A 110335-nucleotide genomic window follows, 5' to 3' on the forward strand; every position below is an offset into this window, starting at 1 on the left:
ATGAATACAATATAATATATATTGTACGTAGTATTAAGTTTTTTATAAATACACTGGGGGAGATCAACAAAATGTTGATTTTGGACATTACTAAGACGACATATCAACTATTCCCAAATCAAATCATGCCAGTGAGGTATTTTCTGGGTCATGTGTTTTTATTGTTATTGAATTATATGCAGTTTTAACAATTAGCTGTATGAAGAAAAGGAAACTTGTAGCCTTCATCTTATGACTAGAAACCTAATTTTCACTCTTGTGACATGCAGACGGGTCACAAATTAAAGCGAAAGTCTGAATATATGTGTCAAAAACATTATTAATGTAGACGCTCATATATATAAATATATATAAGTGCTCACTGAGTGATACGTGTAAGCTTCAGCTACACTTTGTGTTTAGTGCTAATTAGCAAACGTTACCTAGCTAGTTGTAGTTGCTAGTAGAGTCTTGTTTTTCTTTAATCTATCTGTGTTTTCTTTTTTTCTTCACCACCAGGACAGCACCAAAACTGGAGGGAAAAACAGTATTTATAGATGTCAAATTAAGGCCTTTACAGTTTTCTAAAAGGGCACAGTTGCCTGTGAGAACATACAAAATGTTCACTGCAATAACAAGGAGGAGGAAAATGATGAGGCTATATTTCATATAATTACAACTGTATCGACACAGACCACAGTGTGTGCCTGTGTGTGTATTTCAGTGCCATATGTGTGTAGCAACATAGTGTAATAAAAAGAATGTCCTCAAGAGGGATTATTGAAGTTTCTTTTGTTCTTCCATTATGTGTTCATACAGTTCATTCACCCTCCACTTAAGAGTGACCACTGGAGTTGTAGTTGTTGTCAAAATATGTTAATAAACACTTGTAACTTCATTATAATATATTAGTTAATCGAAAAGTTGCAGTGCAAAACAAGATGTAGCATTTCTGTGTTTTACAGAATACCAAATCTTATAAACTAGTGTGACAAAGAGCCTGCAAGAGGTCGTCTCAATCTGAAAGGTACACACATACAAATGCACACACCATTTCTCCCTCCCCATTCGTTTTATCTAATGTGTTGCAGCATGGCATTCTGCAAATAGCTCATCTAATTTCTGCCTTCACGAGGTCGACTCAAGTTTTCACAATGATGACTACCTGTCCTGATCTTACAGTGTCAGCACATGACATGCTGCTCAAAGGCCCACAAAAAGGTTATTTGGTTTCTTTTCTCTCCTCTGATGATTATTTGCATCGCATCCTATCAGTTGTGTAACTCTGAGAAAAATGTGTTTTTACTGCCGCTCAGACCTGATGTGACAGGTTGCCACATTAGCCTCAGAGCAATGGTTACTTCTGAGAGACTGCACGTTAGATATAAACTAGGCTAAAAAGGTCAGTGTTCTGAAACCTGTGGCAGATAATCCAAGGCAGATTGTTTCTCTTTGAGTCTATTAGATTTCCCCAGGATTCATCAGTGGTTCAGGCAATCATGATAATCGCTGGTATGTTTACATTTAAGCTGGTTTGCCAAATGAGGTGCATGCAGTTGAAAATCTTGAGAAATTGTTGCAGATGTTCCAGGTGAGCGACCACAGTCTTAATCCTACAGTGCCATGAGGTTTTTGTCAATGTATTAGTGCAAAAATCTCCAACACAAATTCCGCAGAAAATTGTATTTAAATGTTTTGTTTTTAAATTGTATCATTTTAGATGTTTTTAATGCATTGTTTCATATTGACTCCAGTAAATCAACTGCAAAAGATTGTTTGAACTTGTTATTTCTTTTATCACAGAGCCCCTTCTTCATAGATGTCATCTGACACTTTTTTTTAGAAGAAAAACCAAATACAAGATAACTATCCACATTATTCCCCTGTTTAAATGGGGTGCACTATTTACAAATTGTCAATACAAGTTCTGAAGTCCCTATTTGATCAAATGAGCAAATCAAGGACTATCTGATCTGGTGTTTTTCAGTTCTGTTTAACAGCAGGCCATAGTGCCGCCTCTGCTGCTTCTGTAGTAAACAATGATATTGTAACAGCTCTTTTATTACAGCTATTATTTTAAGAAAAGACTTGACATCATTTGTTTTGAAACCATTGCTTTCAGGTGGGTTCAGAATTGCCTATCCAATAGATCTCAGTGTGTGGTGCAGGGCAACTACAGAATTTAGCTACTTACTGTATCCAAAGGAGTTTCCCAGGGCTCCAGTCTTGGTCCTCCTCAGTTCACTCTCTACACTAATAACGTAAGTTACCTGCAGAGCATATCTCTATGCTGATGACATAGTTTTATATTGTTATTCTGAAATCTGTAAGCTGGGCACTCATGAAATTTGTTTTAATTTAAGATTTATTCACATGTTCTGGATGACATGTTTCTTCATGTCTTCCCAGCTCTGTCTTCCTCCCTAACCAGCATTGCTTCATCTGATCATTGCTGGAAGCCGAATCAAAGCCTTAGCACACAACCAAACAGGTCATGTGGGTCATCTGTTACATAACTGACCACACAAATGACCATATGTGTCCCTACACACCCACATTACTAGTGTGTCATCAGTCATTTTGACCCGCTATGGTTTATCTGGCTGCATTTTCTAGATATTACTGTGATTTTCTTCAAAGATTTATTTCCCACCTTAACCTCAACTGTGTGTGGTATCAGGTCAGTGTGTAGCGTTTGAAGAGAATGAGATCACATGATTCTGTTTTCACATGTAGCCACAATGTTCCATGCAAACCTTTACAGCTGCATATATCCATGTGGAATGTGTCACACATATTGTATATTTATTGTAATTTAAAGTGCAAAGTGTATTTAGAGCCATGTACCATAAGTAAAAAACTACGATTTAGGGGTTACCAGTTAGCAGGGATCTGAACTAGTGACTTGAAAATTACATTTTCAGATGCTGAGATTTTGGTATTTTGGACATTAAAGAAAGGAAAAACACATACAGGTACATTTACACCCATGCTGATGTGTATGATGGTGCAAATGAATATGAAATATCCATGTAAGAATGTTGGTATTTACAGTACTCGTGATTAACCTCAAGATTAAGCATCACCTGACACTCCATGCCAATGCTGCTGTTAATGTAAAAACCCAACCTTTGACTTTTATCCCAGTGATATCTTTATTGAGATAACCTGTCTGCAGGTTATGTAAAACACATTTCCATCGCTTTTAGAGATATCCATATTTAAAAGGGAAAGGGCAATTAAAATCCTGTTTTATTTGTATCACCCAAGAGCAAAGGTCTGCCAGAGATATGTTTCTATAGTGCAAGTTTGTTTAGGTGTGTTTGTGCTTTTTTCCCTGTAATTTCTTATAATTCTAAATTAGTTAAGTGAGTATTGACTAGCAGAATCAGATCACTTGTAAGGAAGATTTTTTGTTTTAACTTTATTTAAAAAGGAAAAATGTTAAGTCCATTGTAAATCTTGAATTGACTTTCAGATTGCATTTTATTTTACATGCATAAAAAATTCAATTATTATGATGATTTGAAATATATGTGTGGCTTAGAAAGATGGATAGCACCACAAAACACAAGCTTTGAACTATGAGATGGCACTTGAAACCCTTTTTGAGGATATCTTTTGCAGAGTGTGCAGTAGAAAGTGCCCCCATCATAAACTCTTGGAAAGCTGTCATAAGGGACAGTTATTTGCACCTTTTGCATATTGCTGCTCATGTAACAATGGGAGTGTTAGAGGAATGTGTTCTCATAACAAGGACTGTCACACACTAACGGCATTTTGCACTTGCCATAAATGTCATGACCTAGTGTAGATTCACAGTCACTGACTCACTTTTATGTAACTTTATTGCAGGAGTGACACCAGGAGACACTGACTGAGAAACTAATGCTCCGTTTCCCTCGAATTATACTTTTATTTAAAGTCATATTTCAGTTTTATTGCTCTAGGAGATAAAGTATCAAGGCTGCAAAGCAAAATCTGATATTCGTGTCTCTGAGCCATTTATTTATGTAGGAATTGTATGTATCTGTCTATATATAGAGACGTAAAAAATATTTACATGTATATTATTCAACCATATCTTTATAATATTTCCAATTGTTTAAAAAAGGCAGCAATGCAAAGAATTGCCGTGAAAAACATTTCATTTGCTCTAATAAAGATACAGTCTTTTCTATTATTACTTTGAAATTCCCATATTTTACATTTATGATTTTTTATAAATTCAAAATTACATATATTTATGCAATTCATTTGAAGTTGTGTTTTTGGACAGTTTTTGAATAGTAATAAATGTTGAGCATTTACTCATGTCGCTCTGTTTTGGTCTCCACCAACTCCAAAATGTCTGGTTCTTTACCTGCTAAATGTTCTGCTATGTTCACCAGCTATTTGCTAACCTTGCCTTTCTGCTGTTGGTTTCAAAAGTCTTTTAAAAATCTCGTTCAAACTTGAATGTCTATCTGGTTTGTCCTTAAGTGACACCACAGGTCAACAGGATGGACATTAAGGTAGGACTGTTTTATCAGTCTCCAGAGATAAAAACATTCCAATAATCAGCTAAGAGTCTCGTAGGGCTTCGCTTCTACAAAAACGCATCAGTCATGTTTGTCATGAAAAGTTTAACTATCTGGTTAATTTTACAAACATTTCTAGACTTTGCATGTGCTTTGTTAAAATCACAAGGTTGTCTGAATAGATTATCATTATAGGGCTCTGTCTATTCACTATATCTTCACTATACTGTATCAATTTCTGTGGTATTTGAAAGATATGTCCTTATGGGGCACGTTGAGTTTTACCGTTTAAATTTACTTTGTTTTCATTTGGACCATTAGTGACACTGAGTGTGTAATGAGTACCCTCACGTGCAGTGTGACTCCCATTTAAATTCTGCAGTTTCCAGTTCTGCAGGGAGGTGCTTGAGTGATAAAAAGTCAATTTCTTTCAGCATTTAAATGAGAACTCTTACTCTGGTTGTGGTCTGCAGGAAACGATGAGTCGGTTTGATGTACAATTGTGTGGGAATCTCCTTTTTTTGCGTCACTACAAATGCACTATATGCACTGCAAACAGGATATCCCTCTTTCCCACAAAAAAACTGGTTCGTGATTTTGAAAATGGGGCATTGTGCACACTGGGTCTACCTGTTACACTCCATCTGTCCCATAAAATCAATATTTGGTGTGAGTTAAGCAGATTTGTTATTGGGACTGGGCGTGTTTGCTTGTAGGACACTGGGAGCAGAACAGTCAATTCTTTACAGTTCTGGAAAAGAGTCAAGGCCAGAGAAAAGGCTAATTTAGGTCTTTTCTGCGGCGATAACAAAACCTACAGAGTGAAATAAAAGAGAGCATGGTCTGTGTTGACATGTGTAAACTACTTATGTCACCACGCACCCATAAGATTAAGCTGCTCTTCTGAGGGTCAGGCAGCCAAAGCACTTAAGTCATCATTGTTTCTAATATTCTCTTATCACTCAGTGTCTTTTTATTGTTCATAGGATGTTTCCGACAACAGGCCAGAATGAGGCATATAAAATACAGTCAGTACAATAATATAAAAGGAAAAGCAATATTTGCTGTAGACATACTACAAATAAGTGATCTGCATCATCTTGAACAATCAAAAGACCAAACCTGGCCAAACTTAAAGACTGCTGATAACAGCAGGGAGTTAAAAGTTTGTGATATAAACCCGTGTAAAGCTTTTTAAATCCTCATTTAAAGAAGAATATCTGAAAAGAATTTGTCTTTTGAGGCTACCAAGGAAGCTGCAAGAAGTCTGATGACCTAACTTGCCTCCAGTGATGTCACTTACGTCAGCGTCATTTGAAGCTGAATACGACATGTTTGAAAATTTGGAGTAAAAAAGGAGTGAGCTCACCAGACCTCTGTAGTCCCCTCCTCATCTCTGCCTGAGGCTCGATAAGATAAGATAAAATAAACCTTTATTCGTCCCACATTGGGGAAATTTGCAAATTTGCTGCAGCAAAGAACAACAGTGCAAAGACAAGTTAAACAACAGGTGCCTATATAAGTAGAATATAATATAAATAGAGTAAAAAAGCTATGCAGTATATACAAATATAACAAAGAGATTGCATGTAGTAGAATGGATGAAGTGATGAATTATTGCTCCAGTCAGCAAAACAGTATTGCACAGACTAGAATGAGGATAAGATATTGTACATGAGTCCAGCTGAATTAACTGTTCTGACTGTACAGTGTGACAGCAGCAGGAAGGAAGGATTTGACATGGCTGCAGAAATCTGCGCAGTTTGAAACTGATTTCAGGTCAGGTTTTCACCGTGTGAGAAATCCTAGCTTGCATTAGTTCTGGCAGATTTGCAAATGAAAATTGGCGTGGAATGCACATCAGGATACACATGACATTATAAACCGGCATGTCTCTTCTGCAGGGTCTGCTGACATCGTATCCCATGTCTGACCAATGTCTAGCATGAAAAGACATTTAAAAAGCTGACTGTGGGGGTGTATCTGTGTTTATCTTGGTTGAACCTTGCTTTAAAGGGATAGTTCAGATTTTCTAAAGTGGGGTTATGTGAGGTACTCATCCATTGTTAGTGTATTATGGACAGTTCCTTTGAGGTCAACATGTCCCCAGTTTGGAGAAGGAGAGTCCTGCCATAGACACTGTATGTAAAACATGTGATTCTGTCAGTAACGTGATTCACAACCAGTGATTAGAAAGTTACACTTTACACAATAATGACGAGGAGGTTATTTGATTTTTCTTTGAAGGATCCAGCACCCTTTGAAATGGAGAGAGTTTTAGAAAGTAGATCAAATTGAGTAAGGAGTCATGTGGCTCTTAAAACCTTCTAGGGCAGAGGTTGTAGCTGGTATCTGTGTGCTAGAAAGACAGAAAGTGTATATCAGTGGGTTCTCTGAAAGACAGAGCCTTTTTCAGGAGGTGTTGCCTCCAATTTTAGTCAGAAAAGATCAACATTTTCCTCAAATATTGTCCCCAGCTGGTGAAATCTGACAGCCAACTGTGTGACTGCTCCCGTCCTGCTATCATCAGCGTCTACGTTAGGATGATCCTCAGGAACATTTTTATTGACATTATATTCAGCTGTAAAAGTGAGGACCAGGTAAACAGGTTAGTGTTGGGCAGAGTGCTGCAGTTAGACGGCCCCCACTCATTGGCTGAGCCAAAGGCGTGTTAGTCATGACAAAGGGGAGGGAGGAAGAGTTCAACGGGTCAACAACTCCCGCCAGGGGTGCCAGACAAAGATAATATTTGTCCTTAAAAGAAAAAAGAGATATGAAGAAGCCATAGCCTAAACAAAGAGGAAATCATAATACACACCAAGGCTGACGAGGGTCCTCCTTCTGTGTCGATGCCAAACAACAACTCAAGGTCCAACAACATCAGGCTGGATGTTGTGCTGTAGGCTATCCATGTTTTGGTTGGCGTTAACCTTTGACAAGCCTATGATGGTCTTGGGTCTGTATTTACCTGTATACTCCTGGATAAGTAAACCAGGGCAAAGGTCAATAACTGGCTTACGTTAACTCACGTAATGATTACAGGTTGACCGTCACCGAATGCGTTTTACTGTCCTTTTGGGAACAAACCATTTTACAAAAATATAGATTGGATAAATGTTGTTCTCACTTAAAAAGTGGTAGGGGTGTTATGTAATATTTGTCAGTGGTCAGTACAATTTGCATTCATATTATTAAGTCATATTAACAGAAATTGCACAAGTCTCTGGCCCTAAAACTACCACAAGAGGTTTCCCAGAGAGACAACCACGAAGCACTGCTATCATTGTGAACCTACAGAGAGTACATTTATTCAAGCACAATGTTGAGGCACTTGTAACTCCATTTTCTGTTTTTCTACTTGTACCCCACTAGATTTTGGAGATACATATTGTCCTTTTTTACTCCACTGCATTAATATGATGGCTAGATTTTGCTGATTAACATTTTGCATTGTGCAAACTTGCAAAAGTCCTAAAAGTCTTATTTTCTTTTTAAAAAAGTGACAAAATCTACCATTGCAGTAAGATAATTTCACACTTTTTTAAGTCAACTCATTTTATGAATTTTCCAGAATAAGGTGAACATTTTCCCATATCAAGAAAGACACATTTTATAGAATAAAGATAACATTAAGTTTAAGAATTAGTAGAAGAATCTACTAATGTATGTTTTCTGCTGTTTCAGACTTGGCTCGCTTCCTTGCATGTGTGTCCGTTGCTGCTTGATGTACCATTCCACTTCATATTTATTGTATTATGGCGGATCAATTACAGGACGTTCAGTCCAGGTGACATTCCTCGTGATAGCGTGGAGTAGTATAGTCTGTGTGTGTGTGTGTGTGTGTGTGTGTGTGTGTGTGTGTGTGTGTACAAACGCAACATATCACATGAGTAGCATACAATGTGGTGCCATAAATGAGTCAATCAAAGGAATGCCGCGTTCATTAACAACTTACTGGGCTTTTAATCAGCCTCATTTACAACACACAAACACCTCGAACAGGACGTGTCATGTCTTACTGGCAACAACAGCAAAAGCACACATCAGAATCCATGTTAAAGCAATGTACAGATGGGGAGGAGGGACATGGGGGGGGCAAAATGTCATAAACACATGTCTGGAAGTTGCTGATAATGAGCAATGCAAACTAAACTCATCAACTCGTGTTTTTTTATCCAAAGTGCTGAACAATTCATTACCAATGCACACTCACAGGCACGGTTACCTGATTTTCAACAAGGCACTTAAGGTGAAGGTACCTAAAATAAGGTAAATAAACTTATTTATAAAGTTATTAATATACGTATTTTTGTTTTCAACACACGACAGCAGCAGTTAAAGAAATATTCAACATAAAAAGTAGTATTTGATTATTATACTGTTACATTATTCTGTTATATTGTACTGTTGATTATACTGTCCATAATGTTTCTCAAGAAATGGACAAATTGGAAACAGCATAACCACTATAGTAACTCTGGACTGCAGCATAGGTATAGTAAATTTGTTATACAGTGCAGCAAAGGTTTTGGATGAAACATTTTACTCTGCAAAGTAACTTTAATTGTCCGACAGATGTCGTGGATGAGAAACGAAAAGGAGCAGAGGTCTACAGTTAAACATAAAATGGAGATAGATTGTGCTCAAGCATAGTACTCTGGTACTTAGTTACTGGCATTAAGCCTGTGTTGACATATGTGATAACATATCAATACATGAAGATGAAAACAGGAGCGACAATCAGATAACATCGGACACGTGATGTTCAAAACTAAATGTGAAGTCATGCTGAAAATGCAGATCGTTCTGCATTGGGGAGAATAACAATAATGTTGATCAGTGAGAAGCTGATTGATTATTACTGAATGGGTGTCGCAATAGCTGTCATTTTCCTTATTCCTGCTGACGATGATGTGGACGTCAGGATTTAACGTGGCTGGTGTGACCACTGCTGCTGCTGAGAAGAGGGAGGGGGGTGTAATATATTTCCTCTTCTAAGTTGCATACTATTTTGAAGGTGTGGCCGTCCAGCCAATGAGGCTGCAGCAGCCACATGCGTCATCCTGAGCAGAGAGGGGCTGGGTGGAGGGGGTCAGGGTGCTCTGGGCTCTATAATAAAAGCCGGCAACTGCGCCTTTACTCCAGACACAAGTGAGAAGAACCGAAGACTTTACCAGGACTCCAAACCAGAAGAAAACTACTTTTTGAAAACAAAAAATTTCCCCTGCTTGTCTATAATATTTTGCATTTTCAACAACCGGGCTCTGATTCAACGTTTTGCCACTTTGGAACTTGAATTTCTGCACTAAAAAAGTGCCACAAACTTTTCTTACCTCAGCAGACACTTATTTCATCATCCACAATGTTTCCAGAGGCAAACAAAGGGTGAGTACATTGAAGAACAAATTGTCCTCTCTCTTTCTCTCTTCTCGTGCTGCTGAGCACATGGCCCCTTCATGGGCAGAATATATCAGGAATTTTTGGTGGGAGGCCAAATAAAATATGCACTTGGGCTGTGGGGAGCAGAGGCTGAATGAAAAACCACTCATTTAGTCCTGAGGGAGTCCTCCACCGAGTTAAACAGCCTTTCACAGTTCTGTTCAGTGACTTTATAGCACATTTTTGCTGATTATTGGTGATATCAATACTCCTTATTAAGACAGGACTTGCGTGCTTTGTCTTTAACCCTTTCATGCACAGAGGTCAAAAGCTTTCCTTGTAAAAAAGTTTTCTTGTATATGCATGAGTTTTGATGGCATAGTTGCACCTCAGCCACTACAGTGGATGTTATTGCATCATCTTGTCCACTGCCACCCAGTACCAAGCCATTGCAAGTGGAAAAAAAAGAGTGATGCCGAAGATGGTCGACAGGCATCCCAGAAACACCAAGTTGCTCAATTTTTTCAAGGATTCATGCAATTGCTAAATTTTTCAAGTATTGATTTTATATTGGGAGGAAATGATGATTAATCACATGTCCACTGAAGTGTACATCATGCATCACTGGCTATATTTCAACTACTGGACATGTAAATATATCTATAAAATATGGGTTGAAAAAAATAAAGTTCAAACCTTGTTTTTCATGCCTAAAGATGAATAAAAAATCCTGACTGAGGTTATCATAATTCATGCATGAAAGGGTTAAGAACACTTGAGTGGAGGAGAAACTAGCGGTGTGTCAAATGAATGGAATTTCAGCAGACGAGCGAGTGCAATATTTCAACTCAGCAGTACAAAAAAAGTGTGTGTATGTCACCACTGAAGCGCACGAGAGGCGTGATACTGCTGTGACCCTGCAGGAATGTGTGTGTGTGTGTGTGTGTGAGTCATCAAAAGTCATGTCCTTATTAGTAGCGGCTCTCAGATTAGGCATGCTGTCCAGAAAAAATCTCTTATTCTGTAATCTGATAGTAATGATCACATCACATGTTATCTAATGAACAAAACAGGCAAAGAGAGGTGAATGAAAACCCTGGAAAAGCTGACATTATTGCAGAAGACATGCCTTGAGTCAAAAATACTATGTATACTATATGTGAAAGTCACTATTAGATACATTATTGCTGATCTTCACATGGACAGTTTGAGTATTAATTTGCTTTTCATGTCATGCAGCTACAACTATGAGGACTGCAAGGCCACCGCTGATTGGCTGATGGCCCAGACAGACATCCGACCCGCGGTGGGCATCGTGTGCGGCTCGGGGCTTGGAGGACTGGCTGACATGTTAAAAGACCAGGTGGCCTTCAACTATAAGGACATTCCCAACTTTCCACAGAGCACTGGTGAGTTTAACTACAACAAATCTCCCACTTTCCAACTCGTTAACAGGTACTGTTGATATTTACTGGTTGTGTTTTCTTCCCCTGCAGTGCACGGACATGCAGGTCGGCTGGTGTTCGGCACCTTAAAGGGAAGACCATGTGTTTGCATGCAGGGGCGCTTCCACTTGTATGAGGGCTACCCAATTCAGAAGGTGCGCAACAAGAATGCATTCAGTCACTAGGGTTTGACATCATTCAGGAGCAATTTACCATGAAATCAGTGGCTTCAGAAATGTTCCAGTCACGCTGGTGAAAGGCCCTTTACATCAAAGTGCCCTCTGAATGGTTATGTAATGTCTATATTTACACACTGAATGTGTGTGTTTCCAGATTACACTGCCCATACGCATCTTCAAGCTGCTCGGTGTGGAGACAGTGATGTTGACCAACGCAGCAGGAGGCCTCAATCAGGACTTTAAAGTGGGAGACATCATGATCCTCAAAGACCACCTCAACATGCCGGGCTTCGCTGGCAACAATCCGCTGTCTGGACCCAACGATGAGAGGTAGGACAGTGAGTGTGACAATGAGCATGAACAAAGCAAATGTGTAACATTACTTACTTAATTAGGCATAATTAGGCCTGTTAAGCCTGCTTGCAGACATTCATCAATATTAGCCTCAGGTCTCCTCTGGCTTTTGCCCTCACTCAACCTTCCACCTGTACTTCTATTCCTTTCTCTCGCAGGTTCGGTGTGCGTTTCCCCTGCATGTCCGACGCCTACGACAGAGAGCTGCAGCAGCTGGCCTTGGACGTGGGACAGGAGCTCGGCTATGGAGACTTCCTGAAGGAGGGTGTCTACTGCGTGCTGGGCGGACCCTCGTTCGAGACCATTGCTGAGTGCCGTATGCTGCACAAACTGGGCGCTGATGCCGTTGGTGAGCAGCTTTTATGTACTTCATAGTGGTGATTAGATACCAATACAGAATATCTTATACAGTTCAAAGGGCGACCATGATAAATGAAAATGTACCTTTAAAGCTGCATTAACTTTAATGCAAAAATACCTCCATTATTTGGTCATATTTATTTTGCTTGTCAGGTACTGAGACTTCTTCTGTGGGGCATCAAATCAGTAGTGAAAGTGAGCACTTTATATCAATATAAACTACATATATAAACACTTTGAATGTTTTTTTTCCCCGCTAGGCATGAGCACAGTCCACGAGGTGATCATTGCGCGCCACTGCGGCATGCGTGTCTTCGCCCTCTCGTTGATCACCAACCAGGCGGTGATGGACTACGACAGCCAAGAGAAGGCCAATCACGAGGAGGTCCTTCAGACGGGCAAGCAGCGAGCGGAGCAGCTGGAGCAGCTGGTTTCCACCATGGTGACCAGGATTGAGCACAACAACAACAACAACAACTACGCCTAAGAGACGCCATGCTCGGCCAGGGGCACTCGAGCTTGTCAGAAGCTAGATTTTAACCTTGCAGTGTGACTGACGGAGACTTTGAGTGGTTATGGATCACATGTAATGCTATTGAGGATTCAGGAATCCCACTTAGTTTATTTATGTGAGCAGTTAGTCTGTTTTTAGTCTTAGGTCAAAAGGTAATAGCATTGTAGTCCTCTCAAGAATCTCACTGCACACAACCTTTATTTTCATGTCATTGTGCCTTAATATCTGACATTTTACATTCCTCTCCAGATGAAAAAGTTGCTTCCCAGTTTTTTTTTTTCTTTTCTTGTTTGTTTCTTGTATCCTTTTAAACAAGGTGTACTTGGTCTAACTTAAAATACATGATCAGTTTGTATAAATGTCTGCAAGTTAACTTAACAATGAGCGAAAATCTGCTGTAAATCTTAATATTATGATGTTGTTGAAATGTGTACATTAAGGTATTGGACTGAACTTGTTTTTTTAATATTAATGTTGTTACTAAAGGTACTATTTATTACTATATTAAGTTTGTTTGTGTTGTTCTTTGGGGCGTGGAGGGGGAGCAGTTTTTTACTCATTTTATTTGATCATAAAAATAATCACTTATCTTAGACTTGATTTTTAGATTCAACACAAATACTAAAGCTGCAAGCAGCGTTGGAGGGCCCTCGCACCTTCGTGCACGTCGGGGTGTGTGGCGGCTTTTTTGGACAGTGCATGAAGGAGTTACATGTCACTTCCTGTGTTACCGATGTGGCGCTAGAGTACAGCCACTAATCACGTCCTATATTCCAGTATATGAAGTGTTGACTACAGTGTGAAAATTTTATGCAAATCAATGATTATTGGCACGGAGGTCTTACTTTAGCTAGAAACCCCATTGAAGCTTTAAAACATTCACCATCTTGTCCTCTTTCAGTCCATCATTCAACCTCCTTCGTGCCATTCACCCTTTCATCACGGTCACCTTTTGAGAATTAAACGTTTTTCCCTCCTTTTTCACATTTTACATGAGTGTGTATGTGGTGGAATGTTCAGAGTGGGTGATGTCATCGCTAGAGTGGAGATCAGCGGAAAAATCGCCGGAAACTTTTGCCTTTAACTTGCTCTTGCGGCCGCACCATTTCAACCACAGTCACAATTTATACATCAAAATGTAGGAAAATTCCTTGCGGACGCAGTTATGTGACTCAAAACACACAAAAACATACGCAGCTCCCGCTACGAGCCTCGGAGCGACGGGAGTGCCGACCGACTGCCTCATTGACTGCCATGTTAACTGAGAGCTCAAAGTGGAGGAGGGAGGCAGAAACTAAGACTTTTCTAACCTGCTCCAGTTTTCTCATTTCACAAGTTAGAGACCTCAAACTACATGTACGTGTTCAGCAGACCCTCTTCTCTGCACTGATCAAATTTGATATGGCAGTGATTAACCTGCTGAGAGAGAGAGACATTGGCATGTACATGTCTTCAGAGCTGGACAGTCATCAAATGGTATAAATTTGGTGAAGATAAGACCTTGTACAGTGGAGTTATAGCACTTTTAATGGTCATGGTGAAGGAAAATTTGTTAGCGAAATTCGCCGCGTCGTCACGGCAACAGCTTTTGATGGAGACTCACAGTTTTCACTACAGACCAACATCAATGTCATGAGTCTTTCCTAACTAAATTTGAAGTGGATCTGATCAACTGGCTGGTCTTGAGCCATCATAGTGTAAAACATAACAACATTCCTGTCGCCACCAGGTGGCGCTGTGACTGTAAACGATTATTGACATGTAGATGTCTTCAGGGCGGGACTTTTATCAAACAAGTCAAGTTTGGTGCTGATTGGATCATGTACAGTCAAATTATTAACAACTTTAAAACCTCTCCATGTTTATTTTCAAAGTGTGTATAGAAGTTTAACAGAGACCTTACACAATAAACCACTGTACTGCATGATGAATGGGTCCAAAGGGACCCCGAATGTGTCTCTTGTAAACATTAGGTAATGTTATATAAGCGTTACGCTGCAAAGTCTGAAGACAAGAGTGCTGGCATTGTAAGAGTATCATAAACTGGCAGGGCTTAGCAGACACTTTTTGATTAAATGATTAAAATTAAATTCCTCCAACAACAAATAGAAAGAAAAACTGAGAAAAAAAACATTGGCAAAACAAACAATTTTGGTATGTGAAACACGAGCAGGTGAACTCTTCGCTTGCTGAGAAAATTATAACATTTTACATGTAGATCCTCCATACTTTTTTTTCCCAAAAGTGTCAAGATATTTTGGAATACTCTTCAAATAATACACTTGGTTTAACAGAAGCAGGCAGACAATATATCACATTTCACACTGCATGCTTACAACATATCCATCCACCTTGCATAATTGTTTACCTCCACCTAAAGTACTGACGTGTTCTTGTTCCCTTTGAAAGGCTGACACGTCCCTTTTTAAACCACTAGGACATCCAGTTCCGACCATCATATAAAACTTTGGGTTCTTTTTCATGTTTTGCACAGTCAGTACAAAGTGACATGCATAATGACAAGCAGGTATGTATTACAGCTACACAGGATTAGTTTTAAAAAAAATGTAAGTCAGCACATTCTGCAGCACGTCACAACTGTCTCTGCACTGTGAGGCCCAGCAAAGCTACATGAGTGGACCCTTGATGCTGAAGTGAAAGCAGTTTGGTTCAAGAAGTAAACAGAAAAGTACTAGGCCGCCTACAAAGTATTATTTTCCCTCTGCATATGAATGTAGCCATGCAGATGCATCCCGTACAATCTAATGCATATTCTGCACACATTTTCTAATAATGAGTAATTATTGATGGCCAAAAAAAGCATTAAAAACTACCCCTCTGATTGACTTTCCCGGATGACCCAGTTGATCCTTAAGTTTTGGCTCATCATAGATTTAATGAAGCAAACATAATCATATTGGTTGAGCTACAGTGTAATGTGGAAGACAAAAAAAAACCATTTTCAAGCATTAGCTCGCTACTTGGCAACATGAGTTTAGCAAACATGGAGCTCTGGTCAAGACATTAACAAGAAAAATTCAATTTTCATCCCATTCATGAGCTTAACTTGGCTCACATTTCTTAAAAAACATAAAGTCAGGCTGAGGAGGTAACTTATGGAGGGAAAATATATGGCTTGATTGCTTTTTTTTTTCAACCAAGCAAACAACATACAAAACAAACAAACTGTGGGACTTTTTTGTCTTTAAATTTAACCAATATGTTTATTTCTGCCCCCTAAAGAAGCCCCAAGAAATGTTTGTAGAGCCAAAAACGGTCTGCCGAGCTCACAGTCCGTGCTAGCGCAGAGTTGACTGCCACGCTACAAGAAGTAAGCTTCCTTCTGTTGGCCACACACGTGACATATAAAAGATTGGCACATGTTTCTAATAGAGGCACTGTAAAGATGTATTTACAGTCTTTTTAGCATCAGAGGGCCACAGCAGCGAGCTGCGTGGAGGAGAGGAAGTCCTGGACCTAGAAAAAGGCACTTCTGAAGCAACACATACTGGGCCTGAAGCTGCAGCAGGACGCAGTCCAGCAGTTTCTGAGGAGTTCACTCATCTCTAGGCAAACATGGTCAGGGTTATCCACTGCAGAACACAGAGAGCATGTGAATTAGGGGAATGCTAATTATGAATAAATCGGTGAGGAAATGAGAAAACACCAGCAGTTTCAGTACAAGAATTGCAGAAATCTGTATGAAAAGCAAAGACCTTGTTTGGGTACGTTTGCATTTCTGTTCACGTAAATGTCGACCTTACCTGAAAGAAGTTGAGGGATATCACTTGGTCGTTATCTGTGTCCATGGTCTTAAAGCTTTCTGCAGAGACAGAAAGTGTAACACAGTATTTCAACTTCAATTCTGCTTTAATATTCTGTGTCTTATCATGCAGGAATCTTAACACATGACAGCAACCCACAGACATGCACCACATGTAATTTATTGTCAGTTACGAATGGTACTGTTTAATCTGAGCCTCTAAAGCGGGGTGGTAGCACGTCGGCCATTTTGTCTTTTTTAACAGAACACTCTGATTGTACCAAAATCAGTGATGCGAGCAGTGATGCACATGAAGTGTTCCCTTAAAGACATTGGAGGTAATGGGAGTAATGGGACTCACTGTACATGGTCTCCAGTCTGACCAGGCAGGTGACGAAGTTGTCAAAGTCGACAGACATGTCGGCCTCGGTGTAGCGCAGGATGATCAGCTGGAACAGTTTGTTGGTCAGCTTGAAACCTGAAGGAGAGGAGACATGCAGGGAAATCAGACCACAGGAGGAAGATGTTTAACCCATAAAACTAGCACGGAACGCTCTCTAAATGTGCAAAGAAGCGTGCCTCGAAGTTTATTTTCTCATATTGAAATGAAAAGGAGCAGTACCTGCAGAGTCAAGAGCCATCCTCATCTCATAGGAGCTCATGGTGCCCGATTTGTCCAAGTCAAACTGCCTGAATATAGTCTGGGATGGTGACACAGAGATCGCAAAGAAAAAGTAACAGACAGAAAATGAAGAATGGAAAGAAACCAAGAAGCATTTGGATGGCAAACAAGAAAATGAAGAAACAGTCTACTGGCCGGGCGACAAAATAAACACCAGGCTGACGCAAGTAGTGTGAAGCAGAATCAATATCCTGATTTCACCCCTTTGACTCTTCTGTGTTCAGTCTCACCAGGTATCGTTTAATCTTTTCCCAAAGTACATGGAACTCCGTCAGGCCCAGCTTTCCACTGCCGTCCGTCTGAACCGAGACGTTAAAGAACAGCAGCTTTCATCTGATCGAGTATAACAACACCATGACTTTAAACTTTAAAGGGGAATTTCACTAATTTCACACATCAGCATTTGCACCTCACGACTATGTTAGCTACAACTAGCATACAACACCACAAACCTTGACCAAACTATCAGTTGTTGAGTTGCATTGTGGTTAATATAGCCGCAAGTGAGAAGATTGTGTGGGATAAAAAAAAAAAAGAAGATATCTGGTTCAGTTGCATCAGTTTAGTTTCTTTTAACTGTCCAGCCAGTGTTATGGGAGTGCAGTACTCCTTCAAGGAATGCAACGTGCTTGTTCACTGATAATGTTTCTGTTTTGTTAGATAACAGAAAAGCTGACTTCATATTTCAATGCCATTTCAAGGATACGTCCATGAGGTTTATCATGCTGCGGCAAGCCTCTTTCGTGAAGCCGTCTGTCTTCAGGTCTTTATCTGTTAGCATGAGGAGAAAAGAGAAAAAGAGAGCAGAATCAGAGATTTCCATTCAGAAAAACAAACCTGAGATGATTTTTAACAAAAAATGGATGCAACTTTGAAATCCATTTCACTATTTTACTAACGCTTGCTGATGATCCGGTTCAATATGGTTTGCAACTCTGTGACACTGATCTCCATGTCCTGTTGGCGCAAACAGAGAAGGTCAAATAATTTAAGTATGACTGTGTAATTTCTCTGAGCTTCTGCCCCACCCACCCACCCACCTCCTGCAATGTGTGCTTACCGGCCCTGCCAGCTGTCTGAAGAGGTTCTTGAAACCTTGGTCGATCTGGCTCTCATCTAACCGAGTCTGAAACACAAACAGTTGCGCTTTCAGTCACGCATCAGGTTTCATTAGTAGTTAGCTGTTGTAGTTATATTGTTGTGTTCCGTCCTCTCACCTCTGTTGGAAGCTCCGCTATAATGTCATCATCGAGCTCCCTGACCAGAACAAACACTTCAAGTTACTGAGTTGCTTATAGAATATAAAGGGAAAACAGAGTATGCTGGATTCTGGTTAACAAGAGTTGCATAAAAAAAATCCAGTAACATCTTCTAGTGCCCAAAGCTTCTTCTCTACCTCCTCTCTCAGATCGCTCACGCTCTGTTCTAGCCACTCACTCAGAGTTTGCAGGCTTCTCAGAGAAAACCCTGAGGACAAAGTCGGCCTCTTTGTGCGGCTCAAAGGTGGAGGGGACAATGATGTATTCTCCGGCCGGCAGCCGCAACCTCGAACTGACTTCCCTCAGGTTGATGAAGAGCTCAGAGCGGGCGCTGGAGGCGTTTGTGAGGAAAAACTCTCTCTTCAGGTGGACCCCTGACCTGCCCACAAACTGAGAGTGGAGACAGTTTGTTCTTATCTTTTCAAGATTCTTCTACTTTAACTTCTAAGCAAAATGTTTGAATCAGTTTGAATCCAACTATGTTTGCATTTCACAATATCCAGATATCATTTGACAAATATCAGGTTGGTCTGGAATCATGAGAGGAAAGTGGAAAAAAGGAAAGCGCCTACCTCCCCTGGAACCTGTAAAGCACAGAGAGAAAGAGATGAGATTAGTACCACGACGGACGTCATCAGCAACATATAAAAAGAAATAAAAGAAGAATTTGTGAATCCTGAAATGTTGTATTATAAAGAATAATAAGAATAATCCTTTCCACTGCAGGTGTAACTGAGCATAAAGTCCACTTTTCTCCACAGACAAGATGCTAGAAGCTCACCTCATAGACGGCGAATCCGATGGTCTCCATGTCTTTGCCTTCCCGCCGTTTCTTCCTGCGGTCCTTCTGCATGAGGCCAACCAGGAAGCTGCATTCTGATTGGCCAGGAGAGTCGGGGTGCTGCAGCGCTATCTTGAACTGAGGGTTCAGCCAAAAGGTTGCTGGGAGGACAAAGAGTTGGAGTTGTAGAGATTGTCAATAATGTTTTAGCAGTTCAAGCACAAGTCCACTGTTACAGGGTAGTTTTTATTAGTGTTTGAGAAAAAAAAAAGAATTCTGTTATCTTGTTGACTCCAATTCCATGATTGTCTTCAGTCATGATGGGGTATTCCCAAAATGTATAATCAAACAGGCCATTGTTGTCTTACTTATTGTTTAAATGGGAGTCACTGGTTCACATTCCTTCAGTAAATTCATCCAACCCCTCCCTGCCTCCTTCTACACCTCCCTGTTTTTTTTAGCATTTTTTTTTTCCCCAAAAAAAATCAGTGTCTCGGGAGCAGAATTTAACACCATCATGTGATCCTAAACCTGGTTTGGTCGGTGGTAGGAGAAACTCTGGGGTGGATTTAAAATGTTTAACAGAATAATTCCTTTCCAAAATGTTCAAAGAAAATGAAATAAGAGTGTGTTCTCTGTAACATATCCTGCCTCCATGTCTCCCCTTTCATTTATACCTCCACCCATCCGTCTGTGACCTTGCAGTCTTCCCATCTTTCCTTCCTTTCAACACTCCATACCTGGGAAGTTCCTGCAGCCTCCAGCCGTGCTGCCCTTCCTCCACTCTCCCTGATAGAGCGAGGAGCTCCACTTCTTCAGCTGGCTGTTCTGCAGGGCGTCAGCCGTCAGGTTGCAGAGCTCCAGACGGGAAAACTCACGCAGGAAGTCACTGAACGACATCCTGAGAGATGGAAATAGATCCACTGTCAGGATAACGTGGAGACGTGCTGATTCTAAGTTAATTTTTCCAACACTGAGCCCAAGAGTTGAACCTTGTTTTGGTACAGATGAAAACTGAGTCTGAGTGGATATCTGTGTCAAATTTAAAGAAATTCCTTTAAGCAGTTCTTGAGATATGGCTTTCATGAGAATGAGATGGCGCGAGGGCATGAAATGTGAATCTAAATCATAAACGCAGGAAAGTCTTTATGGGTCAAGTTGCATTCCTGGCCTGGTCAGCGATGTCACATCAGGTGACTTCATATCAGCAGCCAGAAAGTAAAAATATCTGCTTTCACACAAGTCATGATGAGAGTCCACGAGAGAGAGAGAGAGGCGCAAAAAGACTCACCAGAATTCACCGTCCTCACTGCGATTTTGTAGCCGACTTCTGATGGAGCGATCCACGCTGTCCCACTCTCTGGAGCTGAAGGTTTCACAAACAAGAGAGACGGTTGTAACCGCTGGACAAGACAAGCGTTGAGGTCAAGGACACAAGAGCTGAAGAAAGTTTTGCAAATGTGAATTTTGTCTGGTTTGTCTTTGTTAACTGTTGTGTAACTTAAAAGCACAATGTCAATCCTCATGGTGGCACTAGAGCAACAGTCAGGTGATCACCAAAGTCAATAGGGGTCATCATCCGGGGACCATGAATGTCCCTTCAAAATTCAATGGCAATCCATTCAATATTCATTTGGCTATCCATCCCCCAAAGTCAGCTGGGATTGGCTCCAGCTGGTTTTGAGTTAAAGGTTTCTTGAAAACCTGGAGATCACTTCTAGACATGGAAACCACAGAATGCAGAAGTGAGAAGGGAACTTTTGGTTGGAATTTTTCCTTGTTTAGACTCACATACGATGGTTCCCATTTAGTGAAAACCCCAATGTTACGTCACACAGATTTACAGAAATCAGTGGGGAAAATGTCTGAAATGTTTAGTCACATAGCTAAAGCGATATAACACATTTCAACCCATTTCTCTTCTCTGGCTGAGTCTTGTGCCCAATGCTGAGGACGGCTGAGAAGATCAGCTAATCCCCTTCCCCCAACGGTTTCACTTTCTCTGTCCTTTCTGGGGCTCCTTGGGATCACGGTGGGTGGGTGGTGATGGCTTTGGGAACCAATTTCACAGGCTATACATCTAAAACCACTGATATGTGTGCAAGTTTCAATATGAAAATATTAGGTTAAAATGACTATTTTGGTCAAAACCTCCAGAAATAGCATCTAAATGATACACAGTATCAATTGTCTTTTTTCCCATCATGGATTGTCATTTCCCGCCACAACAGTTGTGTACAAAGTTAAAAGCGAGATCTTACTTGTCGCTCCAGGCTCCAGTCCATTCCACTTCTCCCCAGGGGTTCCTGATGCGAACCAGCTTGGTCAGATTTCCCCTGTACACCACCTAAGGGCGCAGGAACACCACTCGACATTTACACTTTGTCACGGTTTCACAAAGGCCCTGCACACCGTCACATGTCCCTACCCTACGTCACTGTGAAATTAATTGTTACAGTAAACCACATGAGTGGCACACTTCGAATCCAACGATCATCTGTCATAAAAACAGGAAAATACAGATTACGACAGTGTTGTGATCAGCTGGTCTTCATTACTCATGTGACAGTAAAGTTAGGGATGATCTCTGTTGCTCTAAAATGAAATATTTGAACTTTAGTTTGGATCCAACTGCTGCTAAAACTTAAGTAAACTGAGTCTGGCCATTATTTTTGTTTAGCATCAGTCATATTTTACTGTGCTGTGCTCTAAGTTACTGAAATACAACTCCATTATTGACATGGGCACATACTGGAGCATCAAGAACTGCTTTATCTTGTTCCTACTTTTGGAGCAGCTAATTCACCCACTACACGGAGCTGCAGACGGCCCAAACACATTACATAAATGGCAAACACTGCAGCTTACGTAACGTGTGACACAGGTCGACTCAAAGTCGGTGACATTCTAAGGACCAAAATGGGCAAACTGAATTGTTTTCATACATAGCTTTAGTTTTTTCAGAATATCTTGTACATTTTACACCTCTGTTGGCACCATATTTGCCAAAAGGATCCTTAAAGTGTGTTAATGTGTGTTTGAACAAAGGTAAGGGTTAGGAATCATTTAAGTTCAAGTAAATAGCCATGAAAAGGGATGACCTGAGAATTCACAACTGGTTCTATTCCCTTTTTGACATTTAAATTTCTGCACCAGCTGGATGTGTTCTGGCCATTGTAAGACATTGGCTTCATTTCCGCTCACCTCGTCCACACCGGTCACAGAGTAGGCGTGTCCCTTCACCAGCTTCTTGAACGTGACGGACTCCATGTCTCGCGTATTGGTGATCTGAGGATGACAGAGTGAAGCGCGCTGAGGACACAATGACGTATCTGCATACTGTAGCTTCACATGTGACAGGGTTAGTGACATCGACAGGCAGCGGTCACAGTCGCAGACAGAACGCGGTTCGTCAAATCCATTAGCCAGATGACTGTCACCAGCTCTTTTAGCTAATTCAAACACACTTGTGGCGGCAGTCATGTCACATTGTGTATGTGTGTAGCCCGTGCAGTTAACGTAATGACATTCAAAGACTGCTGAGCCATCTACGAAATGCTCTAAACCACTGTTGCACAACTGAATTTGAACTTTATTTGCATACTACATTTATACCATATTTTTTCTTTAATTTCCACAAAGTTTAGGCCGTTTGCACTTGGCCACATCTAAAACAATGAACTGGAAACTAGAAACCATCAATGTAATTTAATTCATTTAAACTGAATCCCTTCATCTGTTGCTTCTTTTATATGCTCCATATCAGATGAGAGAGATTGGCAGCTATTGCTACCCAAACTGAGCCGCACAGGGAGACATGCTGATAACAGAAAATGTCCTTGAACAAGACACAGTTCAGTCCCCTCTGTCTGCAAACATCCACGTCGCTGAAGTGTCCTTGAGAATTACACTGAACTCCTGCCATCTCCAACCCCTTCCCAGCCACAAGTTTCCCAATCTTCACTGCCCTCTCCTGGAGTTACATTTCCCACATTTTTCTACCATTACAGCCAGCACCCTTTTTTTTTTACAGTCTCTGAAGATTCTGGTTTTCCCACCACCCCACCTCCGTGTGAAAATCCTGCAAACTTTAGGACGTCCAGGGTCAGTGTTTATGGCTCCAGAGCTGCTGATCTACAGCTTATCCTGCCCTTTGACCTCCGCTTGGAGGGGTCAAACAAAAGTCAGTGTCAGCCAGTGGGCCACATTTTACTGCTTAAAAATTGTATGAATATTTTAGGTGTGAGATTTTGAAGTGAGAGAAGAATAGTTAATTACCATGAGGAGCACTGACACTTAAAAAAAAGGGTGACTTAAGCTTCACAGGGTGAAAAATAATAAACCAGCTGGACTAAATAATAACTGAGATGATGACTTGTTTTCATTATTTTTACATTAAACAATTCTAATGTCTTTTCACGCCATGAAAAACATGATCTTATCCTACTTTAACGCTGCTGCTTTCAAAAGTTAAAGGAACAGTTCATCAAGGTGTAAGTGTAGTAAAAGTAGCAATATATGTTAAACGTGTGTTAAACGATGCATGACTGTAGCAGTACTGACGTCTATGGAGCAGCCCAGCAGTGATCCTCTTTCAACGGCCCTGCTGATGATGTTGTAGAGGTCAGGGGGGGCTTTCCTCAGCTCGTACATCTCCGTCACGCCGCCTGTAAAGTCCTCAAAGCCCTCTGACGTGCTGCCGCCTGACAGGGCCTCATAACAACCGTTCAACCTGGGACACAACGGGAGATAAACGAGGATGTAAAACTGTTCATATGATAAATAGAGAATCTTCAGGTGTGTGCGCAGGCCTTAAATGGAGGCCTGACACAGATTAATAAGCTCACTGCATAGGTTGCTATTCATGTTAATGTTTACATATAAACTAAACAGCCAGAAGGGCTGACTGCTGTTAGGGGAAAAATTTCAAAGTAAAGGTACGGCATGTGTTCTGTCAGATGAACACTACCATATATGGACATGTACCTTCAGACACATAGTGGAAGTAAATCTCACTTTCACATCCCACCCTTCCTGTTCCTTCTCTATTCTTCTCCAACTGGGAAGCCCACTCGACTTGGCACACTTGCACCTCTGTAAAGAATGCAGTGCTTCACTTTTACAGCTAAGTAAATTCCCAACCACAGCTGTCCACTGGAGCAGCTGGAGTCTCAAGTTGCTCAACAGCTCTGTGAGGGTTTCAAGTGTTTCAGTTCTGCTCCGTGCACAGATTTTCTATATCCAGAAACCCTCCGGTCAGAGGCAGCTTTGTGCAAAAACCTGCCACCAGCTTCAGTCCTCGGTAAGCCTTTACTTGTGATCACATGACTGAGAGTTGAGACTGGGTCTGGAACTTGAGCGGATCTATTTTTATGTCACGTTTATATGCTGGTGGATATATAAATATAAGCCACTAACTGAAATGAGCAAGAAAGAGGTGATTAAAAATAGGACACGTGTGAGCACAAATCAGTCTGTCTGTCTTACTTAGCGTAGGCCTTCTCCAGCAGCGCGCTCCAGAACTCAGTTCCTTCGGCCGAGTGGACAAACAGCAGCTTCCCGTCCTTAACCGGCAGCCGGTCGTCAATCACCACCTCCACCCACTCGCCAAACTGCCAGAACTGCATGACAGACCGAAGAAAACACCAAATATTCAACTCAACTTGTGGTTTAAGACACAAACTAAACTCAGGCTTCTGTTACAATACATGCTGTAGATTTCAGTTATAGATAAAGGTGGAAGACGTATTTAGATCTTTTAATTAAGTAAAAGTACCAATACAGCGATGTAAACAAAGCTTTGCAAAAAAGCTGATGTGCTGGTTTAATCTTGAACAGTAGATTTTATAAGTGTATCATATATGGTTTCTGTAAAATATTAATCTAATAAGTTACTAATAACTATAGCAGCAAAATAAAACAGACTCAAGTAAAGTAAAAGTACTTAATAATCACTTGACTGGAATCATTTGCCTGCATATATCCATTATCCCTCCTCATTTGTTTTTATTTCAGTGTTTTATTCTCTTATCTTCTTGTCTTCTAACATGTCTGCTACTTCATAGTTTGATTGACCTTTGACCTTCAAGGGGGTTATGATAAATCTGACCTCACAATTGTACTTGAGTACTTAGTTACGTCCCACCACTGAACGACTATCTGCAGCTTATCACGTTTTACCACACAAAGACACAAACACAGGACACTGAGGAGCATTTCTGTGTTTCAACCCTAAAATAAATACAGAGACTGATTAATGGTCAACATTCAACTCTTGCCTCTCTCCAAAGTAGCTGTGATATGCCCCTCCCTTGTTTACCTGCTATTGGTGGAGGTAATCACTTCTCAGTTCCAGAGAACTAGGGTTAGGGAGAACCTACATCCCCTATGTACAGTCATGCTGCATAGCAAATGAGAGAACCTAAGACAAGTTCTAAATTGTTTCAAGTTTCAGTTTCATGAAAGTAGGCTTTGCGGGAGAACTGAGGTGAATGAGGGCAGGGTGAGTTACTCCAAAATCTTTTCTGTGGAGGTTAAAAGATAGAAGCACTGTGCAATGTTTTACCACATTAGGTTTTCCCACAGCTAGGCGTGCACCTTTTGGCCAGCAGGGAGCAGAAGAGACCAAAGCAACACATGCAAAGATGTCAGAGCAGAAATGGTTCAAAAAGGGTCAGGACGGGCTGAAGTGTCTGTTGTCGACTCCTGCTGTTACCAACCCAAAAAATATTTGCCGTCAGAGTTTTAAAGACTCAAGTTAGCATTGTAACATACCAGGAAGTTGCTCACTCAAGCTTTAACCACATAACAATTGAGCTAATGCTTGTTTTTCAGCTGAGAGAGGGAGGAGAAATATCACAAGTCAACTTAAGCATTTAATGGTTTTTGAACAGTGAGGTATAGCTGCATACGAGTTAGGCTCACACTCATCTTCCAGGGTGTAAATTACGCTGTGGAAACGTGGCATGACGTGAAGCTTGTGAGTCCAGCCGTTCAGCTTTTAACACAGCTTTTCTGTCAGCAGACATGTTGAGAGAGTTCATGCAAATGCAGCAAACACAAACAGCAAACCAGTTGTGTTTCCTTTGGAAACCCTGAGGCAGCAATGTAATTAATTAACCTCATGGAGACGCAAAGCTCACGGTGCCGTAATACAGTCTGGTGAGGGTGATATTTCTTTGTCAGATTAGTTTGATTTGTACAACAGAGAACGAGGTTAGCGATGTTGCGGGAACGTCATTTGGCAAACAGGAGGCCACAGCTGGAGCGTGTGTGCATGTACGTGTGAATTCACAGACGGCGCTTCATGTCAGCATGTGCGTTTGCTGCAACTTGTGTACAGCAGGAAATTAGATGGATGGATAATTTGTGTACGGCAGGAAATTAGATGGCCTCTGCATGCCCATGGCTGAATGACCAAACACACACAACACCTTTTACTCTGTTGTTTATCTGACAGCAGCGTGGGAGCAACACCAAGCCTCGCTGAGGGAAATTGTTCTTACCACATCTGTTTCATGACTTTTGGCTGCCCAGCCATGAAGCTTGAGCAATCCTCCATACAATTGAACAAACTGCTGAGAGTTTCTGAGTGAAAAATGAGCTATAGCAGGAATATAATAAAGGATTCTGCCCCAGTTAACGGTTTCATATGTTGCTGACTGAGATGGCTGAGATTGCCTAGTTTATAATTTATTCTTTCTCCTTTTGTTTGCCTGCTTCTCTGGCTCGCACACGCTCCCTCCCTTTTCTTTCCCTACTTCAATTAAGATTCCCACTGCCGGCTCTCATAATTACATTTTGGGGTGACTCATCCAGGTCTGGGTAATCTATCCAGAGGCTTAAAGGATCCAAAGTGATACAAAGAGGAATCCCTGGAAGACTCAACAGCACACAAAAGCAGAGCGCACAGTGGAAACATGCTCAGGCAGAAGAGACAAATGAGAAACTGCAAGTAATGGAAACACGCAATCATAAAAACATTCCTTGGCTGCAATACAAGCACCACGAAGTGAGGCTAAAACAAAAACCCATACAGGAAAAAGAGCATGATGAAACTGGGGCACCTCTTCAGCTTATGCATACGCATTAAACACGTGCATGCATTTACATGCCTTTAGAGCAAATGAAAGTATGACTTCCACTCACTCTAGCAGAGCAAGTGTGCATATATACACACACATATACACATATGTATATACATATATATATACATACATATATATAAGTATAAATATATTGGATAAATATAATATGATCACAGCATCTCTGGAAGTAATCAGTGAAAAGCAGGCCAAATATTCTTCTTCCCCTTGGCTGACTTAGTCACCAGCCCCAGCAGTCATGTGAAAATGGGTGCTCCGTGTTGATCTGTGTGTGTGTGTGTGTGTGTGTGTTTGTGTGTGTGTTAGTACAGTTATTAGAATACATTTTGGTTTTACACCATTGCTGTGAGGACATTTTGCCTGGTCCTCACAACCTCAAAGGGCCATTTGAATGTTAAGACCCAGGTTTTAAGGTTAATGTTAGAATTGTGTTTTGTGGGTGTGTTTTGTTACTGACAAAACTAAAAAGCATCAAAATATTTGGTAGGTGATGGTTAAGATTACAGTAAGGGGAAGTTCCACAACGATAGGGACACACTATGAGTGGGTGTGTGTGCGTGTGTGTGTGTGTGTGTGTGTGTGTGTAGTGGTATTCACTGATCACTCGATATCAGATGAGTCAGAATGGCAGTCCCGTCTTTTTCAAGCACGCTCTCAGAATTACAGACACAGATGCTCGACTCTTGCTCCGTAGTCCTGATGGATTTCCTTACTGTGCTACAACCGAACCTGCATCTGTGTGTGTGTGTGTGTGTGTATGTACTGTATGTGTGTGTACAGTATGTGCAATTGTTGGCGGCGGCCAGTTTGATTTGTCATTCTGCCCGTTTCTGGTGCAACAGCTTCCATGACTGAGCAGTCAGGCCAGCACGAGTGATTCAGGGTCGTCGGTCTTTGTGTGTGTGTGCATGTTCCACACTGTAGGTCTTTGATGTGTGAGAGCTTTCCCTCTGCTCCCTCTTTCACTTCCCTGTTCCTCTCTCTCCTCCCTTTAATGTCTCTCTCTCTTCCATGTCAACACTTGGCAGGCTGACAGTCTGGATGGCACAGCGCTCACTGCATCAAAGAGGGCAGCCGACTCAACTCAAAGCGCTCTTTGAGACAGCAGCATGAAATAGTGAAGAGTAATTGATAACGCTACGTTTTTCTGATTTTATTTCTTACTTATAAAGGTAATATAAAATAGTAAAATATCAATTTCCAGCAGTTTTAGCAGATTTCAACCTAACACAGGTGGAGATTTTGCCTGAGCAAAATGCATTCCTCACGCAGACCGACACTGAAAATTGCATTCATTTTGGTTGTAAAATATCCCACATTCAAATTGAGCTTCTCATAATTACAAACCACTGCTGCGAGATTTCCCTATTTCATATTGAACTGAATGCATGTGTTGTTCACCTGCACACTGGCTGCAGCATTAAAGAGTTTACGATCAGGCCACCGCCTTTGTCCCTGCTCCACTGCACAGCCGTTCTAAAATTTGCCTGTGCTTTGTGCGTGTGAATATTTAGCATGTGTACAAAGCAAAGTTCAGTGGATAAGGGCCAGCAGGCTGTTAGAGGCTCACACTAAAGAGAATTAAAAGAACACATATGTTGTATTTAAAGCACTAAGCAGCAGTGCTGGTCCATCAGGTAGGATGGACGTGGCTCACAGATTATATCTCCCTTGGCTTAAATCCTGTACGTCTGATAAATAAATGGGCATTAGCCACTTAGGAGAGAGTGCTTAAGTGAGTTTGACGGTGACTCAGATCCTCCCTGGTAAAGTTTATTGACAGACAGACTGGGCGTGGATCGGAGAGGTCATTAGTTATCTTGGATCACTCAGTGCAGGTTGACAAGTGACAAGAGGAGATTATGACAGGAAAATTACTGTTTTAAATCCTCATTCTTCCAGGGGAATTCTGGGGAAGTTAACCTTCCTCTTTGACTCACTGCTTCAACATATTAAGTACCACTGAGCAAGAAACTTCACATTAGGTCTAATGACTATTTTGGAGCTGCTTAATGTCTATAATCAGTAACCTGCTGGGTGTTTCATGCCTAAAAACAAATGAGGATATGAATAAGGGGAAAGAACGTTCATTTCTGATAGTATTAGAAATCTTCCTGCGGCTCAGTTTCAAAACAGAAATGACATCATACATCTACCCACTGCAAGAGATCAACAAAGTCTTACACAGAAGTGCCATTTCTGGTTAAGAGAAAACTCACTTGGCAGCTGAACACGACGTGTTTGCTTGTAATGGACAAGTGCGAAGTTAAAGACACATGGAAATGCAACAAAATAAGCTTCCACTTTGAAGTGTAACTCTGCACAACCTGCGGTACTCCTAACAGGAAATGACACAACAAGAAGAGTCGGGACGGAAACACCAGATGAAGTGAGGTGACTCTACCCTTGGTTTTCACATGCATGTGAGCGTAGGAGGTGGAGCTGTTGTCACCTGGAAGTGAAAGATGCCTGCATATCCCTGCCCGAAGTCCTGTCCATGAGGAACCACTCTGTGGAGAAGGTTGTCATTTAAGGTCAGCGAGGCAATAGCTGCCAGCAGCCAGCAGTCCCCTGTGGACACACACACAGACACAGCCTGTCAGTGGTATCATATGAAGCAGGTTGTTTCTGTAAAACAGATGTTGGACGCTGATGTTAGATACTCATCACTCTACATCTGTTCCCATATTAGTAGAGAGCCATTTTTCTCTCCTTCATCTATGCATTACGATGATATTCCATAAGGGTCTGATTCGTTCATGCCACATGTATAAACTTTGAATACACTTGGAGGCTCAGTGGGAAGACACTCTCAAAACCGGAATACAACCATTAACAGCTTAAAGGCACTAGTCAGGAACTGTTTGAACAAGCTTTGCCTTCTGGGAAAATGGGAGCGGCACTGGTTCCTCTGGTGTTAGGAGAGGGCGTGAAACAACCACCACTGCACAATAAGTCCCTGATATTGGTAGTAAACACACTGTGAGTTTGTACCACAATAGTTTCTGTTATGATTAACTGTATTGCAAATGTTTGTCGGCTGGAGGACAGAAACGCCTGGCTGTGGTGTGCCGTGAGCAGAATCATCAAAAACAAAAACAGTGGTCTTTGCTGTGTTATCTCACCTGATGAGGCATTGTTCCAAAAGTGAAGCAATGGTTCTTGGGAGTAGTTTAACATTTGGATTGGGCTCTTATCTTACCTGTATCTCGGTAACTTTTGTTATGTTAATTCCAAAGGGCACAACACTTCTTTCTCTTTCATTATTACAGGTGTTACATCTTATTATGCTGGTTAATGATACACCCTACCAAAGCGATTCTATATTCCTATCTATCATATAATCTAATAACAGCCCCTGATGGCAGCTGGCGGGCCACAGCACAGCACGTGAAGACTACTCAGTCACTGGCTGTACAACAAAGTGAAGCATTATGTTTTCTGGCTTTTTTCGGGGGTTACTGTTTTGCAATTCAGCTGCTCCTCTGAGAGTCAGGGGGATCTAGGTAAAGCGCTTCGATTCGAGACGAGGGAGGACGCTTCCTGCACTGCCAGAGCTGCTCAAACAGAGGGAGGTCGGCCTTGTTTACAGATGTGAGGCGGAGGAACAAAGCATGAATTATAAATGCAGCTCTGTGTCAAGCAGGAAACATCTCCAGCAATAAAAACTGTTACTCGCACTGCTGAACTGATTGTTGAAACCCTTCCTCTGTTTCTCTCTCCTTCAGGCTGCCCGTCTCCATCTGTTGTTCACATCCTGATTCATTTTGCTCTGCTGACTTTGAGCGCTCATTGACTGAAGAGCTCAGTCACATTTACAGCTAAAGACTGATACGTGGAAAGGAGGATTTTCAACATATATGCAATGGGAGTTGGTTAATGGTAGGAAAGATCTTGTAATCTTGGCTAAAATTATGATGCTATTAAATATTTAAAGGGAAAATTCCATCAATTTTACACATAAAGGTCACTTCAGGAGCACTACACAGTCTGTAAAAACAGCTGTATGATCTTTCTAAACATTTCAAATTAAAAAATAATTATTCCTTTAAGTAGTTGTATCAGGTTTTGGTCTTGTTTCACAGCAGACATTCTGACTTATCATAGCAAGAAAAGCACAAATGTGACTAAAAACATTAATGATGGCTGCATTCCCTAGAAGTATCCACAGTACCATGGCCGTAAAACTGCTGACAGCTAAATGGAATTCAGCCTTCACTGATATTATTACTTACACCAGAGCTTTTTCATTTGTAACTCATACAAAATCCAAGCCTAAGTAAACGATTGAGAATCTTACTCAAGGGCATTTTATCCGGGGTGATGAAGTGGGAGGACGTCTCCCAGGTTACACTTGGGATTGCAACCTGGCAAGCTTCCAGCCAATCATCTAATTCTTTTGGCTTCTGCCGGCGTTTCTCACTCTGATTTTCTACCAGACTAAATCTAAGCTATTTCGCTCCTCTCCTCTCCTCTAATCGCTGAATCATGCAGCAGTGACTGTTGGACTCACCCAGGGCACCCTGACAGATGTCTGTGCGAGTGGCCCCATCCACGATGAACTCAGGGCGCCTGCAGATCTCCTGTTGACAGCACACACACACACACACACACACACACACACACATACACAACAAACAAATGAGTGCTCTGCCTGCTTTAGAGTCTACAAAGAATTTGCATTTAAACATTTTTTGTGTTACATTTCCTCACTCTGACTGTGTTGAGCAGAGCAAAGGGCCTAGTGCATACAAGTGACATAACACATGGTTCATACAGGTTTCAACAAGTCTGAATGCTTTGGAAAACCTGTAAATCTGTAAATTGCAGTCGGTCACTCGCCAATCGACTTAAAAAGAGAATCAAGCATTTGCAAAAAATCAACATCAGCTTCATCTGCGTCCAGCATAGCGATTGGCGCGTTTCGTTCAAAGACATGAAGCATGGGTGAAGCTGGGTGAAACTTGTAGTTCAAAAAGTGAAAACACAACATTTTTGGTTGTAGAAGCACACACACACACACACAGTGTTGTCACAGTTGCACCAAGTTGTTTTCTAGTAAACATCAAACTTCGGACACGCTAAACTTGTTGGTAAAGAAAAATCTCCTAAAGCCAAAGTGCATCATTTTCAATATTCACTGGTTTCCAAAATGTGAGCATTTGATGGTTTTCTGTCATACTGTGATAGTCAGTTGAATACATTTCTGCAAATGTGAAGCCGCTTGTTTAAAAATGCATAGCTAAAATGAATGATTTGAAGAATATCTGAGGACCAGTAGGGATCACGTAATAAACATTTCAGGAAAACAATGCTGCATCCATTTTGTGTTTCTTGTTCACGTTTCATTTCCCAGTATGCCCTGCCTCATGAACCACCTCTCAGCATGTTGAGCGTGAGAAACCCAACATGAATCTATAAAAAGAAATATTCCATTTATCCTCGTGCCCCACAAACACACGGGCAGGCACGTGGTTGAATTCACTGAAACACTAACCATCACACACACAGGCTTAAATTCTCCTTCTCCAGGCTCACACAGAGCGCTGATTTTTTTGGAGAAACGTGAACACCATGAACCCTCTGATGCTGCGTAAATATTACAGATCCTGAGATGCGGGAAAGACTCATGTATTATAAAACATCAGACTTTTCGGAGAGGCGATACCACGGGAAGCATCGGTGCCCAAAGACACACATAGGCCATGCACGAGTTAACGCACATGCACACACGGCGGCCTACACACACTCAAATAAAAGCTGCAAGAGCAGCTGAGAGGCAGCAGTCACGCTGATGATCACGACCCCGAGAGCTTTTAAGATCACGACTCGTCTCGCTGCTCTGGGAGGACTGACAACAGCGACCTGTCACGGTATGTGCAAATCGAACAGTAATGAGAGTGTGCTGTCTTGAGGGCTGCCGTGATAAAACCTAATGAAGACAGTCCCACTTCGCTCTCTGGTGTCATATTCGCATACGGGGAGGGTATTTATAATGTAGCGAGCAGCGATGAGAGACTGGGAGAGGAAGAGACAGGCGAGCAGGAAAGGACTGGATGTGAGGGGGAGATACATGGAGGATAAGCAGCAGGAAGAAGGGAAAGATGTTTTACACTCTCTGCGTCTCGGAGACACTTGCAGACACCTAATGGGTGTTAAAATATCTACCAATCACTCCTGACACAAAGTTTAGTTGCCAAGCAACAGATAAAATTTAAGTCTGTGAGGGAAAAGGTGCTTGGGAGGTAGAATACATTATACCAGGTATTAACGGTTCACCACAGGATGGATATCAAGTTAACTGCTCAGTCCTGAAGTCATCAGTCGGTGTCTGATGGATTTAACAGGCTCATCAAACACGTAGAAAGTTAGTGTCTTTCAGTGAATCTTTCAAGTTAAAGGACCATACCTGCTTTTTTGCACGTTCTTGTCCTTTTCCTTAAAATCCCATTTACTGTACACTTCATTATTACTTTACTTCATGTAAGTATATATGGTTTTCAGTTCTACACAAAATGTATCTCAATGCAAATGTTATGTTATCCGTGCATAGTAGTGGGGTTGAAACTGTGGATTGTTTTCAGCTATTGTCCGCATTGGATGCTGACATTGTGTGGCAGTTGGATGGTGGAAAAGCAGACCAAGAACAAAAAGGAAGCAAAGCCACTGTGAAATAAATCATATGCATTTCTTTTAGGGATGTTAATAATTAACTGTTCACCTACTATAAGGATAAGGACCAATTAATATCATCAGTTTAACAGTTACAAAAACATTACTGCTGCTTGCTAGTGGTTGTACAAAGTAGACAAATAACGTAGAGCAGCAAAAGTACAGGGTTTTGAGCTCGTAAAATTACATCTAAAATTCCATTAACACAAGCAAAATGATACAGGCAAATAGGCCGAAATAGAAAATGGCAGCAAACAAATTCATACGAAGGCTGAATCCCACACTTATTCAAACATTGTGGGACGATTCAGGATAGTGGAGGTGGATCTGTTCACAGAAAATGGACAGTGTGGGGGAGGCCTTCTCTTACAGACTGTGGCCCAGAGGTCTCTACTACGCCTTCCCCCTGGTTCCTCTGATTTTCAGCAGTTACTCTGATGGCTGCATCGTGTGTGGTTTCCCATAATGATACAGCAATGATTCAGCACTGCTAAGCTGAAAGAGGCACTGGTCCCACATCGTGTCCTCTAACTTACGTGCAAATTTAACTGTGTTAAAATGTTAATCAACACTGTGCTCTTACTGCTTTATATTGCTTGTAAAAGTACTCTATAAAATAGTGACTTGCATTAAAAGTTTGATCTCTCAACTGTCAGATGTAGGAGCTTTCCAACGGCACTTGAACAGTAAGATGTAACTTTGACAAAAACATTTGATGACTAAATGATTGTTTTGATGGAAGTTTTTCAAGTGTCTGCAAGTTCTTTCTCACCGTGGGCCTCTTCCAGCAGACTCCATGGGTTTTGGAAGATCTCGGGCCGAGCTCGTTGAATCCCAGAGACGATGCAGTGCAGGGGAACAAGCTGTCCTCAAACGGCCTCCTACTCTGGCTGCACTGGGCTCTCAGAGACTCATAGTCCTGACCCAGAAACTTGACAGCGTTGTGGTTCTGTCCCAGACCTTCATCGCGATCCCACTGGCTCCTCAGGCTGGCGGCCACGCCTGTTGCGTACATGGGCTCGCACATCCTGAGCTTGTGGAGTTCAGACTGTAGGGTCTCTGCGGGGTGTTTGTATGTGTGGAACTACAACAAGATGTAAAGATGTGTTGACAATTAATGAGGCAACTGTGACTTATCACGGCTACAGTTTTAATGTAAAGCACTGAAGCGGTGTTGATCTAAACCTGATGCAAGGTGGTGGTAGCTGCAAGGCTCAATCATAAATCATAATGAAACATCCGTAGCCATTAAGGAGCTATTAAACATTGATGAGATCAGACTGCTGCTTGGCTTGTGGTACTTGTGGTTCTGCAGTAGTCAGATAATTTGAATGCAACGACTATCACAAGTAGGGGCTCAAAATGCAGAGGCTTTTAAAGGCAGATGAGGTGATTTCCTCCTCACAGAAAAGACAGATCTTGTTCCAGTGAGCGCCAATCACTGTTTGTTACTGTTTTTTTGTCCTGATGCCAACAGGAGTGCAGGATGTCGATGCTCCCTCGTCCAACCCTGAAAGAAAATGGTTCAAAATGAGAGAGAGAAGAGCAGAGAAAGTATGCAGAGCAGTGCGTCCGTACATAGTTCTACACCTGTGTGTGCAACACAGACAAAAGCAGCTGCCGTATACACCCTATATACACGCATTCAGGGTTTAAAAGACTAACGAGCCCTCCCTAGTTCTTTTCAGTCAGCCATGCACATACTTGCTCACTATGCATAGCAAAGGGATTAGTCACAATGGGCATATCAGTGTTACTTTTGGCGTGCTGAATGTGTGCACAGTGTCAGTCAGAAACGTTTTAATGTCAATGTTTAATCAGACAGGTATATTAACAAAGGAGGGAATGGTGGCTCTGTGTGCATGTGTATATTTACTGTGCACAGGGCTGACATAGAGTGCAGTTCTGTGTGAATCTTGATGCACAATGAAGGCAGCACTCGACTGAAAACAAGCAAAAACTCTCTCCAACTCTTTAATTAAGCAGAGCCAGGAGGGAGGAAGTGTAAAGTGTCATTAGTGCCACCGACGCTCTTGACAGAACTGGAGCTTTGTGAGAAGTTCATCTCAGCTCGCCTGTCTTTGTAGCTCTTTAATCCTTTCCAACACCGAGAAACAGATGCACACAAAAGACAGGTTTATTTTTAACAACTCTCCTTTCTTTTTGATCTTTTACAGTTCCATCTCTGTTTTACAGCCTCTACCCCCCCCACTGTCCAAACTGAGCACTCTTCCTGTTTCACATCTCAGCCGTCGGCCACAACGGCAGCTGAAAAATTCGTCTCTCATTGGCTGGGAGAGCCTTGCTGTAGTTTCCACAGCTCAATGCGAGCCACACCCATCAAAAACGGCCCAGTTCACCCACTGACAAAATGTTCCTGCCCACAGAGCCAGAGAACACAACATGTAGCTGCAACAACAGGTTTCCAAGTTTGCTGCAGAATTTTACAGACTTTGAGTATGATTCAGTGCTTTTAACACTGTTTTCCTTACAATTTCTATAACTAGAAAGAACAGCTCAGTCCATATAGCTGTTACTACAGCTACAGCTATGACTCCTTCTGCCCACCACTACATTCAATCTAAAACCATTTCTACTATTCGGCTATTTTCACTTGTGTTGTTACTGAAACCCTGGCAACAGACACATGTGCTACCACTGACTTTATGAAACTTAATACCTTTATGTTTCATCAAAAAAGTATTGCTTTGCCAGTGATAGCAAAACTAAGGTTATGTCATATTGTACAAAAGCCCACATATTAGTCCACATAAGCTTATAAAACACCAAATATACAGCAAGCAGCACTTGTCAGAAAAGACCACAACTCTTTTAAATGAAACGCAACATTGCAGACAGTTACACGAATACATTTTTGCCACAAGAACTTTTGTCCAACAAGAGGAGATCACCAAAGGTCAGTGACAGTTAAGCCTTTAAATCATCATACAAAGAGCAATAGAACATAAAATGGACTCAGTTTCACCTACATCGCATGAAAACAACTCCAGTAAGACAGTAAAACTTATGGGGTTAGATGTAGACACCTATGACTTTTGGTTAAATTTCTACCACATACCAACAAACCACAGTTTCAGTTTGAAAATAACTGAATCTGTGTAGTACTAAGAGTATGACTTCTGCAATTTCTACACTACTTCTACAGTTGCTAATAAATCCATGGTCATTACTGTACTGCAATAATTACTGCAGATCCAATACCTATAGTATAACACACATACTGTATTACAGTGAAATTCTGCCATCCCAGCAGACTGCAAACAGTTACTGTAAATGGTGTTTTTTCAGTTTTTAAAACTACTTCAATAACAGATATTAATAGAAAACGCATAACAGAAGTATAGCATGTTCCACTAACATCCAAACCATTTGGTGTTTTTTATCTCTGCTGCGTGTTATCGGGGCGCACTCTCCCCCCACGTGAGTTCAGTCTGGCTGTAATGAATATTTAATTTCCCCTCACGTGAAATACACTTACATACCCCACTTACACACACACACACACACACACACACACACACAGATCCTCCACCTCAGTGCAGGTAATGACATCTATGAGAAATGACAAGCAGCAGACCGCATGTCCAGACACACAGAGGGAAAAGCCTCCAGGCTTTTTCACCAGCAGCTACAGTCTGACAACACGGAGCTCCAGAGACGCTGCTGGGGCCCATTCAGATAGGTGAATGAAACAAGTGTATGGAAACGTATGCTTGCATCCAAACCATAACATAGTGTGTTTGTGTGTTATGTCACAGGCATGTACTGACATAACTTCAAAGGCGCCAGCATGATATTTCCTCCATAACAGAGCTCATAATGAGCTGCAGCCATATGAAACAAACAGGATCGGAGTCATCTGGTGCCGTTACTGAAGCAGGAATCAGCTTACATATATATTATGTCAATATCAACTGTTATTATGTCATTTAAGAAATGATATGGGTCGTGCAGCCATTAGAGGAAGATTATACGGAAGATAAAGGCAGAGTTAAGGAGTCACGTGAGTTTAGCTGCAGTCACACAAGGATTTTGACACCAATACAAACATCAAATACAGTATGTGTCAGTACTGATTCTCTGCTGTGTCTGTGTCTACTCAGACTGCTTAAACACACACACACACACACACACACACACACACACACACTTAATACATGCTCATTATAAACTAAATAACCCCTGTGGGAGTGTGAGGTCCAGCATTAGTGCTCTGACCGCCTGTGCTGTATTTCTGCATGCAGGGTTCATATTCCAGACACTGTGAAATGAAATATCCAAAGTGTTTGCTTTGAAAAAAAAATAAATAGACCTTCAGAGAAACTAGACACGCACAGTGTCCAGTGTGGAGAACAAATGCTGACTCTCAGACTGAGCTTCATCAAAGTGGGATGTGGAGCTAGGCTTAAAAACTACAGAGTATATTCATCTATTTCTATATCTATTTATTTCTTTTTCAGTGTTGAAGAGGTGAAATGGCTCACACAGATAAACATGTGGTCCTGGTGGAAGGTGTGGTCCCTGACAGGAGATACAATATCCAGCTGGCAAACTGCAACTTTCCCAAGTTGACCAACACGAACAGCTGAGCGACCCGTTTCTTTCCTCCTCACCCCCCATCAAAGACAGATCCGTGACGTTGCGCTTCTTGCCGACCAAAACGCGTGTGATAACTCCAGATTTTACGCAAATAACCGCGCCACATGTGCACAGTTCACGGATTCATGGAGTCCTGGGAGTTGTTGAGAGGCTCGTTTTATGCGCAGAGGTTGATTTAGATGAGGGGTTACAGTATTCTCAATGCTCACAAACAAACAAAAAAGTTCACGCAAGCATTTTCAAATGTGTAATCAAATATGTGTTGTTGGAAGAATTGTAATCTTTACCTTGTCGGGTGTTTCCTTTAAAAGGCAGATATTTGGACATTCAATATGCAACTTGGCTTTCGCTATTCCCTTCCATGTTTAGAGCAGATCCGTCCCCTCCCCTCCTCTCTGCCAGCAGACCTTATTATTTAGAAACGCCCTGCTCTGATATATTGAAACTCCTGCGCCCCCCTCACGGTGCGTCTGCGCAGTGGCCACTGACCATAAAGCTCACTTCACTGACGGGCTGCTGCTGCTGCTTACAAACATTTTAGATCCAAACACCATGTTTGCAGTGTCAGTATCATCACCTGCTGACATGTGATATATTCTTAAACTACCCAGCGGTACATTTCGACGAGATGCAGCACTAAAAGGCTGCTTACACTAATAATAAGCCAATAATAATTATGAATAGTAATAAAATACTGGCTTGCTGAAAAGTTAGTATTTAATTTTAAACTGTACATATATTTTACTTTCAATGGAGCTCAATTGTGGTATTAACACTTTTACTTAAGTAATGAATAAGAATGCTTCTTCTAACTCGAGCTATGTGTTATTTCTGTTGCTAATGTATTATGATTACGTTCATAAGTGATTTTTTCAGTTAAAAAGTGATCAATAATCAATAATAGAATGTTTTATTTTACCAATGTTATATACCAATGCTATATTCAATGAAGAGCACTGACATCTAGAGGCTATAATCAGTAAATACGATGTTCCTTCTTTCGGACTTCATTTCCCAGTAGGTGGTGCGGCAGAATACCCAGAGTTCCCATCATGCTTTGCACTCGTCTTACGTCGCGTGTCTTCCGCTGCCGCCGTTGATCCATTCAGAAAAACCCAACATGGCATCCGACGGACCACCGGGCACCGATTCCCTTCCGTCCGATTTAGGCAGTGCTATCGCGGCATTGAACGCATGGAGCCACCCGGAGCTTCAGGCCAAGCTGGCGGAGCTGGGAGCGCCCACGATGGGTAAGAAAAGACCGGGAAAGGCGGAGAGCGCCCTGGAAGAAGACCCGTGTTTAGCTAGCAGGATGCTAGACGGCTGCTAACGCTAGCTAGCAAAACGCAACACTTATGTTGCAGTGAGCTGCAGCAAGGCCTGTGTTGTGTTTACACTCTTTAAAACACATATCCAGTTTCTAATTACGCTAAAAATTAACCAATACAATATGTTGAATGTAGCACTAAAAACATTTGTGCCGGCCTGTGGGCAAGTAGCTCGTTGATTTAGCTTGTAGGCTAACTTCAGTGAAGGCTAATGTAACGTTTAGCACTTAACAGAGTTAGCGTTAGCCAACTTCTCTTTTAGCTAGTGAGGTAAACACAGCGTACATTCATAGAAAGGTCACTGTTGACAGAAGAGTCTAAGAGTCTTTATTAAGGCTTTCTTCATTCTTTAGGTCCCAGAGAGGAGCTGATTGAAAGACTGAAGGGCTACATGATTCAGGTAAATATAACCACAAAGTCGGTGCTGTTTAGTTTCAACCATGTACCATCAATCCCCATGTGTTCATGTGAGGGATCCTCTGCTTCCTGTATGTTTGTTGACCACCTTGCAACTACACATGTCTAGATAGAGGTTAGGTTTTGTCTCGGCCATGAACACTACAAACGCAGTTGTGAAGAGAGGCAAGTGTTGACTCCTCTGATCTCTACCTAATCTAATTAAAGGAGCAATGCAGAACCAACGCCTCTGATACTGTCGCTCAAAAAGGCTTTGAAGGAGAAAGCATCCACTCATTTGTGTGTGTGTGTGTTTCTCTCTGCAGACTGGGATCCTCCTCAGCAAACCTAATGATGACAAAGCAATGGGCTCTCAGGTAAATGTGACGTATCAAATGGAGAGCGTAGCTGAAACACGTGAAACGCTTTATATGTATATTACAGTTTCTTATGCGCTGTTTTCTCACAGTGCTCTTGTATTTTATACGTTGAAATTCATTATGTGAATGAATAAATGAGTGCGATCGCACATACTGCTGTTGGATGTCTCCAGATCTCGCGGACATGATGTGTGTGATGTAGTGATTTTATTCTGAAACGAATGTTGTTTATTAAAATTGCATGACACATTTGCTTCCATCTCCCTATTTTGAAAGTGTCACGCTGGTTCTACAGCGTATGATGGTGCACCATTGCTCCATTTTTAAAGGAAAACCCTTCTGTTAGTTTGTACATTTAAGGCAAATACTGATACTGTGAGCAGTTTTGGTGCCAGAAATGCTGCAATTCAACATCTGGCGTCATCATTGTGGCTATATGTAGTCACATTCAAAGGCTCTTTTTTTGACAAAATTGGAATTAAAGATGTTGATTGGTAGTATCTGGTTAAAGCGATAATATACACAATGTTATTCACTAACACAGAAGAGGGGCTCAATTTCTCACACTAAATTATGAAACTATAACACTATAATATAATACAACTTGAAAACTGAACCATTAGTCTCATTAAAATTCATGTCATAGAAATGAATGAACAACAAGAACAAAGCCTCCCTCACAGCTTCAATGCCAGTTCACTTCGCACCCTCCCACCTCAGGTCTTCCTCTCAGTCTGCCTCCTCCTCCTCTCCAGATGTCAGGTATGCCGCCCATGCCCCCAATGCCCATGCCGCCCATGCCCCCAGGTATGGGCATGCTCCAGGCTATGAGCATGATGCCCGGTGGACCCCCTCCTCCGCCCGGCATCCACATGGGGATGGAGCCCCCGGGTCTGCCCCCTCCCGGCCTGTCGCAGGACGATCAGCTGAAGATGGTTCAGCAGAGAGCAGCCATGGTGTTGCAGCAGGAGGAGAGAGCCAAGCAGCAGGTGAGGCAGACATGGCTACAGGGTCATTCACTAAGTAATCCACTAGCCGCATGTAGCTTTGCAAATTCTATAAAACATATTTGCATAGGATAGAAGAATCTAATATAAATTGACCGCTGCCAAAGCTTCAGTCACTACAGAGCAATGCGACAAGGACTTTCTGCTTTTTGAAACAAAGTGCAGGGCCAGATAGTACTAACTAGAAGTTAGTTTTTGACTTTTCCTCAGTCATTAGTAGTTTCTGTGTATCACAGGGTGATCCCCGTGTCATGGATGAACAGGATCTTCTGGAGCAGCAGAAAAGGGTGAGACAATGTGGATAGTTCCCCTCTTAAATAAAGTCGCATAGATTTATTGGATTAGCAGATTGAGCTTTATTTCACATTTAAATATTTGAAAATACAAATTGTTTGAGGAAATGATCCAATTGTGTGTATAATTCACTTTTGAGTCACAAATATCTTTAAACACCATTTTTGTGCAACTCATTCTTAATCACAATGTAGTTATCTCTTCACAGCAGTTTGGGCATCCTTTGTTTTTACACCCTAACTCTTCTCCTTTTCCTAAACCATGTATTGAGTCCACATCCTCTCCCCTCTCATATATTAGGCTGCAGTGCTGCTTGAACAGGAGCGTCAGCAGGAGATGGCCCAGATGCAGCAGAGTCCGGGGCCCAGGTCCATGCCCTCTGTCAGCACAATAAGAGGTATGTCGATGATGTAGTGACTTTATTCAGATTTCTTACTCCAGCTGAACATTACCTTACCCATAATAAGTTATTTTTATATCACAGTTTCATTCTGCTGAAGCCACAACGTAAAAAATGAGAGAATGACAGTGTTTTTTTTTACTCTATAAGAGGTCTTGAGGTCTCAGTGAGGTTTTAGGGCTTCATTTTTAATACCACAATCAACTAAATGACGAACCTTTATGCGCTGCATACGGTCTGTTCTTGTAGGTTTGGATCCTCGTGGGCCGCTGCCTCCTGGTGTCAGTATGATGCCGACCCAGAAACAGAGAGTGCCACCTCCTCCAGGAGAAGATAACAGAGAGGTAAGCAAACACACTGCTGGTGATTAGCTTTAGACACAACTCATGAAACATGTTTTAAATTCAGACACGGTTTCGTAGGATCTGAAGGAGACTACCATGAGCTACATTCTTGTGTGCCATGCGGTTGTGCTAGATTCGTTAACACAGGTTTTTGTTTTTTTTGTGCTTGTATTCCAGGTCTGGCAAAGCGAGGAGGTAAGCATCAGTGGACCCAAGATCCCTCAAGCTCTGGAGAAGATCCTCCAGCTGAAGGAGATCCGACAGGAGCAGCTCACCGACCCCACAGGTCAGTGCAGCCGCATCTTTTCTGATTGACAAAGGAAAAATGGACTTTGACACCTGGTCTGCAAGCTGAAGAGGATAAATATTACTCGGTGTTTTACTGGAATATTTGTCCACTGGAAAGTTCGAGACTCCGTGTGTTAGTATTAACTTTTCTAATCTGATAAGTCTGTTTCTGTTTGTCTTCTCTTCCTCTCAGGAGAAGAGGACGATGATGAGGCAGCAGAGATGGACAACTCTGCACCCGTCATGTCTGAGACAGAAGACGATGACGGCCAGATATCTAAGAAAGATGTAAGTCTCTCCTCACAACATCTTTGTCTTAATGCGAAGCAGCTTTAAGGCACAGCTTTGGATATTTCAGCTATTTGTTGTTGTTGCTAAAGAACTCTACTGATGCATTATTCAGCTTCAGAAGATCATCTTGGATATTTGAGTCACATCTCATTCATAGGGCTAATGTGTTGTTGATGTGAAAACAGAACCTAAACTGAGTCAGTCCTCTTTGTGCATTCATATTTGCACCCAAAATAAGCCCTGTGATTGTACTCCCTGTGTTGTAGAGAAAAACAAGTGCATGATACGAAGTGATTCATAAAGGGACAACTTTTTCACATTTTAATAAATATTTTGAAGTTATTAGAATTCAGATTTTTTTTTTTTTTTTTTTTTTCAACCTTCCCTCCAGAAAAACCGCAGGCGCCGAAACCGCAAGAAGAAGAGCAAGCAGAAGCGAGCCCTGGAGAAGAAGGAGCAGGCGGAGCTGCAGCAGAAGAAGGATGACGGCAGCGATAAGGACAAGGAGAAGGACAAAGACAAAGAGAAGGAGTCCGAGGTGGAGATCGAGTACGTCACAGAGGAGCCGGAGATCTACGACCCCAACTACATCTTCTTCAAGAGAATCTTTGAGGCGTTCAAGGTGACTACGGGGCACTATTTAATTACTGTACTGCATAGAAATATTTTTTCATTTCCCTTCCGCAAAAGGCTGGAATGACGTGTGAGTATTGTTTTGTCTGGGCATAATGGCATTTGCTTTTGTTTTGCTGTAATGCCGCTTTTCCTCTCCTCTTCTAGCTGACCGATGATGTGAAGAAAGAGAAGGAAAAGGAGCCAGAGAAGGCAGAGAAGCAGGAGACGGCCGTGCTGCGGAAAAAGGGATTTGAGGATGAGAAAAAAGACAGCGACGACAGCGATGAGGTCTGAGTCCTTCCACCTGTTCACAAGACAGAACAAAGATCCTGTTGGTTTTTATGTGTCAAACATTTCAAATGTTTTTCATGTACAGGACATCAGACCAGATGTTCCTAAACTCTCAAAGAAAAAGCTGAGGAGGATGAACAGGCTGACAGTGGCTGAACTCAAACAGGTAAACAGAATTAATATTCATGATCACAATATTAGAACAATTGTGAGTCTAAAAAGAGTTTTAGTGCAATCCGTAACCTTTCATTTCTGTTCCTGCCTCTTTGCTCCAGCTGGTGGCTCGTCCAGATGTAGTGGAGATGCACGATGTGACGGCCCAGGAGCCCAAGCTGCTGGTCCACCTAAAGGCCACCAGGAACACGGTGCCGGTGCCGCGCCACTGGTGCTTCAAAAGAAAGTATCTGCAGGGAAAAAGGGGTATAGAGAAGCCTCCCTTTGAGCTGCCTGAGTTCATCAAGAAAACAGGTATCCAGGAGATGAGGGAGGCCCTGCAGGAGAAGGTGGGTTAGCAGTGACTTTTGGTCATTATGCGGCCGCTACTTTCAGCTTTTCTGTTTTCAAAAAGAGCGTGCGGACATGGCTTCATTTTTTTTTTTTTTTTCATTTTGTGTTTACAGGAGGACGCCAAAACCATGAAAACCAAAATGAGGGAGAAGGTTCGTCCCAAGATGGGAAAGATCGACATCGACTACCAGAAGCTCCACGATGCTTTCTTCAAGTGGCAGATCAAACCCAAACTCACCATCCACGGAGACCTTTATTACGAGGTACGGGATCCTTGAGACGTTGAACACATTCTCGCGCTTGTCTTACCTTTTGACTAAAATCTTCCTCGTTATGTGGGAAGACGGTGTTAAATTCTAACGAGGGATGCTAATCTTTTTCTGACAGATTGCTGACCCTAATTACCAATCACTGTACTTACTCTGTACTTTTTTGTCTTATATTGCCTGTCTACATTATAAAAATACAGTGTAAGCAATATTAATGTTCTTTAACTTTTTGGCAATATAATATTTATATATATATATATATATATATATATATATATATATATATATATATATATTTTTATTGTCAGCTAAAAGGTTAATTATTAACGCCTCTAATTTTAATACTGTTAGAATAAATTTTTTCTTATTATTGCTCCATGGCAGTCAGTGCTGCAGCCTGTTTTAAAATGCCTACCAAGTGACCTATGTGTGTGTGTTATTTTTACACAGGGTAAAGAGTTTGAAACCCGCCTGAAAGAGAAGAAGCCAGGTGATCTGTCCGATGAGCTGCGCATCGCTCTGGGCATGCCCGTTGGACCAGTAAGACCCACACTCACACTGTCTTCTGACTTTACAGAGCAAATATTCAGGCAGCAAAGCCGTAAAATGAATTGAAGTGAATTTTCTCTTGCGAAACACACGAATATGACCATAGACGGTATATCTCAAGTTGTATGAGATTCCAGGTGTGTCAAAAATATCTTAATTGCTCCTGGGAGTATATGCGTACGTACTTATTGTGGTGTTATCCTTGTTATTATGTCACTCTCCCTGATATCCTGTTGTGTCGCTCTGCCTGTTACTGCTGTATGTAACAACAGTTGTAACAACAGTTGACATAGATAAATGAATGTTGAACATAGTTTTAGCTCAAGTAAACCCTCAGAGAATTAACCCAGTATTCCAGAAAGCATCCAAATAGACTAGTTTTGGCTTTGCTGCTATTTCAGGGATCCTCTGTTACTTTAAGCCATCAAGCAAGAAAGTTATCTGGAGCTTACATTGCCAGTGTCTCTTTTCCCCAGAACGCCCACAAGGTGCCTCCTCCCTGGCTGATAGCCATGCAGAGGTACGGCCCCCCGCCCTCCTACCCCAACCTCAAGATCCCTGGACTCAACTCCCCCATCCCAGACGTAAGAGGGCAAATACTCCATGATTCCATTTGTTTTTCTGTTTGCTTCAACTGTGCAAACTGTTTTCTAGATTTGACACCCACAAACAACAAAGGTGATCTGTTTGTGTGTCAGTGTGTTAAATTTTTGTTCTTCTTGTGTTAACCTTCATCCTCCTCCTCCTCCTCCTCTTCCTCTGCCTATTAGAACTGTACATTTGGTTACCACGCCGGAGGCTGGGGGAAGCCGCCAGTAGATGAAATGGGCAAACCTCTTTACGGTGACGTGTTTGGGACCAATGCTGCAGACTTCCAGGTCAGGAACACACACACACTATAAATCTCGTGTAACATGAAAGATGTGCATAAAAGTAAACAAAACAAATGCAGTCATTTCTTAAATGTAATCCAATGAAGCAACCAAAAATTACTTTAAAAATGACTTGTCAAGTATTTGCGTGTCCAGTTTCACTTGTCATGTGTCTTACATTCAGACAGTTAACTTTGGGGCTTTTGGATGAATAAATCTTTATTTCTGATCAGGCCAAAGCGGAGGAGGAGGAGGTGGACCACGCACCGTGGGGAGAACTGGAACCTTCAGACGAGGAGTCATCAGAGGAAGAGGAGGAGGAGGAGAGCGACGAGGAGAAACCAGACGAAACTGGATTCTTCACACCGGCAGACAGGTACTCCACGTGCAAATTGTGGTCAACACTTAAATCAAGAAGTCATGAAAAATGAATCTTGAAGAGATCTCTTTCCAAAATAAGTTTTCTATTTTGGTAGCAGTGTTTCATCACAGTATCAAAGCAGAGGCACACAGACTAATGACATTACCATAACTTATCATGTAATTATAAGAACAACTCGCCTGTTAACTGTCTCTGTATGTGTGGACGACCGAGGCGGCTTCTGCCTACATGTACACAAAAATGCATTCATGGAGACGGACACGCATGGATGAACTCATCACGTCTCATTTTGTGTGTTTCAGTGGGCTGATCACCCCTGGAGGCTTCTCATCAGTGCCCGCCGGCATGGAGACCCCAGAGCTGATTGAGCTGAGGAAGAAGAAAATCGAGGAGGCCATGGATGGGTGAGTGTCACTCCGCGCTGTCGCAGCAATGCTGCTGTTTTAATTTCCCATTTACTGCCACCAGCGGTGCTCCTGCTGCTGTAGTGCACCACACGCTAGAAGCAGAGAGCGCATTTACACCTCGGGGGTTTACTCAAAGGGCTTAGAATATGACGAATCAAATAATTAATGCAGCATTCTTTATTTATATCCATCTGTTTGAAGTAGTCAGCTGTATATAAGATATTATTATTATGCAAAATAAATATGATTGTCTTTGATATTTCATACGATCCTCTAAGGGTCAGTGTAGGTTAACAGCTAATGTCAAAGCTGGAAGTGACCGCCAACCACATTAGTGTGTAATCAACAATAATTTAATGGCATTTTCCTTTTTTTGAAACTTTCTCATTTTGGATAGAAAATTAGTAACAACTCAGTATCAGCTAAAACGCTCCTGTTGTCTCGGTTTGATCATGCTGTTGTGCTCATAGAAATGAGACGCCACAGCTGTACACGGTGCTCCCAGAGAGACGAACTGGCCCCGTAGGAGCAGCCATGATGGCCTCAACGCACATCTACGACGTGTCGGGGGTAAGACGGCTCTATTGGAGCCTGAGATATGCCTGTGTGTGTGGGCGGGTGTATGTGTCCGAATACAATGAAATGCTGCAATGCCGTGCCTTAAATCTCTCCTCCTCTCTGCTGTCCTCAGGCCACGGCAGGCCGTAAGGCGGGCGGAGGGCAGGAGTCTCAGGGCGTAGAGGTGGCCCTGGCCCCAGAAGAGCTGGAGCTGGACCCCATGGCCATGACGCAGAAGTACGAGGAGCACGTCAGAGAGCAGCAGGCCCAGGTGGAGAAAGAGGACTTTAGCGACATGGTGGCCGAGCACGCTGCCAAACAGAAGGTACAGGCTATTATTACATTTCAAGTCCTCCTTCATATGATTATATGTACTCTTTCTTGATTGCTGATTGATAAAACACCTAGTATTTCAACATATACACATGTTACCAGCTGCAGGAGGAGCTAAATACAGTTTCAAGAGAAGTTACAGCACATTCAATAGAAATCCGAAGATTAAAGCATCTAAAGTTGGGCTCACGCTGTCGGACCTCAAGTGTGATTGTTTTAAACACTGGTTCAAATTCAGTTGCATTCAAAAGCTATTGTAAGCTAATGTACCTTGTGCTTTTATTACTTAATGCATTTTCAGTTAATATTAACTTAACATTTGCAGTGTTCAGTTGTACTGAAAGGCAAGAAAACACATTTTCCTTAAACTCAATAACACACGGTCATATTAAAGCCCAGCATGACAAACTGATCACTGCTTATGTAACTTTATTTGTACACTAGAGGAAGCTGAGGGGCCGTTAATACGGTCTGCTTCATGGTCATTTCAGTGTTCCCTTGATGGTGATATTTGAATATTAATGGCCCCATATTTCCCCCCCCCCACCCACTCGTCACCCGACAGCAAAAAAAGAGGAAGGCCCAGCCACAGGACACACGAGGCGGCGCCAAGAAGTACAAAGAGTTCAAGTTCTAGAGCAGAAACACCGAGACGAAGCGCTGCAAGAGAAAGAGCCACAACAGGAAGTGAGAGAGGAAGAGCCGTACTCAGATTTTAACTTCGGACTGCAACACCAGTCATCTGTTAGACCAGTAGCAGCAAACACATGTTTTTGTTCCTTTTTTAAAACTATGAATAGACGATGCTTTTGTGACGCATCTCATGTAATCGTTGGTGTACTTCCTCCGTTTGACTCTACATTTTGTCTTGGTAATTTTTCACTGCAACCATGTTTTGTTTTTTTTTCTCTGTTTTTTTTGTAAATAAAGTGACGAAGGTCATAACTGTACTGCCCCAGGTCTTCATTTCATTTGATTCCTTTGCATTTAAGTGCTCATCTACATTAGATGACCTGAGTCAGCTTCTTGAGTCACAAGCAGAGGGATTACAGGCTGAAAAGGAGCTCTGTGCTGGTACGATAAGGTCCTAGCTACCATTTAGGATGCTGAAGTGAAATGTGTCTGTGGACTCCTTTGTGGGTATATGTGAGGTTTAATTACATTTCATTGTATGACTACACACATTACACATTTAGTGCGTTTTTAAGGCTTATTCTGATCAGGGCTGCAGTCGAGACTGATCCAAGTCCAAACAAGCTTGACACCCCAAAGAAACTCAAAGACAGAAACTATAGAGTCCTAGTTGTGTCATGTTCTGGGCTAATCTCTTAATATTTAATTAAATAAAAACACAAATTGGAGTTTATCCAGGCTTTTTCACTTCCTTGGCAGGAGTTGGAAGATTTATATTAGTCATAACCATCCACTGCTCCACAGGGGGGTTACTATTTCTTGGCTGGAAGCAGTAACTTCCCGGAGACTCACCTGTTGCCTGGTAACTGCTCGGAGTAATTGACATAATTGATGTCAATTAAGAAAATATTGTGTATTACTGGAAATGTGCTGCATTCAAAACCTCTATGGTGTAATTGGAGAACAGTTGGAAACCCAAGATCGTACCCAAGATGTCCACCAGCTTGGTTGCTGTGGTAACGCCGATGCGATTATCACTCAGACCAAAATATCAGGGGAGCACCACATGCAGGAGGGCCTACAGTTTCATGCATCAGACTTTTAAGGAATGTTTCATTAATTCTCACAAACACGAGGACTCCTTTCTTTTGTACTGCAGCATTACAAGCTGCAGCCCACGTTTCTGTACCTAGGGGGCAGTAGCGGACCTCCAACGGGTTCCCTGTCTTGGAAGCACAGTGACCTAAATTGCTGCAGCAGCCTCATGTTGTCTTGGTCAGCAGCACACATGCTCACACACACACACAGCAACAGTCTGTTCAAATTCAAAGGCTTTTATTGTGTTAAAAATACAGTGTGCATATCCTGCCAATAATAAAGAGCTACCTAAGCTGGTTAGGAACTGATGATGATTGTGGCAGGTATTACAGTTATTATTATTATAATGATTATTGATGAGGAAAATGCTTCACAGTGACACCTTTGTGGCGGGGACATGTGCCCATTCTGGATTAAATGACATCATCTCCTGGCATGTAAGCATCTTCATCTCTGCATGCCAGCGCTCTCATCGGTGCAGTATGGGACTGTAATGACGCTGCCCACCGTCCAACTAGGTTATTGCTACTGTATATTTCTGCAATCAACATTTAAACATTCCTCGTCTTTCACGCCTAAATTACACCTAAAAATTATAAGATTACACTGAATTTTGATTTCAACACAAATCACAATGTGCAGGTGAAATATGCAGAATAAAAGATGATTAGTTGGACTGTTCATCAGTGAAGTTATAATGGGCATTTTTCACTATTATCTGATTTTCTCGTATACGATTAACAAGAAATGAATCAATAATTAGAGTAATCATCAGTGGAAGCCGTACTATATATGAACAGGTGTATTTTGCCAAATATAGCAAACACAGAGAGAAGTAGAAATCATCTTACCAACTCCTATCTGAATTATACTGTCTGTTGCAGACACTGCATGATACTTTGTTAATGTATGAAAATAGCCACAGTAGATCTTTATTGCATAACAAGATGGTAAAAAACTCGATTGATTTTGACATTGGCTTTGGAGCACGTCCAGTGTCGCAGACCTGGCAGATTTAAGGCGCTGTGTAAAAAGTAACCCAGGATTATCCCGTGACCCTGTTTTAATCTGCTTGATTCTAATCTCTTTATCAATGGCAGGAAAAAAGCGTGTTAAAAAGAGCAGGGGTTTGCTCTGTGTCAAAGTCATCCGGCTGATTATCCAGAGCGGCCGGGGACAGCCAGCCAAGAAGAGAGTTTGCACTGTTTTAAACTGATTTCACTGATTAGCACTCCTTTAATCTGAGAGGGAGCCACTGATGTGAGCTTTTGTTTCCCTTAGCTGGAGTTTCTTCTCTGGCGTACATGATGGGCTTTGCCAAAAGGTTTGAACCTGCATTCATCAGAGCATGAAACAGTCTCAACACATCTAATACACTGGCTGCTCACTATTAAAAACACAGAACTGCTGGCAAATGCAAACAGCATGCCATACTAGGATTAAATAGGCCCAACAAATCAGCTACCTGCACTGATTTATTAAAGGTATTATTCATTACTTAAGTAAAATTAAGTAACTGTAGCAACGTCCATATGCCACCAATAAAACTAACATGTTAACATTTTAAATTCCCTGTCTTTAATTTGTCCAAAAACCACACTGTTAAAATGACTGTTCACCATTTTAAAGGGGCTATGTGCACAATTATTTGATGGACAAGAAAAAAAGATAGAAAAGGAAAAAAAATCAGTGGAGCAGGACCAGAAATAATCTCTTTTTTTCACTCCACACGTTCCTTGTCCTTGTCAAAACCTGGCGCCTACATTACCCACAATACAACCGACCGCCGACAGGTCAGGTGGAGATTTTTATGCTAGTACCAACTACTGTAACCGCATGCTGCTGGCCTCAAGCAGTGGTGAGGAGCAGGCTTCTTTCTAACTCCACACCTCCATGTTGTTTTCGCTTTCAAACTTGAGCCCCAGCTTGCACTGCCTCGAGTGACATCACTTGAGGTGATTTATCCGTTTTATCGCACATGCACCCAGTACATCCCAGAACATTTCACCAGTATGCAAATGACGATGTAATGCTTCCTTTTACCATCAGTTATATGTAGATGTGGCTTCAATGTTGTCCAATATCTGCCTCCTAAAATGTTAAAGACTTAAAGTCTAGAGGACCTTTATTATTCATTGTATGGTGCACATGTCTAGATTAATTTACGTTTAATCATAGTACCACACAACAAACCTGGATTTAGACAGTAACCCAGATGCAGTTCCAGATAATATAGTAAGTTACACAAGACTGCACAAAGAGACAGAGGAATGGCGACTTAAAGGACCCATCAGCTCAATTTTGCCCCCAACAGGTCCCAACAGGGCTGCCTTCATATTGCTTCCAAGGGTGTGTGTGTGTGTTAAACACTTAAACTAATTATTCAAGTAGTTTTGATTGGAACAGAAAAGGAGCAAAACATTTTTTGTAGTCGCAGATGTTTTCGCTCCAGCAATCAGTGCCATTTTATTCTGCAGAGCCAGAACGAAGCATCGACGTGAGCGATGACTTGATATGATTTGATATGAACAAACGACAGAAGTTAAAGAGGGAACGTTCTGTACAAACATACAACGCCGTTAGCTGTTCGCTGCTTTCGTGTTACATCATTACAACCAGTGGTTACTGCAGCGGCAGCGCACATGTCTGGAAACTGTCCACGAACATTTCAAGCACATAATGTTGTTGTAAGCCCCGCTGACAGCTGTGATAATCTGCCCATGGAAACGTCAGTCTGATGGCAGCCAGCCATGCTGTGACGTTGGCAGAGCGATTAGGTCACCTTCTGATCCATATTCAGATTCAGAGATTACAATCACAGGCCTGCCGTTGTCACCTGAGGGTGCGGACACGGCACCTGTTTCAGAGGGTGAAGTGTTGCTTCCAGTTGGTGATTAGAAGATAAACACAAGAAGAAACATACGTGGCACACAAGCAATTATGTGTGTTTTGATGATAGATCCAAATGACACCGTGACACAACATGCATACTTCATTTTTACCTCATAATCAGACCGGTATGAAATAAGCACAATGTTTCCTCATCATTAAAAGATGGGTTTTCCCTCCACATGTCGAGTTGTCACATATGACAGAGAAAGAGTCAACAAGTATAAAATGAAAGGGAGCTGAATTCACAGAGCGTAACCGGTTCTACACCTTTGTCTGTTTGCTTGCTGGCTGAAAGAAGGTGTGAATGTGAGTGTGTCTGTGCATGTGTGTGTGTGTGTGTGTGTGTGAGTGTGTGAGTTTGCATGTGTGTATGACTAATGGGAATCATTTCGGCAGCACCTGAGACTCCACTCAGTCCACCACATGAGCCTAAAATAGAGCAATTCACAAATATACCCCTACTGATCCACAGTAAAGCATCAGACTACGTATTGTGTTCCTGTGTGAGAGAGTTTGCTTTGATATTGTATTAAACAAATTGACTAAAATGTCAATGTGAGATGTCTTTTTTTCACAAGGGATCATCTTACTAATTCATGGAGTCAAAGTTCACAAGGCAACTCTGGTTTTCTTTTATTTTCAAATTCAAATTTGTTTATGTGCATAACCATAGATACATTAGTACGGAGGATATACTGTACTGTACAGTACACTATACACTATATGTTACATTAAGAAATAGAAAATATACAATTGAAACGATAAGCATATATAATATAAATAATGTATACTATTATGTATAATGCCAATATATATTTATGCTTATCTGTATTGGTAATAATAAGAATGATAAATACACAAAATATTATAAGCATAACCACAAATGAAAAAATAATGAAAAATCAAAAATAAATGACAATAATAAGCTGTGTAAATAAATAACATCAAATAAATTCAAATTTTCAAAAAACTAAAATTTGTCTTACAGTTCAGCTGAATAAACTCCAACGGCTCAGAGGTCAAATAGTTCAGAAATCAGAATCAGAAAGATAAAAAAAATACACTCAAGAGATGCATTTCCAGCATAAACACATTAAAAACACAAGACATGACATTCTATGTATTGAAAAATAAATAATAAATATAAAAATAAATGATATAAAAGTGCAGCAGAAGTGTGTAAAACATTAGTTGATTGATTTTTGTTTATGACTGTGGGAAAGAAGCACACATGTAATATAAGTACAGCCTGTACAAATAAATACAAATTATTATAATAATAAAATAAACATACATACCAACACACTGTACAGCACTAGGACATACATGTGGTACATTTCAGAATAGATTCAAACATGGGAAGTGAGCATTTAAAAAAAACACAGTAGCATAAACACAGCTCACTATTGGCCAGCCTCCCTCTCTCCCTCCCTCCCTCTCTCTCTCTCTCCCCCTCTCTCTCTCTCCTGCCTTCCCTCCTCTGGCTGAAGAGGCGTAGCTCGTCTCTCTCTGCTCATTGTGCGACTTCGGCGAGAGAAATTTCCGCTTCCTGCACCGACAAACACGACCAACCAGCGCGCAGCGAGCAGAGCAGAGCAGAGCCGAGCCGAGCCGAGCCGAGGCGCACGGACGGACGGACGGACGGACGGAGAGAGGACGCCGAGACGGAGAGACGGACGCGGGGATCCGCCGCCTGCCTTCGGGTCCAAACCCCGACGACCGCAATGCTTCCACAACCAGGCGGCCAGCAGCTCCAAACTGACCAACTTTCCGCCTGAGCTGCGCACAGGAGCGTTTTACGCATCTGCACCGCCAGTAGCCTGAGAAAATAAGGCAAAGGAAGGAGGAGGAGCACCACACACAAAAAAAGAAAAAAGAAAAGAAAAGACAACACACACACACACGGAGAAGCCAGACTACTACGGGTATTCCTCCCAGTCTGAAAGCCCCCTTCCAGCCTCCAGCATGTCGGAGCGAGGAGGGCTCCCGCGGACTGGGGGCGTCCCCTCGCCGCACATGCAGCCCTCCAAGCCGGTCAGCATCACCTCCAACCGGCCGGTCCACATGAACCTGTACGCTACCTGGGAGGTGGACCGCTCCTCACCCAGCTGTGTGCCGAGGTACGTGAGGAGGGTGGATTGGTAGGGGTGGGGTGAGGTTGGGTGGGGGGGGTGAGCGTGACTTGTCATTTTTGTGGGTGGTTGTGAATGGGAAATGACCCAGTCAGTGTGTTTACACTGGGGAATTTAAAAGACAAACACCCATGGGTGCCTGTTTGAAAAGATTATCACCTCATGTGATAGGATTATTGCTGTTAACATGCTAGAAGGTCACATTTAGACCATTAGATACCCCTTTACTTCCTCTAATTTGTATGTTTACCCGTTTTTAGCCCATCCAGGACCCTAGGAGGTCCTCGTACCCCAGCCTGACCACCACTAGTTCACCTAAATAATCATTACCCGGTAGCTTTTACAACCCCAGTGTAACTGATAACACACACAGGCATCTCCCCTGGTTATCTTTTCTACTAATAAAGGCTGTGTTGGGGCAGCTGCAGACTTTCCCCAGTGGATAGCCTCAGTTGTTGCCCACCTGATCAATGCAGAAACAGAGACTGATGAGGCATTGGGTTGCAGACTGTCACTGCAACTACAGAGGGGCATTTTGTTTCCATACGTGATACAGCTGCAACACCAGGCGCTGTGATATATTGGTTTGAAGAAGAAGAGGAATGCAGGAGAGATGAAATGAATCATTTTCAGTCAAATGTTTGGCCTGTTTTCTTGACATGTTGATGATTTAAGGTTGATTTAAGCGCTGGAAGTTGTCATGTGTGGTCATGTGGACAATGCAGCAAGGTCAGAGCAGGCGAAGGCACCTCGTCCACCTTAGCGGAGTCCCAAACAAAGACATTCAAGTGGGTGTCTTTGTTCGACTGAAAGGCTCAACAGCCAGGCTTGTAGAGGGATTCAGCAGGGCCGGCGTGTACCATATGCGGCGCTGCTGACGGAGGCAGATGCACTTGCTTGTGTGACCTGTGATAGTTTCATCCGCGTGAAAAGACACATATTGGATGCGATGCCCATGTATGTGCTCCAGCTGACGTGTGTCCTGTTGCATTTATGATGCCGTGGTAATAACCGTGGTCATGAGTTAGATCCAAGGTCAAAGGTTAACCGCTGTGACTGAAGTGCCGCTCATGTGATTCACAGCCTCGGCGAAGCGTGCAGTGTGAGAGCTAACGATGGATGCACCGCATTACCAGACATTTGTTGTTTGCAGAAAGTGATTTATTTTTTTTATCTTTTTTAACAAAAGGAAAAAGCTTGTAAATCTGCAACTTTTCCTCCTGGATTATTTTTTAGTTTTGCCCATAAATTGTGTTGTTTTTCTCGTCAGAATGCTGAACTGCGGCCCTCCAGCTGAGCTCAGATGTTTGGGTTATTGAAAGCAATTAGTGGGAATAAAGCATGCTGGTGAAAGCATCATGCAAAGCTCACATGCTGACATCTTAATGCTGCTTTCTAGAATGCTTTGGGGCTTTACTGGGTTAGGAGCAAAGCCTCAAGGGTATGGTTTGCTTCTTAACATTTTGGCGGTGTGTGTGAGTGAGTGTGCGTGCGTGCACCACACACTTGTCAATAAAAGATACAGTCCTGGATCTATATTTTTGAACAGCCCACATGAATAAAACATCCATTGTTAGCCTACATTTAAAATACTTTTCCCTCCTGACCTTTCTTTGGAGATGCGGATTATCATCCTCTTTGTGTTCACGCGCTAACATCCACAGCCGATTTAGAATATTTTGGCGTCGTGCTCGGAAATGTAATTGTGGATGTTTTTTGGGCTTTTTCTCCAGCAGCCGTCACGGTCCGTCAAATGTCTTCGATTTCACTGCAGTTGCAGCAACACAGAGAGAGAGAGACACTCACAGCGCCAGAAAAAAGGGGGATGAGACTGGGAGATGGGAGAAGAAGCAGCGGCTCTGTCATCTACATTTAAATAGGATTTCTCACAGGCACAGGCAGTCGGAAAGTCTTCAGAGGCAGTGCCGACAACTAATCTTCCAGAGCTGGAAGAACCTGCATCTGCTATAGACTGAAATACAGTCCTGATGATGCTTTGCAGTCAGCTGAATGTAGCCTGTTCGCTTCTTGTTGCTTAATCTTTGCTGCTGCAAGCAGGACTGCGAACTTCCCCCCTCTAGCTGAGGTGTTGTCGCTCTAACCTCTTCCTGTCTACCCAAAATGCCACTTGGTATGCTGTTTACGCAGCACTGTGGATTGAATTTGCCCTGGCAGGCACAAACATGCACATAGCTGCCTGCTCCAAATCCCAATTTGTAGCAAAACATTGAAAAGTACCAAACATGTCAACCGAGGAGTGTTTGTTTTGTGGCAGCTTGGTCACATTTACTCGGTAGTAAAAGTAAACATGCAAGAGTGAGAGATGTTATCAGCGGTTTGAGCAGTCATGAGTAAAATTTCACCGTATCCATCTTCAAATACGAGCAACCAGGAATGTTTGTTTGGAAGGGCACAGAAAAGCAGCCATCTGAAATCAGCTCCACCCTTCCTCATATCCATCGACATTGTGTGAGCGCCTCTGAGGTCATTTCTGTGTTCAGCCCTCCTGACCTTCTATTCTACTCCTCACTGGAGTGGAATAAATCATTTCTCTGGCTCCAAACTGGCTCTTTCAGGGTGGCGTAGTGGGTGATTCCTCTCTCCGCTGTCTCTTTGGGGCTCTGCAGTGTCATCGACACACATCCCCTCTGCTCGGTTCACCGGTTGCTCTGCCTCACCGCGGGGGATGAAACCGTCATTTTCTGCAGCCAGATAATCCCACTGATGAGTACAGTAGCTCCTCTGCCAGACTGGAAGCTTCACCACGTTCATTCGGAGTGTATCGTGACTAAAGATTAGCAGTTCTCAGGATTATTTAGTGTTGCTGTCAGGTGGAATGTCAATGCTGCCTGCCATTGTTCACACCACAAATGGTTTGGATTCCAGCATCCAGCAGAGGTTAGTTTAGGCCTCCTTGTGCAGCTACTCTGCTTCAGGTATTCCAGGAATGGGCCCTGTCGCAGAGCTCATCGCCTTGCATTATTAAAGGTCTCTTTAAAGAGCTAAGTGGAAAGTCCCATGACTCAGGTCCATAGAGGGATGCTGGCGCTGTGCTTGAAAGTGACTTCCACACCAGAAGACAGTAGGAAATCTTTTTTTTTTCCAGAGCAGCAACCACAGATATATAGGAAGGAGTGTGGAACCATAAAGCTTTTTTTTTTAGCATGTGAGCCCTTCAAATGAAGCATCGGCTGCCTGTGACTCGTGTTGAGCAAGTTATTACACGTTAGTTTCTGAAAAAGTCATTTCATTTCTTTACTAATTACTCAGCTGCAAAAGTAACATTGCTTGTCACTTTAGTTTTGCTGCACAGCCACAATCAATCGAAAGGATTTTCTGTCTTCCTGTCGTGTTAAATTCCTCAGATTTCCCGACCCCAAAGTTGGGTAGCAACCGCTGTCATGTCACATCTGTGGGTTAAGTATGAAGCTAGAGGCTGGAAGCGATTAGCGTAGCTTAGCATAAAGAATGAAAGCAGGGGGGAAAAGCTAGCCTAGCTTCTAGCCAGCTCCTAAATTCAAACAGTAGCAGATTACTCCCTCTGGAAGCCCACATTGTTGATTTTTACAAATCTGTTTGTGTTTGAAATACATAAATAAGATATGACGTTAGAATTAATGTGCAGGTGTTGGTAGACTCACAGAGAGAGTTCAACAGTGGAGTATGTTTAATCTCCAGACGCTCCCGGAGGGTTGGGAGATGATTTTAAGGGCCTCACAACATGATTAGGATAACATGTATACATGCTCTTGAATTTTTTCTAATTTTGGCACTTGTGAAACACTGGTCATCAGCTACTGGTTTTCCTCTTGTGGTCAAAGAAACAACCCTAAAAGGAGAACTCGGCTCTCCTCGTTTAGGTTGAATGGCTCCATTTAATCTTAGGGGAAATTGCAAGTTGTGGTTGCTTTGCTTTTGACAATCACGAGCCAAAAGATTGTGAACTGTAATCCAAAGGTTTTTAGTAGCTAAGACGAGCGGTATCTAAATATCAGTGACAGTCTCTTCTATCCGGCAAAGAAAAAGCTGACACATATTGTGAGGAATCCTTAAAATGTGTATAAGCCAAGCTCTTCTGGATGTTCTTCAAAAGAGCAACAGCCAAAAAAGCCTTGAAGTTTTGATCTAAAATAAACACATAAATAAGTGAAAACAGCAGCGGCATGAAAAATAAATGGTTATCTACTGGCCTGGTAATGAATACTGTTGGCATAAAGAAATGCAGGAAGACTTGAATTATACATTGTGTATTTGTTAGAGTCGTTTGCTGTTAATTGCCCTGCAACACAATAGTGGGAGGACGCCCGTTCCTCGAGTGTCAGCGTCACCTTATCCAGCCTGTCCCCTAAACCCCAACTGCTGAATACATACTAATGGAAAGAAATGGAGAGTGCCAGTGGGCTATCGTATACGTGCACACACACACACACACACACACACACACACACACACACACACACACACACAGATGGGGTAGTAGTGTTTATTAAGAAGCTTTGGCTTTGCCACCTGCCTTGGCGCTGCTCGTTCTTCCGCACAGCTGAGTGTCCGAGAGGTCTGAAGTTTCCTCTGTGGCTCAGCTCACCGGGAGGAGATGAAGGAGATGGAGTGTTAAGTACAAAGCTCCCCCTCCTCTTCCTCCTCCTCCTCCTCCTCCTCCTCACCCTGACTTTCCATGAGTATTTACTATTTCTGATAATGGACATCCAACCTCAAGCCTCAGGGGGAGATGGGAGATGATGACATACACGCGCATTATTGCCTTTAATGATCTGTTTATCCAATGGCACTGGAGTGTATTTTTATTGCTGTGATTCATAGGAATTATGTTTCAGTTAAAATGGCTAACCAGTAAATATCGTCGCAGTGGAGGGAGTGTATTCCTTTTTTTTTTTTTTCTCAGCAGCTTGAAGGCTGGCAGGCTGTAAAAACCTGCAGTGAAACCTCTCACCCAGCTTTAAAAAGCTGCTAACCCACTCAAAAGAATTTCACTGGTATTCCTTTCAGTGCTGTAATGACCAATAATGGAATAAATGCTCCTTTACAGACTTTCCTAAGGGTAGAATTTGCAGGGTGATAGTAGCAGGTTGGAGGCTTGATGGTGAGTCAAAACACCAGGATTGGTATCAGACTTGTTGGCTGAGGGCTGATTAAAATATTCCCAGTCTGGTTGCTCTGGATGCTGGTTTGGCCTGAATGTAAGACGATGATGCTTTTTCCACAAGGTGTTGGTGCAAGATACCGTTAGTCCAAGGAAAAGATCATCCTCATCCTTGAGGCCTTTTCTCTCTTAAATCAAGACAATTGCTGTCTGACAGATGATTTGGTCTTCTTTTGGTCAGGTTCTTTTATAAAGACGCTTTCGCCATCCCCCTCTCAGGAGTTTATTTCGTCTTTGGCAGCAGAAGACTTTACACGAGTTAACAGAAACTAAGCACTTGAAGAAACTGCTAGCCTAAGAGCGTTAAGATTACAAACAGCCTATATGTCTGCTGTAATTACACAATTTTCTAGTCCTCTCCAATATTATACAAACTCCTTTTTCATAATAATGTCATAATTTCCAGTAATAAGTACCGTCTGATATTCAGGGCAGCACTGTTAACTACTGTCTGTATTTTAGATGATGAGTGGCAAAAAGAACATTTCTCTCTCACAGTGTTCAAGACAGAAGGAGGAGAGGAGAACAGAGGTGGGGAAGCTGAGTTATTCTGCTGCTGCTGCTGTTGCTGCTGCTGCAGTGTGGATGTGGTTGATTAGGGCTATAACACTGCTGTGGTCTGAAAAGGCCTTTGTTGCGGTGTTGTAAGGTTTGTGTGTGTGCGTGTGTGTTTTTGAGAGCTACACACTCCTTATGTCTCCTGGCAGTGATCCCCCTGCTGTGGAATCATAGACTCCCATCTGGCAGCTAGTACACACACACACACACACACACACACACACACAATCTCTCTCTCCATCTCCCTCCCTCACACACGTTTCCATCTCCAAGGTGGAGTGACACCTATTCACGGACAACGTCATTGACATATGCTTCGTTTTCATCTAATGTGTTAGAAACAAGGACATTGTGGCATCCAGTTACATAAAAGGACTTGCTGTGAGGGAAACACAAATCATGCTGACAACAGGTACATAATCACACACACACACACACACACACACACACTGGATCGTGTTATGACAAAGCGTTTTCTACATAATCTCATTTTCAGCCTGTTGAAAACACGAGCTGGATGCTGAGCTCAAAAAACGAGGTGGAAAAGCTAAAGTTTGTCACGCAGTTCATCGGCGATGTCGTGTTGCACATCTCCAGGGGAGAAGCTGTCCGGACGTTGCAGAACAATCGCACCATTAAATATGACAATTACCGCAGTTAATTAGAATGCGAACATGCTATGAATTCATAAAGTGGATTGGGACATAAACCGCTCAGTTGTGTGTCTGTGCTGCTGCTGTATATCCGCATGTCCATGCAAATAATGTGTGCACATGTCTGTAATCCTCCAGCTCAGGTTACACACTGTTTCCCCTGTGTGACAACGCAAGCTTGTAATGCACTTAACACAGATTGACCTTGACACAGTGCCTGTGTTTAAGGATTACTGGCAATAATTTATTGACATTTCTTCATTTCGGTAGCAGTTTGCTAAAACAACTCCTTTAGATCACAATTATTGTTACTATTATATTCTAATTGTTGAGAAATAGTTTGGGTTTGTTACTTGGATGTTGTGCTCTATTTCTATGATTCTGATTTATGGTGACTGTTGGTGCTTTTTTTTCAGCATATTAATTAAGAAAAAAAATGCCCTCGATACCTAATTACTTAAACGGCATTGTGTGTTTCTTTTCTCAAGCTGTTTCATCGACCATTTTATCTCATTTTTTGGTCCTCAGGTTGGATAATTTACCCAGCATGCACAGTAAATGTGGTAGATGGTTAGTTTAGCATGAGCATGCTGGAAGCAGGGGGAAACACCCGACCTGACTCTGTCCTCAGGTAGCAAAATCTAATTAAAATGTCACGTCTCCTTTGTTTGATCCATACAAAAGAGCAAAAATGACTATAAAGAGCTGGAAGGTGGATTGTTGTACCTGTGGACACAGCCGGGGCAGCTGTTTCCCCCTGTTTCTGCTCCTTGTGCAAGGCTAAGATGAAGGTCTCCTGGCTTCAGCGTTATATTTAGTGTACAGAGTCTCGGCAGCAAAACAAATCAGCAAGTTGGAACTTGGAATCCCTGCTTTTAGAAACTAAAGCTAATAACTGAATTCAGGTAATGGATGTGCACCAGTTCGGAAACAAAGTTACTTCTATATAAAGGGACACATTATGGTAAAATAAACACATCCTCAGTCGTCATTCTGGCTCACTTGCTCCTCGACTCGCGCTGTCGTTCTGGTACTCTCAGCCCATTATGATGGCTGTACCGAGGAAGGAGCAGCTCTGATTGGTTGATAACCAGGAAGCTAATACGATTGCCCATTCAGATAGAGGTTTCCTGTTCCACGGTTGTGCGGGGCGGCGGGCTGCAAGCTCCGGTGGCATTGTCTCCCCACCTCGAGCTAAACTGGATTAGGCGGGTGCTCTGCTCATTAATCTGTAATCGCTTTAACGAAGGGTCAATTATATTATGTGTGCTCTTGCGTGCGTGTGTGTGACAACAAAAACAGGATTCCTGCTGTATGCTCCTGTTCTGAGATCTAATCGGAGGGACCTTTATTTTCATTGCAAACTCACACATACATATTTAATGAAAGGCTCACACACACACACAGAATAGGCCTCTAAGCAATCATTTTCCACTTTCTCTTAACACAAGCATTATCTTATCTCTTCTCACACACACACTCGCACAGAGTGCAGGTCACATGCTCAGTCTCACAGGCCCAGATGGGGGGGGGGAGGCCAGACAACAGCCCTGTGCTCTGGATAACAAAGTGCAAACCAGCAAAAAACATGATTAGCAAACTTGCCAGCGATGATAACTTGTGCTCAGGGTGGTTTTCTTTAATGCGGCCGGCGAACGCTGCAACATGTGCTAACCTAAATTTGTCACACACATGCTTTTTTTTTTTGCTGTTGTAAACATGTGTAATAGACTTTGACAGAGTTCAGTTTGCTGCATGTGTGTCTTTGAGTGTAAATGTGTGTGCAAAGGTTGATTCTGCCCTCCTTAGGAAGTAACAGGCCTCAGTGTGTCCTTGCCTGTGGCTGTGGGAAGTAGAGCAAGACGGGAAGAGATGGAGAGAGAGAAGGGGGGGGGGGGAGTGGTTGGCTCAGAATGAAGGAGAGGGATAGAGGGAGAAACACGATGGAAAGCATGCAAAAAAATGGGAGTAAAAGAACAAGGGGTCACTTTTTTATTTTTATTTTTTAAGCACACAAGCCACCTCAGCTTGTACCCACTTGTGTGTGTGTGTGGGTGTGTTTGTGTGAATTTGTATCTCTTGCATTGTGGGGACTAAAAAGAGTTTGCATAGTCACATTTTGAGGGCTCTCCTCCCTATTCAGGACAAAAAGCTGGTACACACAAGTTAAACTAACATTTGCTTTGTGGTTAGAGTCATGCTACATCCTTCCCCTCTGAAGATGCACATGATCTGGTGTTCTGGTGGAGTATCCTGATGCTCTCTCATCCCAAATCTGAGCACTATGCAGATCCAAGTGTCAAGTAAGCTCACTGGTTGATTTAACTAATTACCAGAGGTTTAAAAGAATAAAATAAACGGCGAAGCAAAGCGCTCTGAAACACCTCCTTGGCTCATTAGATTACTTGCAGCCCAGAGAAGCACGTTACACCTTATGGGCACGTCGTGGTTGTGGCTTAAGTCCGGATAAGGCTACAACATGAGTGTGAAAAAACAAAGCTCACTCATTCATTTCAAGGACACCTCTACACTGATGCAGTGGGGTCCTGCTGCAGAAGCAAAAAAAGAAATGCAAGGTCTGTCTGCAAAAAAAAAAAAAAAAAACCCAAAAAAACTAGCTTTACGTTTTCAGAAATTCAGAAAAGTACTTTGTCTGCCAATCCAAAAAGTGCAACCAAGCATTCCTGTGCTACATGAACAGGAACTACTGCGAAGCATAAAGTGACTGTTGCTTTGATAGCTTTCCAGACTGAAGAAATCCTTCGTCATAACATTAGAAACTGCTGTTTTGACTTCCTGATGATACTTTTAAACTCTTGGATCTGTTGCAGAAAATGGCTTTCCTTCATTGCGCTTCATCATCTCGCTGTGTCTGGTTAGGGAGTGGATTTAAGTCAATTCAGTGCAAATGCAATGTCCTCCTAAGTGACAAAATCAAGTTTGTGTGCATGTTTTTCACAACCATATAAAACTTCTCCTTTTCTGCCTCTGTGTTAACATTCCCTTGAGGTACGTAACATTTTAGTAACAGGCAGAGGCAGGGCTAAGTGGAAAAAAACTAAAAAAGGGGAAAATACACCAGCATGTCTTCCATTAATTCCTATTCATTGTGTCTTATACTGTGTATCCAGCCACCTCTTGAAGTAAAGAATTGCATGTGCAGCTCTCACAGCAAGACGGTGGTCCTTCTCATCACCTATCGCCGCTCTTGAATCCGCTTCTCGTCTCACCTTGAACCTCTCATCAAGTGGAGGGGGTGTGTTAATGCGTGCTTACACTGTCTGGCCCCAACTCAGATCTTCTGTCGCCTGCTTGTGTTTTATGTGTTTCGGTGTGTTCACTCTGCGCGCTGCCTCCCTCGGTGTGATTTTCATTGCAGCTGCTCCTTGCCTCACCTTGTCTCTGCACCATATATGGTATGTGTGTGGTTTCACACCAGCTTCACATTGATAGCTGCTTTTATGCATCATCTTCACTGCATCCTTCACTGCACTTGAATGGGGCCCGTCTCACCTGCTCGTTACATCAAATCGTGGCCGTGTGTGTGTGTGTGTGTGTGTCGAGTTGTGTGCGTGGTATTGCTTGTTTATGCTGTGTTTTCACATTGAAAGCCGCCTTTAACGGTGTCGTTTTCATTGTATGTCTGGCAGCATTCGAATAAGTGTCCTGGTTGACCTTGCACTTAAATGGTGCTTGTGTGTGTGTGTGTGTGTGTGTGTGTGTGTGTGTGTGTAATGTCACTGTATGCTTCACAAAGTGCAGATCGTATTGCCTCACCTTGCCACTTACATCAAATAATGTTTTACTGTGTGTACATACTGTATATATCTGTGTGTGTGTGTGTGTGTGTGTGCTCGCTCTGTGGCAGGGTGCTCTTGCTTCAGGCTAAGTGACAGCTCATGACGGCAGGGTGACTGTTGCCTCCAAAGAGGCGCAGACCACAGGAGGGGAAGAAAGAGGAGAGAGGGCTCAGGTGTCTTCTGGGCACCGTAGCAGAGAAAACGAGACTTCAGCCTGGATCCACACCTCTAAACCTACAACTGCTGCCCACAGCTCACATTTGGTTTGTTTGCCGGGACTTTGCATGACTAATCTGTCAGATGGTGCCAGACACATCATGACTGTGTAAACATATGACTACGGTTTAATCTAGAGCCGCAGCTAATGATTATTTTATGATCTTTTATTTGTTGATGGTGATAATTGTGAAATTGTGATAAAATGCTCATTATGATTTCTCTGAGCCCAAGCTGCCATCTATGAAATACTTGTTTTTTCGTTCATCAACAGCCCAAAAGCCAAAATATGTCATTCATTCATAGAATAAATACAAAGTAAGCACATTAGTGATCTTAGTTCATCGTGCAGTAAGCAGACACAGGTGAAGACGTTTGCTCGCCACATTAGCCAAGATATGAACCACCGTTACAATCCAGCGACGGTCCCAAACCCTCTATTTCTCCTCTCGTTATCACAACAAATCCTTGGTTAGATGATGTTTCTTGCAAGAAAATGTTTTAAACATGAGGAAACTTAGGGTGGGCGGCCTAACGGTTTATTAAACCTTCTTTTGGTTTATTTAGTGATTAAACAATTACTGCCATTGTCAGTAATACTGCTCAACCGTACGCTGGCTAATGTAGCTGAAAATCACATGAAAATCAGTCAGTAGTGATGTTAGGACGACGTCAAAGGCGACGTCACAGTGAGTAAAGCGTGATAACAAAATGGCCATTCAGTCTGAATGACAAGCTACGGTAAAGGAGGCAAAAAGCGCGCATAACGTGCATGAATCATGTAACAAGATGAAGGGTGACGAGAAGTCAAGGGGAAGGGAGAGCGCCAAGCCGAGGGTGAGATGAGAGCAGGGAAGGAGAGGAAATGGGATGGAGGTGAGAAGAAAGAGGAGGGGGGCTGGTGAGAGGAAGAGAGGGGTATGCTTAATCAGAAAAGGATGACAATCATCAAAGCCAAGGTGATTTGGTGAATGGGAGGGGGAGCAGCTGGGGCACGAGGAGGAGATACGGCAGAGAGGTGTGGGCTGATGGGGGAATTAGACTCGGCCACATGCTTCCTTCTTCCTTCTCTGCCTCGCTTTATTTTTCTCTCTTCTTTCCTCCTCACCTCTGTCTTCTCCTTCCTGTTCCCTCGTGTTTTCACCTCCCCGTCTGTCTCTCCTCACCACTGACACCGGTGTGCAGCTAAATCCGAGCTCTTTTGTCTTGGGCCCTCCCTGCCCTGTCCCCTGCTGGCCTTCTTCCCCCCCATGTGCCACCATTACAGCTCACATCCTCCCCTCACAAGCAGCTGTGATGGATCTGCCACCAAGTGCAGTTTCGCCTCTGCCGCCATTGTTTCTGGAGCAGTCAACACCCAAGGTGCCGTCACCACGGCTCTCTGGTGCAGATTCACCCGCTGTCAGTGATCTGGTACCAACGTGATTGTCATGGACTCTATTTCGGTCCTGCTGCGTCATATTGAAACTGCTTCAAGCTTAGTAAACGCATAATGTAAATGCAAATGCCTTGCGTCTTTGCTAAGCAGCATTTTGGCTGTCATCTCTGCAAATTAATCTGTGTCTTTTACTGTGCCAAGGCATGAATAGGCATGTAATGAAAGAGCGAAGCAGAGGTGAAAAAAGAAAACAGGCAGCGCGCTCGCCAAGGCTGGTGTGATACGGTTATTGAAATATAAGGCATCTGTTAGCCTTATATTATATTTAGCAGCCAGTTGAAGACCGCAGCGGTGCTTAAATCTCTAATGTTTTGTTTTAGTTTTGAGGTGTGATGATGATGCAGCTGGAAATAAACCGCGAAAGGTGTGCACGATTTCTGCTTTCACAAGGGGCAATGTGACGAATGTTGGTGACGGAGAGAAAATAACTCACAGAATGGTTGTCGAGCAGAATACTTTGATTCAAAAACAGGAGTAGCTCGCCAAGGATGTCTTTTTTACTTGGCTTTTAAATGTGGTGCCCTCCCACGCCTGTAACAGTGTCTTCTCACACTCACAGCCCTTCAAGAAGTGTGCAAGCATATAGGTAGCTATTATTCATGCTAAAAATAACATCATTGAAAAGATACACGCTGACATGTTTTCTAATTCATCATGTTATTGTGGGTTGTTAAGGACATCACTGTTTAAAATGTTTCGTTTCCAACAGGCTCATCGTCACGTACAGACTCAGTTGAAATACACATTTTTAAAGCAGCTTTTAACTGTGCTGGGAGTCCTTGGGGAACAGTATTTTTCTTATATTTTACAGCCAATAAAAAAAAAACTCACACCACACATATTGTCAGAATATGAGTGAGCTCAAGGTCTGTTCAAAAATCTTTGATTGATTGATTTGATTTTCTACCATCGGCACAAAACATTACATACGTTTGAGATTTTACCAACCTGGTGCTCTCTAAACTATCCAATTTCCAGGTGTAATGGCCAAATCTATTATCTATATCACTGAATTCTTAAGATCCATATTTCTGAAGCACTTAAAACCGTAAAGCCCGGTACTTTCTGGCCCCTGAAAATCCCCCCAAATCAAAATTGAAAGTGTTGAAGTGTCAGTGATTGCTGCCTTTAAGTTGCCTGATTGTTCTCCCTCAGGTGTTTTGAAGTGGAAAGCACTGTGTATTGTCTGGATGCTGTCTGGGGGTTCCTGCTTTTGTTGGCCCTGATCTTTCGCTTCAGTTTTGTGCTTTACAGTGAAGAGGAAAAAGAAACGTTAGAAGTGGAAGTATATGTCTTTTTTCTTGCTTTGTGTCAGTCTTGACACTTTTCTGACAACTGTACCCTAAAACACAACATGTCAAAATTTGAAATATTGAACATTATTAGGTTTGTCTTGAACACAGAAAAACACAGCGTCTCGGGAAGGCACCACAAGATCTGTGTCTTCCTGGTTTACGCTGCTGTCTTCACAGAATGAATTCAGGCCATAGGCTGCTATTTGTCACCATTGCTGACAAAAACACTTTCCACTTATGTATTTCTGCAAGCCATTTGTTCAAAGGGTTACATAACACACTGATAAGTGTATTACTCTGCGGTCGTTGCTGTTGTGTGCGTACGTATGTTTGGAACAGAGATTGGATGTGATCAGTGAGCCTTGTTTTTTTTTTACATTTATTTATTTATTTATTATTTTCAGTCCAGATGTAGAGCAGAGCTACATGTTACCGTGCAGATGGCAACACTAGCCCTCTGGGAAACACACACACACACACACACATACTTGCCTTTTCCTTACCTCCTCACCAAAAACGCCACTGTTATGTTCATACGCCGTGATTCAACATGTTCATCCTCACTTTCTTCACTTTCTCACACTAGCTCGCCCTGTGTTGCTTTTTTTTTTTTATCTCTCCATCGTTCTCTTTCATTTCATAGAGCTCTCTGTCTCTGTCACCTCGTGTTAAGCACAGAAACGCTGAACTACTGAACTGTCCAAAACCGTTTCAGTCGATGCAGTTTACTTCCCTACCTTTCCCCTCTGCAACCCCCCCCCCCACACACACGGCATCTTTCTCAATTTTTCAGTTTCTCCAGGGATCCGGTTAATAGCTAACATCTCTCTCACTCACTCACATTCGCACAGTTAACTCTCATGCCTTCCAAAATGAGGCAGCTGCCACCCACGTACCAATACGCATACTAGATAGCTCAGTATAACAACATCAAAAAATGAAGTGCCCACCCACTTACATGCAGTCACACACTCAAATAGCTCCCCTGCTGTGGGCAAAAGCACACAGCAAAGAGCCATGCCAGGACTTGGTCTTGATGAGCACTGTGGTGAGCAATAGGTCCACACACACACACACACACACAAACACACACGCACACACACAAACACACACACATATATACAGTTGCTGTTATGGAGGAATCACTTCTGCTCTGCCTTCAGATTAAGTATGAGTCACAGCGCAGGAAAACACACACTGATAGACACATCAGCTAACTGCCTCATAGCTCTATGGGAAAGCCACATACTGCACATTCAGTGATGCATATAGTACATATTGTTCACATACATAAACACACACACACACCACCATGTTACGTATTACCTGTAACCTACTTACGCCATCGTACTCTCACCCACTCTGTTGCTCCCACACACTCAGACTGACACATACACTTACACACAAACACGCGTGCTGCCGGACTGATGTGCAAACACACATGCATGCGTGGGAGAGCATCACATCGTAAGTAGACGCCGTATAGGCAGGCTAGAGAGGGAGACCACAAGGTGTGTGTGTGTGTGTGTGTGTGTGTGTGTGTGTGGCCGGTGGGTGTGGCTGTGGCTTTGTGTGTGTGTGTGTGTGTGTGTGTGTGTGTAATTGCCAACCAAACGCATGCTTGGCTGCGCAGAGGTCATAAGCCTTGGTGATTTTGTAAGCTGATTGTGCTGCTATTTGGCAGCCTCCGGCATCTTCACACATCTGATGTTAGAGGCTCACAAATTGCTCGGCCTTTCAAAATAAAGGTCAAGAAACTTAAAAAGCTTCTTATTATAGGTTTAGATACTATTATTTAGTTTTTAGATCTTGATGTGGTACTTTTTTTTTTCTTATTGCTCCAGAGATAATGATTTAAAGGAAGTGGCATGGTCTTGCTCAATCATTGTCATCATCTGAGTTGAATCAGAAAGATCCCGACCCATCTTGTCTCGTGATCAATTTAGTTACTAAATAATGGTCTGAGCAGTTTCCTCACTCAATGAATATATGCTTTTCCACCTGAAGTCTGTTTCATGTCATAAAAATTATGGCCCAACCAATAATGGATTTTTGAGGCTGATATGAATAATCAACAGCTTAAAAGATCTGATAATATTAATATTTTAGCATAAACATGTAACCTAAACATGTAATTTTTGCACAGGTATACCGAGCAGCAGTGTAAACACAGAGGTTGCCTGGCCTATTTGTCGGACTTTTGTTTTTTTCAATAATTGACTGTCAGGACCGATGGGAAACGTGGGACAGAGCCAGAACCATGGTGCTGCTACTGTGAACAAAGAAAAGCTTCTATTTTGGCCAGTAAAACGCAACCTTTTTCATTCAGCTGGCTACAGGTAAAAACCACTGCTATATTAGTTAGTGATAAAGCATGGTACACATTATATAATATATGTAATATTAATGTCATTATTATGTGAATTTCACTGAAAAAGACATTAAAAGACAGGCAGCGACCAAAAGACTGTTAGCAGAGGGACCAGACAAGCATCATAAAGTGGAGATGGATGTTGCCGATAAAGACAGAACACATAGAGGGCAGACTGGACTGGAATAACACAAAATCAATCCAAATCCTATGTTGGTGAACGACACAGGAAAGCAGAGATGGAGATCGAAATGAAAAATGTTTTAAAAAGTCAGGACCAGCATACCAATTAGACAAATTCCGCCGGGCGGGGTGGGTTGGTGGGGAAACAAGAGCGGAAAGAAGGTGATAGGATGGAGGCAAACGGAGGCGCTATCAGATGAGACAGATGGAGAGGATGGAGAATTGCGGATTGCCAGAGGAGAAATGGAGAAGGCCTCGAATGAAGAGAAGGGAGTGGGCAGGAGATGAGAGGCAGAAGGAAAGAGTCTTGCCTTTATTTGGCCGACAGTGGTGGACAGCTTGCGTTACTGGGAGAGATAAGAAATGGGGGGGGGAAATTGAAGAGTGAGGAGACAATGAGCCTGCAGCATATGCACACAGGCCTACATATTTACAAGAGGTCTTAATGTATTTGTGTCAGTGTTACTGTGACCCTGTTGTAAGAGCCTGACGTCCCCTGATACAGGTGACGCACCTTTAAAACTGATATTAGATCCACTTAGACGTTTACCCAAACACACTTGCACACAATGTCAGGATCAGGCAATTATTAATAGATGCACTTTGCAAATGCGGGCTGTTTCTCTGTCTCTCTCACACACACACACACACACACATAGACACACTCCCTGGAAAAGGGAAATGTCACGGGGGGAGGAGCAGAGACTGGAAGGACTGACGGCCAGCTCCATTTCACGTCTAATCCTCTTGAACAGAATATTCCGGTAAAAACCAAACGTCTCTTTTATCATCCAGCGTAGCCTCAGTAGCCGCATTACACTCACGTCTCACCGCTCATTTAATTATAGCCCCGAACTTACAAAGCACTTCTCCCAGATTGCCACGAAGGCGCCCGTGTACGGAAAACTGAAACAACAAAAGCATACGTGGACGGAAAGATCAGGAAGACAGGAGGCCAACGTCTCCCAGAGCCATTAGCTGATGATAGGTGGTTGAATGTTGGGTCGGTCTTTGCTGCTGTTGTTTATTGAAACTCACCTTGTGTGCCAAGGTGAGTGTGGATCTGTAATTGTCACGCCTTTTTGTTGTTCTCTGTTCAGATCCGACAAGAACAGGACAAGAGATCAGAGCGACAGGAGGCCAAAACCAAATTTTTAGAAAGATAAATCACATTTATTTTAAGCAGAAGCTAATTATTTCTTTGACTTTTGCTGCTTTTGAGGCGTTGCTCCCTCACATAATAAGACGTGCATAACAAAAACTGACAGATTGAGCTTTTGTCCATATTCACAGGGGAATGAAAGAGACACAGACAGTGAATGCGTCTGCAGGGCACAAGACTTTCGGATATTTCTGCAACTTAAGCTGCTAAAAATAATTTTCTTGCCGTTTTCAGTTTGCTGTTTATTTAATAGACCGAGACAACATTGATATCATATGAGTTAAAAATGGAAACAACCCAGCTGATGAGGTTTAGTAGCTCCTCACAGCATAGATGCACCAGTGGACCCATTTAGAGGGAAGGGAAAGTCTAGGACACATGAATGCCTGTAAATGAACAGTTAACCCCAATTACTATCAGTTAACCCTATTAAACATCCTCATGTGTTAGCTGGGATATGACAATATGAACACCGGAGCATTGTGCTGTAAGCTTAGGGCCTTTATATGGTTCACATATACTCACATGTGTTTTAACTTAACTATTAAATCAAAGGCTTTAAAATTCAGAGATTTGCTAGATTCTATACAGATGATGTTGTCTTTGTAGATGAGAACAAGACGGACCATCGGCTTTACTGGTGCAACCTGGAGTCATAATGTTGTCCCAGTGGATGTAAAATAGCTGGGAGTTATTTGGCCAAATTGACTATGAAGGTAAGTTATGGGATATCAGTGGAAATTTCAGTATTGTGTATCTGTGATATCGACACGACCCAACTAGCAGACAGACTCTGGCTCCCTAAACTGGCCGGAGGGCTGCAGCATCGATCAATACGCACTATATTAAAAGCTACTGGATTAGTGTCCCGGTGGCCTCCTCTCCTGCTGCTCTTCCTCCCTTTTCTCATCATCATCATCATCATCACCTCTCTCTCCCTCTCTCTCTCTCTGGAAGCGAATACTAAAGCATTCATGCATATTGATCAGCTGAACCGCAATTAGCTTGCTCTGTGTACATATTTGTTTGCTTCCCTCCCAGTGTTCAGTCATGAGCAGCGGCGCTGACAGGTTTGTAATGCGAGTCAGTGGGGTGGGAGGCTGAGCGCCGTTTGGACAAACATCGATAAGATCTGAATCAGGACAAGTCTGTACCAACTATAACCAGGGACAGATTATATGCCTGTAGGCTGCTGTGTGTGTGTGTGTGTGTGTGTGTGTGTGTGTGTGTGTGTGTGTGTGTTGACTCAAAGCTCACAGCACATCATCCAGAGGTTTCCCCTCGGCTCTGATTAGACGCTGCTACCGAGCGAGCCGTGTCAGAATACTAATATCACCACAGTGGGGCTTCAGTATTTTCTGGAGCTACATTTCAAGTTCGTATCTTGCTGAGCTTGATGTGCTGGAATCGTTTTCACCCTGATGTGATTCCTCCAAATGCACAACCAAGCATTGGTGTTTCTGACTCCTAAATCACTTTCCTTAGGTTTGGTTAGTGCTTTCATACGAAGAAGTTTGACTTTCCACACAAATTCTTTTAGACAGAAACAAAAATTTCACATATAGAGGAATTAAACAAATAAAAAAAAAAGATAGGTTCACATTCACAACAGGGTTTTCTGGAGCTCATTCGTCTGAGCAAACTCTATCTGGTGATGAGCCGTGAATGTGATTTGCAGCTCAGGAAAAAGTGGATCTTGTGTCACTTAATACCTCATAAAATGTATTAAATCTCTTTATCTCTGACCCAGACTGTAGGCCTAATAGAAATGAAACACAGACCTCACAACATTTTACATTTCCTTGCAAACACTTGCCTATTCAGCAAAGCCAAGCTATAAAAATGGGGATTTGGGTTAAAATCATGTTGCTCTGTGGTCAAATTTAGGAGCTTTGGTTTACTGTTAGGTTGGTTTAGAGTGTTTGATACTCAAACAGTTGGGTTTGTTTTGGCATGTCTCTTAAATGAGTCAGTAAAAATAAGCAGCGGCTCCTCTGGCGAACAAAATGTTCATCAAATGAAACCACAGCATCTCTTACATCATGAGTCAGACCATGGTAAATGTGGTTCCTCCCACTTGCAGCTGATGGAACCTTTTTTTTTTAAGAGACATGCCAACCAAAATCTTTTGAGAGTCAAGCACTCGACCTCGGAAAGGCGTCAAAGATTGTCAACGAGCCTTCACCTAAACTGAAGTTCTTAACCTGAGCAGGGATCAAACTGTCTACCTTGATCAACCAGATTGTAACTCTAAACTGTTAAATGCTTGTGATGAGTCAAGTGATGAGAAATCTATCATAACATTTGGTGTGTGATTGGATTATATGATGACTGATGGCAGGTTTTATGTCGTGCTGTCACTTGATGTACTGATCATTTTAAGTGAGTGAGCGGGGCTTGGCGAGTTTTAGCATGTTTTTAATGTATTTTATTACGGCTTATGACTCTTGTGCCAAAGTTTGTGTGTGTTCTGTGTTTCATCTCACAGCAAGACACATTTCCTCTTTGGGATAATAAAGTCAGCATCAATAGCTAAACCCTAACTTGAGAATGGCATCCATAAGGAGTGCTTGAGTGATTTAGCATTACTGTCTGAAAACAATGTCCAACTCACGAATGCATTCATCCTCCATGTCAAAACCTGGCGCAACGTGACCCCCGCTGCAATGCAACCGCTGACAGTGTGTGACAGGGTGTGTTTTGCTAGTTGTGGCTACCGTAACCTTTGAGAACACTAACCTCAACCAGAGCTGATGAGCAGACTACAGAGGTTTAGTGAGCTCTCTTTGCTTTCAAACTTATGGCCACAAATATCGTAGCACTTCCTAAGACTTTTGTTCCCCTTTTAAAAGTGGCATTAGGTGGCAGAAGGTGCTGCTCATCTGTCTGTCTTCGTGAGGAGATCCGTTCCTCCCACGTAGATAAAATAGAAACACAGAAGCATTTCAACGCACGCATTCTCTCCCACTCACACATACACCATACACTCCGTCATGCATAAACACAACCTCAACATCCTGTTTTTTTTCCACGTTAATAGTGTTTGCCAGTCTGCTCTGCCATATTGCCAATTCATTCTCACGTTACTGGAGCATTAGTCTGCTGCACCTCTGTGGGCGACGGAGGAGGAAGCCTTAGCCTCACTGGAGTCTGACTGCTGATGTGACCAGCATGTTAATCATCTGGAAGACCAGGCTAAGGGGGGGGGGGGTATAGCCTGTATATACACACTCACCTATAGTTCACATACATACTGTTTCAGCTCTCCAGACTTAACGCAATTTCATTCCTCGGTGATTGATGCCTTGGCCATCCAATGCCACGCACGCCTCTTCCTTCTCCTCTCCACTCTGTAAGCCCCGCCCTGTCCAGCAGCTCATTGGCTGTCACAGAGCTGTCATGGGGTCACGGATGAGAAGCAGAGCAGGCTGCGGAGCTTTATGACTCATTCTGCTCTGCAGGCAGGTTATGCTCCTACATACAATGTTTCAGTTCAAATAACCTCAAGATTTCGGCTCTCTGGTGATCTCATATCGCCAGATCTCTGGAAAGTCTGGGGAATTTTTTTTTTGGGGGGGGGTGTTTCGACATAATGTTGCCTTGAAAATGGTGCTCAGCCAATGAATTCAACCTCCATGATGGTGGGAAGTGTTATTGGCTGGTATCTAGTATCTTCTTAGCCCCTGCAGTACAATGCTAATGCAGTGACGTACCATGTTGGCAGAATGGAAACAAAAAAATGACCAAGTCTTTTAAAACTTAAGCTCTCGTTCATTATTCCAAGTTGATTTCCAGCCAATGTCCTTTCAGTCACAGCAATGCTACCAGTCTCTTTCATCGCCACTCTCACAGTTATAATATTGTGTAAATTTAAAAGTGTGATAGTGGTGTTTGCTAATAATTTGCTGCTTTTTACTGTAAATTGAATATCTTTGAGCACTGGTTTAGAAAGAACAAACAATTTGAAGATGCCAGAAGAGATAGCTCAGCAGTGGAAATAATCATTAGTTACAAAATAATCATTAGTTGCGGTTCCTATTCTGTTTTTAAGGAAAAAAGCATTTCTGCGTCAATGCCGGCCGTTTGTGCATCTGTTTGACCTCAACAGAAGATAATTGGATAGTTATTCCTGCTACCAACCATTCTGTGGCTTTTAATGACTGCAGACTTTACTATCTGTGGACGTTAATGAATCTCAGGCATTTAAGGACTACCAAGTAAAATCATGTAATCAGTAAAACAAAACCTGCTCTCCCTTCATGACACAGATTGGGCTCATATTTTATGTAGCTGTGGACTCGCAGTCAGCCGATGTTTCCTCCTTTTGCTGCCTGGCAGAATCATTTAAAGCTGAAAGAAGCTTTCCTTGCTTCGCTGTTTTCCGACAGGCCCGCAGTTATTTTCCTACATGGTCAACAAATTGAAAATATAAGAATCTATCAACCACACACTGTATAGTTCCTCCGACCAAGCCACATCGTTTGTGTTACACCTCAGCAATTCTGTACTCGTGCCCTGCACCGTCACTCATCCTCTCTTGTAATAATGAATGCTGAGAGCTTGTGATATGTTTTCAGATGAATTATTCTGTTTGCATCTTAATATAAAAGCAAGAGGAGAAAAAAAAAAAAAGTGATTCAGCGCTGCTCTGCCAAACTGTTGACATCTTTACAGGCTGTCTCCACTCAGCCGAGAGCTATTTTAAGACTGTTGTTAGTGAGGAAACCAAATGCTTGTTATTTTTGCTGCCTGTGAGGATCCACGCAACTAGATATTGTTGACTCTCTCTGCCTTTGCTCCATTCTTTCTCTATCTCGTCCCGTCTCCGTTTTCACGCAGCGCTTGTTTAATGTGTGCGCTGGATTTCATGCACAAGTTAATTTGTATGAGCATATTTGTCTTTTCGTTAGGGGTTAGTGTGTGGAAATTGTTGATAAGCTTATTGAGGACCTCGGGATCAAAAAAATCCCATGTGAGGTTAAGCTACATCAGCTCCTACCTCCACACACACACACACACACACACATACTCATGCACAAACACTAAAAGATCAAAGTCTAAAGTTTGTGGGTCACCAGTATTGGATCACCTGGTTTTTGGGGTTTAATCATTGTGAAAACATTCCCCTGTATGTTTGTGGGGTTTTAAATGTGTGTATGTGCGCGTAAGTGTGTGTGTCTGTGTGTGAAGGCCACTAAGCTCGTCCATTTGGAGAGTTTGGCTGCCTTTAGGCCAAGTGCTTAAACTAAAACTGATCACATTCTGTGTGTGTGTGTGTGTGTGAGATTAACCCTTGGCTAGGCCTGTAGCAACAGTGTTAATGTGAATGTTTCTGTTTGTGTGCATTGCTTTTAGGCCTCCATTAAAGCAGTTTTTACAATATTTGCTATATTTAATTTATGACAGGCTAAATGCCAGAGCTTCCTGAAAGCATAATGGTTAATGCACATGCCATATAAGTGCAACATCGCCAGTTCTATTCTGGCCAGCGTCCTTTGTTGCATCTCCAATATTTGTGTCTTTTGCTGTGTCCTGTCAATGAAGAATGAAATTTGATGGCCTCCAATCATCTGTCTGAGAGCTCTCAGTCACATTGTCAGTCCTCCAGTTTAACTGTCACATAAGCTTTTTGGTTCCCTCTGTGTCGCTGCCTTCAGAGCAACACATGATGGAGGCTTAGCCTGACAACACAGCACGGGTGGAAGCTCTGCTGTGTGCAGAGGGAGCCGTTGTTTTTCTAGCTTTAGTCTACAGTGTTTATTGTGTCTGATCTCAACTTGAAACCTGGCTTGATATACTGCAGGTATTCCATCATACATTTAACAGCAGGTCCTCCTTTGTTTTCACATAGTGACTTAATTGTTTTTTTTGGTCAAGTCTTTCTTGCAGGTGGATTTAGGTGGGAGGAAGAATGGACTGTGGCGTCTTTTTAATGTGGGAAAACATCTACTTTGATTCATCAGTCTGTCACATTGTTGTATTACATTACTGGATTATGGAATTAAAATTCAGGTTGGGTGAGCAATAAATGTGGGCGTTTAGCTCAACTGATGCTTAAATATAATTGCACAATGTCTCACTATGTTGTTTGAGATGATTTAACATCATCAGTGACATATTTGTTTGCTTCCCACGGCAAATGGATTCTTGATCATGATGATACGATCGCACTGCGATTAACAAAATTCATTTGTCAGAATGTGTGTGAAACAGCCAGAAGAAGTTACTAAGCTTACAAAAAGTATTGGTTTGGGGAATAAACATTTTTTTAAAAATAAGACACACAAAATTACCTGACTTTTTTCCATCTGGAATACAACTTTCTTGACTTTTTGAGCATCGCTGTGATGAATTTACATGCATATAATGCAGTTTTTATATATTGTTATCACGATATTGATTTCAGGTAGTCCTATCACTTGTACCAAACAGTACCAAACAGGTGAATCCCTTAGCTTCTTATTATAGTGCTTAACTCACTTACTCACTTTAACTCACTTTGATTTCCTTTTTATATATCCGAGCGTTTAAAATTCATTGGACTGGAATCTACCTGACACTGTGATGAGATCGGTATTGATTAAGAAAATAGTCTCAGTCATCTAGAGGATATTGGACCTCACTGTGTAACCGCCTGTGCTGCTCTGTGTTTGGCGCGGCTGTGTGTCGGGGACAGACTAATCCATGTTATGGAATGATAATGAGTTTGGAGGACAGGAGCAGGGAAAGTTAGTAAGAGAGGAGGGTGAGGCTGTTACTCTCCCTGTCAGCGATAGCACCGACACTGCCATTCATCACAATTACCGGAGGGAGGAGGGGACGCCGCGTTATTTAACAGAGGAGATGGGGCGGAGCGAGCGCTATGGGGAAGGAGAGGAGTTGAGTTACCGTTGCACAAGGGAGGGAGGACGGCAGGAGTTGTTCTTATGTAAAGGAGGAGACGAAGCACTGTTGACAAGAGGAGAGGGGAGGAGAGGGGAGGAGAGGGGAGGCAGGTGGAAAGGCCATAAGAAAAGGACCATAAGTGGAAGAAGTGTTGGGCTAAAATGGGAGGGAGGGAGAACAGGAGGAACATTGGGATTAAAGAGGGTGAAAAGCTGAAGGGAGAAAATAAATGTGAGGACATGGCGTGAAGGTCGGTGGAAGGACTATTTTCCCTCCGTGCTGCGTACTTAGCATGTTGTTTCGTTTGTATGTCACGGCAAGGTCACACCTCCCATGACGGACTGTTGTCAAGGGAACCATAGGCACCTTTCTCTTAAAGCCACAGGCGTTCACACACACATACGGTCACACACTTGGACACACACTCACAGCCTCACACACTTGGACACACACTCACAGCCTCACACACTTGGACACACACTCACAGCCTCACACACTTCTAAAATCCTCTTGAAGTACATCTTGACATTTTTATGCTGAGATTTCTCATCCATATTCATTTCCCTCATGGGGAAATCATAGCGGTCTTTGTTTTGTTGGCAAGCCACTTTCTCTATTTCAGACTGCTGCTGTGGTTTAAACTAATCTGGTTCTGAAATTGATTAGTGAAGTTGTCTCCACTAGTGTCGTCCTCCTATGGTGCTAGAGTCAGAAGATCACCAAAATCAGTAGTCAGTTTCATCCTCTGGGGAATTTATTGATAATCCATCCAATAGTTATTGAGATCAGTTTGGACTAAAGTGGTAGACAGACAGACAGGCAGACAGACAGACAGGTCATCCCTAGCAGCTTCCTTCTAGTAGTGATATTTGATACTTTATGACTTCGTTTGTGTGTGTTTGTCGTCTTCGACAGACTTGTTTCTCCAGAGACTGGCCTTTTGAGAATGTCAGAGGTCAATCTTCCCACAGACATTATTGAACCATTCTCTACCTCCGTCCGCTCCCTCCTTTCATCCACCCATGCCTCCATTCCTTCAACAAATAAACACACAGATATCAGAGACCGCTGGGAAAGCATGAGGTGTTACCAGCCGGAGGGGCATTAAACATTTCTGTAGTGGCGGTGAGCGAGACAGGGAGGTCTTCTCCAGTTTGTCCTACAGAATGATGCAGATTTTCTACAATGAACCGTTGTACTGAGTAATTTCATCAATAAAGGTCCAACCAAAAGATGCATAGATTGATTAGAGCTCTACCAAACTTTCTCCACTCAAGGTCTACTTACTTGCTTGTTTAGGAGCTGTTGACACAAGGACATCATCAGCATTTTTAAAAAAAAAATCCAAATCTAGCCAAGGGGTTGGGTTAAGCAACCTGTCAATCAAGTCAATCAAACACACCCAACCAAGTACTTTACACTTTTAATCTCCTCTTCATCAGATCTACAGTTTGATACAAGATACACATCAGGAGAAGTGAAATTAGTGTGCTGCGGAGAAAAAAGTAGACACATTTTTCAAGAGAAGTTGTGTGCTTTCCTAGTAGGAGTTTTTTATGGTTTGAAGCCGTCAGCTATTAGAGGAACTGCAACTCGACGCACTTCCACATAGGCTTTAACGTTCACTTGTGGTCTCTGCAGCTTGGTCCAGACACGGTCAATAGCACAGTTAAAATAGCGAGGAAAATCCGTGTGCGTGTCTGTGTTTTATTGATCATGTGATGTCAAGCACACTGGAACTGGAAAGCGACCCCTCTGATCTCACGTCCTCGAGACGGTGTGTTGTTGTTCTGCAAAGCACTTCTGCGGAAGCACCCAACGAGGACAACGGCTCAGACAGCATCTGCTCCTTCTGTTTACAGCTTCTTTTTTTTTTAGTCCTCAGCGGGTGTCAGAAGGGTGGGGCTGGCTGCATTGACTGTCAGGAAGTTTGAACAACCACAGAAAAGCTTTTGCTACACTGTTGAGTAATTACTACTTTACACCTTAACTGAACATGAGCCCTGAAGTAAATGTCCCACCCGGCTAGAGCTCCCTGCCTGTTGAGACAAACAACTACTTATTTACTTACTTAAGGTCACAGGTTTGGTTCACAGGTGAAAACAGAAGCATGAGACAGGTGCGGCTTTTCCTCTCAGAATTAACATATTCACATCCACATATCAGACTTATTGGCATTAAGTGGATAAATCCGTAAAGTCTCTTTCTACAGTATCACTTTGTGAAGCCAGAACTCAAGTATCAGTGTAAGAAACAGATTTGGATCCAGGAGATTTGGATCATATTGGGAATTAATCAAAATCCGGGTTTAGCTTGACTCCCTAAAAGACAAATTGGTTTTCTGTTTTTCCCATTATGCATTGCAGCCTATAATTATATCCCAGCTGTTGTGGTGTAGGAGCAGGTTTGTAATTATTTGTGCAGGAAAGATGATGCTCTGCTCCCATTTTTCCATTCTTTGCTGAACAATCAAAGGCATTGTCTCCTAATCGCTCCACTGCTCCTTGGCATCACACGCTGGTGTATTATTTTTCTACGAGTCCTCCTCCTCTCCTGTCTGTTCTTTTGTTCAGATTGATAATAATGTGTAGTGACTGTCGAGGTGTAGTGACAGGCTGCCGAAGAGACGGGGCAGAAAAGTGAGAACTGGACCGGAGAGGAAGCGTTTGTGGCAGGCGGACTGTTGTGACCTTTACCATGTGATTTTTCTCGTCAGCTATGGTGACAAGTACCGTAACTGTGTGGCTGTCGAGACCCGAGCTGTTTTTCAAGCATTTGGAGGATTGTCTCGTCCAGTGGGATTATATAGTAAAGTAAAGAGTTTTATTTTGATATTTCGGTTCCCTGATGTGCAGAAGTAGTAACGCAGGAATCCCTCTGGTAACTGCTTCCATTTACTGAGCAACAATGACGTCTACCTTGGCTATTTACTGTACGTTTATCCCAGGGGAAATTTTGTATTTGTCCAGCTATTATATCATGCGCGTAATGATGCTCTGAGCAGTTGATTAAGAGAGGCGTGTTGTGCTACAGTACACCTCATTACTGCAGTGGGTTGACAGGTTTCGCTTAGATTATTAATGTTACTCTGGATTCTCTGTAGATTCGAGGCTTTAGTATGACGTCTTGTTTGAGTTTTGATTCATCGTACTCTTGGTTTCGAGGCGCTTTAGGACTTACGACCTACTGCTCTGATGTCCGATGATGGTGTCCAAACGGTGTCGTAAACATTTACCGTGTTGTCAGCTCTGTGATTGATCTCACTGGAGGAGGGAGACGCTGCGGAGCAGGTACAGACCAGTGATGTACTTCTGATGTCATCACACAAAAACCAGAGTGGTTTTTAGAAAGATGAATTACAGTAAAGGAGTCTCTATAATCTGGATGGACATGCTCCAGTTTAGAGCTGAAACAATTAGTCAGTTCATCAATTTGTTAATAGAAATACATCAACAACAACTTTTTTTTAGTGATTGATTTATAGTTTTACGCACTTTTCTTTTCTCTAATGTAAAGATTTGCTGCTTTTCTTCCTCTTACATAATAGTATACTGAATTTATTGCAGATTAATCAATAATGAAATAATAAGATAACAGTTAGCTGCAGCTTTAATTCTAATATACAACATGCAGCCTTATATAGACTATTAGACTGTTTTATTTAAGAAAAGTTCTTTACTTTTGTCGTTCAGTACTTGAACACCTTTTTTGTTAAATGAGAAAAAAGTTTTTTTTATGGAACCCTTGAAGTTCAGAGAATTTTTACACAGATATCTCTGGCTCCATCGGCACTACGTTCTTCTCTGTCACTGTGTGTTTGTTTGCCCGATGGTCCCTTCCTCTCTCACCCCCCACCCGTTTCCTCCCCTTGCCTCCCATATGGCTTACCTCAGGTGCTTCAGTCCCATCCCAAATCGACCCCTGGCACCCGGCTCCTCTCCACCTTGATTCCCTCCACTTAAATCCAGCAGGTGTAAGCAGAAGCTGCACTTAGCTGCCCTTTCTATCAGAGGAAAAAATTGATTTGTTTTTATTCATAGGCTCAGCCTCTCCTGGCCACTTTGATCTAGTGCAGAGAACCTCAGCACCGAGCAGAGAGGCTCTCGGTGTTTGTCGCAGGGTTGTACAGTGGTTGCGTCAGCGGCTGGGGCCACTTGTCCGTCTGTCTGTGTGTGTGTTGGGATGTGAGCACTGACAGGAAGATGAAAGGCACTTAAGTGGGGCGATTTGGAGGAAGGCCCAGGTGAGATGAGAGGGAACGGAGGGCGTAGAGGTGTGTTTGGATCAGGGATGCAATTTTTCCATCCACTCCGTCTGCCTTTAATCTTTAGAGTTGTCATTAAAGGTTTTGCGTCAGAGTGTGTGTGTCTGTGTGCCAGCACTTCTTCATCAAGACGCCATGTTATACATAACCCCCTGCCCCGACTGGGCTCCTGATCTGTATGGGGCTTTGGTGATTATTATCAATACTGATTGTCTTAATTGATTTTTTTCTATTCTTTCACTCCCCCGATCACTTTTTTTCCCCCCTGAAATTATTTGAACTGTTGCTGCTGATTTATTGGATCTTCTTTTGCTGTTGTTGTAAACTGCGTAAATGGGCCTCAACGGTCTTATTATACGTTCTAACACATTATGATAAACATAATAAAACAGTTAGTCAAATAAGCTTCTCTTCTCCTGGAAAAAAAAAAAAAAAGAACCCCACTTCTTTTCTTTTATATATTTTCAAAGTCAGACCGTCTCTGTCTCAGCACATTGTGTCATCCCCAGATCTCTATTCTCTCTGTTGATGTGTCACTCAATTTTCACGTCTCCCTCTCTCTCTCCCTCCTCTCCCTCCATTGTCTGGCTGCTTCCTCGTTTCCTCCTCTCTATATTCATCACCGTTTCCACATCTCTTATTTGTTATTTGCCATTTCCCTCTTCATCTCCCCCCCATGTCTTTTTCTTATCTTTTCTCTCTCTCTCTCTCTCTGGTCCTTTGTTAGCCTGCCTGTCTTTGCCTTTTTCCCTGCATATCATCCTTTGACATCATATTCTGTCTGTATTTTTCCTTTGTTTTCTCTCTATCTCTCTGATTCCCTAGCAGGCAGCCCCCAGGTCTATTTTAATGGTTTACTTTCTGTCTCTGAAGCCCTGGAGATGAATTATTGAACAGACTGACCCCTGGCTGCACAGCTGCTGTTCGGGTGTGACGTGTGTGTCTTTTCTCTGTTTCCATTTCAGTTCTTTGAGTGCTTCTGGTCTTGTTATGTGTTTGTTTTTCTGAACGATTTAAGCGTTTCTGTCTGTGTGTGTGTGTGTGTGCGTTTTTGTGCTGCTTTATTATGTTTGGCGGCAAAATGCTGGCTGAGGTGCAAGTCGTGCATGCTCTCCTTTCTTCAGTGTTTCTCACGTAGAAGACAGACATCCTGTATAACTTTTTATGTGTATTTGTGCGCTGGCGTAAGTGTTGTTGCTTCAGCTGGACACTTTTACTAAAATAGCAAGCCATTTCCAGTGCCATCCATGGCCAAACTGGATCTTTTTTTAACAACTTGTCATCAGATTAAACACGAAGCTGCACTAAAGGCCTCTTCAAGTGTCATTTCCCCCTTTTTTTTGGCCTCATTTGATGGTCCGCAGAAAGGAGTTGACACATTAGCGTAGTTACAAGCTTATTTTGGGCCTATGCCATTTTGCATACAATTTGTTCAGCTTATGCAGCCGATACACTCAGCTGCCACTTTATTAGGTACACTTAGCTAGAACTAATGCAGACCTGCAATAAGTTCTTCCTTCGTGGTTGCAATGTTTGTCGAAACCGTTTTAAAGAGGTGTTGATTCAAGTGCATGATGATTTTCGAGGCCGTTGTTTGTGCTGCGTTTGGAAACTAAAAATGACCTTAAGGTGGAATCAACACCTCTTTCAAAGCGATTCAACAAAAACAGACCCACCGGATCAGGACGTGCTGATTCTGATCCTGGTGAGTGGATCAGGTATTAGCCAGTTCTGATCAATCCACATTAAATACTTTTTCCCCCTTCAAAGTCATCAAGATTAAGCCTTTCCTCTCTTAGTTACATTGATTGAATTACGGCGGGCACTTTTTAACTCCAGCTGCTGCTCTTATCCAGCACTTCCATCTCATAACTAATGAAGTAGCAGCGGCTCATTTATTTACATTAGAGCAGTGTGATAGCACTATCGAGCATTTTCTTGGAGGCTAATCTGAAATATTTTGTTTACAGGATATGATATGGAGCAAAAGATATGGAGGGAGTTTTGATATCGCTGCTTTTCATTTGCCTTTCTTGCTTTTTTAACACTGATTGCAGTTACAATAATATGTAGTGACTACCCAGCAAAGCTCTGGTTATGCACCATCAAAAAGAAAAACTCCAAAAAAACATCATCAAAGCAGCGTTTAATAGATGTTTGCTTCTGTTTTCTTTGAACTTCAAGTTATAGATGTTTCACAAGAGGTTTTCATTACCGTTTGTTAGCTTCATGTAGGGCTGCAACTAAAGATTACTTTTTTAATTAATTGATTACTTGTTTGGTCTATAAAATGTCAGAAAATGGTGTAAAATGTCAATCAGTGTTTCCTGAATCCCCAGATGACGATGAATGTTTTGTTTTATCCACAACTGAAAAAGATATTCACTGTATATATATATATAACTGTCATAGACGACCAATGAAACCAGGAAATATTCACATTTAAGAAGCGAGAATCAGAGAATTTTTCCTTTTTCTCTTTAAAAAATTACAATTACAATATCACTGATTTATCGAATATCAAAATAGTTGCCGATTAATATACTGGCTGACTACTAATCGATTAATCATTGCACCTCTGTTCTCCAAATTCTAATCCAAATCTCTTTGTGTTTGGCTACAGGCTGTTCAACCTGACTCTGAAGAAGCTGATCATGCTGAAGGAGCTGGATAAAGACCTCACCTCTGTGGTCATCGCCGTCAAACTACAGGTACGAGAAATCAGAGTACAGTCAGACAACAAAATGGACAAATACAGCAAACAGCAGCAGCAGCAGTGGAGGAAAGGGTTTAAGGATGGAGACCACAAAACCATACTTCTGTTGCGGCAGCACATGGAAATATAAAGAAATATGATATAAAATGATGCTGTGATGCTATAAAGCAGAAATATAATTCGGTTTAAAACAAAAGAAGCTTTAAAAAGTACACATCCAAATACCAGTGAACCAAGAAATGGTTGTAATAAAAGTAAAAATCAGTATTATTATCTCAGCAGCAATGTTCAGATATTAAAAGCCTGAAATTAAAGTCAAAGTTAATTTAGATTTTTTTCTGCATCAACGCCTCCTTATAGGAAAGAAGTTTCTTCATTTTGACTGAATTAATGTTTCCCTGAAATAAATAAAACTCCAACTGGTGATTTAGCCGACAGTTTTTCAAGCTCAGCTTTAAATCAGCCGTTATTTCTTTAGCTTCAATCAGCAAAAATGTATTTTAGGACTTTAAGACTTGAAATTCCCTTCCATAAAATGTGCCGAACCAGTAGAGCAGTAGATGTTGAAATGCTGCTGACTAAACCACAAACGGAGCATTTCTTCAATTCTCTGTTTCTGTAGAATCGTTCACTGTTTTCCTGAGTCAGGTCACTGGACACACTCCCTTCCTCTTTGTTTACAGCCAAGTGTTCTTTCTGCAGCGTTAATGTGTGCTAAAGTCTCGCATTTAGTTTCTCACCATTTCCCACCTTTCTGACCGCTAAACATGGATACCTTCAGAAAAAATCATGTATATTGTCAGATGTGGTCGGCAGAATGCAGCCAGGATGGGAATTTAAGAGTTTATCAGTGTTCACTCGGTCTGTATTCCTTTATTTCTTCTCCTCTCCTGCTCTGTTGTACTGTCTGTGTGCTCTGTGTCACCTCCATCTTGTCCATAATTGAAGAAGACCAACAAATTCTTTGTTGACAGATAGTAGAATTTAAGATGTTTGAATTCCCCTGTAATGCTGTGGCTCTGCTCCTAGTTTCCAGTATTTGGCTTGTTTTCGCCCTTCAGCTTCTCCATCTTGTTTTCTGTCTAAGTAAACCAATAGATTCTCTGCTGTTTCTGCCACATAACACACTTTAAGCTGTTTTAATTCCTCTTCCATGCTGCCGCTCCTCTATCTCCCCTCTCTGCTCCCTCCTATCTGTCAATTCCCTCCTCTTCACCTCCGTCTTTCTCGACCTCCTTTGCTCCCACGCTTCATTGTTCATTGTTTTGACTCTGCTGGAGTTAGTCAGGGCATGCTAACAGTAATCTTTCCATCTTCACCTGCTTTCTTTCCCTGCTCTCACCACGTTCTCTCTTTTGTCTCTTCTCTGTGTGCCTCTCCTCCTCCCTGTCGCCTCCTCAGGGCTCCAAGCGGATCCTGCGCTCCAATGAGATCCTGCTGTCCTCAGCAGGTCTGACAGAGACCGACCTACAGCTCACCTTCTCCCTGCAGGTAAAGACTCCGGTTCACTGAGGTCAGGCGCCTGTCAGTCAAAGGCAAACAACTATTTCTTCTTGTATTTTTTTTTTATCCTGGAATTGACAAAAACAACAAAAGTTTTATCCTTATGAACACCTGTACCCGTAATGCATTCTCACATCGTCTTAACTCTGAAAGTGGAAGTTTTACAGCAGATAAATGATGCAAAGGTAATAATAATAATAATTTTGATGTCGGGCTGAATGGTTTTTTCACAAAAAACCTTCCTTGTCATTACAGTAGGGCGGGGTTCCTTTTTTTTTTTAGTACTTGTCTTCTCAGGTATTGCTCGGCAGCTCCTCAAATGAACATTTTTTACCAAATCGGAGCCATTTTTAACCAAAACACTGCAATGAACCACTTGTTTTTTGAGACTTGTCGACAAACCTTATAGACTTTAATCTGGAAAAAACAAGAGGAGCCTACAGGCACGCTAGCACAGTGTGTTCTGAGCTAATTGCTAATTCTCACAATCAGCATGTTATCATTGATAACATGCTGATTATCCTAACATGTTATGATGGCTGAGGCTGAGGAGATTGTCAGTAGTTTTGCAGATATTTGGTCAGATATTGAAACTTTAACGTCATGATGACACTAAATGAAAAGTGAGGGAATCACCAAAGATATTACAATTAATTCTCATAACACTCAATACAATAGCTGTTCAAAAATGTCACTCAAAACCACAAATATCAACCACACGTTGGTGCTTGAGGAAAAGATAATCAAAATCATTGGGGATCATCCTCAGGGGACACTGTGGTATGTCCATTTGTTGGACTCCTGCATCCTCTGCACTATTTTGGGCAAACTCAGACAGAGTTCCTTAAACAGTCGCAACCTTTTACACTTGACTTGTAATTTACAGCAAAAAAACAAAGAAAATTCAATGTCACAAGCCACTCAAACACCAATTAATTATGAGCCGTAACAATCAAACAAAAAAAGGCATGAGACCCTAGAGGGACTATTTTCCAATTAGGTAAAAAGGAAATCACTTGAGCTTTACAGAAATATTGATTATGTTTTCAGCTTCATATAATTTTTGACAAGACCCTCCAGCGATGTATATATTTCTTAATGTAAAGCATCCCTACCTGTCGTAAACATTGTTGATCCAAATCTTTTAATTTGCATTTGTTTACAAGAACATGAAAAATATCTTCAGCGCACAGGTGCAGAGGTGCTGCACGTAATAAACATCAGACCCCTGCATGCATCAACACTCATGCAGCGTTCTCCATCGGCTGCCTCTGTGCATTCAGGCAGTTGCACGGTTAATGTAATTCCCAGGAGGGCGTCTTCTGCTCTAAATTATCCTTTCCAATTTCCATGTTTCTAAATGCTGCTAAAAGGTCAGGGAGTTTCTCTCTCTGGATCTCACCGAGTGCAGTGAGCCAGACATTATACATTATACATTCAACTTTCTACAGCAGCGGCACTGCAGAGAGGAAGCCTATTAAAACCGAGCAGCAGAATGACTTCATGCCTTTGAACATCGTTACAGGAGTCGGTTTTGTTCCATTTATAGTGCAGCCGGTGAAATCCTTAATGACGGGTTATGTCATGCAGCGGTTCGGATGTGACTAAGTGGTTCGACACTTCAGGACGCCGGAGACAGGTCAGCGGGTGTGAGCGCCTTACGCAACAGGCCGGTTCGGCCTAATTATCATGACCGGGGAAACAAATGTCATCGCTTTATCAGCCTGCATCTGAACCCGTCTAGCAAGTCAATCACTCCCCCGTGAGCTGGTTTGGTTCATGTTTATCCGTGCTTGTGTTTGCTTATGTGTGTGTTTGTACCCACAGTACCCACACTTCCTGAAGAGGGACGCCAACAAGCTTCAGATCATGCTGCAGCGACGGAAGCGATACAAGAACCGGACCATCCTGGGCTACAAGACGCTGGCCCTGGGGCTCATCAACATGGCCGAGGTATCACAACTTGATTCTAGATTCTACTTGATTGATAGAGCAAACTCTATTTTATTAGTTTGTCTTCTGAATTGATTATTTCATGTATAACATGTAGCAAAAGGTGAAAATCACAATTTCCTAAAACCCAAGATCTTTTAATATTTCCTGTTTTTTCTGACAAACATAAGCCAAAGAAAAGCAGCAAATATTCACAAGTGAGTGGGTGAAACTACAGAACGTTTGGCATTTAATTTTATCACTCTGTTGATTTGCTAAGTGATTACTGTTTCAGCTCTAAACTTGGCCACAAAACTGTCCACATTTCAAGAGGAGCTAATTTACCACAAAGTACAACAAACAGTTTCTTCTCGCAGCTGCAAACAAATGCTGTGTCCCTCTGAATCTTTTTGGATTAGTGAAGACACAAAATCCTTTTAAAATGGACTTAAGTAACAACAGAAACTGAGCCAGACCAAGCTCGTTGGCACCCAGCACACACAGAGAGTAACAAGTGTGGAGCAATTGTACTGATTTGTGGATGCAGGTTGGAAACAGGCTGCCTACATACATGCGCACAGATTCTTCACTCGGGAGCTCGCCGTGCGTTTTCGTCGCAGAGCTCCTCCAACAGCAGCAGATGGAGGTTGAGCTGCATGTTTGAGGGCACGTCTGTTGTGAGTTGTTGAGTCAGCGGAGTCTCACCCTCTTCAGCCAGACGAATGTCCCCGCTGATCTGAGCTGTTGACCGAACAAACCACCGGTCACAGGCTCATTTCCCTAAACATGCAGCCTCTGTCCTCCGCTTCAGTCTAACTTCATTTCCCTAAGTGTCGCCACAAAGTGATTCCTAACCTAATATCACCCCGAATAAAGTGGATGATCTTCTCTCATGCAGATCTATTCTTCCATATTCCTTGTTTATTATTCTGAACGTTTTAGTTTAATACTTAGTGCTAACCTTCATTTAACCTTCATCTAAACTCGATTTCGGGGCAAGTGCACTTTTAAAGTCAGACTCTTATTTTGATCCCCGCCCCAGCGTTCTCTTCTCAGCCACCATAAATGTCACAGTAAATCATACTTCCAATTAAATTTTAGCCTCTTCTGCCAAAAGCAACTGGCTTTCTCCATCTCTCACAATATGAGGCCTTTTATAACAGGGTTGTGATTTATAGTGTGTGTGTGTGTGTGTGTGTGTGTGTGCCTTATATTTTGCGAACGCCTGGTGGCTCTCTGGCGGGATTTGTCTTCAGAATTAATTCAGAAATCAGAATTATTTACAATGTAAATTAACTTGCTCCCCACAAAACACCTCCTGGTGAGAAAAACACATAAATTCTGGCTTAATCAAGATATTATATTAATTTAATAATCATATATTATATCATAATAATACAATATCATCAATATTAACAGTTAAATCTCTCATCCGGAGCAAATTAAACAAAATACAACAGCAGAATAAACTAATAGAATAAGAATAATAAGCCAAACTGTCACTCCGGATAAAAAGACTTTTTAATCTAAAGGAGTGTGTCGCCACAGTCTTGTGTGATGGTGGCTGTGGAAGGTTTCCCCTGCATGTAAAATAAAGTCAAATTTTATTCATGAAGCTCTTTCAGCCGACAGGTTGTCTGTGAAGTACTTTACAGAGGGCAGAGGACATGAATGCAGACTCGTACGCCTGATGGGTTCAAACTCATTTCCTTCACAGGCGCAGTAAAAGCCTGGGCACAACGCACTCTGCAGGCCAGGGCCCTGTGAGCGTGTCAGAGAAATAACACGTAAATAGGGGACGCACTCAGGGTTTCAGCTCATGCTTTCCCATCCGAAATGCCATTTTGATGACATCGTGCTCCTTTATGATGGGTAGTTTCCACCGACCCGGCAGGAATTTTGAGGATGAACTGCTGAACTGGTTTGAAAAACCAAAAAAACCCCTTACCTGTGGAGCTGAGCTCAAAATGAAAACATCGTAAAGTACAGCCGCAAGTATCAATTACAGAATAAATTCACATTGAAATCCCCCTCATTTCCTCAAATTCTGTTGAGTCGGTTGCTTTAAAGACATCCTTGTTTCTTTTCATTAACAGTTCAGCTCCAGATTATTCTCCCCATCAATCACATAAGTCTATGAACATTATAAAGTACTGAAAAATGGCAGCTTCCCCCCCCCAACTTGCTCATTTTATCTTTCCAAAACCAAAAATTACTTAAATGTACCAAGAAATCGGCTAATAAGTGGTCGTATCAGACCAAATCTCACAGTGTATTGAATTGAACAGGGCTTCTTTTTATTGTGTGTGAATTCAGCTTTTATTAATGAAAAAGAACGTTCGTGTCATTAAACAATCAGTTATCTGTCACTCTAAAACTTATCAGCACTTTCAGGTTTTATATGATGTTACTGGTGAATGGAGGTTGTTAAAAAAGCTTATTTTATTACTGGTTATGTAATAACCCCACCCCACCCTCCTGTGCAGAGAAATGGCCAACTAGATCAAGAAATCATCTTTAATTTCACCAGACGTCTGGAACTTTTTTCTGACTGTTTGTCTCCATTTCCTCAAAAGAATCTGAGGACAAAATTTCCCAGCGTGGCCCGGAGCACATTAAGCTGTGCAGTAATGGACAGCGAAAGTAGTCACTTAAAGGCTGCAATTATCTGCGTGATTAGAGCATGTTTTAAAAAGAACTGGCTGCATGTTGCCCAACAATAATGCATTGCATTACTCGTGGCAGTAGTTTAACTCTGCGCACTCCTTTTTTAATGGATTTTAAAAAGCAGTAGCAGAGTTTCGGAAGATGAATCTGCAGTAAATACATCGGTGGATTTAGACTCCTCATGGAGAAAATTGGTGAAAAAAAAGTCCTATCACACCAGTGTTTCTCATTAAATATGTATATTACATGTTTGCCTTGTCAGATTTGCATAATTGTCTTTCTGACTGGAAAGTTAAAATGACCTGCTGCAGGAAGGTTCAGGAAGCTGCCAAAGGCTTTTGAAGCATCCGAAGCAGGTTAGCTGAACCCCAGCCAGGCGAATGGTACTGTAGCAGTAATGTCTTTCTTTAACGTGTGGCTAAGGCTGTCTCCATAATAAGCCGCTCAGACTTCATTAGCTCTCCGAGTGTGACCAGACTGCTGAGAGAGGCTGGATGTCACTCAGATAGACGCGCAAACACACACACACACACACACACACACACACACACACACAGAGGAGACGTGATGCGGCTGTTTGCTGCAGGGAGACGCTGATTCCTGCTGCTTCACATGTTCATATTCTCTCTGTCGTCGTCGGTGACGGCCTCTGCTTTCGTTAATCCCTGACTGCTATTTTTGTTTATCTGCTTCGGCCTCCTTTTTTTCCCCTCCTTGTTCCATTATCATCCGCTTCTCAACGTCTGCTTCACGCCGTGTCTTCTCTCTGTGCTGTCTAACCTGTCTCTCTGTATTTCTCTCTGCCTACAGAGCTTTTATTTCAGTATCTCTCGCCTGTCTCTCTTCCTCTTTCTCCTCTTTCTCCTCTCATGCCATTTCAATCGCGTCCAGTGTTCATCCCCGCTGTGTGTAAAGCGGGAACACGACTGAAAAGAGTCTGAATATGCCTGTTAGACGTTTAAGCTTCGGACTCTTTTTTTCCCGCTGTGATTATCTTCTCTCCATTTGTATGCTACTGTTTAAGCATAAAGGTGCATCTCATTTAAGAAAACAATTGCTTTTGGAGCATGTCAGGATTCAATTCACACCATGTATATGAATATGTATAGAATCCCTAAGAAAATTGGAAATCCAATTGCTTTTTCTATTTTCAATAAGTAAAATAACGTATTTAGATATTTTAAATATTATAAATATAAAAAACATTACATAAATAAATAAAAATGTTATGAATATTTTTTATTATCATGCTGAACTTTTCTGTTTTTGACTCCATTTAATAAAATAAAATAAAACAAAGCCTTAAAAAGATGGTAATATTTGTATTTGACAGTTTTAAAACAGATTTAATGCAACTCACTCTAACGTGGTTTAAACGTCATCTGTTTCTTCTGCGTCCAGGTGATGCAGCACCCCAGTGAGGGCGCCCAGGTCCTGGGGCTGCACAGCCAGCTGAAGGACGCCTCGGTGCCCGTCGCCGAGATCCGAGTCTACTCGCTGTCCAGCCAGCCCATCGACCACGAGGGACCCAAAGCAAAGATGTCCGGTAAGCACGTCGCCTCCCCTCGTCCCTCTCCCTCTGTCCATATTTGCACTCCTCCCTTTCAGTACGTCCCCACGTTCATCAAATGTCCTCCGTCCCTGCAGACCGTTCTCCAGACATCGACAACTACTCTGAGGAGGAGGAGGAGAGCTACTCGTCAGAACAGGAGGGCAGCGACGACCCCATTCATGGACAGGTGTGTGTGGATAAATCACGGTTACTCTTTAAGTCAGTCTTAAGTCAGTTTGTTAACTTATAGAAGGAAGAAGTAGAAAAGGAGTGTTTGTCCCTAGTACGTCCTTAAGGAAGCTCCATGCTAATGTTTGTTGAATGCTATGCAGCTTTCTGCTTAAATATTAAGTCATGAATGAATATCGCCTTTAGTTATATATTTTTTGCCTCTGAAGTTATTTTGTTATTGTTCCATTTTTAATACCCAAGTTGTCCATATTTATTAATATCGTAATATTCCAGCATGTGATAAAGACATCAAGTATGTCCACTTTCGTCAGGGCAGAACAGGGTTAGTAGTGAAATATAACACATCCTATCTGCTTTACCACATGCTGCTGGTCTGGGCAAATATCTTCACCGTATAATAAGCTGTTAAAGTACAGAAAAATCACGCTTAGAAAATGTAAATGGGTTTTTCTCAGTCACGATGAATAGGGTCTCTGTCTTTTTTCAATCCTGTTACAGAAATTGAATGAAAAGGGAGCAAGTTCACATGCTGGTGAGAGAGCTTGTGATTTTTTTTTTTTTTTTTTATTGTGTCACCATCTCTCTCTCTCTCTCTGCTTATGAGAGAGAGAGCGTGACTGCACTCAGGGGATGTGAGGGAGAATCAGCGCCCATTGGTGCGAGAGATTGGAGGAGAGAGTGAAAGGAGCAAACAGACAGCGGAGAGAGATAAGAAGGGAGCAACAAGGCTTCGGAGGCCGGATTGAAAAGACTGAAAGGAGGGATGGAGGGAAGCTGAGCCGTGGGAGAGGAGGGGGGGGGCGGGGAGTGTGGGGCGAAGGGTACAGGGGTGAGGGGAGCTGCCGCAGGACTGGAGCAGTGAGACGAGACTGAATAAAGGGGGAAAGCTCAAATCAGTCGCGGCTGCTTAAAGGAAACTGTATAATTAGTATCTATGATTTTTTTTTTTTTTTCTAATTCTGGCTGTAATTTCTCTCTCCAATAATGACATGGTTGTCACCAAGTTTGACCACGGCAGCATCGTTTAAAACAAGTTCGACTAGGTTTTTCTTCCTGCCAACAATTCTCATGAAAAGATCTAAACTAACCTCTACTTCCCAAACCCACCTGTGGCGCCTGGTGTCCACTTCAGATGCAACTCTTTAAAAATGACTGACAGACATATAATTAAATGTATGTCACCAACAGTTTGATGTGTTTTTAATACATTTTGGACAACAGCGGCAGCTCACAGGACACATGTATTAACAGGATCAACTTGGTCTTCTGAGGGGATTTGTTAAAAATGAGGAAACCCAAGTCGTAATAACCCAGAATGAACCTTTTATAGCATGTTTTAAAAAACGTTCTCTTTCTCTTCTTTTCTCTCTCTCGTTTCCTTTCCTCGTTCTCACTCTTCTCCCGCTCTCTCAGTATCTATTTGACGAGGAAGAGGAGGTGAGGAAGAAGAAGCCAAGGCGTAAGCTCCCGTCCAATGCCGCCATCACCAGAGTAAGAAAAACGCCTCTCTCATTATTTTCTGCCTCTCGATACATGCCATTTTCTGGGAGGAAAGCACTGAAACAAGTCACCACAAGTACCAGCCATAACACTAACTGCTGCCTGGGATGCATGGACACACACACACACACACACACTCACACTCACTGGCCATTTCATTAGGTATAACGTACTAGTATTGGGTTGGACCCCCTTCTACCCTCACAACTGTCTGAATTCTTCGTGGCATCGACTGAATGAGCCGCTGGCAGGTTTTGGTCCACGTTGGCATGATAGCAGTTGTTTCATGTTTTGAGGCCCTTTGAGCGCAGTTTGTAAGTTGAAAAAAGCAGTTTCAGATGATTACAGCTTTGTGACGAGGTGCGTTATTCTGCTGGAAGTAGTCATTTGAAGATGGACATGGTCAGCAACAATACAGAAATCAAGACTCATCAGACCAGGCGACGCCTTTCAATCAGTCTTTCCACAGTCCAGGTTTGGTTAGCTCGTGCCAGTCGGAGCCTCAGTTTCCTGTTCTTCGCCTGCAGGAGTGTCTTCTGCTGCGGTAGCTCATCTGCTTCAGGGTTAACGAGTGGTCATTTGATTTAGTGATAACTTTCTGTCAGCTCGAACCTGTCTGGCTATTCTCCGTCAACCATCAGCGAGGCATTTCTGCCCAGAGAACAGCTCCTCACTGGACATTTTCTCTTCTGTGTGTGTGTTTAAATTCAAAAGTGCCAGCAGCCCAGAAAAACGACCTACAATTTCACAGAAGGAAAGCAGTGTATTTGTATTGTGCACGTGTGTGTGTGTGTGTGTGTGTGTGTGTGTGTGTGTGTGTGTGTGTGTGTGGCAGCAGGAGGTAGTCTCAGCAGGTTATTAATGGAGCGCTCATGTGGAGGTCTCCGTGAGACTGTCACTGCTGCTCCCCAACACCACCGCCTGTGGACAGCTCTCACACACACACACACACACACACACACACACAAAATAACCATAATTTATGCACCACTGCAGTTGAAGAACACACATGTTGAACATAAACACACACTCAAAAGCCGTTACAACACACCCCCTGCCCTTAACTGCAGTTGGCAAGTACACACACACACACGCACGTATATAGAGAAACATTTACATCCCTAGAGTCAAACATGAAGTACACCCTCTCCACTCTAGTAGCAAATTAGGACACAACCTCCAAAACACTACAGCTCTCTACAGCCACTCAAACATCTACTTATGTTGCAGACGAAAGCTTCGCTCAGAGCTGATTTCCACCAAAAACATTCAGATTATTCAAATAGAGCGTCACCATTTAAACTTTCTTTTTCCTGAAAATGGTTCCCGAGTTTCCTTCTTTGTGTAAGAAGATTCACGGTTAAATTGCTTCAGGTAATAGAAAGTACAGAGAAAAACTGGAGGGAAAGGAGCTGCTACCAGACCCCCTTTCAATCAGCATAAAAATGAACAGTTAAATTACAGTGTTCAAGTAAAAAAAAAAAAAAAGAAAGAGCCTTATGTAAGCTCTACCAGTTTACTTTCTCCATACATCTGCCCACCTACCTCTGTGCATTTTCCTGCACTGACAACAAAAATGGTTTATCAAGTAATTCATGAAATGTTCTGTCACCAACAGTCAGGATCACCGCATTCTTTGTCTCTAGTAGAAAAAAATGAGTAAAGGTCACTTCCACTGGCAACATTTGCAAACATGCCAGTCATCTAATCATAATGCTATGATTGCAGTAATGAGAGCAGAGGTGGAGGCCATTTAAACGCCATAGGAATAGGAAATATGCTATATAACAGCATGGTATTTGTAATCACTATAAAGTTAGATTACTGGAAAATCAGTTGAGATGTTTATGGGGAAAATAACCAGAGGGATAACGAGAAATTCATCTGAATAATGATTTCTGACCATCATGGCTTAATACATCCAGAAGTATTACAGAGGTAGATCCCTCGGTGAAAACAGTCCCAAAACTGCACTTGCAAATTCATTGACAGTAGAAAAAAAAGATGTCTGTCAGGATGTCTGGAGGTGTTTTAGGCAAAGTATTGTTAAGTTGTCCGATCTGCAACTTTATAGTTTCGGCTCACTCTGTCTCTGTCTGTTCTCATAGTGTCATTCTTGGCCACAGCAGCCAGCTGTTTTCAGCGGGGGAAAAAAGCTCTAAAATCCCATCGTACGCCACCCGCTCAGCATCAAACAGCAGACAGACGCAGATAAAGACTGGCTAGTGAACATAGTGGAGCACTCAGCAGCTAAAGGGCCAGGTATTTCCCCCAGGAGATGGCACAGAGCAAAAACAAAGCCAATAGACGGCAAATATGGACTCATATTTGTCAGGTGGACACAAACGCGTCTCCCAATGACTGATAATGTTGCTCCGTAACTGCTGGATGTGCGATTAAGCAGCTGTTTGCTAACAAACTCACCATCTGTATGCAGTCGTGTTCACAACTGACCTCAAGTGGACGAAAGAAAATCAAAGTTATTGCAGGTTTAAAGAAAATTCTGTCATTGCACAAAATCTGAAACGTTGCGAGTCAGAAATAATCTATCCAGCAGAAGATCCACTGAGTTTTATCGAATAAAACAGTGTAGCTACCTCGTCTTATTCTCCAGGCTTTTTCAAATGTCATGTACAGAATATTAATGGAGTTCTGAACCGCCAAGATTCGGCAAAACAGCATATTTTGAAGACAACCCTGAGCTGCTGAGTCACTTTTAATACATTTTAACTTTACTTTCTTTTTTTTAATAACTCAGAATGTTAGAAAATAAACAACCATCTGTGCTCATTCAGGCAAACATCTGTGGGAATGGGAGGCGTCGACTCGATAACCTCAATAACACTCTTACATATTCCACTTTAATAACACAAGGTGCACAGACTAGACCTACAGAAACACATCCTGGTGCTGTATCCATTAACTGCAGTTGTTTTGAGTCACCAAGCGTGAAAAGAGAGTTATCATCACATCCTGCTGCTGTCATCTCCTTCCATGCCACACCCCCCCCCCCCTACATCCATCATCTCCCGAGCATCTAATGTTGTCCTCTTTCCTTTTTCCATTTTCTTTCTCCGCAGCAACCCAACATCAAGCAGAAGTTTGTCGCTTTGCTGAAAAGGTTTAAAGTCACTGATGAGGTACGTGCCGTTTCCTCACTTTTTTTTTGTATCCCCCCTCCCTCCCGTCGATCGCGGCTCCTGCTCTCCTGATATCACTTGTATCGCACATCTGCTCTTCCGCTTCGTGTGCGAGGTTCAGAGCGTGTGTTCGCTTCAGAGGTGTCGCTGAAGTCGACGTGCGTTGAGGTTTTGGCTTTGAGGGAACAGAGGGGTGTGTGGGAGAGATGTGGCAGGACAACTGAGATTCAGCTGGCAGCTCAAAAGAGGAGAAACACTAAACACTGTCGATTAACATAGGACAGAAGTGTGTTTAATGTGTTTATGCACGTCTGGAATGACTCCAACGAAATGTGTGCGTTTGATGTCGCGGCGCTCGCACTTCTGCATCTGAGTCTGTTTGTGTGTGTGTGTGTGTGTGTGTGTGTGTGTGTGTGTGTGTGTGTGTGTGTGTGTGTGTGTGTGTGTGTGTGTGTGTGTGTGTGTGTGTGTGTGTGTAGGTTTCTCTTGTCTGAACATGGTGCTGTTTGCTTTTCTTCATTTTTTTTTGTCTTTCTTAAAGATTTTTGCAGATAAATCTTTGTTTAATGTGTTTTTTTTATTGTCATGTTGTCATGTCATGTATTAGGTCTTAGGTTTTTTATGTGTGTATATGTTTATATGTGCAAATACAAAAACTACAAAAGATCCTCAGTTGCCTTCACTACGACCTCCTGATAAGCAGTTTTGCTCAGATTACAGCCACTGTTATGGTATTTGTTGTTAGTGTTCGCTGTATTAGTTTTAACTTTAAATTATCATATAGGATATTTCCAGTTTATTACAGCTTGGCCACTATGTCCAGTAGTTATAATAACTTTGTGTTTAATAAGTGAATTGCTGGGATTTGAGAGCGTGGTGACATGGCTGAAAACAAAGGGAAAGAAACACAAGGAGATGATCATACAGATTTTAAACAAACACTCCATTTTAATTCCATTTTTTTTTTAGCTAGACTGAGGATGAAGAGTAAAATAATTACTTCATCTGAGCTCAACCTTGAGTCAAGAATGTTTTGTACAAGGTTGAACATTAATCTGATTTGCACAAGTTTGAAGTGAATGTTTGTGTGTGAAGGTGATGTGTAGTTACACCCAAATGTTAGCTTACATACAGAAGAATTGAGAAACTGATTTAAATTAAACAAAGATTTAAAAAAAAAAAAGAGCACTGCTCAGTGCACTTGATCTTGGCCAACCCCCAAGTTTAGGCATCAGGACTAGCAGGAGTAATACATGTATCCCTCTGTGTTTACACATGTGGAAAATCCTGCTTTAGACCCAGTTTTAGGTCAGTGTATATAAGTGCCATAACTGGGCTGCAGTATCCCAGTTAAACATGTACTCTGATTATAAGAATCCTGGCTGAGCTGATGTTAAACGGGTCACTGCGATATGTAAACGTCTCTACTTTTTACTGTCTGTGAAATCTCAGACTTGCTGAGCCTTGTGGGTACATTTTGATGTCAACAGGAAAAAACTGGCAGTAAGCTGTGTGTCGTATTACTGTTGGGATCAACATGTCTCTCCTCTGTAGGGGAAGTTATTACTGCTCAGAGGCGGGGGTGGTGGTGGGGGGGAGCATGATGTTGACATTTATTTTATAGCAGAACTGATCAAAGCTGCATGACCAGCATCTGTTTTTCATCTTTGCATTCGCCTGTTGATCACATGTCCCCTCTGTGGCTCGTCCAGGTTGGTTTTGGCCTGGAGCATGTGTCGAGGGAGCAGATCCAGGAGGTGGAGGAGGACCTGGACGAGCTCTATGACAGTCTGGAGATGTACAACCCCAGTGACAGCGGGCCTGAGATGGAGGAGACCGACAGCATCCTCAGCACGCCCAAGCCTAAGCTCAGGTGACAGCGCAGACTTATTATCACTAATCGCACACCTGCGACGCAACACCTGGTCACAGAGTTCGACATATCTAGACGTATCTACAATACATCCTTGACAGTATCACATGCAGGACGGCCAACACTGACTCACTGTGCTCCAGTGACAACACAGAGCCCCCTCTGTTGGTGGAAACTGCCCATTACAGTCATATGATGAAGTTTATTTGAGGTTTACATGAACCAGAATTGGGTCATTTAACTTTTTCATTAGACTGAATTTTTTTTAGAAAAGAAAATAATTCCCAATCATTTTTTAAAGCATAAAAATCAAAGACAGAGAGTCTGTTTCCTAAAGGGAAATTATAATGAATCAGCCTCAGACTCACAGCGGGTGGTTTCTGTGATTGTAATCTTTTCTTTTTAAAGTCTGAAAGCATCAGAGTAAAAGAATGAGTCAAATGTAGAAATGTTTTAATTATATATTGTACAAGCATCAGATGTACGAGTACGTTTGTTTTTGAAGCCACTAATAAAAGATAGTGAAAGACTTTTCATTAGAGTAGGAAAAGCACACATATAAACAATAAAATCAATAATGGCTATAATAGAGAATTTGTGTAAAGTTTTCTTATGTTTCTGTCTCCGTGTGCTCAGGCCATTCTTTGAGGGAATGTCCCAGTCCAGCTCCCAGACAGAGATCGGCAGTCTGAACAGCAAAGGCAGCTTGGGCCGAGACATTTTCAGCCCGGTGAGTAACTCAAATCCATGACGAGGCAGGAATTTCACTTATGTGAGCTGTTGGGCATTCCTGTGACGCTCGAGAAAACCTGAAGTGTTTCTTCCTCCGTTTCACCTGGACCCGAGCGCAGTAAATCTTCATTGTCCCCAAAGGGCGCCTGGCAACACGACCTCGTTAAAACCGTGCACAAGAGACACTTTACATCTGAGAAACACACCTACGACTACATAACAATAACTCTGCAGCTAGCCTGCAGTGATGACGTTCAGCTGTTAAACCTGAAAATGTTTCTATTAATGACTCATTCCTGAATTGAATTCTATATTCCAGCCGTCATTGCTATGCTTTAAAACCTCCGAGCTGCTTTCTGTCTCTGCATTTGTCATCTCCTGACACCCCAAGGTGTCACAACATGTGGCAAGATAATAAGACACTAAAACTGTACTAAAACAGTGGCACTAAATAGAATATGCCAACATGAAATGGCAACGCGAGCGCTGAAAACAACACGCCACTCTGCATTGATGTGGAGAATATCCAGAGACTGAATCCCATGAAAATTGCCCAGCAGGGAAGCAATGCGCAAACATAACATTTCAGAAACATTTTCCTTAATGGAGCAGAAATCCAATAGCTCTTTGACAGTCACCATCTGCTCAATAAAAAGTGTGTTTAATCTCGCCGAGCTGAATGGATTTCCATGGATGTCTCTCCGCTGCACTCGAACGGCTCCAACAGCTTCTTTTCATAGTAAAACTGCAGTAAGTTTTAGTGCTGTGGCTGCTGTCTCATAAAAAATGAGTGTTTTTGTTTTCGTTTCTGTAAATAGTTTGAATCCAGTTTATTGGTGTGAAATAGCAGAGAAATCGAACTTGTTTTGGATGCGACTGCTGCTCTGTTAGAATGGTTAGGATGTGTTCTGTCCTATTCCTGCATAGTGACTCGGGTTCCTTTTATTTACCGAGGCTGGAGCCTCATCAGACGTGTAGACTGACTGCCGCTCTCTCGTCCTCCCAGCAGGGGGAGCAGCCTCCTCTGGAGAAGATGAAACCGTCCCGCAGCCGCAACCTGGAGGAGGCCCTGTCTGAGACCGACACGCTGGTACGACTCTCATAATGTGTGTGTGTGTGCGCGTGAAGGACGGAGAATAAATAGTGTGTCTGGATCTTTGTTAATATCACTCCGAGGGGGATTCGCCGCCATCTGTGCTGTAAGTGAGACGGATTGAGACAGACGGAGAGAACAGAAGACAGGAAACAAAAAGTGATGGGGCGACAGAGAAGATTGCTTTAGGATTGCCACTATCTGGTTTTCCTGACACTGACAGTCTGTCTTTGTGTGTGTGTGTGTGTGTGTGTAGGAGTTAACAGATCAGGAGCTGTTTGCTGAGGTTGGCCCCTGCATCACGGTGTCGGTGGCGGAGAAACCCCGTACGCCCATGAAGAGCAGCAAGAGTGAAACCCAGGCCATGCCATCACCAAGGTAACCAGTCACCCAATAAAAATGAAATTCATCACTTCCTGAATGATGGAGATGCAGATTTAAAATCGGCATCATTGAATCATTGAGTTATTAGAGTTCAGACAGTTCAGACTTTGTAGTTTATTGACCTTTCAGCCCAGTCATGGGTTCAAACAGACACTTGTCAGTTAGAAAAATTAATTATTTTGTTGTTACAATTAAACATCCATACTAGGTAGACCGGAAATAAGAAATAGATTAAAAATGTTAAACAGCAGAGGCCTGACCTGACATTCATGGGCTGTTAAGAACAAAAATGAGCATCAGTCACAACAATTGCTTGAAGACAACGGTTGCAGCATCTGAGAAGCCTCAAACCATCATTACTAGAGTGGCAGGTCAGAATTTTAGTCTGCACATATATGTATGACAGCCACACACTCACCCTCTTTCTGCTGACGAGGAAGGTTAAACACCTTCACCTCTGAGTGACAGTGAATGGTTAGAGGTTCACTCTCATTCATATAATTGTGACATGAAAGAGAATATGTAGGTGACAGGTGGCATAAATTGAGCCTGTATCTCCCCAGGTTGGATGGAGGCCACACGCCCAGACAGAAGCGCATCAGCACCCCCATGAAGGAGCGACAGCTGTCCAAACCTTTGAGTGAGCGGACCAACAGCTCGGACTCAGAGAGATCCCCAGAGCTGGGACACAGCACGCCGGTAAAGTCGCGGTTTAATTAAGAGACTTTTCCAGGATCTTTTCATAAGCAGCAGCAGCAGCGGCGGCATCATTTTAACAGAGCACACAGTAATACATCATCGTGATGCAGTGTTGTCGCAGAGGGATTTACTCTAAAAAAAAAAAAAACCAGCTGCCTTTGTTCTGTGCCCTCCCATACCCACTCCTGCTCCCAAAGTAAAGAACACACATGCATCCTGATAATCTATGACTCGCCCGGAGCTCAGAAATGAATTATGTATGTGCTGATGAGTCATCTGAGGAGTAAATGTGTTGCTGTAGGATGGTTTATGTACTCAGTGTGTGTGTGTGTGTGTGTGTAGCTCCTGAGGAAGGTGGTGTACGACCAGCTGAACCAGATTTTGTTGTCGGACTCTGCGCTCCCCGAGAGCCTGATCTTGGTCAACTGCACGGACTGGCAGGGACAGGTCAGTCTGTGTGTGTGTGTGTGTGTGTGTGTGTGTGTGTGTGTAAAGCCTTTCCCAACAGCATTTGATCGGACTGTTTCATCCTACTTCTCGCTCTCTGTGTGTTGCAGTACGTTGCAGAGCAGCTCCAGGTACAGAGACACCCGGTGGTTTGCACGTGCTCGTCAGCTGAAATCCAGGCGGTGCTGTCCGCTGTGCTCACTCGCATCCAGAAGTTGTGAGTGTTTTCGTGGAACACAATTGACTCATCTTCTTTATCTTTTTCCTCCTCTAAGCTTTGTTTTTCTGTTTTCTGTCCTCCGTTTGACCGTTTTGTCCTTCCTCTCCTCCGTCCTCCACATCTCTCCCTCCTCCTCATCTTTGCCCTCACGACCCACATCTATAACTTCACTTGTGTTTATGCCAAAACAAGTACTTTGTGTATCGGCCTCATCTGTCTCCCTTTTACTCCCCCTTACTCTGTTTTTGTCTCTCTCCATCCCTTCACCCTCTCTCTCTCTCTCTCTCTCTCACAGTTTTCAGCTTGAGTTTACTTTATTGAAGTGACATTTGCCAAACCTTGTGAAAGAAAACGGAGGCTAAAGAGATACAAACTGTTCTCAACAGTGGAACATTGTGTATCTTATTCTACAATTTAATCTCCTTGTGTTTTGGTTTCATACAGAAAAGTCTTTCAGCATCTATCATAATATAAAATCAGATTTTAGGGCGTAAACAATTAGTCAGTGAACAAATTAGTCAACTGGTAGAAAATGAATTGCCAAAAACCCCACAGCCTTTCACATGGAAGGATTGGCTCATGTTCACTGTTTTAAATCGCTGTGTGTTAAAAATCTTTGGGTCTTAGAACATTTTTCGTTCAACAAAATGAATGTGTGACACTCGTCACGTCAAATGTTTCACCGTTTTCTGACATTGTTCTTAAACGACTGAGGAAATGTGTCTCGGTGTCTATGTGGCAGTGGTTACAGATGGTTGCCATGGTTTCTTACAGCGACCTTTGCAGCATCTTAATTCTCTGTGCGATGTGTTGTGTTGTCTCCAATGTTAACTAAAGACTTTGATGGATGAGACGGTGTGAGGAAGTTCCAGCAGACCCACCTCCACGCTGCACTGATAACACCCCCCTCTCTCTCTCTCTCTCTCTCTCTCTCTCTCTCCCCCTGTAGCTGTAACTGTAACTCGTCCATGCCCAGAGCGGTGAAAGTGGTGGCGGTGGGCAGCCAGAGTTACCTGGGAGCCATCCTGCAGTTCTTTGTCACTCAACTCGCCAACAAGACGTCCGACTGGCTCAACCATATGCGCTTCCTGATTGTGCCTCTGGGTAAGAGAATCTGCCTGTGTTTCCATGGTGATTATGAAGCTGCGCCAAGTTTTTATTATTTTTGGGCAACTGTTTAGGGAGTGGCGAACATCTGTCCTTTCATTTTTCAGACATCTGACAGTTGGTTTTTTTTGGTTGTTGCACTTTGAATCGTTTCATTTTTACTCCGTCGTGTCCATCAGGCTCCCACCCGGTTGCCAAGCACATTGGCGCCCTTGACAATCGCTACAGCTCCTCCTTCCTGGATGGGGCTTGGAGAGACGTGTTCAGCCGCTCGGAGCCGCCCCAGACAGGTAACGTCTGCCGTGCAGATAAACACACACACACAACACCAACACGCAGCGTTCGTCCTCGTCCATGTGTCGATTGCGTCTTTTCCTGTCACCTTCAGATCAGGTGGATGTAGCGGGAAGAATCGCCCAGTACATCAGCGGAGCCACAGTCACGCACCAGCTGCCCATCGCTGAGGCCATGCTCACCTGCAAACACAGGACGTGAGTGCAGACGCCACACAAACACAAGCCGGACCGCCGCACAAACTGGATCTGCTCTAATATCCTCTGTTCTTTCTCTCCCTTTCCAGACGAGATGAAGACTCCTACCAGAAGTTCATTCCTTTTATAGGGGTAAGATCTTTTGGACGCCAAAGAAAATCTGACTGGATAGATTGATGCAGATCACTGAGATATTTTTTCCACCTCTTGTTTTCCATCCAGGTGGTGAAGGTTGGTCTCATCGAGTCCGGTCCCTCTCCCACAGGTGAGTGTTCAGAAAGTGGCTTTAACACATGAAGATGAATTTGATTTGTTTTTGTCGATGATGTGATCATTTTTTCGTTTTGTGGTCGCCAAGGAGATACGGAGGAGGGCGTGGCGGTGAGCTTGGCCGTCCCCTCCACGTCTCCCCCCTCCCACGGCTCACCCACCGGGATGATCAAAGAGGCAGCCACTCCCCCCTCCTCCCCCTCCATGGGCAGCGTCCTGACAGTACAAGGGTAAGACTTTATTATTCTTCATCACTTCTTTCTCCTCTTCCTCTTTTTGGTCCATCTGCCTTTCCTCTCCAATCAGACTCCTTTATTTTGTTGCCAATTAGCGCTCACCCCTCCTCACCCTCTTTATTAGTGGAGCTAAAATAACTAATCGTGTATCCCCAAAGTCTAAAAAGCACTGATCTGGATGTTCTGATCATTTAATTCACTGGTGTTGAATAATTTATGTGTTCATATTTAGCATGAACACATAGATAATTATATATATACTTGTAGGAACTAGGCAGCGCTCAGTGTGACTGATTAAAGTGCAATACTCTTGTCAAAAATAGAGTTGAATGAAGGTAGAAATGAAGTGATCATCATCTAAAATAGAACATGCTATGTATTGTTGTATTTTCTTGTTATGTGTTGTCAACACAAAGTATCAAAATGTTGATGTTACTTTCAATACTGATGTTTTTCCCCTGGCACCAGTTTTTCCTGACTGGGATCCAGTTCTAAGAATTGAGGGACTCTTTGATACTTCAGTCATGTCTTCATCTGTTGATTTTTGCTCTGCCTGCTGCAGTCCCGCTCTGAGGAGCCTGACAGACTGCAGCTTGTCTGATGTGATCTTTCTATTTCACCCTCTGAAAAATATTTTAGGTGCAAACTCTTAACATCATTTACAAAATCCAACAGTGAAGTCCATCTTTTTTTTGAGCTAGTTTTAAATCTAAATAAACTGTGACACATCAGGTGCTGCAGAGGCTGACAGAAAGGTTGCCTGTTCAGCATTTCATGTATTTCATTCGCATTTGTTCTGGAGAAAGTGTTCCTAAACACTCTCTATCCACAGGAGCCCCAGTATGTCTCACGGCGTGGACGCCATCGGCCTGCAGGTGGATTACTGGCTGGCCTCTCTGGCTGAGAAGAGGCGTGAGGGTGAGCGACGCGACACGGGTTGCAAGAACACACTGAAGAGCGCCTTCCGCTCGCTACAGGTCAGCCGGCTACCAGGCGGGGGCAGCAACGATCCACAGGCCCAGGTCAGCACCATGGCCATGACCGTGGTCACCAAGGAGAAGAACAAGAAAGGTGAGCTGAGGATCAAAAGACGCACGCACTCCATCTACCATTAAGAGATATTATCTAAGGATACTGCAATCTAAGGATTAATGTTTTTTAATATATGCATAAACACTTAGGTGTGACTTAGGGCTCCCCCATTGTACTTCCAGTCATCAGAGACATTTTTACTCTTCTAATGCATTATTTCCCACAAAAGAAATAAGTGCAGGCAAACAGGAAGTGGTTATATTACTGTGCAGCAGCTGAGCCTCATTTCCATTTTCAATTTCTCTCCCTGCCTCTTTTCAGTTCCCACCATCTTCTTGGGAAAGAAGCCAAAGGAGAAGGATGTGGACTCAAAGAGCCAGGTCATTGAAGGCATCAGCCGGCTCATCTGCTCCGCCAAGCAGCAGCAGACCATCCTGAAAGGTAACCTGAAGGATCAGGATGGTTCTGTAGCTCCGTTTCCTTTCTGTTTTCCTTTCCTTGTCTCAGTTTTATGTCCCATCCTTCTGTTGTTCAGCTGAGTTTTTATTGTCTCGTTTCTCTTTCCCTCCAGTGTCCATAGACGGTGTTGAGTGGAACGATGTTAAGTTCTTCCAGCTGGCCGCCCAGTGGCCCACTCACGTCAAATACCTACCTGTCGGACTTTTCGGCTACAGCAAGCCCCCCTCCTAGGGGTGAGCACCCGCCGACTCCTCTTACCCTGACTTGACCTTTGACTTCCCTCGATCCTGTCAAACCTTCACGCAGCACCTGCAGAGCCGAGAGAAGACGTGGAGCGACTGGACTGTTTTCTTTCTGTAGTTTCATTTTGGCAACGGTCGTCTTGTTTTTCATTTAGAGGGGAGAGGAGGAGGAGGAGGAGGAGGAGGGAGGTGTTGGGGTGCAGCGCTGTTACTAGTCACTTTAATGCCCCTTTTGGTGTGTGGCTGTGTGTGCCAGGCGAGTGTGCATGCACACGTGAATGTACAGTATGTGTGTGTGTGTGTGTGTTTACAAGGGGCTTACAGCACAAGTTTATTAGCTAACTGCCATTTACGTTTCCGTTCTATGGAATGCAATAGCATGCAACAACTCACCGATCTCAAGCCCTTAAAGTCAGAATCTCAACTTTTGACCCCATCAAGGTCCTGCTCACCTCAAGACCCGCTCCACTCGTGCATGCTCCGAACTAACAGATACACCACTCATGTGCCGGAAACGACAACTCAAAATTAAAAGTAACATAACAGGGCTTCAGTGTTTGCATGAGCCAGTGAAATCACAGAGAAAAGTCTCCTCTGCTCACAAAGTGCAGTCAACAGAAAGGCTTAGATACATCGACAGTACAGATGCCCCTCAAAACAGGCCCCCATCATTTCAAGGGCTTCCATTTAATTTTAAATATTTTATCAGTACTGAAAGTCATTTGGATGTTTAATGCCAAACATTTCCTTTCTAAAAAAAAAAAAAAAAGAATATCCATAAAGGGGAAGTGTCTTTTTTTTTTTTTTAATTGTGCTTAAGTGAAAAATAGTAAAACCTTCCCTTTAAAGGTGTTTTGTGATGCATAGTGTACGTACTTGTGACAAGTTCCAGGATTTCAGGACAGGGGCTACTGTAACGTGCAGTTTTCTTTCCGTTCTTTTTTGCTATGCACTTATGGATACACATCTGGGTGTTTGCAGAGTACAGAAACAGAAAAAACAAAAACAGAGTAACCCTTTTAACACCAGAGCCAACAGGAAACCAAAACAGCAAATTCCATATTTAAACAGTCGAAAACCTTGAAGTTTTGATGGAAAAAGTGTTTTTTTTTTTTTCTGTGTAATTCCTGCTTTTCATGAAGTATCTGTATAGCAAGTATGGGAGTTAAACCCCTGCAATAAAGCACAATGTTGTTTGCCAGCTGTCCCCCCAAATTATTGGCAACAGGCTGGCAGCTTCTTCTTCTGCGACAAAAGTGGACCTGGTCATCAGGAAAAAAAAACAGAAGTATTTAGGTTGATTTGAGTTCTTTTGGCACAGGTCTGCTACGTGCTTTCTCTAGGATGTCGTGAGGTGATTAGTGAGTGTACAGTAACTGGTAACGTGTGTGTGTGATGAAAAAAAATGTAATGTGGTCAGAAACCTTAAAAAATATCACTAAATAAGAGGAATACTTTTTCTACCATGTGACAGAGGGCATGCCGTTGGTGTGTGTGTGTGTGTGTGTGTGTGTGTGCGTGTGCTTGTGTTGGCACTGTGTGTTGATGATGTGGTCATTATCAATAACACTGATTATCAGATTAGGGCTGTGAAAAACTGCCCAAGTCATCTTGTTTACTTTGTAGCCAGGCACAAGGCCAATGCAGATTTTTTTCCACCACTAAACAAACAAAATCTTAACATTAAATTCAGTTTTATTGAAATAATTTGATTGAAATTCAACTTCGGTGCAAACCCAAGAATGTATCTGCAACGGTGGTTCATACCAGGCCTGTGTAGCTCTGCCTTGTGCCACCTACATTGTAACACTCTCCATCTCCAGTGAAGTATTAGCAAACTAGTTTTTTAATAGTGTTAAAGCCAATGTCTTGATTTAAATGCTATTTGTTTGAAAATAGATACAAAAGTTTTTCTGGTCTTGATATTACAGTGTTGATGTCAGCAGCACGTCTCAAACTTGGCTCATCTTTCTGTTGGACGGCACCTGTTTTTCACAAGGTTTCACACTGAAGGGTTTCAGAGCCGGCTTGTTTGTTCGCTCTCTGGTCGGTTAACAGCTCGCCTGTCGCCACTGGACAAACACCCAGATTGGTGTTGGGTGATTTGAAGTACTTCCAAATATTTGAATGTATCGAATTTAGTTTACATGTGCTGCAGCTCTGTGACCGTCTGTGTTTAAGGCACAAGTAGAACGATGGGTCAATATAATACAGTCATGTGGCGTGATCCTGCCTGAAGCGGAGAGAGGAGTTTGGATACTTTTCTTCAATTTTTTGTGCAATCAACAGAAGAAAAAGAAAAAAACAAACAGCCAGTGGACCTCTTGAGAGCACCCCTCGTGAAACCTGTAGTGTTTTCTCCACTTGTGTTGCTGACAACCAGTTAAGGGCTTGATAGAAAGACAGACAGACAGACTGACTGACGGGTTTCCTTATTCCTGAATATCAGTGAGTGTTGATGTACTGTAGTTTGACATTGAGGTTGCTTAATCATTTCATTCCAAAATTACATTTTAAAACATGGTTTCTCGTCTTTTGGCGTAAAAGGAAACATAATTTGCTAATAAAAAAAGTACAATCATCGTGGAACCACTTAAAATAACCCATACTTACGAAAGGTTTATAAATTGCCACTAATTACTTCATTAAGGATGATAAATCATTTGAAAAGCTCAGAACTGAGCTGCTATTATGCATGAAAGAACATTTGGGCTGTGAGGCCAAATTTCAGTGAAGTACCCCTTTAGTCGGTATACAGCATAACCTCAGCTGGTTTTTAAAGCTACACTTCAAGATATTTTATTTTCTAAAAGAACCCACTACATATAATGTGAAAGGTGTCGCTCATAGTGACAAACCCACAGAGAGTCATCACCCGACTCTTCAGCTCCCTTTAGGCCTACAGAGCGTTTTAGTGTCTTTTAGCTCATTGTTTTGGTTTAAGCTACTTTATTACCGCTCTGGTTCACTCCCATGGTTCTTCT

General features: G+C 42.4%; 4 protein-coding genes and 1 long non-coding RNA gene across 8 annotated transcripts; 4 read left to right on the forward strand and 1 right to left on the reverse strand.

The window, feature by feature from the left end:
• Window positions 1-9624: 9624 nt before the first annotated feature.
• pnp5a (purine nucleoside phosphorylase 5a) lies at window positions 9625-13234 on the forward strand. The gene is made up of 6 exons (XM_070854679.1): window positions 9625-9884; window positions 11118-11287; window positions 11375-11478; window positions 11657-11832; window positions 12015-12205; window positions 12477-13234. The coding sequence occupies exons 1-6, from the start codon at window positions 9862-9864 to the stop codon at window positions 12701-12703; spliced, it is 891 nt and encodes a 296-aa protein (XP_070710780.1). The 5' UTR covers window positions 9625-9861; the 3' UTR covers window positions 12704-13234.
• Window positions 13235-14231: 997 nt separating this feature from the next.
• capn1 (calpain 1) lies at window positions 14232-35019 on the reverse strand. The gene is made up of 20 exons (XM_070854678.1): window positions 34765-35019; window positions 31834-31903; window positions 29773-29891; window positions 24703-24836; window positions 23779-23947; window positions 22420-22503; window positions 21477-21562; window positions 20507-20581; window positions 19956-20116; window positions 19223-19376; window positions 18613-18843; window positions 18393-18432; window positions 18236-18301; window positions 18075-18132; window positions 17882-17946; window positions 17406-17474; window positions 17116-17194; window positions 16855-16971; window positions 16495-16553; window positions 14232-16323 (listed from the first exon to the last, which is right to left on the reverse strand). The coding sequence occupies exons 1-20, from the start codon at window positions 35017-35019 to the stop codon at window positions 16297-16299; spliced, it is 2118 nt and encodes a 705-aa protein (XP_070710779.1). The 3' UTR covers window positions 14232-16296.
• LOC139222809 (uncharacterized) lies at window positions 33110-35446 on the forward strand. The gene is made up of 3 exons (XR_011585940.1): window positions 33110-33193; window positions 34784-35068; window positions 35363-35446. It is a non-coding gene; the product is annotated as an uncharacterized lncRNA (long non-coding RNA).
• Window positions 35447-39712: 4266 nt separating this feature from the next.
• sf3b2 (splicing factor 3b, subunit 2) lies at window positions 39713-49049 on the forward strand. 4 transcript variants are annotated; one of them, XM_070854789.1, is made up of 22 exons: window positions 39713-39862; window positions 40294-40340; window positions 40663-40713; window positions 41472-41705; window positions 41960-42010; window positions 42318-42414; window positions 42667-42761; window positions 42939-43047; window positions 43243-43337; window positions 43732-43962; window positions 44121-44243; window positions 44332-44412; window positions 44522-44749; window positions 44867-45016; window positions 45473-45562; window positions 46048-46155; window positions 46342-46449; window positions 46677-46819; window positions 47128-47229; window positions 47703-47802; window positions 47924-48115; window positions 48689-49049. In XM_070854789.1, exons 1-22 carry the CDS (start codon window positions 39733-39735, stop codon window positions 48758-48760), a joined length of 2637 nt encoding a protein of 878 aa, XP_070710890.1. In that variant the 5' UTR covers window positions 39713-39732; the 3' UTR covers window positions 48761-49049. The 4 variants fall into 4 exon arrangements, with proteins under 4 accessions (XP_070710890.1, XP_070710891.1, XP_070710892.1 ...); XM_070854790.1 differs by having other exon boundaries at window positions 43246-43337; XM_070854791.1 differs by lacking the exon at window positions 41960-42010.
• Window positions 49050-54287: 5238 nt separating this feature from the next.
• Window positions 54288-109881, forward strand: LOC139222889 (phosphofurin acidic cluster sorting protein 1-like). The gene is made up of 24 exons (XM_070854787.1): window positions 54288-54866; window positions 85488-85575; window positions 86982-87071; window positions 88911-89036; window positions 93084-93228; window positions 93330-93421; window positions 94840-94917; window positions 98007-98066; window positions 99779-99939; window positions 100576-100669; window positions 101678-101761; window positions 102021-102142; window positions 102712-102847; window positions 103190-103294; window positions 103405-103511; window positions 104464-104618; window positions 104801-104911; window positions 105010-105112; window positions 105202-105244; window positions 105335-105377; window positions 105471-105612; window positions 106451-106689; window positions 106972-107091; window positions 107222-109881. Exons 1-24 carry the CDS (start codon window positions 54712-54714, stop codon window positions 107338-107340), a joined length of 2718 nt encoding a protein of 905 aa, XP_070710888.1. The 5' UTR covers window positions 54288-54711; the 3' UTR covers window positions 107341-109881.
• Window positions 109882-110335: the final 454 nt, after the last annotated feature.

Source organism: Pempheris klunzingeri, chromosome 23, assembly GCF_042242105.1.
Source record: "Pempheris klunzingeri isolate RE-2024b chromosome 23, fPemKlu1.hap1, whole genome shotgun sequence".
In the NCBI taxonomy this organism is placed as follows: domain Eukaryota; kingdom Metazoa; phylum Chordata; class Actinopteri; order Acropomatiformes; family Pempheridae; genus Pempheris; species Pempheris klunzingeri.

Bases quoted from the DNA above. Each gene is read 5' to 3' on its own strand.
- LOC139222889 (XM_070854787.1), top strand. From the start codon at position 54,712: ATGTCGGAGCGAGGAGGGCTCCCGCGGACTGGGGGCGTCCCCTCGCCG. The intron at 87,072-88,910 runs GTAAAGACTCCG...TTGTACCCACAG, and splicing joins AGCTCACCTTCTCCCTGCAG to TACCCACACTTCCTGAAGAG. The intron at 98,067-99,778 runs GTACGTGCCGTT...TGGCTCGTCCAG, and splicing joins GGTTTAAAGTCACTGATGAG to GTTGGTTTTGGCCTGGAGCA.
- sf3b2 (XM_070854789.1), top strand. From the start codon at position 39,733: ATGGCATCCGACGGACCACCGGGCACCGATTCCCTTCCGTCCGATTTA. The intron at 40,341-40,662 runs GTAAATATAACC...TTCTCTCTGCAG, and splicing joins TGAAGGGCTACATGATTCAG to ACTGGGATCCTCCTCAGCAA. The intron at 42,415-42,666 runs GTATGTCGATGA...CTGTTCTTGTAG, and splicing joins CTCTGTCAGCACAATAAGAG to GTTTGGATCCTCGTGGGCCG.
- capn1 (XM_070854678.1), bottom strand. From the start codon at position 35,019: ATGTGCGAGCCCATGTACGCAACAGGCGTGGCCGCCAGCCTGAGGAGC. The intron at 29,892-31,833 runs GTGAGTCCAACA...GTGTGTCCACAG, and splicing joins CATCTGTCAGGGTGCCCTGG to GGGACTGCTGGCTGCTGGCA. The intron at 19,377-19,955 runs GTATGGAGTGTT...TTGTCCTCCCAG, and splicing joins AGGCTGCAGGAACTTCCCAG to CAACCTTTTGGCTGAACCCT.
- pnp5a (XM_070854679.1), top strand. From the start codon at position 9,862: ATGTTTCCAGAGGCAAACAAAGG. The intron at 9,885-11,117 runs GTGAGTACATTG...CATGTCATGCAG, and splicing joins TTTCCAGAGGCAAACAAAGG to CTACAACTATGAGGACTGCA. The intron at 11,833-12,014 runs GTAGGACAGTGA...TTTCTCTCGCAG, and splicing joins TCTGGACCCAACGATGAGAG to GTTCGGTGTGCGTTTCCCCT.